This window comes from Talpa occidentalis, unplaced genomic scaffold (assembly GCF_014898055.3).
Source record: "Talpa occidentalis isolate TD23 unplaced genomic scaffold, MPIMG_talOcc4v2.1 talOcc4.8, whole genome shotgun sequence".
Lineage (NCBI taxonomy): Eukaryota > Metazoa > Chordata > Mammalia > Eulipotyphla > Talpidae > Talpa > Talpa occidentalis.
Window position 1 is genome coordinate 8,751,062 of NW_023605194.1, and position 121,896 is coordinate 8,872,957.

Genomic DNA, 121,896 nt, shown 5'->3' on the forward strand with positions numbered 1-121,896 from the left:
GGTTACCCAGAGGTCAGTGGGAGGGATGGGTTCTTAAGACTAATGAGCTTTGCTCTTCGTAGGGTCAGCCAGCCCAGCCTGGGTGCTATTTCTAGCCAACCTTTGCAACCAACTGGGCCCGCAGTCAGAGGCTGCACTAGGGGCCAGCACACCGCAGCGCGGCCCCTCATGGCCAGCCTCTCTTCAGCTCCTCTGGGCTGTCCAGGCTGGTTGACTCCATCCCCATCTCTTTGTCTCTTTTGTGTCCTCTACCTCCAGATTCCCAGAGAGAACCAGTGGAGACGAGGGCCTCATTAGTAAGCCCAGAGAACAACGATTTCAAGAATGTGCATTGGGTGGCTTTCTGCATTCTCCAAAGTGCACGGTACCAGCACAGTTGCTAGGTAATGTTTAAAGCCAATAAGGCTTAGATTAGCATCATAAAAGTCAATTAACAAGGCAATTTCTTCCCTTGGTCTGTATTTGTATATTATTAATGAACAACAAGGCTGCCTAGTGCAGTAAATTAGCCTAGGTAACTGGGGAGCACAGTACAAACATTTTTTTTCCCCTTAATGGCCTCAAACATTTATCTCATACAGAGAAAACTATACACAAGCACAGAGAGGGCTCCCTGTTCCGGCGGCCGAGGAAGCACACCGGAGCGGCTCTGATAAATATTGATGTTTGTTTATCCAAGTGCCACAGACCATGCTGGCAGCTGCCCCCCTCCCACACTCGTGCAGGGCTCATTATGTAAGAAGCATAGACAGGAACCTTAGCGCCTTTGCTGAAGGACTTTCAGCCTTTGTTTCCTGAATTAAAAATAATGGGGAAACCAGTTGTCCTACAAGAGTTGGTGTCAATCAAATAATTGGTCCTATCTTTACTTGAGGAACAGAAGTGTATACCCCTATGCACATACTTGGACGATCTCTGCCTAGCAGAAATGACTCACTTAGGGAGTATCAGAAAGATACCTTAAAGTGTACTTTTGCTGCAAAATCTATCCAGGAAGAAATAAATTGTGCTACATAAAGTACTAGTGTGTTAACATGATGACATTTGGCATGAGCCATTCACTGCATCACCATTAATCACCTACTATGTACAGTGCAAACAATACTGTTCATTTAATCCCATTCATCTATTTCTAGGCCACACAGTTCAGTGTCAAAACATTTGGGGACTTATTAGCAGAGTGTCAGCTAATAAGGGCCATTAGGCATTTGTTTAATAAGTATTCATGGATTGTTTGTCATATTCGTGTCCAGTGCAGGCACAGAACAAAAATGGAAAAAGACACAGTCTTGAAGATCCAGCAACTAGTGGGGAGCTAGAGAGGTAGGCAGAGCATCCCAAAACATCAAAGAGGTGCCCCAGACTCCTGGAACACACAAGAAGGAGTGGTCCATCAAGAATGGCCAAGGAATTGTTCTGGGGAGAAGCCAAATTTACCCTACTCATGTCCCTTACTTTCCCCATACTGATGTCTGCTCCTGTGGTGACAAAATTACTTCCCCAGGTATCTTAGGTATCTTCTCAGAAGGATTGGCACACTTCAGGTAGGCACACCTCAAGTGGGTATGTCAGGTGGGCAGACCTCAGAGAAGCACACCTCCCAGGGGCACTCCTCAGATAGGCACCCCATATAGACACCCGTCAGGTGAGCTTCTCCCCATGTACCCCCAATTCTATCTTCTCCCTATTGAGACAAAAGAAAATAGCTCCTCTTTTCAGAAATAATTTTCAGACAAAATCCACTCTTTTCTGCCTGGGTCTAGTAGACTGAGCGTTCCTGGATTCATCGTGGACGATGCTGACAGAGGGCGCTCAGCCAAGCCAGGGATCTGGGAGCCTCTTAAAAGGCTCTTGGAAAAATCTAGATGGGATCAGGGACCTGCAGCCTCTTGTACCTGCACAGGACAATCAAGCAGAGCTTAACTAGGGGAGTCTGCCTGGGGAGTCTGTGGGTCTGCCTGTGTACACATGACCCTAATTTACATTTTATGGGTTTCTACTGGGATGGCTTAATGAAAATCTGCATACAATGTGTCCTTGGCCTGAATGTTCCCTACCTCCCCACCCCTGCCAGTTTCTGCAAAATACCTATTTTCTCTTCAGATCTCAGGGAAGCAGGCCTTCCCCAGGGAAGCCTTCCTGACCCCTTGGGCTAACTGCCCCAGTTATTCACTCTCACCCAGGCTTGTACTCCTCCTCCAAGAACCTTCTCATAGCTTGCAGTTATGCATTCATTGGCAATATTTCTCTGTCTGCCTCTCCCATAGTTAAGCCTCCATGTGTGATACACAATGCACAGCTTTCTCATTTCTGTAATCTTAGCTCTAGCTCAATGTCCAGCTGTTAGTATGTGCTCAACACACTCTCCTTATCTGTTCAAAGAATTTCAAGGAATGGGACTAACCCGGGAACCTGTTTCTCCTGTTTTGTCATACTCCTGACTGGCTTGGATTTTTGCTTGGTTTGAGGATTTGCTATGCTGATTAAAAGCATTAAAATCAGGGCCTCCCTAGTGGCCCAAGGGGTTAAGCACTGCACTATGAAGCAATCCACAGCCTTTGCAGCACGAGTTCAATCCCCAGACAGCCAGAGAGCAACCCACATGGCACAGCAGGCCTCTCCTGTCTTACCCGCTGCTCCCCTCAGCAGTGTGTTTCAGTCAGTCAGCCTGTTCTGTTCCCCACTCTGTCTCTGGTGAATTCTCTCACCCCCCACGTCTCTGGCCTGTACCCCAGCTCTTGTATGTATAAATAAATAAATCTTTTTTTAAAAAGCATTAAAATCAAAGGCAAAGTTCTTCAACCTCCAAGTATCTTACCCACACTTGACCTGAAGGAGCCCTTTGAAGGCAGTAGGAAGAAATAAGAGGAATTTGTAAAAATTAAGACCTGAGTCTAAAATAAGCAAATATTTTACCAATAATAGCACATATTTGTTGTTCCAGGAGAAGATGATACTAAGTTTAAAAAATCAATAATGTTTTTGTTGCAGAGCTTAACTTCATGTTTAGAACAGGAAAAGAATCTAATGGATGGCTTTCTTCTGCTTCCCACCCCCAACCCACTGGTAATATGATGCAGCTACGCCAGAGAGAGGAGTTTGAGAGGAGTTTAGAAGGCCAAGGACATTGTCTAATGCAGGAAGGCAGATATGAAAAGGTTAGATTCTCTCTGAACTGTCAAGTTGGTAGATGGATATGGAAGGTGTCTGCCCTTGGAAGCTATCTTTGGCATTCAGGTAGAAATCTTCAAGGATAACTGGCAGCAGCCTCCTCACCCCCAAACAGAGGTCTCCAGACACAAGATCCCAACCCTGGGCAAGAGCTGATAGCACCAAGGCAGAGGGATGCCTCTCTCTGGCCACACCATTTGTCGATCTGTTCAGTCCTTGAATTCCATATGAAGACAGCACCTGTTTGCGTCACTTGCATGAGCAACCAGAGAATGGCGACTTGATGAGAGACAGTAGTGAGAGAGACCAAATGCCCAAGAACCAGAAATCCATCCCTTGGTCCTTATCCCTGTGAGACTAGCCTGAACTTCCTGTCCTCAGAATCCATGATATTGCCTTGTGTCATCCTCTCCCTCGCTTTTAATTTCTGTAACTTGTTTTTTCATTTTCTGGATGAAGTAATTACCACAGACTGGGTGACTTAGTACAAGAGATATTTATTCTCTCATAATTCTGAGCACAAGAAAGTAGAAATCAAGGTATCTGCAGGCTCCTGCTTTCTCAAAAACCTCTAGGGGGGAATCTTTTCCACATTCTGGTGGTGACTGGAAGTCCTTGGCTATGGCTGCATCTCTCAAATCGCTGTGTCCCTCCTCGTATGGACGTTTCCTCTTCTCTGTCTTTCCTAAGAACACTGTCATTGTTTTAGAGCCCACCTCATTAATTCAGGACACTCTCATCAAGAGTTTTCACTCATTACATTTGCAAAGACCACGTTTTTTTTGCAAATGAGATCACATTTCTCGGAACCATGGATCAGGACTTGCCACCATTTAACTCCCTATACATTGCAGCTCGCCAAGCCCTGCACCGAGTTTACCAAATACCCCTGATTAGCTTTGCAATGTATGAATGACCAGCTGATGCACTGCCCACAACACAAACTGTTCAGAGATTCTAAAGGATGAATAAATGTATCAAAAGCAATTGGCATTCTATGTGGGAAAAGAATTTCATGTCATTTTGTTTTTTGAATATTCTGGGATGAAGTCAAGCCTTGTCTCTTGGATTTGTACAAATACAAGCATTTGTATTAATGATAACATAGTTAAAGGGTGGCTGCCGTGAATTCAGCACTTGCTAGGTAGCTGGCACTGTAGTTGGCTCTTTAACAGGGCAGGTCACATTAAATCTTCACAACAATCTTCTGAAGGCAGAATAAGCATTTCCAGTGTCGCACCCAAGCTGTCTGATAGCAACTCAGTGCTTTTCTCCACTAAGATGGCCTTTTTAGTGATCTGGACCATTTGAGGGCTGTGCACATCAAGAGGAAGAAGAGGATCTAATTTGGGCAGTATCTATGATCCATTCAGTGCTCCACATTTGTGTCTCTTCCATGAGGAAGATGGCATGGAAACTAGTGGAAAGCTGATCACATCTGCCAGGGCTTCCCCTGGACATAACCTCCTGAAGTCAGAGGAATGAATGTTCCCTAATAAGCAGATGCCCCTGCTCATAGTGCCCAGTTTGCTCAGCCCCCCACAGATCCACTCACAATGTCTTAAAGAAACATGACACGGGGAGACACCAGAATGGCAAATGTACGCCTACAGCCAGACAGTTTCTCCTGAGTTAGAATACTCTTGTTTGAGAAGCTGTTAATGTCACCTCCCAAGTTGTGGGCCTCTGTGGGGGAGCAGTTTCCAAGAGCAAGTCCCAAAAAGAAGGCTTCTTTTTGTACTTGTCTTAGGTGGGTGATTTTCCATGCCAACCCTAGGAAAGAATTTCCTTTCAAAAGCTCACCCCAATTTCATAATCTCCCTCTTCCTCCTTACTGCCAATAATATCTTTCCCCTCCTCTACCCTTGAGAGTTGAGGACACACAGTTCAGCTTAAGATCACAATTGACCCTTCTGCCTCTCCATGTAGCTCCATCCACATAGTCAACCAAGTCAGTCACAAGGATGTCATCATTAGAGCCTCTGTGCCCAGAGCCACCTGTCACCAAGCCCCTCCTCCCTGTCTGCCCCTCTGTGACTTCCTTTCTCCTTACCAATCATTGCCCTGGACCAGGTCTCCACCATCTCTTTTCTGTACTCAGTCAGGTCTCCCTGCCTCCATCAGCTCTTGATTTACTTTTGTTGTTCCTATAGTCTCAACTCTATCATGAACCCCCCTCCCTAACATACAGCACTGGCTTTTAAAATGTGTCTGGAGGAAGCCTGCTTATAGGTTTTGATGGCCCCAGTCAAAAAATTCTGCCTGAGTATTGAACAAATTGAGAGACCCAGGATTCAGATAGATGCACGTGAAAATATCAATTTTATTACTAAGAAAGCTATATTAGAGATAATAAAGTTAAATTTAGGCTGGGACTTACTAAATGCAGTCTGACCTGGAGGCCTGTCCCACATCACACATCTAAACCCAAGTCAGCTAGCACTGTGGGAATCATCTGTCAAGGACACCCAACATGCACCAGTCACAACGCACCAGCTCCACTTCAGCTAGTTTCCCTCACCCCACCAAAGAGGACCTGCTAGTCTTACTAGGAAATCCCTGACCTTCTGGCCAAATATGCCCTGCTTCTAAGAGGCCCCTTCTAACATACTTTCAAACTCTCTCTTGCCCCAAATACCACAGAGAAGGTGCTCTGCTACTTGTGAGGCACTGTGCTCCCCCAAACCGTGGATTCTTTTCCCTTGAATAAAGGATATCAAGCTTGTTACTAAATTATTTTAGTTCTTTTACTTGTCGGAGGATATAGCTGAGCTCTGGCTGAGCAGAAGGAAATTGAAGGCTGAGGTAATGGAGGATGAGGTAATGGCCACGAGAGCAGCACAGGTAGGATGGTTGGGGGGAGAGGTCACAAGGGAAAGCAGGTAAAAGTTCACTTTATCAGTTCTTTCAAACAGGAGACACTCCTTACTGTCTTCTTGGCATTTTGGTGGTTTGACCCAGTCCAGGGGTCTGGCAGAGTTCAAAGAGGACAGAACAGAGACTTTTCTGTGGTGGTTTTCTCCAGTCCCATTTTAAAATCGCTCCAGTTATGTCAACTTTTCACATATATGATCTCTGAACTCTGAAAGGACATGCAGGGAGGGGAGGAATTCAGGGTTATTTGCATATATATTTACATATTTCAAATCCTTTGTGGCTTTGTGGCTAAAAGTCAAGTCCTGTGAAAGGTCCTTTGTGAAGCAGACAAGCAGAACTGTTCTGAGTAGAAGGTTCCTAACCTTACATTGGAAATAGATGTCATTCTGCTCATTAGAATCCAAGAAGTGAATACTAGGCATTATGGTGGGAAATTGTCCCTGTCAAACACAACTTGGTTCCTCTTCTTTAAGACAGGGATCCTGAGGTGATGGTGCATGGGTGCACTGGGGAAGGAAACTCTATGGGGACTACACCTGAGGGGGTACGGGGAAGCAAATATTGTTTAAAAATGAACAATGACGTAAAAAATAAAAAAAATTAATTTAAAAATTTATTGAGAAAAAAAGAAAGAAAGGGGTCCACTCCCCAACCCACCCCTCATAGACCTCTGAGGTCACTGAAGAACATGGATGAAGAAAAGTCTGCACAGTTAGCAATTTTATGGAAAGGATTGTACTCTCATCAGCCTGGGGACACTCTTAATTACTCATTCTGATGGGAAAGACTATAAAAAGGCATGTGGTCTAAAATGGGCAGGATCGATCATCTTAAGTCAGCTCTCCAACTGTCTTCAGTCCAAAGATATTTTGGTCTGAGCCAGGAAGTGAGAGAGAGTGAAGGTGGCAACATCTGAAATACATGAGCACCTTTCTCCTATTGATCCAAAGGTATCAGAAGATGTAATGAGCCCAGGTGTGATGGGAGGAGAGTAGTTTTAGTGAAGAGGGACAGACTTTCTTGGGGGGTTGAATGGATGTCTAGGTCAATTTCTATAGAATTCCAGGAAAAGTGGGGTTTTGACAACCAGGGATGTACTTAGTCAGTGCATTGAAGCATTCAAGAAAATTCAAGTCCTCAAATGAATTTCTTTTAAATATATATGCATAAAGCCCCACAAGGCTCTCAATAAACCAATACCTGCAATGAATCTAATAATTGTCAAAATTCCTCTTCAGTTTGTATAAGAAAAACATACCCCCATATGTGGTTTCCAGGGTTAATGGTTGTAGAATTTGAGTGTTCTACCCACAGGAGCTCATATATACCAAATACAACCAAAGCATTCATTTAACACACTTTGCATGCCTAGGCCTGGAGTTATACAGACAGATAGGATGTAATCCCTGCCCTCACATAGCCTAGCATGACAAACATATTAGCAAATTAGAAACCCTTTGGAGTGACAAAGTCAAGGAAAGAAATATTTAGTGAGAACAGTGAACTCCAAAGTAAGGACTATCAGAAAGTCTGGGAGGGGAGAGAGAGGCTTCAAGAATGACAGGAGGGAGTTTGGCAAAAAGGTAAGGACACTCCATTATGAGACAACTGCATGTGCAAAGGTCCTGAGGTATAAAGTCATAGTGTTCAGGGAACTGCTAATCATTAGGATGATGAGTATGGGGAGATATAAAAGATGAAGGCAAAGAAATATAGGGTAAAGCCAATCATTCATTAATTCAGATAGCATTACTGAGAACCTAATATGTACCTCGTGTGAACATACCCAGTATTTACCACTTCTGTACCAATACAGAAGTGAATAAGACAAATGCAATGCCTGCCTTCTTGGAGTTTGCATTCTGATGACAATAAATAAGTCTGTAAACAATTTCCAATAGTGATGAGTGCTAAGAAAGAAATGATCAGGAGATGATGAAACAGAGTAATGGGATTGGGGTACCACAGAAAGTATGGTCTGGGAAGGCTATTCTGAGATGATAGCCTTTGGAGACCTGAAGGATGAAAAGAACAGAGGACTTCAGTCCTTAAGGGACAGAGAAAAGAAGAGACAGCAAAGAAATACAAGAATAAATAATCAGAGATTTTAGATATTATCTAGAAGAGGACAGAACTATAGAATTCAAGGAGAAAGAAAGAATCATAAGGAGAAAACAAGCTTCCACAACATTGATTTGCCTTGCATTTTGTATTTTTAAGATAGAAGGCTATCAGGTTCCCAAGGAAATATAGTGGATTGATCCCAAGCATCTAATTTTCCTCCTCTTCAAACTTCACTTAAAACAATATTAAGAGAAATTTTAGTAAGACCTAAACCCACAAAGACAGACAGCATAGGCTAGGAGACAGTATTAAAATTCTGGAAAGCAGTGGAATGAGTGGTAACTGATTTAACAGACACAAAGAAGTCAAATCCTAAACTACCTCTGAGGAAAGCGGAGGGCCAACCTCTAGTTGTGGTATGTAGGGAAAATTCTGGAATTGGTGGCACCAAGCTCTTTTAGAAATGAGAATGAAGGTGGGAGACTGAAATTAAGAGGACTGGTTAAAAGTTATTGGAGAAATAGCTAGATTCCTTTTTCCCACTCCCGAAAAGAGGCTGGCCCTTTCTTACCCTGGCTGAAGATTGGAGGTATAACCCTTGGACAGAGTGAAACAGCTGAGGGCTGGGGTACTGTAGGAAAAACACAAGAAGTTAACAAATGTATGTATACCAGTTTCTGAGATTCCTCCTGATTTCTAACTCATTTAGTTCCCAGAATCCCAATATTCTTTCAAAGCAGAAGAATCAAAGAACATTCTCTGTGGAATCTTGACTTGCCCACAGAGAAATGTCTAAAGATACAATTGGAGCAATTGCCTTAAGAATGGCTGAGTCACATCATTCTACAGCAAAATCCAAAATTTACAAGTGCACCAACTTATCCAAAGATCCCATCAGCTTTTGCCCTGTCTCTGGTAAATATATGCAGACAATTAAGGAGGCCTGGCTGCTGAGAAAGAGCTTTCATATGTAAGTAGACACCAAAACAATCAGTAAAATAAACAATGAGAGGAAAGTATGCAGAGAGAAAACAACTTAAAAAAAAAAAAAAAAAAAAACCCGAGCCTTACTGAGGACCTCCCTGGTGGCTTAAGGGGTTGAGCACAGCACTGTGAAGCAATCCTCAGCCTCTACAGCACCAGTTCCTTCCTGGGTCAGCCAGGGAGATACCCACATGGCCCAGCAGACCTCTCCTGTCTCACCCACTGCTCCCCTCAGCAGTGGATTTCAGTCAGTCTGCCTGTTGTGCTCCCCACTCTGTCTCTGGTGAATCCTCTCACCCCGCCCCCACACCTTTGGCTTATACCCCAGCTCTTGTATGCATAAATAAATAAATATTTAAAAAAAAACTAACTAAATTAGAAGACACTATATCCATCGTACAAGAGTTCGTTTCTATTAAAATCAGGGAGGAGGAGCATGCAAAGGACAGAAAAAAAAACTTCCCAGGAAATTAAAAGCATTGCATTGGAAATTAAAAACTCCAGCAGAGTTTAGAAGATAAAGTCGAGGCGCACTCCTAAGTAAAGAAAAGAATTGGAAAACTATAGGAAGGGGAAAGAAAAAAGGTCTAACTTCTGAGTACCAGGAGTCCAGGAAGAGAAGCCTTCAATGGAAGTATTGGTTGAAAGCATGCAAGAACGGAGCACGATGAGTGAAAATACAATTACTGAGGCACATCAGTGTAACATTTCTCAAGCCCAGGAAATAAGAGAAGATTATAGAAGTTCCTAGGGGCAAAAGAACTTGCAAAAGAACACAAAAAAGGTGGTCTTAGACTTCCAAATAACAATGCTACAAGCTCAGGGAGCCATCGCTGCAAAATTCTGAAGGAAAATTTATTGAACCCAGTAAAATTATTAATCAAGTATGAAGACAAGATAAAAGTTTTCACATATGCAAGTTCTCTAAAATTTACCTCCCATACACTCTCTTTGGAAGAAAGTAGAAGCTGTGCTCAACCAAAATAAGGGAAAGAATTACAGAGGAAGTCATGAAAAATAGGAAAAGGGAGATCAGAAGCAGGGGACAGTTGAAAGGAATCCAAGATGGTGGCAGAAGCAGGACTCTGAAAGGTGCTATGTGCCAGGTATAGAGGGTGACTAGGTAAGATAGTAGCCCAGAAGGAGGTTCTGGAAGGGGTATATTTAAGAACAAAATGTGAATGAATGTATTTCGAGGCAGTGAACTGAATGTATTTCTGGCAGAGAGATTGGTATTGAATTCGTATTAATTACTTAAAAAGTGAGCAAATGATAAAACAAAACAATTTGCCTCCAAAGAATATGAAAAGTAACACTGAAAAGGAAAAAAATCTTAGCTTAGTAGATAAGTCAACTCTTAACAGTTATATATGATCTCAATAATATTAAAACTATTTATTGACCTAAACAAAAACATTACAATTTTAATGTATGAATAGGAAAGTGCGGTGGGGGGTAGAAAAGAGCTAAATCTTTTTCTATGTTAAGATCTCATTAGTTAATGCCTAAAACTGAAAAAATTAAAATTGTCAAGACAAGCACATTCTTACAGATAATGGAAGTAAATTCTAAAAGTATTAGCTTTTCACCTCCCTGGTGGTGCAAGGGGTTAAGCACCGCACTATGAAGCAATCTGCAGCCTCTGCAACACAAGTTCCATCTCAGCCGGCTAGAGAGCAACTCACATGGCACAGCAGACCTCTCCTGTCTCACCCGCTGCTCCCCTCAGCAGTGTATTTCAGTCAGTCTACCTGTTCTGCTCCCCACTCTGTCTCTGGTGAATCCTCTCACCCCCTGCATCTCTGGTCTGTACCCCAGCTCTTGTATGCATAAATAAATAATCTTAAAAAAAAAATAAAAGTATCAACCCACTAGAAGTGGAGAGGAACTTTCTCAACCTCATGAAAGGCATCTACCAAAAATCCAGAAGTAACACCATTTAGGAAACTAAATGCTTTCCTCCTAATAGGAGAAAGAAAAGGATATCTGTTCTTATCACATCTATTCAACATTGTGCTAGATAGTCTAGCATAGACAACAGGGCAGCAAAAAGAAATAAAAGGCATCAGAATTAGAAAGAAAGAAGTAAAACTATCTCTATTTGCATATAAGATATTATCATATATAGAGACATTATCATATATAGAGAAACTTATAAGGAACTCACTTGAAAAATTTTGAATTAATAAACAATTTCAACAACGTGGTAAGATACAAGAACAATGTATGGGAAATCAGTTGTCTGCCTACACGGAAGTGCTGAATAACCTGGAACTGAAACAAGAAAAACAATCCCATTTACAATAGCGCAAAAAGAATACAACACTTAGGAAAATTTTTAACAAATAAATACAAGACTTGTACACTGAAAAGTACAAAGTATTATCAAAAGAAATCAAAGATGTAATTAATAGGAAGACATTCCCTGTTTCTGGATCGATAGACATTATATCGATAGGATGCAATAAGCCCCCAGTTGATTTACAGATTCAATGAAATCCCTATAAAAATCCCATTGCTTTTTTGACAGAAATTGACAAGTTGATCCTAAAATTCCTATAAAAATGCAGAATAACCAAAACAATCTTGAAAGATATCAAAATTGTAGACCTCACATTTGCTGGTTTCAAAATCTACTACAAAGCTACAGTAATCAGACTGTTACTTGCATAAGGATGGACATACAGATCAATAGAATTTAGAGTCCAGAAATAAACTCCCATATTTATGTTCAATTGATTTTTGAAAAGGGTACAAGACAATTCAATGGGTAAATTACAGTCTTTTCAACAAATGATGTAGGACAGTTGGATATAAACATGCAAAAGAATTAAGTTGGACAAAAAAAAGAATTAAGTATGATGTAACAAACACAAAAATTAATTCAAGATGGATTACATACCTAAATGTCAAAGTTCAAACTAAGAAATTTTTCCTGTAGAACACCTAGGAGTAAATCATCATGATCTTGGAGTAGGCAATAGTTTCTTAGATACAATACCAAAAGCACAAATAACAAAAGAAAAAGGCAGATACACTTGATTTCATTAAAATTAAAAACTTTTGTATTTCAAAAGGCACCATCAAGAAAATGAAGAGACAAATCAAAAGGCTGAAAATCATGTATCTGAGAAGGGACTTGTATACAAAACCAAAAGAACTCTTACAACTTTGTAATAAAAAGTAGCTCCATTTTAAAAATGGGCAAAGGATTTGAACAGACATTTTTCCAAAAAAGATCATAATTAGACTCTAGGAAACACACATGTAAACCACAATGAAATACTGCTTTACACCTGTTAGGATGGCTAAAATGACGATGGCAAGAGATGGCACACAAGTAGAGGAACTGGAATACACATACACTGCTACTGGGAATAAAAAACAGTGCAACTGCTTTTAAAAAACTCTCAGTTCCTCAAAAGGTTAATTACAGAGTTAACAGTTGACTAAGCAATTATAATCACAGGGATATAGAAATGAAGACATGTTCACACAAAAAGTTGTACACAAATGCTCATAGCAGTATTATTCATCATAGCCAACGAGTATAAAACCAACCTAAATGTCCACCAACAGATAAGTGCATAAACAAATTGTACATCTATGGGATGGACTATTTTTTAGCCATAAAACATGAAATGCTATACTACCGATGATGAAAACATTATGCAAAATGCAAGAAATCTGTCACCAAAAATCACATATTATGTGATTCCTTTTATAAGAAATATCCAAATTAAGAAAATGCATAGAGACAGAAAGCAATTATAGTTGCCCTGAGCTGGGGTAAGAGAAAACGGGAAGGAATTGCTAATGGATATAGGGTTTCTTTTTAGGATGTTGAAATGTTCTGAAATCAGATTATAATGATACAACTCTGAATGTACTAAATGTGAAAATATCTCAATAAAACTGTTCAAAATTTCATTCAGAAATACATAAACCAAACATAAAGCCATTGCTAATATTTTTCTTTTTTAAAAAAATTTATTTACTTGTTTATGTATACAAGACCTGGGGTGTAGGCCAGAGGTGCGAGGGGTGAGAAGATTCACCAGAGACAGAGTGGGGAGCAGAACAGGCCGATCTACTGAAATACACTGCTGAGGGGAGCAGTAGGCCAGACAGGAGAGGTTTGCCTCACCATGTGGGTCAGCTCCCTGGCTGGGGATTGAACTCAGGCTCAATGGCTGGCTATAGCTTGATAGTGCTGTGACTTAACCCCTGTGCCATCAGGGAGGCCCCTGTCAATACTTTTCTAACTCTACAATATGTCTCCCCTTATTCGTCAAGGCCCTGTTGGCACTTACTCAACTTGCGGTGACCTGATAAAGATCATTGATCTTCAAAAGTAAGATGAAGCAAGCACTATTTTGCAATGAGAGGGAAGAGGCACTCCAAAGTTCAGCGGTCAGGTTTTTACCCAACAGGAAAGGGATGTCGACAAGAATTGTTTCACAACACCTTACAACCTGTAATTTTAACATGCGTCGACTAACCGTTTGCACAGTGTTAATACTGTTAGAGGACAGAGTGAGGGGCACCCCAGAATACCCATTCTAAATAGCAACCATATCAAGACAAAACACCATATCAAAATAAAACATACTCTAGATCATAAGGCCTTCAATGGAAAGGAACTTTAATGGAAAGGAACTTCCGTATGCAATATGGAAAAGGGGAAGAATAAAGTTGCCAAATCAAGCACCCAAAGTCACCCACTCCCTTGTGGGTAAACGCCCAGCAACAAGTTTGGTTCAAAGCAGGGCCACTGAGCCCCAAAAGCCTGCCTCAAGTCTAAAGCACCTTTTTGTGGGGACCCATAGGAAAGGGGCAGAAGGAGCAATTTATCATTTTTTAATAAATTACGCATTTATGAGGAATATATTTTGATTTTCCCCGATACTAAAAAAGAAAAAATAGTGAAAATAGTGTCTGGGACAGAAGGAGCAAAATCAAAATCAAGATAAAAGCTGCCATTGTTGACGTCCCCACGGTCTCTCACCCACGTCTGCTTCAACTAGTCCAGGACCAAGAAGCAAGTGCGGCTTCTTCCCATGTCTCTCTGCACCACGTGCCTCCTCCAGGTCTCCAGGATCTCCATCTTTGTCCTTCCCACCTTCAGTCTCCTCTCCTCCTTCCCATCCCAGCTCATCGCCACCCTCCATTGGATGGGTCAGGGATCCTGGAACCTCCCCTTTCCCTGGGGACCACCCTGTTATAATACCTTTTATTGTCTTTCGGGAAAACCTGAAGAGGAAGCAGAAGAGGGACACCAAGTCAGGGCTCCTGCTGAGGTTTTCTTAGCTTGCCTTGACAACGTAGGCCCTGATTATTTCGATGTGAGAGGGCAAGGAGCATGAGCCGAGGGACCACGGTGGTGACCAGGTCAGAATCCAGACACAGATGAACCCGACTTGGCTCGTTTTCCTGCCACTAAGAAGCTGTGTGATCTGTGCAAGCTGCTTAACCTCTCTGTGTGTCGTTTTCTCTGTAAAAATGGGAACGTTACACTGATCTCTGTTTTTATTTAAGGGTGTAGCCCATTGTGGAGAGCCCATTTATGGTACCTTTATTGTTTAATAAATTATGCATTCGTGAGGAATATGTTTTGATTTTCCCTAATACTAAAAAAATAGTGAAAATAGTGTTAGCACTTTTCTAACCGGTATCTTCTCCTTTCATCGGTCCTGTTTTATTTTGATGTGTGTATTAAGTTACTTGTCCAAGCACTTTCCTGAACCTCTGCTCTCAATCAGGAACTAAAACATGAAAACATTTGACTGTCAAGTATTTTGTGCTTAACAATTGTGCCTGTACTGTTACTTAGCAAAAGCATATGGAGCAAGCCTCCATGAAGAACTCCATTGTTCAAACATCTGGGAGCCAGGGAGAGACAGTGAGGGCTGGACGCCTGTACCCCTTGGCTCACAATTACTTTCTATAACCCCATTCACCCCGGGGGATTCTTTCGTTAAACAGAAGTCTTTGTTCCAATGCAAATGTCCCCAAATGACCTGCCAGTTAACCATCCAAGGACTTCCTTCCCATACTGTCCTTACACCTGTATAAAAGAAGAGCGGCTCCCCATATTATTACACACACACATACATGCACACTCACATAGTCATACACACATGTTCACAGACTTATTAAAGGACATTGGTGTCTCTGTCCCTTGGGTTCCACTAGGCATTGGAATATCACCATCTGTAATCCTAAAATCCCCTCTTAGGGCCAACACAGTTCAGGTGCCAGAGAAAACTTTGCCTTTTCTCCTCAAAACAAAGGCTAGTGGATCTGCATGCCATGAAGGTGTAGGTTTCTGCAGCCAGCTTCAGAGACGGACACTGCTTCAGAGTTCAGGAAGACATAAGTGGTAGGAGACCTTAGTATCACAAAAGGTAAATTGACTAACTTGTCAATTCCTTCCTCTGAGACAGCAAGAATTAAATAGGTTTTTGTAAAGCACGGTATCATTCCTTCTAATGCTGAGTATCTTATTTTCCTTTGTATTCATTTGTAGTACTTAGGGTACTCCTGAACTAGCATTATCACCAAAAAAAAAAATGTACATGGGCAGTGGAGAAAACATATAATAACAAGTGATTCGAATGACCTTTAAGTATATTTTGTAAGTCAAGGCATAACGTGAACGGAAATATGATGTTGATTATATACACTGGCAACAAAATTGAGAATAAAAACTAGAATTGTGGGGCCTCCCTGGTGGCGCAGGCGGTTGAACGCAGCCCTGTGAAGCTGTCCGCAGCCTCTGCAATGCCAGTTCAATTCCCGCCAGTCGCAATGTTACCCACATAGCATTATAGACCTCTCCTGTCTCGCCCACTGCTCCCCTCAGCTGTGCATTTCATCAGTCTGCCTGTTCTGTTCCCCACTTTGTCTCTAGTGAATCCTCTCACCCTCCCGCACATCTGGCCTGTACCCCGGTTCTTGTATAAATAAATAAATATTAAAAAATAAATAAATAAAAGCTAGAATTGTGAATAGTTTAAATTTTGTAAAAATTCTATTTTTCTAATTTCTAATTTCATTCTATTTTTGAAAGTTTAAATAAAAACTGCAGTTTTAAAATAATTTTACTTACAATTTTATAGTTTTTTGTAATTCTAATGTTAATATTTTTCATACTTTAAAAAATAAATTTTCTCGTAAGGTATTCAATTCTTACATTTTACATTCATTTTTATTTGTATTTTTTATGGAAAGATATTAAAATGAAATGTTCTGAATATAATTGTATGTTGTCTTTAATTCTTTAGATCATTATTATCAATGGCACATAAAATGCATGTTTATTTTTACTATAAATACATAATTAGTATTTTTTTCTGGCAAGAAAGCAAAAAGTGTTTTATAGAATATATAATTCATAAAATATGCCTTTATTTTATCACTCATCCAAATGTTACAGGGCATGTGCACCATAATTATTAAACTCAGTTGTCTTTGATATTTGCCAACTTTCAGTCCTATAAAAATACAGTTTTTTAATTTTTTTTTTAAATTGCCATTGTGAAGCCTGTATTTGTCAATGCAGAGGCAGAAGAAAATTTTATTTAACAGCTTGATTTAGAGTTTTTAAGCATGTAAGCCACTTGGTTTTTAGCCTTTACCTCACATATTTTAAAGATAGGCCCAACTGCTTCAATCAGATAATTGGATTGTTCTTTTCCTAAAATTGAACGAAAATAGTTAAATTACCGACACTAAATATGTTCCAGGCTTTATATTAAGAGGTTTATATATATATATCATCTCGTTAAATTCTCTCAATAAGCCTCTGTCATAGGCACAGCAACGTGAAATTTACAACCTCAGTACAAAATGCCACCCAGATGCAGCAGAGCGCACTAGGAGAGCATGTACTAGGTGAATTTGATCCAGTCTCGGAGTATCAGGGAAGACTTCCCTGAGGAAGTGGCATCTCAGCAGTCACCAGGGTGGTAGTAGGGGTTAATCACACAAAGATTCAGGAGACAGTGTCAGTCTGGGAGCCTGTGGGTTGGAGCACAAAGATTCTGAATGGAAGCCACTGAGGCTGTATATGTGTGTGGTGGTGGGGTGGAGGGTTTGGCGTGGGGTTGGAAGGTTCCAGGCCTTCCAGACCAGGGGTTGGCAAATTACAGCCCACTGCCATTTTTGTCAATTAAATTTTATGGAAGCACAGCCACAGTTGTGTATTTGCTTATTGTCTGACTTCAAGGAGTCACAATAGACAACTTATGGCCCAAAAAAAGCCCAAAATGTCTACTCTCTGCCCTTTACAGAAAAAGTTTGCAGACACCTTATCTAGCCCATGGCGGTCAAGCCTTGCAGGTCTGTTGGGGATTATGGCCTTTAGCCTCACAGCCAAGGGAAGGCATTGAAGTGCTTTAAGGGAAGAAGGAAATGGGGAATAATGGGGTCTGATTTTCATGAGGAATATATAGTATATTCAGGAGCCAAATACATACTTCCATTTCTGGGATGTCCCCGTCCCGGCCCTGCAAAGACCCCATTGAGAGAATGTTGGCATTAATCTCTTCAGGAATGGGTTCTGAGTCCTCTCTTTCCTGGGGTGGTGACCCTGTCAGCTTCCTCCTACCTAAACGCCTACAATTAGCTACAGCAGAACAGCTATGTGTTGGTTCACATAACAGGAATGGCAGCGGGGAGACTCAAAGAATCCAAGAAAGAAATAAAAAAAAACAGAGCCTACAGCACTTGGATGAGGGATTCTCCATTTCAAGAAAAATTTTTCATTTACTTCTCATCTGTGCTTGACTCTGCTTAGCTTCCTGAACAAACAAACATTCTCCACTGGCAACTCCAAATTCACTGTCTCCCAAGGTCAGCCACCACAGCGGAACAAAGAGAATCAATTTCCTGTGTGTATATCTTTATGGGTTTGGATTCCAACTGGTCCTATTTGAGTCCAATGTCTCTACCCTTTCTAGAGCAATCCTTGACTTCAAAGGGGTTGGGTACTATAAACTGGGCAGACACGGGTCATGTACCTATCCTTAAGGCCTGAAATGGAGAATCCCAGAACAATCTAACCAATTACAACTTCTCATTGGAAATAAAAATACCAGCTCAGCAGATGACCCCAAAGGAGGGTCATTTGCATTCAGGTTGGTATTGCCAATGATCCTTAGAAACGTGTCCAGCTTTCCATGCAGATGACTCCACAGTCCTGGGTGTCACACAGTCAGTCTCTTCAATTGAAGTAAGATTGTCCTTCCCTCTTAAGGAATGTGTTTTTCTTGATCAGCAGTCTTATGCCCTGGGACTATCTTCTGCTGCCTTTAAAGGGAAAATGTTTCTATTAGTTGATTTCACCCAGAAAGAATTAAGCTATCCTTATTATAGACCCAACATAAAGATTCTCCTATTGGAAGGAAATGTTAGCTCTTCAGTAGCAGCCAAGAGAGATTTAACCACAAAACTTGCCAGGGGAGAAAAAAAAAGTTAAGCAAAACAAAACTAGTGACCTACTGGGGGTTGGGCCAGAGCTCTGGGATCAGGTCTCTGCTGGGGGGTCATGGCCAAGCCACTTCTCCTTTTCTGGAAAATGAAGCATTTCAAATAATTCATTCATTCTACAAAGCCATGTGACTAGAACAGGAGTGACTGAGAAGTGGGCAGAGTAGAAAGCAGGCGATGAGGCCCAAGAGGTGATAGGGACCAGGTCATTTGGAACTTTGGACTTCACTGTTGGACTAATTTTTCCTTGTGTGAGAGAGGGAACTATGTCAGGTTTTTGTGGCTTATGACAACACAAATGCATTATCATGTAGCTATGGAGGTAAACAGGCAAACTCCAACAGATCTCACTGAACTGAAATCAAGTTGTTGGCAGGGCTGTGTTTCTTTCCAGAAATTCTAGGAAAGAATCCATTTGCTTGCCTTTTCTGCAGGCCACCTGCATTCCTTACTCTTAGCCCCCTGGCATCTTGAAAACCAACAATAGTTGAGTTGCCGAGGGCATCATTCTGATCTTTCCATCTGTCTCGATCCTCCACTTTAAAGGACTCTTAATGATTAGACTGGGCAAAGCTGGATAACCCAGAATAATTCCCCTTTCTTAAGGTCAGCTGGTTAGCAAGCTTAATTCCATCTGCAACATTAAATCTCCTTTGCTAAGTAACAATATGCTCACAGGTTCTAGGTGTTAGGGCATGCTCATCTTTGGGTGCTAGGACACTTTTCTGTAGACCACGGAAACCAGTGGTGGTTTTGACTACATGGGTGACGTGAGCCTTCTGCTTTAACACAGTCACTGTGGCTATACACCGTGGTTGACAGTGTTTAAACAGCCACTTGCAAGATACTGAGCAACAAGGATGGAGGCAGAGAGATGAGTTAAGAGATTGTGCTGGTAACTCAGGTCCAAGATGGTGCATGAACCAGGATGGTGGATGTGCTAAGAAGTGGTTAAATTCCTAACATATTTTGATTGTAGAGTCAACAAGATTTATTGACAGGGTGTACATAGGTATGAGAGAAAGAGAGGCATCAAGGACAGCACAAGTCTGGGCCTGACCTGGGGGAACAGAGGCGCCATTAACCCAGATGGGGACGGCTGCCGAGGAACTAGTGTGGGGTGATTATCAGCTCAGTTTTGCACACACTAAGTCACTCCACTCAAGCAGAGATATCAGGCAGTTGAATATATGAATTTCAAGGGAGAGATCCAGACTGAATAACTACATTGGGGAGCATAAACATATGGATAATATTTGTAGCCATGAGACTGGATTAGATTACCCAAGGAGTGAAATGCAAATAGAGAAGAGGAGGCGAGTGTACCCTGGGGCCCCAATAGCTTTATTAATCTCCAAACAGTAGATCTGGACCCACTAGTAGGCCTCAAGGACTTACTATCTCCAAGCCTCTTTTGTAGCAGCCTCCTATTCTTCCCCATAGTTATTTTAGCTGCTTTGCTAGGAGAGCACAGCCAATAGCAGTGTCTCCCCTGCCAGTCTGAAAGTGCATGCTGGTGTCAGCTCGCCCCATCTGCAGCCCCAAACAAATGATCTGAAAGCTCCAGGAGGAGGAGGAGGTGACTGGAAGGTAATGAAGGAGAGTTGAAGTTGATACACTCGCCAGAAGTGGAGAGTGTAACACGTAATTATACTAATTCATTTAATAAATATCAGTTAAGCACTTCCTAAGTGCCAAAGCCCATGCTTAGGAGGGGAAGCACTGTGGTTTTTACAAGAACACACTGTACAAGTTTTGAAAAAAAAGCTCTATGGATACTGTATCAGAATTACATCTGATTGCTGGTATCAGAGACATGAGAAAGAATAACTTGAGCACATAAGGAGTAATTTTCTCTAGTGTAAAAGAAGTCCAGAGCTGGGGATTACAAGGTTGAGTGTAGCTCCATGTCATCTGTGTCCCAAGGTGCTTCTGTCTTTCTGCTTAACCAACTGAATATTTGGGATCTAGCCTCAAGTTTACCAAATAGTCATAAGATGGCCACTATAGCTCCAGCCATCACATCTCTATTCCAGGAGAGGCAAGAACAAAAATGAAATGGAGCATAACAAATCAGGCGACTCTAAAGTGCTCTCACCTAACAATACTTCATGAGCCAGTCTTCTCTGTAAGGCTGGTTAGGAAATACTATATTTTTAAAGCTGAACAATTTTCTACCTTTAAATTATTCTTTGAAATGAAAGGACGAATGAATGACTATTAGAGGGGTAACTAGCAGTTTTTGACACAAACATCAGATAGGGTTAAACAGGATGTTATATGAGCAGATAGCAGAGACCCAAGTCTAGACTAGGGGCAGAGAAAGTCCCCTAGAAAGGAATAGTTTGACTCAAAAGGTAGTGGTTGCCTGCAAAAGAAGAGGAGAGAGTTTCAGATGAACGAAGTAGCATGGGCAAAGGCCTGGAGATAGGAGAAGGAGCAAGACACAGGAGAAATACAAGAAGTTCTGGATGCCTGGTGTTCAGATGGAGTGGAAGAGAGAGGCAAGGACTAGATGGAGGAAGGCTGCGGGAATTCCAGTTCAGGAATCAGCCCGTGCTCCACAAGCCTATGGAGAGCTGTTGAAAGATTTCAAGCAGGAAGTAGTATAATATGACTTGGCTGCAGAACGGTGCATAAAGTGAGGAGTAGTTACGTAGGGACGGGTAGACCAAAATAGGAGATGGTGGCAGGAATTTAGACAAGAGAGGACAATGGCCCAGACTGCAGTAGCATAAGAGGACACAAAAAATAAAGGCCTGGAGAATAATTTAGGAGGAATATAAATGTTAATGAAAGCCTCATCTATCTAATAAAGAATCTGATTATAGCCATCTGTCTTAGTAAATCTGCCCTACAACAAAATGCCATAGTTTATAATAAACAGCAGAAATGTATTCTCTTTAGTTCTGGAGGCTGGACGTCTGCGATCAGGGTGCCAGCAGGACCAGGGAGGGCCTCTTCTGGGTTGCGGACATCTCGTTTCCCATGCGGTAGAAGGGGCATGTCAGCCCTCTGGGTTCTCATTTATAAAAGCACTAAGTCCACTTACAAGGGCTCTCCCTTCATGAACTAATTACTCCCAAAAGCCCCACCTCTTAATCCCATCACATTGGGCAATAAATTTAAACATAGGAACTTGGGGAGGGTGGGTTGAGGAGAACACAGACAGATAATTGCAGTGTCCTGGGAAGGACACCAATCAAAATGACCTTCTAAGAAGTCTCACTGCCCTAGTGTTTAGTTCTGTTTCTGAATTGTAATAAAGGAGAGTCAAAATTGGTAGATAGCCTCAAATGAAAGAAGTTTTGAGATTGGTAAGTGCAGTAATTACAGTGTAAAGTAGATAGATTTTAGAGTTTTTGTTAGACACTCCTGAGTGTATTATTAGAAGTAGCTTTTTGTTTCACTTGAGAAAGGAAAAAATAGCCAGTACTTAGAAGTTGAGTATAGAAAAAGGCTAGAGACAGTAAAAAGAGGACAGTAAAAAGTCCTAACAAGAAGTTAGGACAGCAGACTTATAATCCAGCCTCTGATGCTGTCTTGCTGTGTGGCCAGAGAGAGGCCAAAGAACCCTCCGGATTTCCTGGTCAAGGTCATTTCCATCCATGGGGTCAGAGCCTACTGCTTGGTCCTCCTGTGTTGCCTGTCTTGGCTCATGGAACCCCCCAACTTCCTACTCATCCAATTACAAAACCTCAGTTGCCTTTGAGTTGCTTTCCATCCACTTAATTTCCAACCAAATTCTATTGATTTTTGTTCTCTAAAATGCCTCTTAAATCCAACCGACTGCCACTGCCAGAGTCTAGTCTCTAATCAACTCATGCTTGGGTTCTGGCAAAGTCTCCTCACAACTCTCATCTTCCTTCCAGAGAGGCTCCTCTTGCAGTCTGCTGCCAGTTAGATACTAAAGCAAATCTCATTTACTTACCCACCCACCCAGATATGTTGGCTTTCTCATCCTGTTTGGTGGTGACCAGGAAGGATTCAGAGTTTAGCAGCAGAAGTCGTCCACGCCTCTCTCTGATGAGAATGCAAATCTTGCAGGGACCCCCATCCTCCAGTAAGTCAACCTCCTTTGCCCTAGAAATGGATATTGCCCACAAAGACTGTTGGGACAGCTAAATTTCAGTGATGTCAGCAGGCAGGTGAAGTACTACTTCTTCCTTCAAAAATGTACTCAGACTCATACATCTTCACGAAATGGAGCAAACCCGGGGTGGGGGGGACAGGTTGACCCAGCTGGTAGATCCTCACCCAAACCCTTACAAATGTTGGACACAACCCCAAAGCAGACACATGGCAAGAAACAACAATAACAGAATTTATTTACACGGGGAGTGAGAAAAAGGAGAGTGAGAGGAGTATGTACAGGCTAGCGCCAGGCAAGATGCCATCTGTCCTCACCCAGATAGTCTCCACTGAGTAGAAACCAAGGTCCAAGCCAAAGTTGCTCATGGCAAGCTGGCAGCTTCTCCACAGACACCCCCCTCGCTACCAGTTTAACTGCCAAAGGCCCCACAGCTTAACTGCTAAAAGTCCCAGCATCCAAACTGTGCACTCTCCAGCTCAGTCCCTTTTGCCACATCAGCCCCTACTCAGGGGATAGATCTGGAAAGCTCTACCTTCCACCATGGAGTTGGTTATGAACACCACCCACTAGCTCAGATGTCGCTTCTTGCTGTTCCTCTTACATTCAGACCTGGGACGGATGGTTCTTGGTTCTCAGACTTTTGAGTTTCTTTGAACCAGTATTAATTTTTGTAAAGGTTGCTCAATTTATATTCTTCCAGGGGATGCCATTAAAAATAATAAACATCTGTCAACATAGAATTATATCCTGTGATGCACAGGCCAGTCCCTTCAACAAGAAATTGTCTCTTTCCAAATGGTAATAGTGGCATGGTTAAGAAACCCTGGGTTTGCTGAATGGCCTCGTGACAGGCAAAAGAAAAAGCAAAAGCAGCCAAGTCCCTTATCTTTGCTCAGCCACGTGGGCTTGAAGGAGTCAGCCGGCCGGGAGCCAGACTGATTACTGGAGTAATCAGTCCTGGGTGGGGGAAAAGGACAGCGACGACACTCATAAGCATTTTAAATTTTAAGTGGGATAAGGCACATAAAATTGCTTAACGCTGTGCCTGATACAAAGTTAATTCTCTATACAAATTATTGGTATGATGATGATGATGGCGACAATAATGAAATCAGTACATGTGAACCATTTTTAACACAAGGGGAAATATTTTTATCTTTCCAAAAATTATGCAGAGCTTCATGGCTTTGGAGTATGCCCCTTGGCAGACAAGTTTTACCGGTGAACCATACGACTGCGTAAGTACTGGAGAAGATTTGGAACACGATCAGGTCATCTGAGTAGGGAAGAGGTGGGTGGAGGAAGGCTGTAAGATGGAGTGTGAGAATGAGAACTCACACCTGTGAAGATCAGTAACTTTCCTTGTGGGGGATGGAGGCGGTTGAGGAACATGTTAAGGTGTGGGGTGGGGTCAGTGTAGGTTTGAGGATTCCTATCTCAGGAATATGAAGAACTACTCCTTGCTCTACCCCACCTCCTGCTCCTGTGACGTTCACTGCAATGAGTAGTGCATGAGTGCTATTGTAACGGGGTGGTCCCCAGGAAAGGGGGAGGTTCCAGGTTCCCTGCCCCACCCAAGGGAGGGTGGAGCTGAGCAGGAAGAGGAGAAGCTGAAGGAGAGACTGAGGAAGGAAGGAGCAGGATGGAGCCAGAAGGAGACCTGGAGGAGGTGCATGGAGCCTAGAGACACATAAAGAAACTGTGCTTGTCTTTTGGTCGTGGACTGGGTGACACAGATGTGGGTGAGACCCGTGGGGAGGTGACCATGGCAGCTTTTATCTTGATGTTGATTTTGCTCTTTTCCTTCCGGGCTTGTCCGGTTGTTTGTGACCCTTTTCTGTGGGTCCCCACTGGAAGATGCTTTAGACTTGTAGCAGGCTTTGGGGCCTTGTTCTGGGCCGATCCCATATGGATGGACTTTTACCCACGAGGGGACGGGTAACTTTGGGTGCTTCATTTAGAAACTAGACTCTTTGCCTTACCTGTATTGTTTCCTAGTTTTATTAAAGTTCCTTCCCATTAAAGTCTCATGTGTTTTGTGTTGATGCGGCGGATGGCCGAACCCATTTAGAATAGGCAGGTTTGCGGGGTTCGGGCTGCCCCTCTCCCTGTCCTATAACACTATGAGCAAGGTTTTGGGTGGATCTACCCTTCCCATTTGGGTTGAATCAATGTAAAACTGGCACAGGAGCCCAGAAGCACAGGCCAGGATCAGAGGTGACCACAAGAACCGACGTTGCCTGGAGCTCCCAGAAATCCCAGGAGGACTTCCCACTTCTGTAGGATCTGGAATAAAACAGGGTGCCCCTTCTTACATTTTCGTAGTAAAGGAGCCATCTTGGTCTGTCCTGAGCATGAGTTAAGGAAGCTGAGCTGGCCAAGTGGCAGGAGAGACTCAGCACGGATGAGGCAGCAAGCATGCAGCCAGAAGTCGTGAAGAGCATCCTCGCTGGGCAGCCTGGCTCCATCAACTCTACTCCTTTGGTCAAGGTGTTATCTAGCACGAAATTCCCTTAACTTTTTCATGAGTCCCCTCCTCATGCCCCCCACCCTCCCTGCACCAAGGAACCCTAAGCGGGCTCCACCCTGGACCCCAGGCGCCTCCTTCACCTGTCTGCGCCAGTGCTCGAGTCTGCGAAATGGGCGGGTGTTTAACAACTGCCTCCTGGTTGTCCGAAGTGGTAACACCCTGGGGTGGGGGGTGACACCTGGGAGAACCTGACTGTAGGTCACTGCTCGTCTTCAAGCAGCCCCCTGGCAAGCTGTCTCACCTCTTCCCAGGCCCGGCTCTTTTACTTCCTCCCTGCCCACGGCCATCTCGAATGCCCGCCCAGCTGGTCAAGTTAGTGCGCCTCTTGGCCTCTCCCCCTCTTTCCCAGGGCCCCCTCTTTCCCAGGGCCCCCTCTGCGGGCGCAGAGCATCCGTGGCGGCCACCGCGGCCTCTGAGGCCGTCAGTCCTCGCGGGTCCTCGACTTGGGTCATCCCCGCTCAGCTCAACTCCCCGGGGGCAGCCCCGCGGGTCCCGGTCTCGGGGCGCCAGGCGAGCCCCCCGCCCCCCCCCCCCCCCCGCTGCAGAGGCGCCAGGCGCAGCCAGCGCGGGGGATGGGCGCGCGGAGATAACGGGCAGACGCGATTATCGCGCCGCGCCGCCTCCGCCCGCCTCCTCATCCTCCCGCCGGCGGCGCGGTCCCCCTCCCGGGGCCCGGCGGCTGCTCCGGAGGCGCCAGCCACGTGGGTCGCGGGGGACGCGCAAGCGGGCGCGGGGGGCGGGGCAGGAAGGCGGCGCGAGGGGATGGCGTCCCGGGCACGCGCGCCGGCGCGGGCTCCACCGCGACGCCTTCGGGCGCGGGCACGCTCGTGACGCCACGTCCGCTCGCCCAATGAGCGGGCGCCGGGGGAGGCGCCGTCCGGCCCCCGCCCCCGCCCCTGCCGCCGCCGAGGCCGCCGCCGCCCGCGCCGCGTCCCCGGGAGCGTCTGACGAGTCGCGGGCCGCGGCCGGCTCGGGCGCCGCATCGCGCCGGCCGCCGCCGCCCGACGAAGCCCGGGAGCCGCTCGCCGCTCGCCGCCGCCCGATGTCCTCAAGATGGAGGCGGCGGGGCCGGCGGCGTGAAGAGAGCAGCGCGGCGGGCGCGGGGGCCCGGGCGGCCCGGGCGGCCCGGGCGGCGGCGGCGCGGGCGGGATGGGGCCGCTGCTGCTGCTCCTGGCGGCCGCCGCGCTCGGCTCCCTCCTCACGCTGCTCGCCCAGGCCCTGCTGCTCTGCCGCCGGCGGCCCGCGCCGCCGCCCGACGAGGCCGCCCGCGCGGGCGACGGCTTCCGCTACCTGCAGCCGGTGCCGGGCCTGGCCCTGAGGGACTACCTCTTCGGCGGCGGCGCCGACGAGCCCGCGGAGGGCGGCGCGGCCCCCGGCCCGGGCCCCGAGGCGCCCGCGCCGCCCGCGCCGCCGACGCGGGAGACCTGCTACTTCCTCAACGCCGCGGTGCTGTTCCTGTTCCGCGAGCTGCGGGACACGGCGCTCGCGCGCCGCTGGGTCACCAAGAAGATCAAGGTGGAGTTCGAGGAGCTGCTGCAGACCAAGACGGCCGGGCGCCTGCTGGAGGGGCTGAGCCTGCGGGACGTGTTCCTGGGCGAGACCGTGCCCTTCATCAAGACCGTGCGCCTGCTGCGGCCCGTGGTGCCCGCGGCCGGCGGCGACCCCGACGGCCCCGAGGGGGAGGCGCCGCCCGCCGCGAGCCCCGAGGAGCTGGCCTTCGAGGCGGAGGTGGAGTACCACGGCGGCTTCCACCTGGCCATCGACGTGGACCTGGTGTTCGGCAAGTCGGCCTACCTGTTCGTCAAGCTGTCCCGGGTGGTGGGGCGGCTGCGCTTCGTGCTGACGCGCGTGCCCTTCACCCACTGGTTCTTCTCCTTCGTGGAGGACCCGCTGATCGACTTCGAGGTGCGCTCCCAGTTCGAGGGGCGGCCCATGCCCCAGCTCACGTCCATCATCGTCAACCAGCTCAAGAAGATCATCAAGCGCAAGCACACGCTCCCGAGTTACAAGATCAGGTGCGCGGGGCGCGGGGGGCGCTGGGGGCGCCGGGTCTCCCCGGGGGGCTGGGCTCGTGCCGAGGCTGCGGTCCGAGATCGGGGCCGGGAGCGCACACCCGCTCTGCGCGCACAGGGCGTCAGTGGGGGCGCCGAGCCGTGGGGGACGCCTCTGGGCTTTCTAGGGGCTGCCCCCACGGGGAGCATCCGCCCCCTGCCGAGCAGCATGTGGAGCGTGGACTGGGCCCCCCCCATTTCCCGGGCGTGGGCTCCGAGCCGGGGGAGACGCCCCCCGCGTGTGGGCTGCTGCGGGGGGCGGCCTGGCACCGGCCGCTGGGCCACGTGGAGGGCCCTCCCCGCCCCGAGAGGACGCGGGCCTCGGGCACCGGCGGGGCACCCCAGGGCTGGGGTGCGTTGGCAACTTTCAGGGCCACGGTGGCATCGAGGTGAAGCGGAGGGCGGCGTTCCCGCGGCGCATCCGAAACGGGGTGGGCGCCTCGGTGTCCTGCACGCCCTGTCTTAACGCCGCCTGCCCCACGGGGGAGCTGGTGCAGCCCCGACCCGGACGCGCCCCCCTCCGGGGTAGACGCGAGGCCTCCGGTCCCTCCGCTGTGGTACCTGGAATGGTCCTGCACGGGGACTTTTCCCGACAGGCAGCGATTTTTAACTTTCTAAACCCTCCTCCAGCTGGTGGCATAATTCACGCAGCGTGCAGTTTTGATTAGCTTACGAGCTTTAGCTTTCACACACAGACGTGGAAGGGGAGGAAGTTTGTCTGGCTTGATCCATTGGACTGGGAAGGGTTGTGCTTGGCTGTCTCTTGTAAAACAATGAGATTTTTCATCACGTGTTCTGCCTTCCCTTAATTTTGTATCCGTTAAAATGTTTGACCCTTTTGGATTTTGTCCTTTGTTATCGGATAATGTTTCCTGGTTGTCTGCCTTCCAGAGTGGAAGCTGTATATTCTGGATCACTAATTTTCTACGAGTCTTAAGCATCAGCGACCCAGATAATCGCAAAATACTGTCTGTGTGAGTTTAGGGTGGATTATTGACTTACAGGTCAATAAGTAAAATGAGATTTACCTTACTAATTATGTTTTGTTTAGGCTAGTAGCACAGATGGACAACTTAAAACTGTCCAGTGGCAGGGGAAATTGACTTTATAATTGAAAGTAGTTTCATAATTTGTGGAGGATGGTTCACTGTGTTTGATTTCCTGTTCTGTGAAATAGAACATACTTTCTGAGACCTACTCTTCAAACTTTGGTGTATAAGTGACTACATTATAAATGAGTTCCAGTGTTTAACCAGTGAGAGGTGGTGGTTTATTTATAGCAGTGTGTTGCTAAGAAAGGCATGAGAAAAAGTTGATCCAGATTTTGATAGTCTGTTACAATTTCAGTTCTGATGTTTTCTAGCTTAAGTTTCAGATCATGCAGTTTGACCAAGTTTTATTTGAGGATTATTTGCAGTTGCATATTTTGAGGTTTGTTTTTTTTTTTAAATATAGACTTGGAATTCAGTTAAATCTGAAAGAAATTATGAATAGAAGTAATGGAGCCATTAATGGGCTTATTGCTTTGAAGGAACTTTATCAGTGTACTGTATCAGTGCACATCATCCCATTTTTAATACAGCAGAATTGCTTTTCAGTTACTATAAGGAATTTTTTTTTTTTTTTTTTTTTTTTTTTTTTTTCCTTTTTATAGAGGCATGCTTTATTTATTTGTTTGCTGGTTTGTCTGCTTTGTCCATACATGCACTGGGTACAGTCAGAAGCGCGGGAGGGTGAGAGAATTCACCAGAGCCAGAGCGGGGAGCAGAGCAGGCAGAAGGACCGAGGTACACTGCTGAGGGGAGCAGCGGGCGGCAGGAGAGGTCTGCGCGCCATGTGGGACCCTCCTCCGGTGGCCGGGGAGCAGCCGGGGATCGAACCGGCGCCGCAGAGGCCGCGGGCAGCTTCGCAACCCAGCGCTCAACCGCTGCGCCACCGGGGAGGCCCACTATAAGGAATTTTTTAAAAGCATAGCATGAGTTTGATTATGTATGATATCAACTTTCAAACTTTATACATTAAGTTATAACTCTAGAAATGTATATATCTTTACTCTTTACATATATATATACACATATATATTTGAAGGCATGTGGATGATCAGTCAGTAAATACTACACAGAGTGAGCCACTCAATCCACAAATATTTCTTGTACACCTGCTATATGCCTGTCATCACACAGGGACTTTAATACTGAAAAACCTCAACCCTTAATGGAGTCGAAGTAACTAGGAACCTTATTTTAGTTTAATGAAAGAAAATAATAGAAGTAATGAGGATGAAAAGGGCTGCTTGAGGAAGTGTGTTCTCTTCTGTGTGAGCTGTTCTGCCAGTGTTTTCTTTTCCACTGATACCGTGGAGCTGATTTAAGTTTCAGCAAGAGAGCGCATTAAAAGATTCACGATGTATTGTAGTTCTCAAAATGAGAATTAAAGCAGCTAATGTTGATCCTTTTTAATAAATGAGGGAAGAGTGCTCAGAGTAGTTAAATAACTTGGTTTAAGTCACATAGTTGTCAAGTGGTGAAATGCAGCACTTGTTGTTTTGTTGTTGTTTGTTTATTTCTAGTTTGCCATCAATATATGTGTGGGGCTGTATTTTCAGTTAACTGAGCACTCTGTGACTACAACTTTCCCCCCTACCTTAAGTTGGAAATTTTGAGCAAGGAGCCTTTTACGATCAAATCATAAGGTTAAATAAATACTTGCATGCTGCTCCATGTAGCATTTCTTTTTTCAATCCAGCAGATTTTGTTTCTAAATAGAAGGTCTTGCTGCCTTACTCTCTTTAGCCATCTAATCTGCTTAGTAGAGCTAAAGCATTAAAGGAGATGTGTCTTAGGAGCCTTTGGTGCTTTTATTTGTTATATAACAGAAATATCTTGCCAGTTAACATGGTCACTTCTGACCCCTTCATTTGTTTTTCCATTTTTGTGTTGCTAAGGAGCAGCAGCCCATTCATACTGCCAGGTTCTAATCTTTCACCTAGAGACATGCAGGAGCTTCAGGTGGCTGCTTTCTAAGGACCCAGCTGATGGACACTTCATTTTAACCAACTGATAGTTTGATAGTTATAAAATGTTGTATATGTTCTCCACGTATTATAATTTTACTAACATAATTTCAAATTTCCTAATTTATTGAAGTTAGGAATTTCTTAATTCATCCACTTCAATGTTAATAGCTTTGAATTTTTTTCTAAAAATGTATACTCTAAAATCGTATATTAAAGTAGTAATTTTTTTAATTAACCCAAAAATTTGCCTTTAAGTGAGAAAGATTAGCAGCTCTCCTGCCCACCTGTGACTATGCAGGTGCCTCACTTTTCCTTTCTCCTTTTCCTAATAAACCTGTCCTTTTAAAATGAAGAGAGAGAGAGAGAGAGGTTACCACTAAAGTTCTTGACTAATGGAGAATCCATCTTCAGCTTGAAATTTTAGTAATCGTCCTGAGGATTTTAGGTCTTAGAAGTTAAATATTTGAGATTCATACTGATGCTTCTGTTCCTAGAACATTACTGCTGTGTGACTACCACTGATTGCATACTAATGTTAAAACATATAACTGACCTTTGATACTTTGGAGAGTAGAGAGAAACATGTATACTACTCTTGGTATTCTGGAATAATGCCGTAATGAGGAGCAATTTTTTAATCCATTGTGCTTTTTCCTTGTACTGCTGCTCAGATGACAGCATATAAATGTCCTAGAGATAAATAAGTAATTTTAAAATCGTGATTTATTTTCAGAAAATATTTCCTGAAGACTACCATACTTAGTAATGTAGTGATTATGATGAAGGTGATAAAATGTTATACATAGTTCATGCACTCAAACTAGTTAGTTTTCTGGGGGAAACCAAGAACAGTTAAAGCTCATGCAACGGCATTTGGATATATATTAGACCTTTAGTTTTGTGAGACTCAGGACAAGATAACTATCTCTACTAAGGCAAACACCCGATTACTTTGGGTTGCATAATGTGTTGTAATCTTAGGTTCCTTGTGCACCTGAGAATAATTCATTTTAGTGCAAGATTGACTAGAAAGTTAGGTTTTCTCAAGTTGATCTGTATTATTGTGATTTAAGCATTTAAAACACTTTGCATGAAAAATAATTGTTACAGTATATCTTTTCTCTGGAAATTTGATTTGCACGTTGAAGGAACAAGACTAATTTTGAGGAGACTGTTAGATTCTTATCAGTTTTGCTGATCTCTCGGCTGTCTGGTAAAGCCCCAGTTCCTAGAAATTGCTAAAGCAGATCATCATAAAGTTCACTGTATTAGAGAAGCATGCCTGATCAAATACTTAGTATTGACTTAATAATATTACTAACACTCATATGAGGCAGAGACGAGGATAATAAAATCATTTGGCTCTCTTTTTGCCAAGTACTGTGTGGACAGTTGTACGTTTGCTATCTCCCTTAATAGTTAAAACTACTGTGTGGGAGAGGTTGACATCTCATTTTTACAACCGTGAAAACTTGAGACACAGGGGGATTAATGATTTTCACAAAGTACTAAAAAGAGAGTCTTGGACTACCAAAGCTCTTGCCATATTATCTCTGCAACGATAAGCCAACTATTACTCGAATCCAGGGGTTTGGCCCATAAGTTAAATGGTTTTTACATTTTGAAAACTTGACACTTAAGGTTGTTCAAAACAGAAGAATGTGCAACAGGCCATTTGCACCTACAAATTCTAAAATATTTACTATGTAGACCTTTACAGGAAAGATTTGCTAACTCCTGCTCTAAACCTTTGAACAGAAAAACCTAAAAAACAAACTGTATTCTTAAATGGCTGTAAAAAGGAATGTGTGCATGCACACACACTCACACACACTGAAAGGTACTGTCAAATTCTGTCTTAGAGCTTTGGAGTAAGGTGTACTTGACTATAGCATGGAAAACTGGAAACGTGTTAGGATTCTTATACTGCAGGTGGACTAGTTAATCCAGATAGAAAGATGCAGCTTTGTTGCTATAAATAACTAAAACTAACATGCTGAAATAAACATTAAACTGTTTGTAACTTTGCTGACCTTTTTAGAATGTATATGGAATTGGGCTGGCTAAAAAAGGCTGGGGAACGGAGTAATTCTCTCTAGACAAAGTGTGACCAGTCTCTTTTTTTCCCTAAATCTCTTAGTAGGTTCTCCATAGCAGGTTGAGAGGTTCTGAATCAGTTCAACAGGAATATCTGTTTCAAGTTAGAGTTTCTACGAGTAAATACCTTGTCTTGGGGTTAAATAGTGACCCAACATTCCTTCCCATCACCTTCTCCATTTTCTCGGAACAATGTTATCAGGAAACAGGTGCTAGTCCATCCCCTTGTTTCTGCCTCAGACTCATGAGATCTAGCAACTCTTTTGACATGGTCTCGCACTTCACTGGGAAGTCATAAAGCAACTACCTCATCATTAACAGAAGTTTTACAGAGTACTTTCAACTTTCTTTGTTTGCCAAATTGCAAAGACTGGCTAAAACTACAATACTGTGTTTTTAGTAGAGAAAAATGAGGTGTAAGTGTTTAAATTATTTACCTTCAGATGAGTAGAATTGTAGGTGCCAAGTACGGATTGGTACTTAAGTACTATGGAATGATTTGATTCTCGGGGTTGAGCTATAGAGAATTAACCTCAGTTGTTGACTCAACTACATAGAGCTTTGGAGTAAGGTGTACCTGACTACAGACGACACCAAACTAAAAACCTTGGACAAAGCCTTGTCCTTTTCCTTTTCCTCCCTTAGTCTCAGTTTCTATATCTGTAAAATGGGAATAACATCTATCTAATTGGAGATAATAAATGTCACATATATGATACCTACTACATAAGTGTGTCTTTCCTTTCATAATTAATTGAATATGCACATATTTATTGATTATCCTACATTTACCAGACATTTGCGAGAACTGTGTGGGATATTTGCTAAGTGATACATTAAATTTTTCCCTTTCCAATAAGTGATAAGCTCATAAAACTGGATTAGAAAATAGGATATATCAAAATGAATGACAAATCTGTGATACATTTTCTTAAAGAAAACTTAAATTTGGGGCTTAGTCCATATTTTTCTAAATATATTCTGAATTACAAAATTTACAAAAGCAGGATCACAGTTGGTACCCCATTGTTAGCACCTTTTTGTTGTTTTTACTATATCTGGGATTTTCTTTTTTTTTTTTTAAGATTTATTTATTTTTAGTCTTTTTTTTTTTTTTTTAAGATTTATTTATTTATACAAGCACTGGGTACAGTCAGAAGCGCAGGAGGGTGAGAGAATTCACCAGAGCCAGAGCGGGGAGCAGAGCAGGCAGAAGGACCGAAGTACACTGCTGAGGGGAGCAGCAGGCGGCAGGAGAGGTCTGCGCGCCATGCGGGACCCTCCTCTGGTGGCCGGGGAGCAGCCGGGGATCGAACCAGCGCTGCAGAGGCTGCGGGCAGCTTCGCAACCCAGCACTCAACCGCTGCGCCACCAGGGAGGCCCAAGATTGATTGATTTTTATACAAGAACTGGGGTACAGGCCAGATGCGCGGGAGGGTGAGAAGATTCACCGGAGACAGAGTGGGGAACAGAACAGGCAGGCTGAAGAAATACACTGCTGAGGGGAGCAGCAGGCGAGACAGGAGGGGTCTGCCTCACCAAGTGGGACCCTTGCTGGCTGGCTGGGATCGAACCCTGCCTGCAGAGGCTGTTGACAGCTTCACGATGCGGTGCTCAACCACCTGCGCCACCAGGGGAGGCCCGCCAGTGTTTTTTTAACAAACACTCACTTTGTGTTGAGGAACATAAAGAAGTTAAAAATGTTCTCCTTTTAAATTTTTGCCCCCTGGTATACCCAGTGTTGAGTTTAAGGTATACACACAAGTCTGTACACATCTCTTTTAGACTCAGGAGGGGCCTCTCTATTTTCTGCCCCTCCCTTTCTCCTTAATAATAAAATGGGGGAGTAGGATGTGAGTGTGGCCCTGCAGATTGGCTTGTGAGTGTAATATGGACATCCTTCCAGCATGGAGAGATGCCTGGGATGGACCTACGGTGCTTTCCCTGCTATACTCTCTTTCCCTCTGGCCTGGCCTACCCTCTCTAACTCCCTCCCACTACTCTGTTCTCACCCCTTGACTGTTCTTTCTCACACTTCAAGCATGTATCTGTCACAAGGCCTTTGTTAGTCCTTCCTCGGGAAAGTTGTTCCCACTGAAGAGCTCACGTCATCACTTTTCAGGTTCCTGCTTAAGTATCCCCTTTCAAATATCCTTCATAATAAGGCTTGCTAGCCCTTTAAGTGCCAAATTATTTTTTGCACAAACTTTTCATTGAGGTGTATGCAGAAACTGCACACATCCTAAGTGTATGACCTGATAGGTAGCTTTTCATAAAATGAACTCAGCCAGGTAACTGAAGTGAAGTGTTGGGCTTTGGATTTAATGTATTTATCTGTGGATTTCTCAACAGAATGTATGAAATACATTTTAACCTTTTATATTTTTGTGATGATGATAACCCCTTTCTGATAAGTAAGCGTTGCAGAGGAGTGCCTCCTCTCCCTGCACGCCCCATGCACACCCTTGTGAGGTATGCTTACTGAGGCCCCGGGCCATTGATGGTACTGACTTCAAGCTCTGTGGGGCACCTTATGGACACCGCCTCTTTTTTTACTCCCACCCACAAAGAAAAACAAGACTGGATAACCTTCTCTGACATTCCAGATGCCTTGGTTTTTAATTTCACATTCTTAGGAAAAGTCAGCATAGATAAGCTATAGATTATACTTTACCTGGACTGATATAGAATAACAACAAAATTTATTTTCACTGGTCTAATGCATGATTGGCAACTTTTATAAAACCAGCAGAATGTTTTAGAACATGTATTTCTTCTCTGATCAGCACACTGGCTGTTTATGCCCATGAATTCTTCATGTATTATAAGGCGCATGGATAATGATGGGGGGGGTGGAGTACTGAAATATCTGTTGATTAGCATAATTGATCAAAAAAAAAAAAGCTACAAAATTTCCCACTTCCCAGCATAGTTCTTGAAGGTATGTACTTAAAAACAAAAATGCTGGGCCTCCCGGTGGCGCAGCGGTTGAGCGCAGCGGTTGAGCAGTGGCTTGCGGGTTGCGAAGCTGCCCGCAGCCTCTGCAGCACCGGTTCGATCCCCGGCTGCTCCCCGGCCACCGGAGGAGGGTCCCTCATGGCGAACAGACCTCTCCTGCCGCCTGCTGCTCCCCTCAGCAGTGTACTTCTGTCTTTCTGCCTGCTCTGCTTCCCGCTCTGGCTCTGGTGAATTCTTTCACCCTCCTGCGCTTCTGACTGTACCCGGTGCTTGTATGTATGTATGTATGTACGTACGCATGTATAAATAAATAAATAAATAAATAAATAAATAAATAAATATCTTTTTTAAAAATAAATAAAAAATAAAAACAAAAATGCTATGATTAATACAACAAAGATGTTTTAGTTGTGTTTATTCTTTTGTATTAAGTACCTTTTATATATGCTTGGTTCATTGATAAGGCAAACTCCAGTAAGTATGACCTAAATGGATTAGAAAATGGTTTTCCTCTGCAGATCAACTCAGAGTCTGACTTGTATAATCTACAGTTATAAGTGACTATCATTTTTGCTGCAAGATCTTAAGCAGTAGTAACAGGGGAGGGGGAGAATATTTCAGTGGAATAGCTGGCTACAGATGATTCATTTTGAAAAAATGACTTAGTTCTGTTCTTAGATACACCTTTTATACAGCAGTATGTACTAGACAGTGCACTGGTGTTTGTGTTGTATGCTAACTTGTTGCCCTTTTCTCATAGTCTTTCCTACATACTAGCTTATACTTACTCATGCTCATTGCTAAGGGTGACTGTGCTTGCTGGTGACATCAGCTTGCTACTTTGATCATTTGGTCACACAAGTAAATAATGCAAAGCTTTTAGCACTGTGAAACTTACCTTATGGCTAAAGTAAGAGCCATTTCGACTAATTTCATTGTATGATAATTTTATATTGATTTTATTATTATATTCTTGCCATTATTAAGAAATTTTCTGTAACATTTAAGACAGGTGATATCTGCTCCATTTTAATATTTGGAAAGCTTATTCGTAGTTCACTTTGGATTTTATCAGGACTAGAATTGTAACTCAGTGTGTGGGAAGATTTAAATGTAGCAAATATATCTTTTTGTTTACTAATATTGGCTTGGTTGATAGTACTGATTGAATTCAGTTATGTTTTGAGATTAGTGATGTATGAGGAGAAAAATTTTGATGACCTTAGTCTGTAAATAAAGTTGATAAATGCAGTTTATGTGAACTATAGGCATTTGTTTTTTTAGTAAAGTGCTTACTTAAAACGAGTTAAATTACTTAAAATATTGACTTACAACCAGACTTCTTTGCTATATACTTCATTGTTAATAACTTTACATAGTAGAGTAATGATAATTTTGCCTTAAGATGATTTCTTTTCTCCCCACCCACTAGCCCTTAGAAGAGATTTCTGTTTACTCAGTAATGTTTAATACCATCTTTGTCTGGGGTTGTACGCACTGCAAAGAGAATTATGCACGAGGGAATAAATAAAAGTCCTTCATTCAATTTTTAAAAAAAATTATACTGAGAAAGAATGTACTTAAAGTAAAATAATGGGTTACAAAACTTAGAATTTAAGAGACTTTGTCATGACTATGAGTAGTTACTGTCTAACTCAATGATTTTCAAAGTGTGTTTTGGGGATCCCTTTGAATCTCCAGGACTTTTATGGGGATATGGGGGTCTACCAAGTCAAAACTGTTCTCATAATAATACAAAAAATGTTATTTGCCTTTTTCACTCTCAAACAAATGTGCAATAGAGTGTTCTAGGAGTTACATAACATCTCTACCCTGGCAGTTAATAAAATGTGAGCTGTGAGTTCTTAGGTTTAAAAGTCTTACTTTAAAATTTCTAATATGGTAAATCAGTAGATACAACCTATGTAAACAAAAGTTTTTGGAGTCCTTAAACATTTTTTAAAATGCATTGGGGATCCTTTAAACAAGACACTTTGTAATTAACTGCTTGTCTAACCTGAAGTTGATTTATTTCTACCATTTGTATAATGGATACTTCTATTGCCTCATTTTTTAGTAAACTTTAATGACTATTAGATACATACATTATTTTCATTTGATTTGTGTTATTAGTTGTATATCTTGGTGTTGTAAGATGCAAAGGGTGAGTGGCTTTGGTAGTTTGGATTGTGCCATTCATATACATTATTATGTCATGAGAATCAAGTATGTATATGAAAGTATTGTATAATTTACAGAGGTGCTAGACATATATAAAATAAATTTTTTAAAGATTTATTTATTTATTTATACAAGTACTGGGTACAGTCAGAAGCGTGGGAGGGTGAGAGAATTCACCAGAGCCAGAGCAGGGAGCAGAGCAGGCAGAAGGACGGAAGTACACTGCTGAGGGGAGCAGTGGGCAGCAGGAGAGGTCTGCGCGCCATGTGGGACCCTCCTCCTATGGCCGGGGAGCAGCCGGGGATCGAACCGGCGCTGCAGAGGCTGCAGGCAGTTTCGCAACCCAGCGCTCAACCGCTGCGCCACCAGGGGAGGCCCATATAAAATAATTTTTATATTCTCTTAATCAGAGGCATATGTTGGGGGACCTGGTAGAGAGGAATGGGAGGAGTCTGAATTTGAGGACAGTCCTCATGATTCATACGCTTACCTTTAAGTTTTATGAAAGTTGAGAATTTTTATTTAATTGATCCTAGTCTGTGGTAAGGGACTCTCGCATTGTGCGTTGTGATTATAAGGTATGAGATTTACTAGACACTGTCAAGAGAATTACTTTGGTTCTGGAGCAGCTCATCTCATTTGACACTTTATCTCTTCAGTGCATGGGATATCAGTTAGCCCTTGGAGTCACCAGCTATTGAGTTCTTTTATGAGGGAGTTCTGTTATCACTCCTGTTCAGCGTGTGCATGGTACCACTTCAGAAAATTGTGAGCCATTTTGGATAAAAGTCAGCATTTCTTATTAGGTAGAGAGGACCAGGGAGGGTGTTTTGGAATAATATTTGTTATTCTTATTCTTACTGTTTTCATAATTACTCAGGAGTACTTTTTTCTCCTTGAGAGTTCAGAAATTAAAATCATTTTCCCGAGTATGGACTGTTCCAGTATAACGCACAATAAGGAATTCTGTAAATGGAACAGTTCTCTATGGGTTTTCTTAAGTCAGTTTCTTAATATATTCAATTTAATATAAACCTTAGTTACAAAGCTTAGTGACACAGGTAGAAAGTTGATACCTAAGGTAGGAAGGCATACTGGTTATTGTTAGTTTGTTTCCTTGCACTTGCAAATTGATATACTTACAAAGTACCCCCTCCCTGTTTTTTTAATTTTACTAGTATAGTAACTGAAATTGTGGCTGTGTGTACTTTGAAGTTGCAGAAGGATGGGTATTAAAAATGGATGTGGGATGCAGCAGTGGGGGTTGAGGTTTAGTAATCAGTACACAACTACTCTGTAAGCTATGAAAGAAGATGGAGAGAAAATGAAAGGGAAAGAATGGGAACTGAATTTATTAATCTTCTGTTTTGAGCCAGTATTATAACTATATATTTCTACCTATGTTACCTATTGAGTCCTCACAGTTACACCATAATATTGATATTTTAGTCATAAATAAATATACATTCAAAAAGCTTACATGAATTCTCAAATGAAACCCATGTCTCTTGAGATAGAGATATTCATGCTTTATACCACATCCAATGTATTATTTAAGAAAAGGGAATTAATATCCTTTTTATATTATAAAAATATTTTATAATAAAATTTTTATTAAAAAATATTTTATAAAAAATTCAAACAATTCAAAGGTAGAAAAAATAGTTGAATCCCTCTGTACTTGTCATCCAGCTTTAACTCAGGTCTAGTTCTGTTTTATCTTTGACGCCCCCTGACCACCACAATCCTAAGGATTATTTTGAAATAAACTCCATATATTTCATTCACAAGTACTAAGTATGTGTACCTACAAATGTAAGAACTTGTATTTTCTTCAGACCTAAAATAAATTTTAACAGTAATGTCTAATATAAATGTCTAATATCGTTAAATATCCAGTTAATGTTCAAAATTTCTTGATCCTTTAGGCTTTTTTCAGCATAGACTCCTTCTTTGTTTTATGCAAAGAATAGCATATTCAAGTTCTATTGATCAAGATTACTATGATCAAGTAAGATCATAGTAGTGATCATACTCTATTCAATAATATATACTGATTTTCCACATCTCTTTGAAATGCACATTTCCTTATATTTTATTTCAACTTTGTAAGTGGTTTTAGACTTGAATGTTTTTCTCTATCTTCTCTTAAGACCTTAGACTCCTATAGTCTTAGAAAGGAGAAAACACATGCACATTTTAGCTTACATTTTTAAAAAATTACAGTTCCTAAAATAGAGCACACAAATGAAAGATTTATGGAATTTCTTTTAGAAACTTGAATTTTAGAAAAATCCAAGTGTTAAAAGTCAAGCAGCATTTCATATCTTTAAATAGCTTCTGTATTTCAATGGCTACATATTAAACACCATTTTTATGTGCCAGGCATTTTAGAAATTTAAGCTGAATATTAATAGTAATATTTATTGTTTGCTGGCATGATGCTAAATGCTTTTCATGAGTTCATTTAATCCTTTTAACAGCACTGTGAGGTAGGTGTAATTATTATCCTCCTTTTGCATATGAGGAAACTGAACTTAAAAGTCAGTTTGTTCACAGTCATATTGCTGGGAAGTGACAGAATGGGATTGTAAGCCCAGCTGTCTGACTCTGGAGTCTGCTCTTAATAATCACAGTTCTCTATTACCTCTAATGTATGTTAATTTGCCTTCGGCAAATTACAATTTAGTTGGAAGAAGGGGGTTATGTAGGAAGAGGTAGAGACAGACACATAAACAGGGTGATTAGTGGTATAATAGAAGTGTGTATAAAACTCTTTGGGGGGGTGGGGCAGAGAGGAGGTGATTTTGAAGTAGAACTTGAATAGAGAAAAGAAGCATACCAGATGAGGCTAGTTTTGGGGTCAGTGTGGTTACTGGCAGTTTCTCAGAAGAAATAATATGGTAGTGCTTAATTTTGGTAAGTGTGGAGGAACTTAAGTGAATGAATTGTCTTTTTTAATATAATATCAACTGAATCATCTAAGTAAAATTGAAAATTTGATATTTAGGTCATAGTTTATACATACACAAAGTTACAAGTATTTCCAAACACTTGTATTTTGCTTTCTTTCAAACTTACAGGTAGTTCTGTACAGGTAGTATGCTATTCTTTGCATAATAATATGTAACATAAAAGGGTTAATTGAGGCTTTGTAAATTATATTTTTAAAAAAGCCTCAGGGGAACTCATTGAAAAGAATACTGAGATACCTCTGTACAACAATACATGAAGAAACATTTTGAAAATCATCACTCCCACTTTATCTCGTTTAGTGTTATGTTCAGCTTAGGAGAAATTGGACCATACTTTGTTTGCTAGTTCTTAATGTTAGACAGGCAAGACTATCAGACTGATAGGCAAAAACCATGGCAGAACTCCCATTTGCCTGTTAATAGCCACTCTTCTGCTTTCTTTCTTAGGCAGGATAGAGTGTTGTTTGTATTCCTGAATCTGAAATAAGACTAGTCTCTCAGTATCTAACTTTGGTCTCTCTCTTTTCCCAAGTAAGCATGTTTGTTGAAGAAGGAGATGGCATTTGAGCTGTTAAAGATAAGTTAATATTAAACATAGGATATGGAATGGAATTACAGTGAAGAGGACATGGCAGAAGAACAGAATCAGATCATGGTATTGATAATTTTAAGGATACACTTAAGGAAGCTGGTTTGATAACACTTGAGCATAGAAAAGGAAAGGAAACCAGAATTTACATGCCTATTGCATGGCAAAAATTCTACTAAATTCTAAATCTAATTCTAAATCTTTGCAATAGTCCCTATAAGGTATCTTTTTCCTAAAGAAGTGATAAGATAGGGGCTTTGTTTTTGTTTAAAAGTATTCTTTTTAAAAAGAGGAAACAATTTCAAAAATCACATTCTGAGTAATCAAGGAAAATTTGAACCAGGCCAATGATGTAACACAGAACAGTAGAAGGGACATTTTGTTTCAGCAATATGATAAAGGCAGAATGCAGATGAAAGTGAGTGGTTGTGAGAAGGGAAAAGTAAAAGATAACTAACCGGTTTTCAAGTGTCTGATATATATGGTGGCAGTAAGATGAAGCAGGGGAGGAGTAAGTTTTAAGAAATGCTGTTTAGGGCCTCCCTGGTGGCGCAAGGGGTTAAGGCACAACCTATAAAGCTGTCCACAGCCTCTGCAGCACAAGTTCGATCCGCTGGCCAGGGAGCAACCCACATGGCATAGCTGACTTCTCCTGACTCTAGCAGCTACCCTCAGCAGCGTATTTCAGTAGTTCTGCCTGTTCTGTTCCCCACTCTGTCTCTGGTGAATCCTCTCGCCCGTCCCCACACACACCTCTGGCCTGTACCCCAGCTTTTGTATGCATAAATAAATCTTTAAGAAAATGTTGTTTAATTCACTTAGGCATCAATATATAGAGCTTATAGAAGCAGTGGAGCAAGAGACTTTGCTAAGGAAAGTGTAGGAGAGGAAGGAAACAGGAAAAGGGAATCCAAAGTGTTTTAATATACAGGACAGACTTTAATTCTTCATTGTGGAAAATGCCCCCAATTTCCATAGCCAGGCAATCATTAATAGGAGGTCACTATGATCATCTGTTCCCATATTCCAATTTCCTGATTATTTTGAAACAAATCTCTAGGAATTTGGACTATAATTTATGTTTGTATGATTCTATTTTCTTTTGTGTTCTTTTCATAGTACCTTCCCTCCTGGGCAGTCTCCTCCAACTTTCTGCCCAAATATTTCTAGAGATAAAAGACATGCAATGCATTGAAACAACTGTGTGTGTATGTGGCGGGAGGTGTGGTCGCTGGGGAGGGAAAGAGAGATTTGACTAGTTCTAATTGTTAGAAAGTTTTCCTTTTTATTCAGCTGAAAACTCCCAGCAGATTTATTACTTGGGCACGGAAACAAGCCCATGCTGAAATCAAGAGTAGATTTAGACCTCAGAATATTTTTATATTGGGTTTATAGTAAACCCTTTTCTCTAAAGATCACAGTGTTTGCAAACAGTTTTACTGCTGCCATGTGATGGAGCTGTCACCAGCTGGCATTCAGGGTGTTTTAGAGCTGTCTTGAAGAAACATCTTAGAGAAAAACATATTTAAAAAGTTAAAAAAGATTCTCTCTGATCCACATATGAGAAGAAGGCTTGGCTTCTCTTGTAGGTGCAAAATTTAAATATACATTTTTAAAATGTTAGCAAAGTAATACACATTTTAAAATTAAACATGTTTTTCTTCTATGCTCTTATTAAAATATAACTAACCACTTAAAAAGTGTATTAATCAGAAAAATTCGTGAATTTTTATAAAGTGAACAGAACAGCATTCAGGAAAAGCAATAGAGTATCACCAGCAACCAAGAAGTCCCTCATGACTCTTAGTTACTATTCTTCCCTGCTGTGCCTAGGAGTAACTACTATCCTGACTTAATACTGCTTTTTGTTTTGATACCCCTTTAAAGTTTTATATAGATTGAACCATACTGTGTGTGCTAGTTTCTTTGGCTCAACAGCATGCTACTGAGATTAATCCATGTTATTGGGTACAGCTATAGTATGCCCTATGCCTCTCTAGATTTCTCTATTCTAGATGTTCACTTCACTAACGTCATATAATTTGTGCCTTTGGGGGTTTAAGGCTGCCTTTTTTTTTTTTTTTTTTGATATTTTTCTGCTCTTCTTGAAAGTATGTCACTTTTCTCTGAGGCTTAGTTTATTTTTCTTCATTCTTTTTCTTTTCTTTGACTTGCTTAGTTCTGTTGTTCTATGTCTAATTAACTGATTATTTTCTTCTGCCTGTTCATATCTACTGTTGAGAGCCCCTTTGGTGAATTTTTTATTTCACTACCTGTGTTTCACAATACCAGAATTCCCATTTGGATCTTTTTAAAAGTAATTTTCTATTTGCTATAATATAGTTAGAATGCCTCCCTTTAGTCACGCTTTAAAAAAAAAAAACAAAAAAACTTTGTGAACATATTTACAATGGTGTAAAAAAACAAAATTCAACTGAGTTAATTTTAAAGATCTTACTGACTTTATTTGGTGACTCATAAATTGGACAGCATCCCATCTAGCAAATAGAAGGAAACTCTGAGAGATTGTATAAAATGAAAGACTTATAGGCAGAAGGAAGCTGGAACAAGGAAGTTAAACTACAAAAAGTGGATTGGTTATAGTAAGGTCACTTTCCTTGAGAAGTCAAGGGTCTATCAGGCAGATTGGTTCTATGCTGATGAGGTAATTCATGGTGGCTTGGCTTAAGATCCTATTTCCAGGGCCTCCCTGGTGGCACAAGGGGTTAAACACCACACTATGAAGCGATCACCAGCCTCTACAGCTTGAGTGCGATCCCTGCCTGGCCAGGGAGCTACCCACATGGCGCAGCAGACCTCTCCTGACTTGCCTGCTGCTCCCCTCAGCAGTGTGTTTCAGTCAGTTTGCCTGTTCTGTTCCCCACTCTGTCTCTGGTGAATCCTCTCACCCCCCTCATCTCTGGCCCGTGCCCCAGCTTGTGTATGCATAAATAAATAAAAATCTTTAAAAAAAAAAAATCTTATTTCCAGAAGGGATGGAAAAATAAGTCTTCATTTGTTCGAGTGGGTCTTAGCACAAGTCATTCTGTTTGGGGCCTGTTGTCTTGTTTTTAACAAAGGCTTTTTTGAAGTCTGTTTAATCCCGCTCCTGGTCACTCTCATTGGCAGTTTGTGTTGCCTGCTTTCTGAATTATACTTTACTTAGTTTTTTAGACCATTGTATTTTTAATTTTTTTTTGTTTGTTTTATTTTGCCAAAACCCAGGACCAAAAAATGTTTTATTTCTTTTTTTCACCATAATTTTTTCTTGGAAATCAGATATTGCAAATAATACATAGTAGCAACTCTGGGTACTGGCCTCCTTCTCTTAAGACTTATTTGCTTGTTTTTTTAGTGAAGTATTTTAGTGAAGTCTACCCTACTGTAGTGTTCAGTCTCTGACACTGGGTGTGTGTTTTCAGTAGTGCCCTCAAGCATAAATTGTTCTACAAACTAACCCAATCGAATTGTGGCTCCTTTGAAGGAATAGTTTCTGAGGTAAATGTTTGCTGTTTGTCCTGACCTCATAGTTCTCCCAGGTGTCTTATTCCTGGTTGTCTCCTGCAAACTAGGCAGCCTCAGTTTTAGGCTGTATCTTCATTGAATCTGGATCTCCCATTGTCTTCCATTATCTTTTGCCACAATTTCCATTGTTCTTGATATTGCCATTAAATTTGAACTTCTGCATATTTTCTTGTAAATGAAGCTAGTTCTTTTGGGAAGAGTTTCAGAGTTTGATCTGGCTTACTTACAGCCTTCCCTCTAATCAAAATCTCTCAGCCAGAACTCCAGAGCTAGGGTGGGGTGGGCACAGTGGTTGACTTCTGTGAGGGTGACGTCTCCACTCTAGGAGGTGGGAGGTAGATGGAGTTCAGCTAGGAAGTGACCACAGCCTTAGGTCCTCTTGGCTTGCCTCTTGCCATAGAACCACCACCTGTGAGAGAAGGGAAGAGCAGTTAGAACCCCAGTCTCTCAGTGCACCATACCCAAGGGAGAATCTCCACTCCATGAGCAAGGGCTGAGTTTCAAAGAAAGGAGCTCCTGTCCTTGGCCACACTTGCCTGGAACTAGCCTAAGGAGTAGGTACTGAGGGTCGAATGAGAAACACTGAAGTCCTGCTCCTCCAGGAAGAAAGAGGGTGAGGCATCCTACGTTTTTGGCAGCAGTCTGGAGCCCCGCTTAACTTGTGCGGGACAAACACAGTGGACTTTGTCCAAACACAGTGGACTTGTTACAGGGCAGGGAGAGGGGCACCCCAAGACCCCCAAACCTGCCTGCTCTAAATAGGTTCTGCCATCTGCTGCATCAAGATAAAGCATTTAATACCTTTAATGGAAAGGAACTTTAATACAATTAGTGTGCAGTACAGAAAAGACAGAAAATATAATTTTTAAATCAGATACCCAAAGTTACCCATCCCCTTGTGGGCAAATGCCCAACCAAACAGGATTGGCCCAAATAGGCCTGAAAGCCTGCCTCAAGTCTAAAACACCTTTCAGCGGGGACCCATAGAAAAGGGTCAGAAGCAGTCAGGCAAGTCTGGGAGGAAAAGAGCAAAATCAAAACCAGTGTAAAAGCTGCCATTGGTAACCACCTCACGGGTCTCTCACCTACGTCTGTTTCAACCAGTCCAGGGCCAAGAAGCAAGCGCACCTTCTTCATGTGTCTCTTGGCTCCACATGGCTTCTCCAGGTCTCCTTGCTCTCCATCCTGCTTCCTTCCTTCTCCAGTGTCCTCTCCAGCTTCTCCTCCCTGCTCAGCTACACTCTCCCTTAGGTGGGGCAGGGAACCTGGAACCTCCCCTTTTCCTGGGGACCACCCTGTTACAGACGCTCATCTTTATTACCAGATTTTTATAGATTCTCTTGAAGTTTTTTAATTTGTTGTTTGCCCTTAGGACTATTTCAAGAGGCTTTAAGTGTTTTGTTTTGTTTTGCTAAAATCCCAGACCACAGTAATGTTTTGCTTTTTTCCACCAGTTTCACTGGGAACAGGTCAGTAGAGCTCCTGTTGCTATCATCTAGAAGTTGATCTTCCTGAGTTGGTTTTCTACTGAAGGAAGTACAAGTAATTGGTTTAAGAAGGCTAGTTTTCTGGGAACCTGATTGAGAAACAATGACATACAGTTGAAAGGTTAACAGGAGGTACTGCACGGCCTTCTCTGCAGTTTTGGTTACACACAGTCAGCTGCTACAAACAAGATATTTTGGGAGAGAGAGAGACCCCATTTATATAAATTTTATATAGTATATTATCATAATTTTTCTATATTATTATTGTTAATCTCTTACTGTGCTTCATTTATAAATTAAACCTTACCATTTTCTGCCATCTTGGACCCCATGGAGACCTGCAGGGAACAGGACTTCTCAAATATAGCTGGAAGGTTGTGGTCCAAGGCTATTTTTGCTGACTAAAAGCGGGCTTTCTGGAACCAGAGAGAGCATGTACCTCATCTTAAAATTGAAAGTGTTTATGCTCAAAATGAACTGAATTCTGTCTATGAATGAGATGTGCTTACTTGTACAAAATAACACAGTGACTCCTGGTGGCAAATGAAATAAAATTCGAGTAAACTGGGGAAAGGTAATACGAGCTCGTGGAAACAGTGGTATGGTTCCCACCAAATTATGAAGTAACCTTCCTGCTGAGGTCATAGGACACAATCCATGTGCTGCTATACCTCAAGGATTTAAACTTATTGAAAAGCCAATAAATAAAAGATTTGTCCTCTTATATTTTGTTAGAAATAATTAAACCTTATTATTGGTATGTATGTACAGAAGAAACATAGTTTTGTATGTAGAGTTCAATACTATTTGTGGTTTCCCCAGTTCAGTAAGACTGTTGTAGGGCCTCCCCGGTGGCGCATTGGTTGAGCTCTGGGTTGCGAAGCTGCCCGCAGCATCTGCAGCACCAGTTCGATCCCTGGTTGCTCCCCGGCCACCGGAGGAGGGTCCCACATGGCGCACAGACCTCTCCTGCTGCCCGCTGCTCCCCTCAGCAGTGTACTTCTGTCCTTCTGCCTGCTCTGCTCCCCGCTCTGGCTCTGGTGAATTCTCTCACCCTCCCGCGCTTCTGACTGTGCCCAGTGATTATATAAATAAATAAATAAATCTTAAAAAAAAAAAAAAAAAAGACTGTTGTAAATGCTAATGAATTCTGAGGAAGGAGGATGAGGTAGGATGGAAAGTTAAAGGAAGGATGGAAGTAGCCTGTTTCATTGTTTATATTCTGTCTGTATGGGCTTAAGACTCCTGGAGGCTTGGCCTTAAAGGTTTTAAAAATCAGGTACCAAGTGTTCTTAGAGAAATGTGAATGTGTAGAGTATAGTGATTAGCTTGCTGAACAGTTGGCTTTATCTCCCTGTTTAGTGTTTTTTTTTTTAAAGTAAGTAGAGTACATTTTTCTGATTTTAATATATTTCTGCATATAAACCCCTTTAATACACTCCCCCCCCCAGAAGCATTAATAAGTCCAGATTGACTTTACTACATATAACATTTGAAGTTATACTCCTGAGGTCTCTTTTTTTTAATTGAATTTTAACCTTATATTTGACAAAAATAGTTGAGCAGCTGTGATTGAGCAAACTTGTATTGTCATATTCAAAGTTGCTAGTGTATATAGTAATATTTGTCATTTTTTACAGAGTAACAGGAGCCACAAGTACCAAGTGTTAAAAATAACTGAGCTATTGCATTATATTAACACCACAGATTCCAGTTTTTTCCTTTGAAAAGTTTGATGTGGGTCTGAGTCAAATGACTTTAAGTGCGCATTAAGAAACTAAAGGGAGTTTTATCTTCCATCTAATTCAGAAGCAGGAGAAAATGAAATACAAGTCGTTTGCAATGAACACTGTCATTATAGCTACAAGTGCTTCCCATCAAAGGTTTTCTTTTAATCCTGTTCATTGGGAAACTGAAAAACTGTATAATCACTTCTCTCCCATTCCCATCACTATCTTTTAGTACAAACTGTTGTGAACTGTTAATATTTTCTTAATCTTTCTTTGTTTCTTAGTGTCGAGTTCTGATAAATCAGCTCAATACATACTTGAGTCCTGACAATGTGTGTCAGGAGTACAGACAACTGTGAGGCCCAGTCACATTTGAGATTTCAGGGCATAAATATACAACAGTCAAAGTGCAATATAAGAAGAATGAAAGTTGAGCAAGTGGTCTGTTATGATCTAAGACCTAAAAGCCAGTTTTGGAAAGTGAGTAGGATTTGGATAAGCTTTGAGAGGTTGAGAAGTGTAGGGAAGACCTCTACGTTGTACACAAAGCCTGAAAGCTAGAATATGCATTGTAACTGGATACATGAGGTGTCTATACGTCCTAGATTGGAAGTTTCTAGCAAGAGAAGTACCATTGATTAATTGTGGTGAACCTTGAATGTGAAACTAAGAACTTTTAACTGTCTTTTTTTGTAGTTAGTGGGAAACCATTAAAGCTTTTTGAGCAGACAAATGTCATCTCTAGTGACAGTGTGTAGGGTGAATTGAAAATTTTTATAGACACTCAAGCCCAATTTTTTTTTAAAGATTTATTTATTTGTTTATTTATTTATTTATACAAGTACTGGGGACGTCAGAAGCGCAGGAGGGTGAGAGAATTCACCAGAGCCAGAGCGGGGAACAGAACAGGCAGAGTGGCTAAATACATTGCTGAGGGGAGCAGCAGGCGTGGCAAGAGAGGTCTGTCATGCATGTGGGACCCTTGCTGGCAGCCGGGGATCCGAACCTGCACTGCAAAGGCTCCGGGCAGCTTCTCAGACCAGAGCTCAACTGCTGTGCCACCAGGAGAGGCCCATCAAGCCCAATTTTCTCTCTTTTTCTTTGTCCTTTGTTTAATGGAGGAGTATGAATTCTGTTTCAAATTAAAGCTTTTTGAAGCCCACAGGTTATAACTCAACACAAGCTTCTCCATAAAAAGCAGGATGTTAAGGATGAGCACATAAAGGACTGAATAATTCATTAACTGAAGGGTTAGGTAGTTTGGCTTTGATGGGGTAATTTAGCTTGAATGTTGGTTTTGCCAATCACTGTAAACATTGAACAAACTTTTTAACATTTCTAAGCCTCATTCTTCATCTGGAGAAAAGAACTAGTAATATACCCCCTCTCAGGATTGTGAGCATAAGATAAAGGCTATAAAGCTCTTAGCATCCTACCTGGCAAATAATAGAAGGTTCTGAGGGACATCTTTGCTACCATTAACTGTTGTTGTTACTGTTGCTTTAATATTATTGTTGTCATTGTCTGTACTGATCTCTATCAATTATATGTCTATATGGAACAGTGTAGTCTGAATTTTGATCTTGGTCCAGAAAGAGTCTCTCAATTGCCCCACCCAAGCTTCAGGACATACTAGTGGCCTCTGGATTTTCATTCTCTTTTAAGTGCCCTGCCATGTCAATAAGGTTGAGTGCCGTGAGAAGCACCATGTGTTGCCAATTATGAGGGAGCCTATCAGGTTTAGTTTTGTAGGCACATGCAGTATTAGGTGGTGGTTTTGTTTTATGCTTTCCTACAAGTAAATTTTGTTATTATGCTTTTTTTTTTTTTAATATTTATTTATTTATTTATACAAGCACTGGGTACAGTCAGTAGCGCGGGAGGGTGAGAGAATTCACCAGAGCCAGAGCGGGGAGCAGAGCAGGCAGAAGGACCGAAGTACACTGCTGAGGGGAGCAGCGGGCGGCAGGAGAGGTCTGCGCGCCATGCGGGACCCTCCTCCAGTGGCCGGGGAGCAGCCGGCGATTGAACCGGCGCCGCAGAGGCTGAGGGCAGCCTTGCAACCCAGCGCTCAACCGCTGCGCCACTGGGGAGGCCCCTAAATTTTGTTATTACGCTTTAAACTGTGTTTTTATTCAGAAATTTAGACATATCTTTACTTTTGTAGGTTTAAGCCATTTTTTCCATTCCAAACCTTGCAAGGATTTGAAGATGATGATGAAGAGCATATCCATATACAGCAATGGGCACTTACTGAAGGCCGCCTTAAAATCACATTGCTAGAATGTAGCAGGTATGTAACTTCTTTGTTAATATCATTACTGCATTATGGGAACAATGTACAGTGCTGATGTACTGTATTTATTCTCCCTTTATGTTTATGTTGTATTATCTGTAAGTTCTTTAATCATAAATTTCATTAAATAGTTCTTTCCAGCTTGCAAAAAATATAAACCATACTTTAGAAAGCATTTGAATGGGCTTGCGGGAGTGGACGGTAGAATCATTTATTCTGCAGTAACTCTCAAACTTTTTAGATGTACCATCCTCTGTGGGCATACTTCTAAATTACTATAGCATAATAGTAATTTATGAGAAAGATTTGTGATTGGGGATACTCTGGCAAGCTGCAAAACTAGGTTTGGAAACCCATGTGGATTCTTAGATTTTTTCCCTGACATATACCAGGAAAGTCCTACTTCTTTGTTCTAGTGTTACTGGTGGAATTATGGATTGATTTTATGTCAGTTGCTCCTGGTGATTTAACCGCTAGCTATTGGTGTCACCTTTGCGCACCTTTATCTTGCTTTATCTGAGATACTACTCACTTAAAGTCTTGCTGTCAGCCTTGATTCAAAGACTGCATGAAAGCATTGAGAAGTATAGTTAGGTATTACTTAGGTCATGTTGAATTGAGATAAATGATATAAAGAAAAGTGTTAAAATTTGTGGAGTATTTATATCCTACATTATTTTAATGAGTAAATACATAATGAATTTCTGAAAGAATATGCAGGAGACCCATTCAAATTCTTATGGGGTAAAGGGAGGAGGAGAAAAGTGGGTTAGTGATTCTTTTTACGCAAACTTTTTTTATTGTTTGATTTTTGTGATGTATCACCTGGTTGAAATAAAGACCAGAACTTCTAGAGAGTGCATAATTGAGGTAAAGAGGAAAGCATGGAAAGTACTTCTTTTTTGTTAGTCTTAAATTAATCTGGTAGACTTGGGTTATATTCCCGACACCTATCACCAGGTGACAGCCTAACCTTGGGAACAAGTACACTATCTAAAAGAGTTTTCCGGTCTTTAAAAACCAGAATTTGGAAGATTACTTAGTATATGTAACTTAGCATAGTAGCTGTGTTGTTATTCATATAGTTTAAGGACAGCTTAAAGTTGTTTATAGATAAAACAAAGTACTGTTACCAATTCATCCTGCTTTTTGTCTTCATATCAAACTCAAAACATTCTTTTCATATTCTTATTAAAATCTTACATTATTGTCTTTCTTGTAAACTTTTTCTCTTAATATGAAAATAGAACTCTCAGCTCAGATAGATTACATGTTTTTTAAGATTCAGACTTAAAGAGGACATATTGCTGTAATCCATTGACCATTCTCCTGCTTCTGAATATAAATACATCTTGTGGTTTATTGAAATCTGTAATGGAAAAAGAAAGTGACACCGTAGAAAATGGAAGGCAGGGAGGGTGCAGAAGGAAGGACCAAGAAAAAAGATGATCATTTCAGTTTTGGAAACAACGTAAAGACTTAGGGTTTTTGTTTATTTTTTCCACTGTGACTACTTTACTTAGGTTTGAAAGACATAGAAATTATAGAATGATCAAAATTTTTAAGAAAGTTTAAATCAAAAAGAAAAAAAAGGAAGTTTAAATCAATTAAGTAAAACCATTTCTGTAACACCATTTGTGTGTGAATAGAATTGTTTTGAATTAGTATACTCTTGGGAGTTGAAGTTACTTGAGCTTTTAGCATTTAGGCACTTTGCACTCTTTATTTCTAGCTCTCAGAACATCTTTATGAGATTTAGTATTCTTTACAATCATTTTATAGATGAAGACTTGAGATCTGTAAGTTACTTGCCCAGGACTCTGTAGTTGGAATTTGATTCTAGGTTATTCATTCTTTATTATCTTCATATTCTTTCTTTATTTTTAACTTACGGAAGAAAAACATGCTTCTAAAATTTTTCTTTTTATGTTAGAAATACACATATTTTGGGAATGTTTTGTCTATTTGAGGGCAGGTCTTTATTTTTTTAAATAAGTTTTCCAGTCTATAAATTAGGGTAGTAATATTACCTGTTTTAGAGTTATGGTGAAAATTGAGTGAGATAATAAATGTAAAAAGTCTTAAAACTGTCTGACAGTAAATATTAACTGCTGTCACTACTGTTGTTACCACCAGTTCCATCCTCAGTAGGGGAGGCATTTTTATCTTAAGTGTTATGGTGACTATAGAAGTGTGAAGTCTGCCCTCTAGAAACTTAAAATGTAGTTGAAGCTAACAAACTTGCAAATGCAGCACACATAAACAAGTGAACTATGCAGACTGTCTCACTTGAATTGAGAATTGGATATAAATGATATAGAAATTTAGTGCAAGGAAAAATTATTTTGTAGATGAGGCTGGTACGGAACACTTCATGAATAAGAGTTGTATCTTCCAAGACAGTGGTAGCTTTTAGGTAATTGGCAAAAGAGTCGATGCATTAAAAGTGAGAATTTGTTAAGTATTTTTAGGACGTGTCTGGAGTATAATGTTTGATGTAAAAAATCAGTGCCAACTTTTCTAGCAAAAGAAGTCAAGATTGTTATCCTTTAATCAGAAGGAAGTTATTAAAGGTTTCTGAAGGTAATTTTAAGAAACATTTGTATTCAGAAGATTGTTATTTATTTGATAGATTGCAGAGAGAGAGAGAGAGAGACAGAGAGAGAGAGAGAGAGAGAGAGAGAGAGAGATTGAAGCCCCAGAGAAATTAAGAGGTGGTGTAGGTAAGTGCTTGAAAGACATGACTTAGTAGGTACAGCAAGGAAGGAATTATAAAACAGGGTTTCTTGAGGAACTGAGTATGTGCAAGTGGAGAAAGACTGAGGTTTTTGACTAGGAGGAGAATTATGGCACCAGTGACTTTGATCTGGTCAAGTATTGATTATTTTCTAAATATTGGAAGATACAAAGAGCAGAACACAGCTCTGCCTCTCAGGACTCTTGGGGGAAATGGAGGTGTAGGTGTGTTTGTTTCAGAGGCAGGTTAATTTGATTGTATATATATTTAGTAGTTGAGTATGGTTAAGATTTCCCTATAGAAGTCTTCTGCAAACTTGGGGTTTTAGAAATGAAGCAGGAGTTAGATGAGGACTAAAGGTTAGGTTTAGAGATCTTTGTTCTGTACCAGAGAATTGAGTCCAGGGTGCATATGGTTTCTGAGGGGAGGCGTGCAGAGAGGACGTCATCGTGCGTGGGCAGTCAGCCAAGTGTGATACTTCTCCCAATCAGTGAGCTGATAATTGACTCCCTTCATGTGTGACACTCTCCTTTCAAATTATGTATAAAATTTTTAAATTTTAAAATTTTTTTTTGTTTTTCACTTTTGATTATAAAAATGACTTTCTTACAGAAGACAGAATGGGAATTACTTTCTTTCCTCAGTGGTTTGATCTTGAGTCATACAAATTCTACTCTTTTCTTAGTTTCTTGATAGGTAGTATTTGTGCTTAATGTTTAACATGAGGTCTCAGTATACCTTTGCTTTTAAAATTAAACAGGTTGAACTTGGAAAGGACTCTCAGAGCTAACAGCTCTTTCAGGACAGGTCTAAAGGCAGTTTGCTTTGTCTTTGTTGTTTAGCAGAATGGCATTCTCCTCCCCTCCTAGGAGATAATAATAGTAAAGTTTGTTTGTACTCATTTCTTAATATTCAATATATATTGTTTATTTTGCTCAAAATATTTTTCAGCCAGTGATTGGTTATCACCTATTTCTGGTGATTATATAATTTTAGTGAAAAGCCTCTGTTATCTCCAGATTAAACTGTAAATGCATGAGGCATAGAATGAAAATTGATTTTAAATAGTCTGCTCTAAAAACTAAAGTAAATGCCTTCTAAATTTACTTTCTAAATAATGTTTCCAGTGGAACTTCTTTCCAGCATTTCTCTGAAAATTTACATATTTTTTCCAAGTCTCAAGAGATATCATTCATAAAATCAGGAAAATGGGAATGTTATCATTCTTCTAGGAGAATTAAAGCTTTAACAATCATTGTAGAATTCACTACTGATTGAAGGAATTCACTGCTTAAAAGTCAAAAGCAGGCACAAGAAATACTAAGCAATCTCGTAACTTGTCCTGATTGCTGCTAATGATGAATCATTCTTGACAGCAAAATAAATATTGATAATTTTATGCACTTAGTAAACTTTATAAAAATCCTAAGAAATACTTTTTTTTCCCCCAAGAAATAACCAGTTTTTAAAACAAAATAAATCCTTAAATTGGCATTCATGATACAAGCTTCTCTATAGTATTGTAAACTGTTCTAGGAGATTCTGGCGTTACCTTGTTAGAGTTATCTTGTTTGCTGACTTTTTCCAGGATATAAATATTCACCATAGGCTACAGTTGTATATAAGCACTTTAACTGAAGAAATGTAAGGAGAAGATAGATGTGAATATTGTATAATGCTGTCACATAGAATCAGAAATTGATCTAAAGTCAATTTATAAGAGCGACGTCCCATTTCGGGGCACGTATTCAGACAAAATATTTTCATCATTAAAAAAAAAGAAGTAAGCTTATCTAACACAACATATGCCTTAACTTTCAACTTGAAGGTGTTTTTGAAAGCACTTAGACAAGTCAGTATCACTGCAAAATGAAAAGGTTTTCTACAGTTGAAGTGTTTGTCACAGAACAAAGATCAGGACTGTCCGATAGGACAATTAATGCTTTAAAATGCCGTTAAGATTGATAACTATTAAATGTTATTTGTGGTATTCCAATATTTTAAATGATTTTTATTTGGATTAATTTTCTTTTAAGGTACCATCTTTTAATATTTTCTGTTATCAAAATGTCAGCATCGTAAAAATCATTTTTTCATTTTATTAAAATATATAATCTTGTTCAATTATATTGATTCATAGAAATGAAAAACCAAGTACTTGTATCTTTTCATAAAAACCTTTTAAACTTTCAGTGTAACCATAACAATATACTATTTATATGATCACTCATTATTCCTTTTTTTCTTTGAACAGTTTTATTGAGATATAATTCACATACCATAAAATTCATACATTAGAAGTGTACAACTTAATGAGTTTTGGTATATTCACAGGGTTATATAAGTATCATGACAATCTAATTGTAGCACACTTTTGTTCCTTTCAATAAAATTCCGTTCCTATTAGCAGGCAATTCCTATTCTCTTTAGTCCTCCTCCCAAAGCTCTGAGTAATCACTAATCTACTTTTTGTCTCTATAATCTGCATTTTGTCTCTGTTCCAAAGATCTCACATAAATGGAGCCATGCAATATGCCCCTTCTTTCATGGAGTATGTTTTCAAAGTTCATATTGTAGCATGTATCATTACTTCATTTCTCTTATAGCTGACTGATATTCCATTGTATATATATGTACATATATATACATATATATATGTGTGTATGTGTGTATACTGTATTTTATTAAACCATTCATTGATTGATAAATGTTTGAGTTTTTCCACTGTTTTAATTATTAATTATTATGAGTAATGCTGCTGTGGAGATTCATGTCAAGTTTTTGTGTGAATGTATACTTTTCATTTCTCTGATTATTCCTAGGAATGAATTGTTGGATCATAGTTAACTAATTATATATCAACTTTTTAAGGAGTTTGTGGACTTCTAGTGAGTCCGAACCTGGGACACAACGGGGAGGGAAATCAGACATGGGGGACTGTCATGTCCAGCATGCAGTAAATCTTTATTATTTTAGTGCTCATTATCTACTATTTTAATTGCAGCAGGTGAAACATCAAAGCATACCATATAATGATAACATGTATGAGTGATTAGTCTATTTTCTTACTATTATCTATTTACTTCAGACAGTAGGGTACCAGGTGGTTAGTTCTCACACACATAATCTTATCGCCTCCTAGCCAGAGCCTGGGAAGTTTGCTCATTATTTTGTTGTTCTCAAACTGTGGAGATGTACGCAGTTCACTTCCAGGCTCTCAACACCAAGTCCTGTCACCCAGAGGTTTTCCTCCGAGACGCATGTGTTTTCACATGCCTTAAGGACTCAGGTCAAGGCCCTTCTGCTCACTGCGCAGGGTCTCTCCATTTTGTTATTCTCATACTGTGGAGATGTAGAAGCCCGACTCCACGCAGGTCACTTTCCAGGCTCTCAACACCAAATCCTGTCACTCAGAGGTTTTCCTCCGAGACACATGTGTTTTCACATGCCTTAGGGACTCGGGTCAAGGCCCTTCTGCTCACTACGTGGGGTGGCCGCCTCCAACAGGAATTAAACTGTTTTTCAGTGTTTGCACCATTTTACATTCCCCCCTGCAGTGTATGAGGATTCCAGTTTCTTGTGGTACTCACCAATACTTGTCTCACTGTAGTCATCTTTGTGGGGTTGAAGTAGTATTGCATTGTGGTTTTTATTTGCATTTCCCTGATGGCTAATAATGTTGATCAAATTATCATGTGCTTATTGGCTATTTGGATATACTCTGTGGAAAATGCTTATATCGTTTTTCAATTTTTTTTTTTTAAAAATATTTATTTATTTATTTATACAAGCACTGGGTACAGTCAGAAGCGCAGGAGAGTGAGAGAATTCACCAGAGCCAGAGCAGGGAGCAGATCAGGCAGAAGGACCGAAGAACACTGCTGAGGGGAGCAGCGGGCAGCTGGAGAGGTCTGCACGCCATGTGGGACACTTGCCTGGCAGCCGGGGATTAAACCGGTGCTGCAGAGGCTGCGGGCAGCTTCACAACCCAGCGCTCAACCGCTGCGCCACTGGGGAGGCCCTCGTTTTTCCATTTTAAAGTTGTGTTATATAATACATAACTTGAAAATATTTTCTCCCAGTCTATGAATTTTCTTTTTATTTGTTTGATGATGTCTTTTGAAACCTCCTAATTTTATCTATTTTTTTTTTTTTTGATACTAAAACTTTTGGTGATGTGTCTTAAGAAACCATTGCCTAATTCAGGGTCACAAAGATTTGCTTTTATGTTTTCTCTCTGACATTTAGGTTTATAACATTTTGAGTTAATTTTTGGTACATTTTTTAAAATGTAAAAAATATGTGTTATGAAAAATATAGGCTAAGTTATGATTTGGGGGTTAAATTCCAAAAATGGTATTTTTTCATTTCTGAATCCTGAGGATTTGGGAGCACTTGTGGTACCCAGGCCTTTTCTGTATAAGTAGTTTGCTCTTTTGAACAGATGGTGGCAGCAAAGCTTTGATGAATTATTCTTGTTGAAATTAGTATTTCATTATATTAAAATTATTGATATTATTAATAATGAATCTTATTAATGTTTCTACCTGCCATCTTTTTGGCAGTAGTAGCTTTTTAAGCCCTAGTTTAAATTTCCTTTTAAGATTAAAAATTATTTACATTGAATTTTTTTTGTTTCTATTCATAGGTTTTTCCATTTATGAATAGTTTGTGAGGAATGAACGTAATTTGCTTGAGGTTTCCAATCTTAGAATTTGATTTTCTCATATTACTATAATATATTTTACCCACTTTTCTTCCATTATCTTACTCCTACCCCTGTCCTCCTCTTGTAGAGAGAAAGTAATAACATACTAGCCAAAATGTTGATTAATGCTCAAGTTTTTGTCAAGCCATTTCTGAAATATTTGAAGACTTACGTTCTGATTTAGAAGACATATAATACACAAGTTGGACATGTGGGTAACATTTTTTCCCTTTTAGTAATGAAATCATCTCAAGATTGCACCAGAGATTTTCTTTCCAGATCTGAATATTAAACACTAAAATTAGGGGATATGATTATTTTTTGACAGGTGTTTTCAAGATATTAGAAAAAGCAAACATTTTTGAGCACTTACTGTTTGCTAGGCTTTATGTGTGCTAAATAAATACCTTGCATGCATTGCTTCTTTTACTAACAACAGGTCTTAGAGATAAGTACTACTTTTGCTTTGAATTTTTCAGAGAAGATGAGTTTAGAAAAGTTAAATAATTTCCCTTAAAATTACTTTAGTAGGGGTGTGTGTGTGTTTGTTTATAAACTAACTATACTGTTTTTACAGAAATGGTACCATGCTCTCTCTCTCTCTCTCTCTCTCTATATATATATATATATCACTCTGCAACTTATTTGTTAAATTTAATAATCTAATGTGAGGATCCATAGCTCTTGCTGCTTGCATGTAGCTGTCTGGTCAATTTGTTTATCTCATATATGCATACTTTCTGTTTGATTTAGATAATATCTATTTGATTTTGCTGATAAAGGAAAGCTTTTCCTGGAATTTCACCTAATTTTAGCTTTACTTCATTTCTCCACTAGAGGGAGCCCCAAGTGTTTGATTGCATTTTTTTGTTACCTGAACAATAATAGTAATGGAGCAATTTATTATTCTTGAAACAATGATGAAAAATTTAAATATATACAACCAGTATAATAGTCTATTTGTTTCATTTTTATACTGCAGGTTACTCATTTTTGGATCCTATGACAGAGAAGCAAATGTTCATTGCACACTTGAATTGAGCCGTGGTGTTTGGGAAGAAAAACAAAGGAGTTCTATTAAGACGGTAAAGTGAATATACATAGTTTCACATTTGAATAAATTTTTTTATTCTGTAAGCATGTTTTTATTAATAGCTCTTTATTCTCTTACTTGTCTTATAGTACAACATCAGTAAATATGAGTCACATGAAACTACAGTATTGAGATCATTGGCTTTCATAAAAAAGCTAACCTGATTAATTTTCTACCCAGAACTTTAAAATTGTTTCACAGTTATAAAATTAGAAGGAAATAGTTCTAAATACCTTAGAAATATGTAAATTCAGTGCATTCATTCATTCAACAGGTATTTTAAGGAGCACTGACTTTGTGCTAGACACTGTTTTAGATGTTGGAGAAACAGTTCAGGAAAAGACAGGACCTGTTTTTGTGCTGCTAACATGATTAGAAGCTTGGTGTGAGGGTTGTAATCAAGAGGGGAGAAGTGAATTACACTTTAGGATAGAGGTAGAACTTAGCAATAAATGAGTAAACTAAGGAAGTAAACAGTAATTTTCAAAGATTAACAAGTACTGTGAGGAAAATAGCTATAACAAAGAAGTTAGGAGTTAGGACAAAGGACACTGTAGATCTGGTCACAATAGGGAAAGCCTCTGAAGAGATGCCACTGGAGCAGATTTGCCAGAGAAAATACAAGATACCCAGTAAATTTGAATTTCAAATAAACTTGGAAAAAAAAATTTTTTTTTAAAGATTTATTTATGCAAGCACTGGGTACAGTCAGAAGCGCCGGAGGGTGAGAGAATTCACCAGAGCCAGAGCAGGAAATAGAGCAGGCAGAAGGACCGAAGTACACTGCTGAGGGGAGCAGCGGGCGGCAGGAGAGGTCTGCGGGCCATGTGGGACCCTCCTCCGGTGGCCGGGAACAGCGGGGGATCGAACCAGCGCTGCAGAGGCTGCGGGCAGCTTCGCAACACAGCGTTCAACCGCTGCGCCACAGGGGTGGCCCGAAAAAAAAATTTTTTTAACATAAGTCTATCCCCCACTTTTATTTGCTGAATCTGACAACTTTACATGGGAAGTGAGGCCCACATCATAAAGAGGAGAGAGGCCTGTGTGTAAGTGAGAGTGAGTGGAAGGCGGTTCAGGCAAAGGGAACAACAAATGTCTAAAGATATGTTAGTTTGAGGAACAGAGATAAGGCTGGTATAGCTGGAAAATGATAAATGAGGCTGATTCATGATTGATCTAGTAGGGCATGATGAGGTGTTAGAATTTTATTATTTGTAGTGAGAGAGTTTTAAGATGAGAAGTGACATGATCTTATATACATTTTGTGAAAAATGTTGTGCTGTGTAAAGGATTGTAGAAAGAAAGGAGTAAATGTAAAGAGGCATCAGGTAGACATTTTGAGGAGCCATTGTTTATATTAAGTAGGTGGAAGCCAAAGAAGTAGAAGGCAGAGGATTAATTTGGTTGTAAACTTTAGGTATTTGCTTTTAGAATTCTGTTGCTGTTGTGATATCTGTTAAAATAGGCTATCACCTAAATTGCAAGACTGAAAAATAAAATGTAAAGGCCTTTAACATACTCTTAAGTACTATAATTAAAATAAAAAACAGTGCTTTGCATTATTAACATGTTTTATTTGGACTTGTTGGGTTATTTAGATTCTTAAATGAATAAAAATTTTCTCTGGTTATTCTTTTCAAAGTTGAGTTGGTATTTTCTGAATACTCTGCATAGCAGCTTTTATAGCAGTTATATAATGCTTCTTGGAATTTACCTAAATCTAATAGTCTGTTATTGATTTATATATAAGATAAAATCTTATTTAGTACATTGTTAGGTTTTGCATAAATTATAGTTGCATTCTTTAAAGATGTATCTAATAACAAGTATTTAATATTTTCTATCACACTTAACTCTTCATGGCCAATCCTGTGATAATTGTAGCCAACAGAGGAACCATCTCTTACTATGTCTTCATTATACTGATGAGTAGGTACTTTTGAACTGTACTGGCTACCTGTTTTATAGTGGTAATAATGTTCTTGATTTTTCTCTAATAGTATGTAATTAATTGTTCATAGCATTTTAAAAAAAGTCAAAATTCCCAATTTCTTAAATAGGTCCATAAACATCACCATGCTTTTGAAGAACATGACTTATACTGGCTTTGTGATATTTTAATGGGAAATTCCTAACTTTTCAGTTGTTTCCACCTTTTTTTATGTAGCTACTGTTGTGAACATCCTTAACATAAACATTGAACAATGTGAAATTCTTTGGGGGTAAGTTTGATCAGGACAGGATAGTAGGGACAAGTAAAGGTGGGAAAAGAGGATCGACTGACCCACAGAGTGTGCATTTAAGAAATGGTTGGGAGCTGTTGGAGATTTTGAGCATGAGAATGACATGGTCAAAATGTGATTTTTCAGAAAACCTGCCCTTTCTTTGGTGGTTGTTCATGTCTCATCTTTGTTTTAATTTTCATCTCAAGCAATTTGAAGCAACTCCTCCAAGGAATAAAATCAGCAGCTTTACAGTTTTATCTGAAATACATAAATACATGAAAAGGCATTATTTTTTTGTCCAGATTATGAAATGATCATAACTTGACTTTGCTGTTGGCATTTTCAGTTTCCTAATCATATTTGCAAAGAGATGAGACTAGACAGCTTTAATATTTTGTAGCAAAGGTTACTTGACTTTAATCTTGAATCATTATTTCAGATCTTAGTATATGTCATGGGTAGTTTTGGGAAAATAATTTTAGGTTACTAATTACATCATGTTGAAAGTGTCAGCAGCAATAAATGTCTACGGGTGTTAAATTGCATATGTCTGAATTTTATAACTGGGGAGGGCAATTGAAGTTTTGTTCAACACTACAAAACTTTGCAGAACAAGTATCCTAAAGTATAATGATTTTAGAAACTGTCTTTGAATATAGTCTTCAGGATTAAATCAATTTTTTAAATGTTGAAATATATTCATTGGCGTAAACCACTAATGTCAGTGAATATGCAAAATGAAAGAAACTTAATTCCTTCCATATTAATTATGCCTTCAAGTTTTTGAAACATGTACTTTACCATACTGTTAATAGGGAGACGTCATTAATAGATGGGACAACTTTAGATTTGTAATACCTACACAGATTCGAGGGAGTAGTTACAATGCAGTAACTGCAAATGTTAGCAAAATCCAATGAAAAATGGCTTAGCAGGCCAAGTCTTTTCACATTGATGAGCCCTGGGTTAGTAAGGCAGCTCAAAAATACTGCATTTGTGGAGCCTGCCTCTTACTGGCTTCCTCCTCTGTCAAGCTTAGCATTGAGTTTCTGTCCTCCTGGTTGTCAGATGTCTGATATGCCCTTTGGTATTCACCATTCAAGAAAAAGATGAGGTCTAAGGCATTTCACAGGCGAAGCACACCTGAGCCAGGTTTTATCCTTTTGAAATGCTTTTCTGGAAACTCCTCTCAAAGATTCCTTTCTGTCTCATGGAGTAGAACTGGGTCATATGGTCTCCTCTAGCAATAAGAAAGTATGGAGTCATTTCAGTTTTTCGATCTTTATAAAAGAAAGTAAGGGGAAAGGGTGTTATGATTACCTTTTGTGGCCAATCCATTGTCTTTTTTTTTTTTTTTTAAGATTTATTTATTTATTTATACAAGCACTGGGTACAGTCAGAAGCGCAGGAGGGTGAGAGAATTCACCAGAGTCAGAGCGGGGAACAGAGCAGGCAGACTGATGATAAACACTGTTGAGGGGAGCAGCGGGCAGCAAGAGAGGTCTGCGCGCCATGTGGGACCCTCACCCAGTGGCCGGGGATCGAACCAGCACTGCAGAGGCTGCAGCAGCTTTGCAACCCAGCGCTCAACTGCTGCACCACCGGGGAAGCCCCCAATCCATTGTCTTACCACAAGAAAAAATTCAAATCTATTTGATGAGTTTCTATTTTTAAGGTAATTTTTCTTAGAATCAACCCCAATATTAGGGAAAAGTTAAAAAGAGTAATTTAACAAGTATCCTGTGTAAAACCTACTTTCTATCTTATTAGACATCTATTTAGGGAAAAAAGAAGGCATTGTGAAAACAGACTAAGGAACTTCTGAATTTGGGAATTCTGGGGTAGAGGAAAAGGCATTGGTCAGATGGCATCTGACTGTTCTGTCTAGCTCTTTCCCTTGTTCTCCATTCTGGCTGAAAGGGTGAATGGAGCTTTAATTAATTAATTAGTTAGTTAATTAATTTATTTGTTTAAAAGATTGATTTATTTGTATACAAGGGCTGAGATATAGGCCAGAGATGCGGGAGGGTGAGAGGATTCACCAGAGACAGAGCAGGAAGCAGAACATGCAGACAACCGAAATACACTGCTTGGGGGAGTAGTGGGCGCTACAGGAGAGGTCTGCCATGCCATGTGGGAATTGCCCTGGCCGGCCAGGAATCGAACCCGCGCTGAAGAGGCTGTGGACAGCTTCACAGCGCTGTACTCGACCCACTGTGCCACCGAGGAGGCCCAGGGCTTTGATTTTAGAAACAAACTTTTTAATGTACATTTTCTGATGCTGACCCTACTTCCTCTCCTTCCAGTCTACCACACTCAGCACTCAGACACTTGATTATAGTTGTCCTTTGTAAGAGACCATGTCTTTCTGCAATTAGAGATAGAAAGTTAAAAATCCAGTAAGTCTTTTGGATCCCTGAATAGGCAGTAGATGGGCAGAAGAAAACTACTGGAACAGTCTTTTGTTCTGTATAAATAGAAGTAGAAGCACTTCCTATAATATGTACCCAATATACAGGTACCAAGAGAACTGTGGTTAAAGGCATTAGGAGATGTTATTATATTTCAGGTCTGCCTGAAAAATTAGAAGCATTAAATCTCTGAAGAGCATTCAGCTAGCAGTTGAGAAAATCCATAAATGTTAATTTGGAACTCTTAAACAAAATGAGTGTATTCCTTTTAGAGAGAGGATTATATGATGTTGACTGGACGTTTGCAACTTGCAGCTGCTATAACAAGGACTTTAGATAGGATCAGCCCACAGACCAAATTACAAAGTCAGGAGAATTCACCATCTAGATGCTGGACTTTGTCTTTCTGTTTGACTTAGTGGTACTTTTCCTTTCTTCCACTGCTATCCTTATGAAAGCCTCATTTTTTTTTTTTTTTTGAAGAATCTAAATCTGAAAGATCATTTATTTATATCTGGCTCCTTTCATTTTTCTTTTTGAACACACCCTTGCAATTAAGGAGATGGTGCCTACTTTCTCAGAACTACTGTCATGGTGGGAAAAAAGGCACAAAGCCAAACATGTAACATATGTAATGCTTTAGAGATCCTGAAGTACTTTACCATTTACAAAGAGCCAAAGTCTTCTGCCTAGAACATCTGTCTCTACTTACTCCATTTAATCCTACTAACGAAACTGATTGTCAGCTGTGGACTGAATTGTCAGCTGTGGATACTATTATAATAATTAAAAGACAGTTTGGGAATGGTGCTGGTGGGATCATTCTAGAGCAGAGGCAAGGGACAGTTTGAATGGTGCTGGTGGGATCATTCTAGAGCAGAGGCAAGGGGGAGCTCCAAAACTATGGCCTGGTAGGGCTTGAATGGAAGGGCCTTCATGATAAGATCAGCCATGTTCAGTTGCCCAAGATTGAACCTGATTTATTATAGGGCCAGTGAATTTCCTTTGACTTCCAGAGTGAAGGTTAGAGCAGCTGAATACAGGGAACAGTCTGTAAAGAGAGATCAGTTGGGAGGAAATTTAATATATAAGGAAATTATTTCTATCAAATGCAGATACTGAACAAGAATATAGAAGAAATGGAAACAATAAATGCATTTTCAGCCTCCAGAAAGATCTCAATGATTCTCCATACTAAAGATTCCCAGGTCATCTAATTACCAGGAGAATGTTTTGTCAAACAGATCTGCCTTAAGGATATGGAAAACAGGATAAGGATGACCAGATGTAAATATCCTAAATGATTGTGTCCAGTACTTTGATCAGATTTTACAGTTGATCTAAAACAGAACTATAGAAATACAGTGTATAGAAAGAGTATATAAAATGTATATAAAGTATATATAAAATTTAAGAAGTTGTAAAATTTCTTGAATTTCATAAGTGAAATTAATTTTAGTAATGTTTTACATGATTCATACACCCAAAACATTTCATTTCAACATGTAATCAACATGAAATTAAAGAGATATTTTGTATATATTTTCACACCAAATCTTTGAAATGTGGTATATATTTTACTTTCACAGACTATTACAGTTCAGCTAGTGACTGCTGTATTGAGCAGTATAGAACAGAAGAAGAAATGTACAATATAATGTTCAGATTTGCACATCGCTCTAAACTTTACTAGGAAATGCCAAGTTACGAGCTATAAAATATGAAAAGAGCTTTCAGAACAATAGGGAATTCTAAACTATGGTTAAAATAGTTGAGACTTAAGATACTTAAAGAAATAGACAATATGGGCCTCACCGGTGGCGCAACGTTGAGCGCTGGGTTGCGAAGCTGCCCGCAGCCTCTGCAGCGCCGGTTTGATCCCCAGCCACTGGGCTAGGGTCCCACATGGCGTGCAGACCTCTCCTGCCGCCCACTGTTCCCCTCAGCAGTGTATTTTGGTCCTTCTGCCTGTTCAGCTCCCTGCTCTGGCTCTGGTGAATTCTCTCACCCTCCCGCGCTTCTGACTGTACCCAGTGCTTGTATAAATAAATAAATCTTAAAAAAAAAAAAGACAATATGTTGTGCCTACAAAAAAAGAAATTCAATTTTTAATGAAAGTGGGTGGCACAAAATGAACATGCTTATTTAAAAGCCATGAAATTCTCACAGAGAATTATTTGTGCATTTCTGTTTTTTATAATACACAAAATTTATAACAGCAAGATAAGAGGGGGAGAAGGAACTAAAATTAGCATGGACATCAGATAGCTATATAAAGAAAATGAATGGGAAAAAATTAATATTCTTCAGCTGAAAAATCAAAGATGGGTGAATGATTAATGGAAATATAAATACACAAAGTAAACAGAACGGTCAGCAAATTTACTGAGCAAGGAACTAAGTCTTTGAGACTCTGAAGACAAATCTCATGTCCGTAGCGATAATCAGATGATAAATGCTAGAAGAAAGATATTTAAGAGGTCTTTAATATTACTGGCATACTATGTACTCGTAGACTAAACAGAAGCACGGATATGCTGGGTGTGTGCTCTGTGTCCTACCCCTAGAGGTTCCTGGCTTGTTGGGCTTGACTGAGCGTTGTAGGAGGGGCCTGGGAGGGGAGGACCGTTACTTTGAAATACCAGTCTGATCCTGTCAGTTCCCTTAATTTTCTTAATGATTTCTTCCTGCTCCTAGAATAAGGACAACTTCCTTGATTTAGCTGACCAAACCTCCCTTGCCTGGTGTCTCTTCCTTTGGCTTCTCATTCTGCTTTAGCCATGCTCGCCACCTTGCATTCCTTCATCCTTGCCATCCTCTGTCCAGCACACGGCCTCTGTACATGTGCACCCCACCCCCGGCACGTTTTCCTAGCCCCGTTTTTCAGATCTCTTCTTGTGCTGTCCCTTAGCTTGTTTACCCTCAGATACTTCTCAGGCCCTTCTCTTGCACCTTGTCATGAGAGGGCTCACCTCCAGTGACTATTTCTAAGGCTTCGGTGTCGGCCAACTTCCGGCTGACCAACATGAAGGTCTGATGGGAAATGAAAGTGGACTGGGGAAGCCAAGGTGTTCTTCCTCATTTTCTCTGCTTTGGATAACATGTCTGGTAGCTGCTGTTTCTCCTCCGCAGCTTCATGCTTCTCACAGGATAGGTCCATCATGTTTCCAGCTTCTGCTAATACTCCAGCCCTAGCCTGTATTGATCCTGCCTCCTCACTCTGTCCTCCCAACCTCAGGTCGGTAGGGACTTCTGGCTCTTGCTAATGTCTGAATCACTTGACTGTCTCCTGTTTGATTCTCAGTTCTTCCATCACTAGACATTCTTTGTTTAAAAATCCCTCTGTTTGAAACACTGGGATGTTTTATTTCCTTATCAGACCCTGACCAGTACACCAACTGATGGATCATCAGGCCACTGGAAAACCTTCCCAAATGAGCATGAAACTCTTTAGTGATACCAAGATTTCACATTTATATTTGTATAATGATTTCAATCGGTGTCATTTCTACCAGTATCTTCCTTTATAGCAGGTACCATGATGTTTTATTCACAGCACTTGGCATTTAGTAGGTGATCACTAAATGTGTCTGGGGGTTCTGAACCTTGATGTCTGGCTGTGAGCCTCCATTTGCCCATAACCCTTTTTCTTCCAGACCTTTGGGTTTCAGAATAACTTAGTCACATTTCTTGCTCTTCAAACCTGTCTTTGATGTGTGTTCTAACCAAATAAAAATGTTTAAAATTACTGTTCAATATTCCTTCTGTTAAAAGCCTGTGATTTTAGAGTGAGGATTTTAGTTCACAGATATGATATATAATGGTATAATGACATTTAAAACATCAAAAGAACTTCTTTATGTACATAGGACATTGTAGTCTAAATAAAATGACTATCTAAAATTTTACTTGCCTTACTTCCCTAAGTTTTGGAGAATTTTAGAAGTCTTGCTGAATAATATCTATCCAGATCTATTCATGGATGTACATACAAAGTACTCTCTAAAGCACTACTTTCAAATAAGAACATTTGAGACAAATTTATAAATACATTAGACCAGGTGCTTCAGAGTTGGCATTTTAGTGTGTTTGTTTAAGACCAGATACCTTGCAGATAGCATTTTGGTACTCCTGTTTAACCATTTGCCATTTACAGTCTTAATCTTATCAAAAGGAAGAGAAAGATTAAAGCAAATAAGGCATTTTTGAAAATGTCAGTTTTTATGAAAACTCTGATTTAATTCAATTTGATAATATTTGCGAATGCAGTAGGGACCTCAATGAAATTTTAACCATATGTAATCTTCTATAATTTCACTTCCTAAATAAACTAAAAGTCTTTGAGCTTTAGTAGCAAATCCTATTGTAGCATTTCCACTCTTAAAGTTTATCTTGGTTAAAAATGAGGGATGCATTCTCTGTTACTGATTGCTAAGTATGTTTAATAATATGATTGTGAAATAACGTGAACAGAGTAGAAACAGATTAAAATATAGAAACATCAGCTCTCCAAGTCAAATTAATGTAAAACACTGAAGATGAGAAAGAAGAAACTGAGTATGAGGCGTAAGGTCCTTTCCCTCAAGGAAGGTAAGCTGCGGGGAAACAAGTTCAGCAGTACATTGAGTATCCATATTACTATAGCATCTGAGCTTGCTGAGAGAGTTTCAGAGCAAGGTTCTGATGAAGGGGAGGTAGCATTCTTTTAGAAAAATCAGGAAAGACTGTGTTAAGAAGGTGACATCTGAGACAATTCTCAGAGTATATGTAGGATTTTGACATAGAAGGGAGGGCATTTCAAGTTGGAAGACATGGGCAAACCCAAATAAAAGAGAATATTGAATATGTTTAGGGTACAGTGAGTTGTCCAGCTTGGCTAAAGAACATGGTAGTGTGGAAAAAGTATGTAAAATAAGAATAAAAGGACTGGAACATGTTATAGAAGTGCTTTAAACATCAGGTTAAAGAAATTTGAATGTTATTATCCAGAAAAATAGGACTTTCGAAGACTTTTAGAGTGAAATCTCATCAGAATCTTGCTTTAGTTAGACTTGGCTTTGGATTTGAGTCTTAGCTAGGTCACTTATTGTTGACAGTGTCACTAAGTCCCTCTCAGCCACAAGTACTTTCTCTGTAAAATGGGATTAATTGTGCTTCAAATGGTTGTGTGAGGGCTAAAGGAGACTGTTAACTAAAATGTGTGGCACTATACCTGGCATATCGTAGGTGGTAAGTAATAGGTTTATCAAACCTGGCAGCAAATGGATAAAGTCACGGATGATTTGACAAGGGAGACTTGAAATAGTAAAGGTGAGGGGTAATGAAAGTCTGAATCAGATTGATGGCAATGAAAATGCAATGTAGAATCAAATGTGGCTTAATTTAAAGTGGATTGTGAGAGAGGAATTCAGAAAGACTGGGGCCATGAGGGGAGAAAGAAGATCTCATTCAGAACTTGTTGGCTTTGAGCTGCCGTTACTGTCAAAGATCTGTCCAGAGATGATTTTTTTTTCACATGCTACTTCAGTTGACTTTTTTCTTTTTACAATTTCGATGCTGTTGAACTCTTGAGCAGCTTACTGTCAAGTTGAACACTTTTGGGGTGGTGTATGCTCTTTTTAAAGATCTTTTTTGAGTAGATTCTATAAATGTAGACTAAAGATCAGCAGAATCATTTCACAGTAAAGTCTCAAGACTCTAAATATCTTTTTTATTTTATTATTTATTTATTTTTAAGGATTAAATTTTTTTTTTAAGATTTATTTATTTATACAAGCACTGGGTACAGTCAGAAGCGCGGGAGGGTGAGAGAATTCACCAGAGCCAGAGCGGGGAGCAGAACAGGCAGAAGGACCGAAGTACACTGCTGAGGGGAGCAGCGGGCAGCAGGGGAGGTCTGCGTGCCATGTGGGACCCTCGCCTGGCGGCCGGGGATCGAACCGGCGCTGCAGAGGCTGCGGGCAGCTTTGCAGTCCAGCACTCAACTGCTGCGCCACCGGGGAGGCCCAATTAAATATCTTTTTTAAAAGACCTTTTGCAGACAGATTAATGATATTAGTAAACTAAAACACTGTTTTCTGATTCCATTTGTCAGACCCTCCTCCAGTTTACTACAGTCCGCATAGAACTGATTCCAGTCTTTACTTTGTTATGAATTAAACATCCTAGTTCAGTAAGGCATCCTTCCTGTAGGAACCCACCAAGCCAAATAACTTGTTTTCTGAGTCATATACTCATGTAGGATCCAGAACCTGGAGATAAACCATTTAGGAAAGTGGTAGTTATTACTAGCGATCTTGCAGTAGTATCCAACTTCTGGCCCACACTGACTCCAGTGGTAGTTAGAAATGGTAACAATATATGAGTAGCTTATTTAATTTTAAGACTTTACATGCATTTACCATTTAATTCTTGTTAACAACCCTATGAGAATAGGAACTATATTATCTCCATCATATATGAGGAAACAGACACATAGAAAGTAACTTATCAAAATCAGTCAGCTAACAAGCAAGTGGTACAGTCCGTATATCCAGGCAGTGACACCAGAGCCGGTGCTCTTAACTACGTCACCTCCACGCATGGTGGGTTTCAATCCAAGTTCCTTCATTCTAGTTTTATGACTATGAGCAAGTTGTCTTGTAATCTTTAAAATAGAGAGAATAGGGCCTCCCCTGTGGCGCAGCGGGTTGAGCGCGGCGCTGTGAAGCTGACTGCAGCCTCTGCAGCTCATGTTCTATTCCCGGCTGGCCAGAGAGATTCCCACATGGCGTGGCAGACCTCTCCTGTCTTGCCCACTGCTCCCCTCAGCATTGTGCTTCAGTCGATTTACCTGTTTGCTCCGTGAATCTTCTCACCCCCCTCTCCACCTCTGGCCTATACCCCAGTTCTTGTATGAATAAATCTTTAAAAAAAATAAAAATAAAATAGAGGGAATACTAATAGGATAGAAGGGTTACATTTCTGTAAAATACTTAGCACTGTATCTGGCATGTAATATCTTTAATAGCAACCATTAGTGAATTTGACCTACTTATTACCTCTTTGGTGCCTGTGTTTATATGTTACCTGATATTTTGTATCGGATATTTTGTAGAAAGGGCAGCAGCAGCAACACTTAATTTGTCCTATTAAATCAGTTCTTAGTATTTCCATAGGTATTGCATATTCTCCACATAAATATTGAACAGGAATAGAGTTTAAAGTGGCTTTGGGAACAGCAGTGTTTCTCATTTGTAAGTATGTTGATTTACATTGATATTGGATTGTACTAGGCAAATAGGTGGTTATATTTGAAAGCTGTTACATATAAAACAGTGTGCTCTATACTGGAAGAGATAAGAATGTTTCATTAATCACTGTAAATAAGACTGCTTCTGGGTAATTCATTATATTTCTTTGAAGGTTATCAGGTGACTCTTAGAGTGTAGACAGATGGTTTGTTTCCTAAATGAATGATGTGTGAATTACCTTTTGTAACACTGAGAATGTTGTCAGAAGTCTAAGAAGGAAGCCAGGAGCAGACAGAAATAGGTATCATGAAGCAGAGTTTATATTTTGTGATGATACTCTCATTTGTGAAGTTTGAGGAGACCTGCATATTTTGGCAATAAAATCATTAACTGCTATAAGATAAAAGTGATAGTGTCTATAAATGGTATGAGCTATTATTTCTCATTTAAATAAAATTCAGAAAGCTATAAAGAAAACTGCAAAAATGAACCATAATCCCACTACCCAGAAAAACCACTGTTAATATTTTAGAAAAATGTATAAACACATGGATATACACATTGTTCAGGGTGTGCTTATGTGCTCTTTAAAGAATAAAATGAGGTCATCTGTTTTATAACCTACCTTATTCTTACTTAACAATGTACTGAAGGCATATATCTAGCCCCCATATACATGTATGATCGGTTTTTTGTTTGCATGATATCCCACTGTCACCGTTTTTATTTAACCAGTTACTTATTGATGAACATTTAGGATTTTTCCTATTTGTTATGTTGTAATGAAACCTATAATTTATGTCAGGGCATGTATATTCAGTATTCCATGAAGTTATTTTCATAACAACAATCGGTTTGTCTCGAAGGTTCTCACACTTTTGTAATACGATGGATATCACCCTGCAGAAGTACAGTGATACTATATGAAGCTGAGGGTTGGCTTGGTCATTCAGACTCAGAGCTATTTCTGTTTGACAAAGGAATTAAAAAGGGCAATCCTGTTCCACTCTATTGTTTCCATAACAACCTTAGCCTTTGCATACTTTTCAGAGCTTCTTATTCCACTGGATTTGCTGTATAAAATTTAAATTACTTTCAAATCAAAACATTAATAAAGACTTCAATCAGATTAAAAAAGAGAATGGAGAAACCTAAGTGTACGGCAAGGTAATCATTCAGCTGTAATATTTTCTGAACAGCCTTTTGAACCTGGGCAAAGGATCATTTTCATTCTTTAGATCTCTCAGGTCAATTGTATTGATATAGTAGACTTTACTTTTTCCTCATATTTTTAGGTCTTTGTTGTATCTTTGATGAGATGACCAAATGATGAAGTCCTATTTTCCATCTAGTTGCTTTTGAAACCTTTCAAAGATTGAAGGGCCTCACTTGTATTTTCATCCAAAAAAGTCCTCCTGATCTACTAGAGGAGAGAGCATGGGAGTACTTGGATTCTGCTGACATTTAGGTCCATCGTTTGTTTAATCCTGACTCCAGCCCAGTGTGGTGGTCATTATTAGCATTCCCTTTTTACAAGTAACATTCACAAAGGCTAAACCACTTACTTGTCTGAGGCCACAAAACAAGTAAATGTTAGAGCTAGAATTCAGACCAAACACTGAATACAAAACTATCCCAACTCTGCAGGTTTTCTTTAAAACAGAATTTTAAATCTGGCCTCCTGCTGAGGAGGAGCTGACTACAGTGTTGTTATTTACTACCCAGTAAGAGATGATTACTGAAAAATATAGACATTTTGCTGACAAAATGTAGAATCTATGTAGAATCTATGCAGGAGAATTGGGGATTTATTTCGTGTATTTTTAAAATCTGCCCCTTTTAAGAACTTTTTGTTTTAAAATTTTTGCATAGGGCCTCCCCGGTGGCGCAGCGGTTGAGCGCTGGGTTGCGAACCTGCCCGCGGCCTCTGCGGCGCGGTTCGATCCCCAGCTGCTCCCCGGCCACCGGAGGAGGGTCCCGCATGGCGCGCAGACCTCTCCTGCCGCCCGCTGCTCCCCTCAGCAGTGTACTTCGGTCCTTCTGCCTGCTCTGCTCCCCGCTCTGGCTCTGGTGAATTCTCTCACCCTCCCGCGCTTCTGACTGTACCCAGTGCATGTATAAACAAAAACAAACAAACAAACAGATAAATAAATAAATAAACATGCCTCTATAAAAAAAAAAAAAAAATAAAAAAAAAATAAATAAAATTTTTGCATAAAAGAACTGGGGTGCAGGCCAGAGGTATAGGGGGTGAGAATATTCACCAGACAGAGTGGGGAACAGAACAGGCAGATTTACTGAAATACACTGCTAAGGAGAACAGCGGGCGAGTCAGGAGAGGTCTGTTGTGCCATGTGGGTCACCTCCCCGGCCAGTTATAGAACTCAGCCTGAAGTGGTGATAGCCCTGAGACTTAACCCGTAGGCCACCAGGGAGACCTAAGAATTTTTATAAAAATGTTTTTTGTATTCATTTGGGGCAGTTAGGATGTGAAAGTTTACTTCTGCAATAGTATGTCTCAGCTAACAGATTATTTTTCATATATCTGGCTTAAGGGTTTGAGATCTGTTTTAATTTATACCTTTATGGATTATTAAACTTTAATGACTGGCCTTTGAAAAGTTCTTTGGGAGTTGATAGTAATTTTTATGTCAGTAGATAAAAACAACACATTTGCCATATGTCTGTTTCAAGTGTTACACTTTCTATGAAAAGGGTGGTATGAACATGTGCATCCAAACTGAGTTCTTTTTTAAGCACCAGCAGTTTTTACAATACAGAAAATGTAAGCTGAAATGTTTCACGGAATCCTTGGCTATGGAATAATTATATTACATTGCTTCCAAGGACTCAAATAAATTCTCGGTCATCTTCATTTCAGACCCGTGAAACTCCAACAGAACAAGGAAGGTACTAGATTGTAAATTTTTCAAAGTAGTCTTTCATCAGGAAAGAGCATTCATACATGCTTCTCCTTATGAGTGTTTAGCGGGGTACTAATGGAATTAGTGGGCTCATTGGTCATAATTGTGACTTTTAAATGTGATGGATGGTAAAATCTGAAATATGGCCCTAAAATTTTTAACAACCTTGTTGCTGCCTCCCTTCAGCAATAACAGTACAATTTTCTGGGGTGGTTAATAATTAGGAAGTGAGGATGAGCCCTAGGTGGTAAGAGTTTTTAAAAAACAGTGGGGAAAGCAGAACTCTAGCCTGTGACAAAGTCAGTGAGGATAGAGCGCTGCCCAGTACTGAAAAGAGACTTGGAGAAGAAAAAGATAGAGGTGTTGATTTGACAGGAATATGGCATTTCCCATATGGTAACTGAAAGTTATATGTTTGCAAATTTTTAAAAGTCTATGCAATAAAATCAGTGTAGCAATAGTTGGAAAATACTGCAGTAAGTGAGAAATGCTCTCCCCCCAAAATTTAATGAGGATTACACTATGAGGGAGGCCTTCTTCAAGGCCTCCCTCTTCTAGAGCCACATGCTGTTTTGTTACTTGGCCATCTTGCATCACCATGCTCCCCAAAAAAGAAAGCTCCTGTGAGAAGTCCTTCTGCGGGTCCAGTCATCACTGTCTGCAATGATCCAGTTCCTGGCCACCTGAAAGAGCCGTGTTCAGTGTGATTTCTTTTCCCTGTTTAACCTTGTTGTCCTGGATTTTTGGTGAGTAGCTTGGGAATCTTTATCCATTACATGGAAGAGGGAAGAATTGAGAAAGGGAAATTGGGCATCAGTTTTCCCAAATGAGTGGAAAAAATATAGTTCAGATACCTTCTTCCCTGCGAAATGGGCCCTGAGATCAGGCAGGTAGCAAGGCTGGGTCTAGCCACCTGGAACTCAAATCTAAAACTTTGCTGCCCAAGTCAGACCTATTTCTGTGCTTCGTAGCATTTTGTCAATTACAGTCAGGCGTTCAGAAATCGAATGTTCTGTCTTTTCATAATTACCGGTAGGGGTCGGCCTGAGCAGTCTCTCCATCTCACCTGTTCACTCACCTAAACCACACAGTTCCCTGGGAAAAAAACAAGAACTTATTGCTCTCATAAGGCCTCAGTGTTCATTTAGTGAATTATGACGTGCGTCTTTCTCAGCATTCAGGTTTGGTTGAAATAAATAAAATGTATCAATGGGAGAATCTCTAGAGTTGTGCTTTATAGCTTTAGATTTTAAGTTTAAAGTACTTGAGCTTTGGGAATATGGATAGTCAGGTAGTGGCCTCTGAAAGAAGCATTTAATTGTTTACAAATACATGTATTTTTATGAAATGTTTTATAAAGGTTTTGTTTTATAGACAGCAACCAAAATGAAATACATTTGTCTTTTTGGGTTTTTTTTTTTTTTTTAAACCAAAAAATAACCTTCCTCTTAGGTTGATATTTATGAAATTGGGATTAAAAAAATTTTTTTAGAATGGATCAGAGTAAGTGTTAAGCATCACTTGCATTCAAGTTTCCAGTCACATTGCAGCATTAGCTAATGCTTTCAGATGTCTTCTGTGCCTCAGGTATCATTTATTACATAAAATTAGTTATGGGAATAGTATCATATTGCTTCTTTCTTTGGAAAGATCTTTTAGTTGAATGAACCAAGAGTGCCTCCTTCCCTCTTCACATAGGCAGAACTTGTCACATTGTTGTTACACTGAGCACTCTTCAGATCTTCAAATACACCATGCAAGCTCTCCTCTCCTCTCCTCCCTTCCATCTGTTAGATATATTGTGTCTTCTCATGACATGGCTTGCAAACACCTATTCATTCTTCAAATGTTGAGTTTATTTTTTTGAAAATTTTTTTTCTGCTAAGTGTCTGCCATTAAGTTACAAAAAAATATGTAATTATTAGCTTGTGCTTACCTTTGCTGCCGCCTTGAGGCTAGGGACACTCATCTGTGCTGTTCATGGCTTTACCCACAGATCTAGCACACAGTTCCCAAGCAATTGAATGAATCAGTGAATCAGTTAGTGTAGTACTTGTCTTCCTTAATAACTTTGTTGTAAGTGATAGAAATTGTGTATTTCTTGGGTCAACTTCGGTATTTTTTGAAAATGTCAACATTTGGAGGGAGAGCCATTATAGAATGCACTGGTGTGTCTGAAGGTCATGTGCATCTTTTATCTTTTAATTGTGATATGAAAATTCTGGTAGAATAGTTACTGGTTTATATTATGGGCCAGGAAGAGTGGGAATGGTTATCTGCATTTAAAAGCCTGCTGTTAAAAGTTCAGTTTTAATACTGGTGTTGTGTATATAGATGTACTGATGATTGTGTCTTACGTCACACCTCCCTCTTACTACTTCCATTGCAAAGGGAGTTGGGAAATAATCTTCATGATGCATTGAGAAACTTTCTTCATGAAAAAATATTCAGACTACACCTGGTCAAAATAATTTGGGATCTTTCCCCTTAATAATTCTTTTATTCTTTCTTGCATTTTTACTTTTTTTTCTCCGTGTTATGAGCTCACGTAGGAAAGAACCGTTTGTAAAATAAAAGAATTATATCAAAGTGTTATTAAAATATATCCTCTTTCTTACTCGTTCTGTAAAATTATGTCCATGTTAGGAAAAGATTAAAAAATCAATATGTTGTTTTCCCCCCAGGTAAAAGTAAGGCATCCCAGCTGGGCCCCACAAGGCTAAAAGGATGTCAGAGTATCAGAGCTCTTAAAGGCTATCTTGGTGTTTTTACTAAATTGCACTCCACGGATAGATGCACATACTGCTAGAAATTTTAAACCTGTGCCTGACATTATTGATGAAGTTAAATGTAGGCTGTCTGCAATCTTGTATGTATTACTTGTGATGAGCTGTCATGTAATTGCTATTTAGTCAGCATCTGTCAGCAGTTCTAAACAATTGATAAACTACTTTCTTCTATGTCATATAAAAATTACTGGAATGGTATCTCTATTTCAGTAGAAATTTACCTTTTGTTTTCAACAAAATGCGGATCAGTTGATGCAGGCTAAGCCACAGAGAAAACACTTTACATTCTTTCTATCTTTGTAATTCACTTGTAACTTTACATTTTAATAGCTACGTTCTAATAAATACAGCACATTGGGTATACTGTAATTTTTTTTTTAAATATTTATTTATTTATTTATTTATTTATTTATTCATACAAGCACTGGGTACAGTCAGAAACGCGGGAGGGTGAGAGAATTCACCAGAGTCAGAGCAGGATGCAGAACAGGCAGAAAGACTGAAGTACACTGCTGAGGGGAGCAGCGGGCGGCAGGAGAGGTCTAGCGCGCCATGTGGGACCCTCCTCCGGTGGCCGGGGAGCAGCCGGGGATCGAACCGGCACTGCAGAGGCTGCGGGCAGCTTCGCAACCCAGCGCTCAACCGCCGCGCCACCGGGGAGGCCCTACTGTAATATTGTATGACACTGTAATACAATACCTGCTAAGCAAGATCATGTTTGAAACCCACTAAAACGAACTTAAGCAAAAAGGGATACTTACTCGGAGGATACCAGGGCGTTTCATGGATCCTATGGGCAGATGTCAGGGCCTCTGTTCATATTTGTCAGAGTTAGAGCCACATATTAAAGCAGGAGTGCATCCAAGCCTTAGAAATAAATTCAGAACAGAGAACTAAACCACTGCCAGGCCTCTCTCTGTCTTCTTTGTTCCTGACTATTTATGTGCTTTATTCTTTGCTCTGCAGACTGGCTTTTTTTACTTCCCAAACAATATGAAGATACACAGATGCCTACAGTTATATTTGTGTTTAGTCCATTCAAGGAATTTCTGAATGTGAATTTCCACAGTTCAGGAAGGATCTCTTGATGGGTCCAGCTGGGTCAGTTGTGTGCCCCTGAACCATCAAATGAGGCAGAGCAGCAGAGCCATGTTCCCACTCATTGCACTGGGGGTTGGGGGATTGCAGAGACACTCAAAGAGAGGGGAGGTTGGCAAGCATTAATATATGTTTTGCCAAACATATAGTAAGTGTTCAATAAGTATTATTAATTTCATTTCTCCTTTTATAAAATATTAGTAATGCCACAAGGTACATGTTTAAGGAACATGTTTATAGTAAACAGATAATAGATTTTGCAAACTACATACATATATATAATATATTGCAAGTTAATATATTAGAGGACTTTTTAAGATTTATTTATTTATGCATTTAAGAGCTGGGGTACAGGCCAAAGGTTTGGGGTGAGAGGATTCACCAGAGACAGAGTGGGGAACAGAACAGGCAGACTGACATACATTGCTGAGGGGAGCAGCAGGCGAGACAGGAGAGGTCTGCTGCGCCATGTGGATTGCTCCCTGGCCAGGGATTGAACTCGTGCTGCAGTGGCTGCAGATAGCTTCATAGGTTGCATCTTAACCTCCTGCACCACCAGGGAGGCCCTGGAGGACCTTTTTAAGATAATCAGAATATGTAGGATTCTATGAGATGTCCTATGAGATGCTACTGCTATTTCCCAGTAAAACATGTTCTGTTCTAAGTGAGTTAGGAATTTTCACTTCTATTAAATGTCAGTTGACAATCTTGATGATAGTTTTAATTTTCTGATGTGCCCTGAGAAGTGTCTCCATCTCTGCTCTAACACTCTCACCATGGTCTAGAATGGTAACCACTCCTGCCCATCCCACACCCTCCACTTTAACCATGATTAAGCTCAAATTCTTCTCATGATTTAAGACATAAATTAAATGCCATCTCCTTACGGAAAAGCTTCTCAGAATCATTCACCCAAGAGCAGTTTTTACTTGCCCCACATTCCCATTACACCTTGCATACCTGTCTTGGAGTTTAGTTTAGGTGTTCTCCACAGTAGTGCTAACCAGTAAGTATGCAGCTATTAATTGCAGTGCTTCCAACCTGTGGGGAAAGTAGGGTCCTGTGCTCTCAATGGCCTCAGGACCTTGGAGTTTACATAGCTTACATAGATAGCCATAGATTTGGGGATTTGGCCTAAATTTAGAGACAAATTCTATAGCTGTTTCCAGATGACTGTTTAAGAGGGGATAGTGTTGTGATAGAAATCTCTATCCTCACTTGGGACACTGTCGAAACAGATTTTCCTTGTTCTCTAAAAGAAACAAAAGCAAATGTTCACTGTTTGCAAAGATTTATAGATGTTAACTTTGCCTTAATTCTATCTTATTTTTTGGAATAGGGTAACACTTAGATTTTGATGGAACTTAAAAGCATCCACCTGAGTTTCTGTGAGGACAGAAGTTAGTATGTGATGTTGTTGGAATTGACAGCACGCAACCTATGTCTGTGTGTGTTTTTGCTTCCAATGGAGATGTCAGATTTGTTTCAAAATCATGACTCATTTGGATGATCTTATAACCTCATCTTAAATTTTACATTAAAATAACATTTTTGTTATTTTACCAGCTTTGTTTTTTCAGGCTTTTAATTAAGAGGTGTTTTAATACTCTAAAACATTTGAATCGCTGTCAGAACTTAATTTTTAAGTTTTTGTTTCAGTGTGCGCTTAAAAGAAAAATAACTAGCTTATTACAAAAAAGGAAGTGAAGATAGTATCTTAAGTTCTGTCCTGTATAAGCATAAGATTAAGAGCATCTGTTCTAACAGTAGTAAAAATGGGAGGGGGGGGTTATATTTGCCTTTATTAATTATTCCTTCTAAAAACCTTACCTCCTCTTCCATCTGGAAAGTTTACATCAAGATTTACTTGAAGTGGGCCTCCCCGGTGGCACAGCGGTTGAGCGCTGGTTTGCGAAGCTGCTCGCGACCTCTGCAGCACCGGTTCGATCCCCGGCCTCTGGGCGAGGGTCCCACATGGCGCGTAGACCTCTCCTGCCGCCCGCTGCTCCCCTCAGCAGTGTACCTCTTCAAGTCTGCCTGTTCTGTTCCCCGCTCTGGCTCTGGTGAATTCTCTCACCCTCCTGCGCTTCTGACTGTACCCAGTGCTTGTAAAAATAAATAAATAAATATTTTTTTAAAAAAAAGATTTACTTGAAGTAAGAAAAGCAAAGCAAGTATGTGATTTGTAGGCAGTAAATAAAGAAACCTAATTACACTAAAACCTGTTTAGCCTTGATTCCTTTCGTAACTCCATTCTCCAACCTCCATTCCACTTCAGGAACAAACAGAAAATCACAAAGAACACATTCCAAGTCCAGCCAGTTAGCTTACACAATTTGGTTTGTCAGACTCACGCAATTTGGTTTTTCACACTTGCTGCTGTTAAATTTTTGATATTAGAAAAATTTGCATTCTAAATTTTACCTTTGGCACTATGTTCATGAATTTGAGAGAATGTGTTCTTAAAAGCTTTTGTTAACTGAAAACCATTTTTAACATAAGGTATTTACTATAGCATAAGGCAAGAATATGGACAAATGTTTTTGGAAGTTTAAAGACAGATGATGGTTTTCATAAGGGCTGTTTTGGTTGGTTCTTTAATCAAAAACTTGACTATATTTCCCATTTCTCCGTAATTCTAAAAGCAAATTTACAAAAATCTATTAACACCCATATTAAAGAACAGCAAGGGCTCTTTCACTAGCCAATATTAATAGGTAGTATTGGATTTCTAGCTTTTAAGTGAGAATTATATATTAGTGCAATATAGGCAGTGATATTATTTGGATATTAGGTTATTTAGCAGAGTTTTTTATGAGATATTCTTGAAGAACAGAATTAAGAAATGTGGACTGGTTGATAATACAATTAGACTGACTTGTAAGTTAGCTCAATAAACAGAGATTGAATTCTTGTCTTCTAGAGAGAAGTGGCATTCTGTCCTTTCTATTTTTTTTTTCAGTCAGTGACTCAAAGACAAATAGCATGTGTTGTGTGTGTGCTTTTTAATTCACAGATAATATGTGATTAAACTGGCTGGAATTTTTTAGAAAACAAATGATCTTGATGAGTTATAATAGGATATCTCACTAACAAGATAACTCTTCATCACACAGAAATGTAAACTCTTGTCCTTTGCCCCTCCTAACAAAAAATTTAACAGTAAACCATAAAAGAAGTTCAGAGCACATCTGATGATTTAGTTTATTCCCATCATATTTTTTAAAAGCAAGATATAGAATTATATTCATAATGGGATCTCAATTTTGTGTTAAAATACATATGCTGTGTATACTAGAAAGTACAATAACAGTACTAGATACGGTGATTAGGAGTAGTTTCATTTTGCCTTTGTGTTTATTTCCAAATGTTCTATTATATGATGAGCATGGATCTTTAATAAGACACGCTGATGTTAAGACAATGTTTGTTTTGAAGGTCCAAGTGTGCGTTCTGAGCATGTTACTTTAAAAAGATTATTATAATAAACATTTCCTCCCTTCTTTGTTTATCTGGAATAATAGTGACCATGGTGCAGAAGTCAGCAACAGTTGTAGTGTTCCAGCATGTTACTGTCCTCTCTCCAACTGCTATGAAACTATTGAATCTATTTTCATTTTTTTCCTCCTTACCAAAGGTTGAATTAATAAAGGGGAATTTACAGAGTGTTGGGCTTACACTTCGTCTTGTCCAGTCAACCGACGGGTATGCTGGACATGTCATAATTGAGACTGTGGCCCCAAACTCGCCTGCTGCAATCGCTGATCTTCAACGAGGAGATCGACTAATTGCCATTGGAGGTAATTATAGTAGTATGCGGTATACTTTACTTTTACAGAGAATAGATGCAGGAGTTTTTCCTCTCTTCCTCCTTTGTTTCTATAAACATGTTACTTTTATAATGGAAAGAAAGTAATAACTTTGTTATAAAAATCTTGAAGCCTTAAAAACTAAATTTAAAACACATGTCATTTTAGTCATAATCGATGAATCTATAGTGCTTTCTACTACTTTTCTGTAACTTCCCTAATTTTTCTTTCCTTCACACCTACTACTCCTCTAATTTTTATTGAATGTGAAAGAAGGGCAAGAAAACAGTCACCCTTTCTGTATGACCACCATCGTCACTACCTGGGGCCTAAAATCGATTGTGTTAGTACTACTACCCCTATCGCTTAGGACTAGGTACTGAACAGGAGAGAATAATAGTTCTTATCCAGGAGGGTATTTGAACTATCCTGTTACTCCCTATATTGGTGGCCCCATATTGTCTCTTAATGACCAGCCATTTATTCATATGTTGTCATTCATAGTGCAGCCTAATTCACTGTTGCTGGAAGGAAAATATGTCACTAGCATCTCTTCCTGCAAATTGGATTGCTGACCACAAAAACTCCGTAGATAGTCATGTTATATCCTTGGGTGTTTGTGACTAAGCATTAGGACTCTACTCTGCACACCAATGGGGTAAAAATGGAGAAATCCTATAATGTGAGAAAATAAACAAAGATGTTTAAAAACAAAAAAATATAAAAAGTAAAAATCCAAACCTTTTCAGACCTTTGTAGCATCTGGTCCACATGTTCTAAGTTTGTCAAGGGATTTTCTGAACACGTGGATGAGCACAGTGCTCTTCTAAGGGCAGAATGGTGTGTCTTCTTACAGCGAACACAATAAATGAAAGATCAGTTCCTGAACCAACAAGCAGTTATCCTTAGATATATGTCAAAGAAACTCTGTCTTTGATTCAAATCCATCATAATAATAAACTAAGGAAACTTATTTAGTTGCATACCTTGGAACCCAACTGAGTCAACATTTCTATATAGAAATCCCTGATTATGTCATAAATTGCACTTCTCAAACTTTTCTTGTATATTCCAAGAACCCATACATGTATTAAAATGTGAATCCTGAGCCAGCAGATCTTGTGCTGCAGCTCAGGATTCTATACCAAACAAGCTCTCAGATGCTGCCATTGGTCCATAGATTTTGAGGCTGGGAAGGCATAAAATAGACCTCATCTGTTACTCAGTTGCTTAACATAGACGTTAAGAAGTATTCCTCCTCAGCTAAAAACCACAGTTCAGTATAAATTTTTTATGTCCACACATACCCTGTTTTGGTTTCACCTACAGCATGAAGTTAATTTTTCTTTTTACATCCTTTTTTGAAAAGTTTTGTTTTCACTTACACAAGTAGTAACTATATATTACTAAAAATAAATTCAAGCAATGTAAATATATACAGAATGAAAAATCACTTATCCTTCATATCTAACACTTAGAAAAAAAGTAATTTGATAGAGTAGGTATACACATGTATTTTTTAATAGCTATAATTTGTTTATATGGAGATAAAATATTTTTTAAAATATTTAGTAATAGCATTGGTGATAGCAGAAATTAAGATTGCACCAAAATGTTTGTTATATTTGAAGCTCAGTGATTTGAAGCTTTTATTGCTTCTTCAACTTTTACATATATTTTTGAAATATTCCGAAAGGAAAGAAATGCAAATTTGGCCATCCAGTCCTCAGAGGCAGAGGGGCATCTCTACAAATTTCCTGGTAGTCAGGGAAGTGATGAGATGAAGGCAGGAGTTAAGTCACAAAGAAGGGGTTTAGAATGAGTTGTTTTGGCCTACTAGAGCTCATTAGCTGGGTTTATTTTTCATTTATGCCTATGTCAAACTACAGTTTTGCTGGGACATAGTTAGAGAGAAGTAACAGAAGTAATAGTTAGAGAGAAGTAATAGTGCTGGGTGAATCATAAAGAACTTCTTTAGAAAACTCTGGATTTCAGTGTGATGAGTTTGTGAGTTAATGGTTTTTGAGACACAGCTTTAGGAAAACTGGGGAGCAGTGTGTTTGGTGATTAAAATAAGTAAGGTTTGAGTGAGGGAAAATAGTGAAGGTCTGTTAATTAAAGCCAGTGATTAAGAGGTTCTGAACAGGGAGTGAAAATGGACTAGGACTCCAAGTGAGAATTGACAGCTGAATGGAGTCATCTTTCTCCAGGATTCAATTTGGTATACTGGGAGAGTGACTAGTTGATTCATGGACTAGTGAGGGCAGGAGAATGAGACTGGCAGCGAGGACTTTTATCTACACTGAATTTGTGGCACCAAAGAAGCATCAAGATGGTGATATCCAGAAGGGGTTGTGAATGTAAAACTACAGTGAAGTGGAGACAAACCAAAGAAGTTGGAGGTCGAAACTACTGAAGTGATTAGAGAAAAGAGCTGAAAGAACTGACAGGCAAAAGCATGAGAACATTTGTGTTTAAAAGGCAGGTGTAGATGATGACAAAGAAAAGAAAGGTGAGACAGAACCAAATTAGTACAGTGTCGTGGAAACCAAGGCAAAGGAAAGGAGAAAAATAAATAGGCAAGAATAATTAAAGAAGCAAAGTCCAGAAGCAGGTGGGGTACAGTAAGATCCAAAGTCCATGTAAAGGGATATATCTTATCTTCTCTGATAGAATCATACTAAAAATGATTGGCAGGGAGAGAAAGTGGCTTCTTGTTGATCTTGTTAGAAAATAAGATGATTCATCTATAGTGTAAAAGAGAGTAGGGAGGGAGGGCTTCAGGGCAATAGAAAAGGGTTGAACTGGTGTTCTGGAAGCACAGCTGTTTGGAGAAAGCAAATGAATGCCAAAGCAATGCTGAACACCATGTTGAAAATAAAAAGATAACCTTGGTGCCCGGTTCAGGTAGTAGATGGTGGGGCTTAACAAAGCTGGAGAGCAGAAAGATAGGTAGACAGAAGAAGTGGAAAGAGCTAGAGCTGGAGAGCAAACGTTTGAGGAAAGCATCACTGAAATCTGGAAATCTAAGTAAGCGAGAAAAACAAGTGACATCAGGAGTGGGAACCTTGAGAGCACAGAAGGAGTGACGGGACATGGAAGTTCCCTCAGAACACATCCAGTTACCAGATGGGATTGTAAGGGTGAAAAATAGGAGCTTATTATCAGATTAATTTCTAAGTGAAAAATCTTTGATGTGGCTATATCCCACGTGACAGACAGGTCTAACACATGATCTCGCCCAGGCAGTTGAAGTAGAAGAGGGTGGAAGTTGAGGAACGCTGAAGCCAGGTTATTAGATGGGGGCTGATGTTACTTTGATTTATTTAGGATGGGCCTAAGACCTGTGGGAAGCAAAGACCCCTTCTCACCTTTCTCTAAGTCCTACATAAAGGGATAGCTTGGGTAAGTACTGTCTTTGGGAGGGTGGGAGAGGGCAGGAGACATACAACCTTTAAATGATAGCACACCTAGAATCTCTGTAGAACACACACGCTTTTAGCTCTGAGTGCCTCAGGAAAGGGACAGTATGGCTAGGAGACAGAGGGTGTGTGTGTGTGTGCATCTTTTTGTTCCTGTTGAATTTTGAACTATGTTAATGTAGCACATATTAGAAAATAATGAAATTTTCGATATTACTGATATATATGCAGATAGTAACCATCTTGTTGAACTTTGAAGCAGTTGATGCCTTCCTTTTTTTCCAGTTCTAAAAAAGATTAGTTTGATGAGTAGAGCTAATAATAGGAATCTGTAAAAGAATCCATTATTCATAGTGTAGTCTTTTGCTAAACGTATTGGCCTCCTAATTGAATCATTCATTGCCTAATTTATAATCCCTGGATTATTTTAGCATTTCCTTCAATAGAATCAAAGTTTCATTCTAAAGTCAAGTTTAATCTTAAAATCCTTTCCTATTTCCCACTCTGCTCATTTCCTCCATTCAAACTGAAAAATAATGGCAGGGATGAAAGAGATGAGAAGTTATTAGGAGCTAGAAGCCTGCAACAGAATCTGTGGAGTTTCATGTAATCATTTGGTTTGAAAAGAGGAACCTTTCCAGGATACCAGCTCATTCAGGGTTTGAGAATCAGTACACTGATGCATCCAAAAGTCAAATAATCTATATTGGAAGTTTCCCTATTGTTTTTTCATTACTTAAATGATCGTGAGTAATAGCAATGATATCTAGCAAATTTAACTAATTTTTTATTGCAGTAATTTACATATTTTCCCTTTTAAAATCTTAAAACAGGTGTGAAAATCACATCTACACTGCAAGTGTTGAAACTTATCAAGCAGGCTGGTGACCGAGTGCTGGTATATTATGAAAGACCTGTTGGCCAGAGCAATCAAGGTGCAGTGCTGCAAGATACTTTGGGACAGTTAGAAGAAAACTTTCCGTCAAGCTCATGCCAAACAAATTATGAAGAGGAAACAGCTGGCTTGGCAGTAGATGCTGAAAACAAAGATCTAGATTCTGAATTTGAAGACTTGGCAAGTGATGTTAGAGCACAAAATGAGTTCAGAGATGACACACAGTCAATAAGTCATAGTCCCAAACGCACGCCGACCACACTTTCTGTGAAGCCCCTTGGAACTATATCACCTGTTTTAAATCGCAAATTAGTTGCTGGAAGTCACCCACCACTACCAAAACTTCCATCCAAGGAAGGAAATAAACCCTTAACCCTAAAAACTTCTGAGATAACGGACCCAGCACAAGTGTCAAAATCCACTCAAGGATCCACTTTCAAACCACCTGTGCCACCACGACCACAAGTGAAAGTTTCTTTGCCTTCTGCTGACATCCCAAATCAGGCAGAACCAGATGTTCTTGTTGAAAAACCAGAGAAGGTACTACCTCCTCCAGCAGCAGATAAATCCGAGAAGCAAGCAAAAAATATGGATCATGTAGAAGATACAGGTACACCTAAGCAGTTTTTAGCAAAGCAAGAAGTGGCAAAAGATTGTATATCAGAAAGCTCTTGCCCTGCTAAAGATGCTTCTGATGACCCTCAGACTTGGGAATCGCCAGAAATTCCTTACCGGAATAAGCTAGGGAAGTGGACAAGAACCAGAGCGACCTGTGTCTTTGACATAGAAGCCTGTCACAGATACTTAAACATTGCACTGTGGTGCAGGGATCCTTTCAAATTAGGGGGTCTCATCTGTTTAGGACATGTTAGTTTAAAACTTGAAGAAGTGGCTTTAGGATGCCTGGCGACATCAAATATGGAATACCTTTCCAAATTCAGGCTGGAAGCGCCGTCGCCAAAGGCTATGGTCAGCAGAACTGCACTGCGCAATCTGAGTATGCAAAAGGGATTCAATGACAAATTTTGCTTTGGTGACATCACTCTTCACTTCAAATATTTGAAAGAAGGAGAAGCAGCCCACCAGACAGTTACTAACGTAGAGAAAGAAAAAGAACTCCATTTGGTCGAAGAGCTCTCTCCCCTACCTAAAGAGGAACAGCTTGTTGGGCAGGTGGGTTTCGCAGAAAATAAACACAGCTTCCAGGATACTCAGTTCCAGAACCCAACTTGGTGTGATTACTGTAAGAAAAAAGTTTGGACTAAAGCTGCTTCCCAGTGTATGTTCTGTGCTTACGTTTGCCATAAAAAATGTCAGGAAAAGTGTCTAACTGAGACTCCCCTTTGTGGAGCAACTGATAGGCGGTTAGACCGGACCCTGAAGAACCTCAGGCTGGAAGGGCAAGAAAGCCTCCTGAGCCTGCCACCTCGTGTGGATGCTGAAACTAGCAAATCAGTCAATAAAACAACAGGTTTGACAAGACATATCATCAATACTAGCTCTCGTTTGTTAAATTTGCGTCAAGTCTCTAAAACTCGCCTTTCTGAACCAGGAACTGATCTAGTAGAACCCTCACCAAAACACACACCCAACACATCCGACAACGAAGGCAGTGACACAGAGGTCTGTGGTCCAAACAGTCCTTCTAAACGGGGAAACAACACAGGGATAAAGTTAATGAGAAAGGAGGGAGGTCTGGATGACAGTGTTTTCATTGCAGTCAAAGAAATTGGCCGTGACCTGTACAGGGGTCTCCCTACAGAGGAAAGGATTCAGAAACTAGAGTTTATGCTGGATAAACTACAGAATGAAATTGATCAGGAGCTGGAACATAATAATTCCCTTGTTAGAGAAGAAAAAGAGACAACTGATACAAGGAAAAAATCACTTCTCTCGGCTGCTTTGGCTAAATCAGGTGAAAGACTACAAGCTCTAACACTTCTTATGATCCACTACAGAGCAGGCATTGAAGATATGGAATCTTTAGAAAGTCTGTCGTTAGACCAGCCCTCCAAAAAAATGAGCAAGTATACAGATGATACAGAAGAAGATCTTGATAGTGAACTAAGCCAACTAATCGAGGGTCAGCCATTCAGCAGCATGTCAGATGACCTCTTCGGCCCATCTGAGTCTGTGTAACAAGTCTGTTTAAATTTTCAAGTGATTGAGGAAAAGGTGCATCTGAAGTAGCACAGATGCCACCATGTTAAGCCCTCTTGCACTTCGGCCTGCTTCTCCACAATTATTTGCTTGTGTAAGAACAAAAATGAGATAGTTTTCTAGCAGAAACATTACCGGTTCACTACATTGGTTGTTTCAGATTGCATTTATAGCTATGCTTTTTGAGTTTACACTGGGAATTTATTTTTACTAATTTATTTTTAACTTTTTCTAATCGTGTAATTACGTAAGCTAACTTTTCATGTTTATGTATGTGTAATGTCTCATTATTTTCCTCGTAGTTTTTTGAATTAGTGTTAAATAGAATATCTACAGATTCTTGAAATATTTTCATTTCCATCATGACTATGACAAGAAATTTGCTGCATGCCTGAACTGACTACAACAATCATTGAGGGAACAGGTTTTGAATCTTACTTTATGTTACAAAGTTTATCATCTCTACTTGCTTGACATTTTTCTTAATTTAGGGCTTTGGGGGGTGTTTTTTGTTTTGCTTTTGCCAAATGTAACACAAAAGCAGATGCTGCAGCTTCAGTAAAAAAATTTTTTTTTACATATATTGCTTGCTTTCTGTGCTTCTGTGAATATTTTTGAAAGTTTTTGTAAAGTTGAAGTATAGGAACAATATAGTGATTAACTTGAGGAGCTTGCATTGAAAAACATGACATAATAGGAAGTATAGAATGCAGTTGGTCAAGAGTTTTGTAGCGAGGACAAGATTACTGAAAAACAAACTGTAATAACCATTACGAATTTGAAATATAATCTTTCAAAATGCTGATGCTTTCGTTTTAGATGGAAGTTTAAACACTTTGATAATTTTTCATCTTCAGTTCTGCCATAGGAAATAAAGCATGTGGAAGCTTCAGAAGACTGTTCTTAAAATAACCATGTAGATATCTGGGTTTTGCTGTTTTGTTTTAGAAACATTTTCATGCAGGGTAATTTTGTGAAGGAGAGGAGTCGTGTAAAACTGATGTATTGCTTTGTCTGACATCCTGCAGGCTTAAAGGAATGGTGATCATTCTGAGTGCTTCTCAGCTCAGACTGTCTTCATTCATTAAAAATAGAGAGAGAGAATAGACAGTATACATAGGAATTGGGACCAGTTCTCTGAAAATGAAGATCTACTCTGATACTCGGTCTGTCGCATGGATCCCAGTAACGCATTGCTGAGGGAAGACATGTGAGCATGACCTCTGTTGGTACCATAGAAGTTTTAACTTTTTCTATGCCTATATGAACTAGATTTGTGTGTATTTTCTCCCTTTTGTAGATAACTACTATGATAATTGACAGTGAAACTGACATGAATTTAAAATTAGATGGAACAGCTTTTATAGCTGGCTGGAAAAGACTTAGTGTAATCTGAAAGGATGTCAAAATAGAATTCTGGCCTAGGAATCCATACAAGTGTTCTTCCATTGGCCATTACTGAACTGTGTAACCACAGGCAAGCCACAAAAAGGGCTCCATGCTGGTAGAAAACATATTTTGTCTAACTACGTCACAGGATTGGTGTGAGGAAAACAGTAGCATGACTGCAAAAGTGCTCTGAATAGTAAAAATCTATTCAAAAAAGGGGATGTATATGGGTGATAAAAGCAATTCTGAAGATAGAAAAGTTGTTCCACTTTTAAAATCAATAGCCAATTCTCATTCCTGCTATCTTCTTATTAAGTGAAATATAGCAAACTAAGTAACTTTCTTGGCCAAGTTTACAACAAAATATATCTGTGTATATCCCTCATTTTGTTATTTAATAAGCATGCTTGCATTTTAAAATAATACTCCTATATGTCTTTATATACAAAAACAAAATTCTCTGGAAGCTAAATTGTTCTGTAACATAAGCTTGAAACAGCCTGCCCAGTGTAATAACCAACTTCCATCTTATCAAAAGATAAAGAAATAACTTACCATTGATAACCTGGAAGACGGAGTGTTTGTAAGTGGCTGTATTTATGGATTATATCATGGAAGTTTTAGTGACATCCAAGCATGCTGCTGAAACTGATGCATTTGAAAGAGCTGTAGAAATAATGCAAAACTTCGTTTCATTAAAAAAAAAAGTTTTTAAATTATGTAGAACCACAATTACGGAAGGCTCAGTGATGCTGCTAATGTTATTTGTAAAATATACCATTAATGTAGTGCAATATTTTTATATCCACCAGGAGAGGCAGTTGAGGTGTCACAGATATACCTTAGTGCAACAGGGTGAACGCTTCAAGCAGCCTAGGGGAGAGAGGTCTAAAGCTTCAATGGGAAGAGCTGTGTTATATTACATTCCTAATGTAATCTTGCTACTATGCTATGTTATCAATAGCTTAAAAATAAAAGTAGTAAAAAATACCCCAGAAAACATCTTCATTTGATGACTTCTGAAAAAAGATGATTGCTGCATCTGTATGGAATTAGCACCGGATATAATTTGGCCATTCAAAATCTTAACAAAGTCCACTTTTGTTAAACAAAATTGCTATTTTGCAGATTGCCTAAAAGCATTAAGTGTTGGTCTCACTATTGCTATAAGTTGTCAAATACTAGATTTATGGATTTGCTTCTGCTAGCTGTTAGTAATTAGGACTATTCAATGTGTATTTTCTATATTGGTATTTATATGAATGATTGGGTTGAGATATTCAAGCTGAGCAACATCAGCATTAGTTTGGAATCATGGTTATATTTCTTAATATCAAGTCTTTTATTTTTAAATATCAGAACTAGTTGAATGACTGTGTGGCCATTTTGTGATTTTGAAAGAAAACACAAGCTAAAAATTTTTGGAGAGCACTATCTAGTTCTAAATTTAATTAAGAATATATGAGTTTTGGAAAGGCAACTGAAAAATATTTGACTCTAAAGGTAATAAAATCTTAAGTCCCCTAAAAGTCAATAAATTTTAAATCACTTTAATTTTAAAATGTATTGTCTTTATTTCAAAATTGACATCATAGTTTTCCTTTAAAGAAGGGGGTAGAAAGAGGTTTCCCTAATCCTTTTTGAGTCACAGGTTAAAACTATGGACTCTCACCTCTCAATTCGCAAATACATACCCTAAGTCTGGTGGACCTTCCAGGAGCCTGTGGGCCCGCGGTCAAATGGCTGCACGTTACAGATATTGTCATTAGATACTTGTTCACAGCAATCAGGAAAACATTTTAAGTTCAGAGCTGCTCAAGGATAACTGAGGAGTTTTTCCACATTGACATCATGTGGCTAGTTACACATTTCAATTCAAGACAGATTTTGCAAAGCCAGAAAGTATGGTTCAAACTAATCTTAAGTATTATACCTGATGCCTGTAAGCAGAGAATAGTTTTTAATTAAATAGCCACAGTCTTGTATATGTTATCCCAGTGATCATGTCTGGTTCGTAAAGGAATACAAACAGCAGAGTAGTGTTCAGAAGATTTATTAGGTAAACTAGCTAAGACATGACATTGACAAATACACTCAGCAATCAAAAGAACATCCATTGCTACCTCATTAAGGTTTTTATATCTGTTTTGCTAGGTACAGATAGAACCCACCTCTGCTCAAAATAAACCTTCAGGGAGCTGCATGTTCTTTATTCTGATACAAAAAAAAAAAAATTTTAAGCCTCCCTTTTCAGTCTTGCTAATAACCCCAGAATACTAGTCCAAAAAGGCCTTACAACTTTTTTCCCCCTCAGATACAACTGATCTCTTTTGCTCCCAAAACAATTCTGAGAAACACTTTTTGTTATCCCTAGGGATCAGCAGCATTTAGGCATGTTTTTGCCAGTCTTACTTGAAGAGACTGAAGCCGTTAAAGGCAAAAATAAATTAGGAATGAATTGTATGGTGTTGGGGGTGGGGAGAACAACAAACCTGCTGAGAGAAATGATCTGTTACACATTCTTTTTTAAGACTACCCTATGGAATTAAGAACAATCCTGCCTTGTTCCTACTTTGGCCACATGAGTGCCTCCAAAGCCATCTTCCAGAGTAGCAGACCTGTGTAAGTTGCCCCTTGCAAATAGGTGAGTAAGAAGCTTGTTTGCTTCCAACACTGCCTTGAAAACCAGACTTGAAATCATTTCAAAGCCCAACAGAAAGCTTCATAAAGCAAAAGGAAGTATTAGCTGCTTTCCTGGAGAATAAGATTGAGTCTTTATTCTAATGTTCTTTGCTCTTGATGTCCAAACTAACAAACACAATTTTAGCTGAACAAAGAACTGACTTTAGGTAGCCTGTTTACAGTTACAGAACTATAGACTAATGCATACTATTTGAGACATTCCACACTATCTGCACACTTCAACCATATCTCACACAAAACTTGATATAAACCGACAATGTTCACTAACAGTAATTGCTGTTACACTGAAAAGGCACATCAATGTTGTCATGCTCAGAAAACCACATTACACAAGCACTAGATGATGAAGTAATACATAGACATTTAGATGGGTTTGGGTTTTTTTTTTGTTTATAGTTTTTTGCCTGTGGAAGGGGGTGTGTCCTGACCACCCAATTATTTTTACCTGATAAGACAATTTCATTCCTTCATCTTCTTTTAAAATTTGTTTTCATATTGATGTGAACAACCTTCAGAAGTCTAGAAAATAATAGTTTTAGATAACACGAAATTAATAGATCCCTAGAAAACACTGGGATGACCTCCAAACAGGTCAGAGATACTAGTCTCAGTTTTTCATGTCACATGAGCTATTATCCTTTTAAATTTCTAAAACTTGAACTAGATGTCACTATATCTTACCTCGCTTAAACAATCTTGACAGTATAAGATAAATCTTTCATTTTTCTCTCATCCATTAAGACAATCAAGTATGTATCTTAAAGGAAAAACTTCTAGTTTATATTAAATGTTTTGGGTGCTTTTCTCTGCTTTCAGAATATTTACTGGTTTTTCCTTACTGGCTTTAACGTTTGCTGTCAACCACATGACATGTTAACATAATTTACAACTATCTGTTTCCAGGTAGGTAATCACATAGAAAACTAATACCAGCTAAGATAATACGGATAAATCCAAAAGATGACCAACTCTGTTCTTGTCCTCTGCACGTGTGATAACTAGCTTGTAACTCAGACCGATAGTAGTTACAAGTTAAATAACATTCAGTTTCACTACATAATATATGCTGTCTTTCTTGAATTCTGTTTTGCAGACATCCTTCTAGTTTCTCATTGTCGGAAGTGTCTCGGAGATAATGTGTGCTTTAGTTTTAAACACTCATTACCAATATTCAGAAAAAATATAAGATTTTTTTGCCCAAGTGTTCGTGAATGTAAGTTAAAAAATTATATTTGATTTGGATTCAAATATTTATAGATTTACACTATATTTCGTCAAAATATATTGTATAATATTTAATAAAATCAAATACATAAAATAAAGTTTTCAACACTATTTATACAAACCCCTAGAAAAGCTTCTTTTTCTTTATAAGGCTGTTGGCAATCGATCGTAACCATGGAAAAGAAATAATAGCCTTTGGTTGTTTACTCTTTCATCAGGGATGAATGGTATGACTAAGACAGTTCTGGGTGAGTCATTTTACTGGAAACACTTATACAATTAAATGCTCTTGATGACTTTTGAGGGTGTCAGTCACTTTCAGATTCTTCATCATCACCTATCGGGTACGACTGGATATTATTCTGAGTGTACATTTTTGTTTTAATGGGGCAGTTGTGGTCCATGAGGATGGCCTAAAAGAGAGCAAAGTGCAGATAGATTAACCTTGTTTTGTAAAGATTAGTTGGTTTTAACCTGCTCTTAAAGATTACTTAGCTGAAGGCTAGATACAGCACACCCACTGTTATCCAGTCATCTGGGACGACTGCCAGGTACTGGCCTAGAGGGCGACGAGCTCCACACGGAGCCGTACAGCGCAGGAAGTAGCGAGGCAGTCTCCACGGTGTCCCCATCACACCTGCCAGTGGCCATGCATCGCTTGGAGGAAAACTGCACTAAGACGCGGGGATATGCAGGTGAAGGTTAGGAAGAATGACAAGGAGCATCTTGGAATGGGGGAGGGGTCCTGGCAGTCACCCATTCCAACTTCTGTTCACAGAATTTACTGAGGCAATACCCTCAATACTGCCATGATCTCCTGAACGAGGTGAGCTCTTGTGCTAGAAAGGATCCTGAGGCTGGACTAGACCCTGTCCCCACTGTTTCTGTTCACAGATCCAGTGCTGATAGCAGCCGTCTGCACAGACTGCCTTACAGTATTATAAGACCTTTACCATGGTCCCTGAGATTTTTCTTAGACTAAACGTCAGAGGAACCTTGACTTTTCACAAATGGGATTTCCATGGCACCTCTCCCCAAATCCTGCTCAAATCTGATTTAAAAAAAAAATTTCCTCTTATAAAAATGTGTGCCCTTATTAATGAAATTTGAACAAATGTGTGACCAGAAAAAGCAATGCTTTCTTTACAAATTGTGTTCTCAATCAATAAGGACTTAGTCACTCCTGGAAGTTCCAGACCAAGCACGTAAGTCTTTTAATACCCATAATGTTTATCCTGCCAGGACCACACTAGCATTTTCGATGCAATACCTCAGCTGCACAGTAACTCTGGTAGGCTGACAACTCTCTGAGGTTAAACAGCCTGGTCAAGGGATGGGCAGCTAGAACACAGCAGACATAAGCCCAGGCAGCTGGCCCCCAGAGTCGACCAGGATGAACTCTCCCTGGTGTCCTTGGAGGAGGGCAGTGGTGGGACACTGGGTATAAGTGAAAGAAATTATCAAATAGGTCTCGGAATTTTCCTCCACTTATCCCACAGTACCTTTTGTGCAGTTTGAAACTAAATGGAAATATTTATCTGGATTAAGTTTTATCTTACACGTTAGCGTGTTGCATCCTATCTTGTTAGCTAAGTTCTTGTACCAGACTTGATAAGCTTCCGTGACTCTACTCTGCACCAAGCCCATTTGCCACTTCCCAAAAAGCTCTAAGATGATCTGCCTGTGACACGTTCAGATAAGGACTTCTTTGACCCTCGAGTTAGGCTGCCAGCTCAAATTGTCAACTGCAAATTTAACTCCCATCTTTTTGTTACGCTTCTTGCCAAGCGAATAAAGCACTCAGTTTCTAAAAAGTAACTGAGGTAAGAGACAGTACCCTAGGGCCGTCCTCCCATTGTGGACAAATCGTCCTTTTACCAAAGATTTTGACCCCGAGGAGCTCAATGTCTAGTCTCCCTAGATTAGTGATCTTCAACGAAATTCTCAATCACTTGGGGAGAGAAGGGGGGCAAATTGAAAATACAATCCCAGGTCCTTCACAGGACGGTGGTAATCAGCATGCTAGGAGACCCACATCCTACTTGGCTGGCATCAGCTATACTAGAGTCATCATGTAGATCTTTCCAGATAACACCTAGGCCCACAGAGGATCACAGGGCTGATGACAGCTTCCTGGGAACCAACCAGGTATGTATTGCCACGCCCTGATAGTCCGACACCAGCATCTTAGTTACCCGACTGCATGAGGAGAGGCGGGTTCCACAAGGCCTCAGAGAATGCTCACCGTGGGTGAGTTGCTCAGGACAGGCTGCATGGGAGAGAAGGAGCTGAGGTGACACTTGAATGACAGGGGCTGCATGGTGAGAGAGCTGGGAGTCTGGATTATTTATCAGGGACACAGAGCAGGCCAGCCTGGCCACCGCAGAGATCTAAGGGCGAGGCCCAGTGAGACACTAATGGGAAGTCCCGCAGGGGCCACACTGCAGCCTCGTGTGCCAGGCAAGAGGTCCAGACATTCCGTGGGCCCACAAGCTGCAAGGCAGCCATGGAAAGGGGGGCCATCGGCTGCACCTCATGTAAAATTGCCTCCTGCCTCTTGGCTTATCCACCATAGGCCTGACTGAGTATATGCAGGTTTCTCTAGGACCCCTGGAATCAAGCACTGGGTACCTAATAAAGACTCCACTGAAGACTATATTGCAAGGAGAGAATTTCAGTCACACCATTTGGCATGACACAGGCTTAAATAGTCAGGATTTTTCATTTCAGCCAACCACATTTGTTGACTAGGCTGTTTCACATGGAGAAGTTTTTCTTCCTTAAAATACTGTTTGATAGCTTTTAAGACCTAACTAACTGGCTTCTGAATCTCTTAAAGGATTTACTGTGCAGTAATTTTTCTTTCAAGTTGTATATAATTCAGTAATCCAGATGGCAGATAATATTCCAAAAGTGCCATGAAAAGGGGCAGGAACAGGTGTGTGGGGGGGGGGGTAGGTCAGGTTCACGGGGGATGCGTACAGAGTGGCTGGGACCGGCAGGTACTTTAAGTCCGCACTCCATGCATCACTGTGGGGAGGAAAGCGTAACTGAAGAGAAAATAAAAAGGAGATTTTAATTCAGAGGAAAGGCTAAGGAGATACTCTCGGCTCTGCCAAATACCTGCTTTCATATCAGACAGAGCAAAGTCAGGATCCCCAAAGTGGCAAGAACAGGTAGGACTAATGAATGTAAAATCAAAACAAATAGGAAGCTGGATACTGAAACAGATCATTAAAGGGTAAACGCCCCAGGCTTTGCGACTCTAAAGGACACCAGGCATATTTGAAAAAGAACTGATGGCGGTTTTACATATCCACCATGTATATGCCCCACGAAGGGACAAGGTTCTATCCATTATTTTTTTTTTTTTTTTTTTTTTTTTTTTTTATAGAGGCATACTTTATTTATTTGTTTGCTGGTTTGTTTGTTTGTTTTGTTTATACATGCACTGGGTACAGTCAGAAGCGCGGGAGGGTGAGAGAATTCACCAGAGCCAGAGCGGGGAGCAGAGCAGGCAGAAGGACCGAAGTACACTGCTGAGGGGAGCAGCGGGCGGCAGGAGAGGTCTGCACGCCATGTGGGACCCTCCTCTGGTGGCCAGGGAGCAGCCGGGGATCGAACCGGCGCCGCAGAGGCCGCGGGCAGCTTCGCAACCCAGCGCTCAACCGCTGCGCCACCGGGGAGGCCCGGTTCTATCCATTATAATACACAGAGCATACTCGGTCCCCTTGGCTTCAGATATGCAATCCTTGCCCTACCCATGACCTCCAAAGGCAGAGCAACTGGAAAGACTATGGAACAGCAGAGACTCAGAGTCACCCAGAAAACGCAAGCTGCTGGTGGGCGTGGCACACAGGGCACACGGAGAGGCAGGCCCACTGCACTAGCCACAGACTGGAAACCAGTGCTGCCTCGGTAAAGAGAGAGAAGGCAAAGTAATGGATGGGAGACAGGGAAGGACTGTCCTCAGACCTCCTACTTTCCTGGGGCCTCCCCGGTGGCGCAGGGGGTTAAGCACAATGAGTCAATCTGCAGCGCGATTTCGATCCCCGGCTGGCCGGGGCGAAACCCACATGGTGCAGCAGACCTCTCCTGTCTCGCCCGCTGCTCCCCTCAGCAGTGTCTTTCAGTCAGTCTGCCTGTTCTGCTCCCCACTCTGTCTCTGGTGACTCCTCTCACCCCTCAAACCTCTGGCCTGTTCCCCAGCTCTTGTATGCATAAATAAATGAAACTTTTAAAAAAAAAAAAAAAACAACAACTCCTACTTTCCTGTCTGGGCAACACTTAGAAATGTCAAGTGTAAGATATAAGAAATGGGCCCTATCTTCTAAAATAATTCTTCAACCTGAATAAAATTCCACAGCAGAACACAACCGAAAATTCTGAATGATGGGCTGCTAGTGAGTGTCACGGAACTGAAACACAGTTTTCCTCAAATGGCAGTCCGAAGTCTCCGTAGACCTGCAGAGGCACCTCACTGCCAAAAAGATTTTTTTCTCCCCATGTATTATAACTCAACATTGATTATGGAAAAAAAAAACAAAAAACCAGAAATGGAAACAAATGGAAGAAAAACTCACTAGCTCACAAACTCATGAATCTACAACCTGGGATTCATGAACGCAGCATCAGCCCCCTCGATGTAGAGATACAAACTTAATCCAAACACCACCTTCTCAGACTGCTGCCTGACCAGAGAGACCGTCCGCCTCGTTCTGGCTCCACGTCCTGCACTGCGGAGCTAAGTGGACCGGCTCTCGTCCATCGGATTTTCTCAAGTGGACACTAATCAGCTCCTTCTCCTCCACAGCACACTGCTGTCTCGCCGCCCTCCCCCTTATCATTAGGTGCTGCGGGTTTCCACCCGCTTCTTCCTGCTCCGCTGGCACAAGAGGCAGCAGCTGCCACCGCCCCCTCCAGATCTGCCTGTTACACCCGCCAAATGGCCTCTGATGTGATGCCTTCGATTATGGCGTCAATTATGGGCAGCAAGATGCACGTTTCCCCCCTAGTTTTTTTTGATTTATCTTGTTAGACACGAAGGATTTTGACATTTTAAAGTGAAAATGGCTTTCTGGAAACCTGTCATTCTTATTGCTTTGACTTTTAGGACCATCTCTTCCACTTCCTTCAGCATTTTTCTTTTTAAATGAACTGAAGCCATGGTTTAAATGTGGAGAGAGGTGGGGGAACTGAGGCCTGCCTTGTGGGCTGTAGCGATAGCTGGCGGGCAAGCCTGGCCCCTCTCCCTCCCCCGCTCATCCTCTGGCCTCCCTCACTTCCTCCGGACCCCAGATAAGCCATCACGCTGTGCTGCTGCCACCGCCACAGGAACAGATGATACAACAGCCACCAGCATCTCGGGAAGCCAGAGCAGCAGCTCCAGGCTGGAAACAATGAACAATGCAAGGACGCTCGCGCCTCAGGGGGGAAAAGGCTGGAGGCTCCTGGGGCAGCACGGGGCTGACACAGTAAGTCAGGAAGTGGGATAAAAACCAGAGCAAAGAGCAGTGTGATGCCGGGACAGCAGCACATTTGTGGCGAGTTCACTGTGTGCCAGACACAGGCTAACCAAGCCTTGCGTCCGGGTGCTTTTCCTCGACCATGTCCCACACTCGCCCTTCACTATGCCAAGAGTATCAAACAATCTCCTGGGCGACAGGTGATCTTTCTTTCCCCCTCCCCTTTTTTGGGGGTCAGAAAAGGTTAGGTGTCACCTTCATTCAACCTTATACTTATGTGGTGGCAACACTCGACAGTTTTTCATTGAAAATCCTATGCGAATTTTCTGAGCCTGACCTAGGCAAGGTTCTGGGCTGAGGTCAGCCAAACCAAGATGGTTAGCAGACAGGTGAGCCCCGGGAGGTGTTTATGGAAGGGCTCAGGTGGCTGAGCTGGAGAAGCAGCCAAGCAAGGGGAAGGGAGAGGGCGCCTTCCACGCCTCTTCTTTGAGTCAAATGGGTCATGAATAATTCAAAATTGTCTAGTGAAACTCTACAGAATAAAGGGCACAGACCAGCGCTCAGGGCTGGATACATTTTTTTAAATCTACTGGAAGAACTAATGAATGCAAAAAAATGCCTAAAACAAATAAAGGCTGCACATAACCTACCCTTAGGGTCTGCCTCTGTCTTTAAATCCACTCTTGGAGGAGAAGCTTGAAAGGGCAGTTGGGGAAATGCCAACGCACTTGAGACCCAGTTGAGTGCAGTTCAGTCAGAAAGAAGTGACGTCCTTCCCAGGGGACAGAGGGGGCCTCGTGTCCACTCATAGACACGAACCACCATCTCCCCTCCCCTGGCCTGTTCATTCTGAATCCATGACACTGTCTTTCACCAGGGCCAGTGTCTGTAACTATTTAATCTTCTTAAGAACAATTATCAGAAAAGTTAACATGGATGAGGTATTCCAACATTCAAATCTAGAAGTGGTAAGTTGGAAATTGTTCAAAGGGGAACACACTTTATATTCAATACTATGTCTTGCCAATATTGCGATCCTGGTTGTGATGCTTTGAACTGAAAGGTTACACACGCTCACACGCTCCCGGGGGTTACCCACCCTAAAATCACCTCCAGAACTGTGTACAGTAAAAAGAAAGACACCCGCCTGAAAGGATAAAGGTTAGCAGAAAAGCAAACCACCAAAAATGGCTAATCTTAGGAGTAAGTGCAGAAGGCAAAAGAAAGAGGTCCAAGATTTTTAAGAACTGTAGAAAACTCAGTTGAACGCTCCCTGTTTTATATTTGCTTGACAAAGAGTTATACTGACTGCTCACCTATATACAAAAAAATCACTTTTCAAATGTGTAAATATACTACTCAATACAGTAGAAGAAATAGCTGCCCTTAAGGAATAAGGGGTTCCAGAAAAGGAACCCCTCCCATTTTGAGTTCTGCCCAAACGCAGCAGAAACACATTTCAGAATCAAACCAGAGGAAACCCAGAAGACATGCCTGAATGGTCAGGAAACACTCCATACCTCCTAAAAATTTCTTACCATTTTTTCCTCCTTGGCAGGTAGACTTCGAAGAAAAAAGCAGAGAGGGGCAAAAAGAATATCAATTATTCCAATGATTGTCATGAGCCACGGGAATCCAATTGCCTTTGCGATTGCTCCACCCGCAGAAGGACCTGCCGGGAAACAGACTCAGCCAAAGCTCTGCCAGGGGTCTTGCAGACAGAAAGAGGCAAAGGTAACAATAATGTTCAGGGGCACCCGTCCCTGCTGGGCGATGGCAGGCGGCACTTACCTATAGCATAGCCCATACAGAAGGCCACGTCGGCGATGGCGTACACGCTCCCGTACACCGACACGTGCCGCAGGTCCACCAGGTGGCCCATGATGGGCATCATGGACGAGTCCACCATGCCTGCGGACAGTCGGGCACAGTCTATAGAAAACTGGCATGAACCGACAATGGGCTTCATGTCAGGACCATGGCCCAACCTCACCACCCAGCTGGCTCTTCACTGCCACTTGCAAGTCTTGAGGCAGCCGCCCCACGGCACCTCTCACAAAGGACAGGTGGCAGAGAGCAGCTGGCCTGAACCCAGGTCACTGCCTGACGCTACCTGCCTCGCCCGGGCCCTCGGCTCAGTGGCCTGAATTCCGGGTGAGGCCTCAGTCCTCTTGGCACCCCACACGCTTGCCCAGTCTCTTCCCCAGCCTCACTGGGGCCTCCCACAAGAACAGTGAGAAATAAAGGTGGAAGGTGCCAGGGAGGAGCAGTGGGTTCCAGACCTGAAGGCGTCAGGGGGACCACCTGGCCCTGCACAGGAATCTAAAATGCAAAGAAGTTTGCTCATGACCACCACCACCACCTAGACCTGTCCTGGAATCTCCAGCCCCTGGGATATTTTGGAGGGGGCTGGATCAAGAGCGAGCACGTGTGTTCAGTCCTGGATTCCAATCCCTGGCCAGGTGAGCAGGGCCACGCAGTAGCTCTAGGAAGATTTCTCGCCTATAAAATGGGGTTTCCCATCTGTAAAATGGGGCTGTGCATGACTGGCTAAAATGAGACCGTTTCTGTGAACACACTCAGCAGAGGACTCAGTATTAGCGCCCCCACCTCGCAGGTGTCAGAGGCAGGTAGACGAGGGAAACGCCTCTCATTAGAGTAGCATTTGCTGCTTCTTTAATATGTGTGAGGTGCTGGGGATACAGGTGAGCAGACCAACATCTGAGTTGGATGAGTTTAAACAGAAATTGAAAAATGAATTTGGATTGTGACTGATGCCACGAAGATGCTGCAGGACAACACAGACCCTGGGGGTTGTGACCTGCATAGGGTCGGCAAGGACTGCTCCTTCTGCTTTCCCACTCACAGGTGAAAGTCCTGCCCTTATCCTACGGCTGAACGAGCATTTGCTTTTGCCATGATATTATTAATGCATATTATTAATATGGACCTGCACGTTATTAATAAGGGGGAAAAGTATGCAAGGGTCTATCCCAAATGTTAACAAAATTTGTCCTAACATTATTGTTCTTCCCTGAACAAACACTCATCTCCTCTGCCCAGGAAGACTCCCAGGTCACCAGCCACCATTTCTGAACCAAACCTCAAGTCTTTGTAGTCTGGCCTCAAACAGAAGGTCTGTTCACAGATCTGAGACCAAACAAATGCGTTCCGAGGGAGGGATTCGCTTGTTTGCCCAAAGCACAGTGCAGTATCTGTTTGCTTCTGTAAATATCAGACTTTCAGAAGGGCTGGTTTTCAGGAAATAAATGACTAGCATGTGGAAGCAGGCAGCTTTCTGAGGGTGACGTGCAGGCTGTACTTGAGCTCAGCTGCCCACAGCTCCTCTCAGGCTTCTGGAAATGTCGGGGTGAGTAACTCCCATAAGAGGAGATCTTGCTTTAGGGATGAGGAAAACCAAGTCCTCCCCTCGGGCACAGGCTTGTGCGACTTACCGATCGCAAAACCAACTCCAAAGTTGGGAGCAACGAGGCCATAAATGTTTTTTGCAAAAGGAATCTGTAAGAGGAAACAAGCGTCACCCTAAAATAAAACAACATGAATTCTAAAGCGCCTTGGAAAGTCTTACAAGTATATGATCTCTGGTCTGCTGTGTGTTCCCTTCTGAGAGAACAGGAGGAGGCAGAATGGGGCTTGGGGAGAACTGAACCCCCAAATCTCTACAAGTCGAAGCAGAAACAGGTTTTGTTTTGTCAAACCACAAAAAAAAAAAAAACCTAGTTGCAGGTGAAAGTCCAGTCAGGTCCATGCTCCGTTTCTGACAAGAACAAGAAGGCCTCCCTGGGGGTAGACACTGACCAGGAGGAGGAAACGCTTTTGATTCTAGAAAAGCACCGTGTCGTTATTTCGGGCTAGTCGCCGTAAGTGTTTAAGATGTAATAGTTAAGATGTGGGAAGGAGAGTGAAAAGTAAACATATAAACTATCTTTAAAAACTTCCAATTAAATAAAATAAAATGCACCCCTCGGACAGTCCGTTCCAAAAACGTTTAAGATGATTGTTTAAAGAGAAGAAAAGGAAAATTCTTAGTAAAAATAAATACAAACAAATTTCAAAGGACTGTAGACTATTTCTTGGTAATTCCTGCCCTAAGCAAAAGTTGATTCATGGTTTGTTTCCACTTGTCAAACTGTCCTCTTTTACTCACACATAAAATGCTGATTCCGACGATGACCAGCCCCAGAAGTGCACAAAGCCACCTGTCAAAAAACAAAAAGCACATTGGGGTCCCCTTGGTGGAGCAGGGGTTAAGTCTCAACGCTATCAATCTATCACCAGCCACTGCGGCACGAGTTCAATCCCCGGCCAGGGAGCAACCCACGTGGAGCAGCAGACCTCTCCTGTCTCCCCGCTGCTCCCCTCAGCAGTGTGTTTCAGTGGACCCACCTGTTCTGCTCCCCCACTCCGTCTCTGGTGAATCCTTGCAACCCCCTAGCACCTCTGACCTACACTCCAGTTCTCGTATGCACAAATAAATAAAAATAAATCTTTAAAAAAAAAAAAAAGCACTATCTGTAGATAACTTTTAGAGAAATAAAATAATTCCCCCCCATTCCAAATTTCCACTGGAAATCAAGACAAGCCCTTCTCACAGCTAAGGCAGACACACTTGGAATTTTTTTAACTGCCCGTCTCCACGCATGGAGGCGCTCGGCTGTCATCTCATCTTACCTCCCCATTTTGTGTGCCAGTGTCCCAAAAATATTGGTTCCAATGAGATAAGAGATACTAGCTGGCAAGAAAGCAATGCCTGTGAATTTATGAAAAGGACACCATATCAGTACTGATATCAGGCAAATGTTAGAAAAACTAATAATTGTCAGACACCACCGCGTTGATTAGAGCCGAGAAACGACACCCTGGGCCAGCACCCGCGCAGCTAATATCCGGTGGCCAGTCCTGCCCCCGGGGCTGGTCCATCCCCACGAAGCTGCTGCGACACTCCAGAAATGAAATTCATTTCTCTATCAACGGCTTCATCTCGCCCCCAGCTCTGGCCGAGAGTGAGCTTCCCACACGGGGCGACAGCAGCAGCGCCCAGCTCCCTGGCCGGGCAACTGGCCGCTGGCCCCTGTGCCTGCCCTGCTGCTTTGTTATTTGAATGACAGATGAGACAGGGGCGTTGGCAAAATCAGGGAACATGAAGCAGCAAGAAAAAAGTTAAGACGACCCTGAGGAGCCTTTCCCAATGGGTTACTATCCCACAAGCGTTCGTTTATAAACGCCATTGCGTGTGCACGGGCCTTTGTTTTTCCAAAAACCAAATGGCATCATACCTACCAGCCTCCATCCTCCTTTGCCAATCAGCTCATGCACACCTTTCCACGACAACAAAATAATCCATGTCTCCATGGTCATTTCTGGCGGCCATGTCCTAAGTGCCCGGCAGTTTCCAGTGCAAGGTTGCAGGTTCGCCGGGACAGGGACCTTGCATGCCTGGGCTCGGTGGGCCCCTGAGCTGACCTCCTGCTGCTGGCGTTGAGCCCTCTGCGTTGAGCAGAAAGCCACTCAGTCTCGCAGGCTCGGCGGCCAGGGGTCTGTCCACATCGGCTCTCTGGTCCCCACCCTTGGCAAGGACAAGACAATCTCTTTTCCAAAGACAGTTCATTAACGTGTTTTTTTTCTTGAAGTCACATATACCAGATTTGATTCTAACCCTGGCCCACAGACGGTAAGTGGCTTTATTCTCAATCATGCAGGTGCATGAACTTGCTACCCATGGTAGATACTAGACGGTCAGTGTGTGCCCGCGGCGCTCCAGATGCCTGGGACCAAGGCCCTTCTAGTCCAGACAGAGACAGACACACCGCAGACGAGCCTGCCCTGCCTCTTCCAGGAGGCCCTCGCGCCTCCTCCCAGCCCCCACCCCAGGCCTAGACGCATCCTCCCCTCCCCAGGGCTCCAGAAAGGCTGAGCCTCGGGCACAGGACACACTTCCACGTGACTGTTTCCAGGAGCGAACCCAAAACCAAGTCATCCCAGACTTGGTGATCTGGGCAGTAACAAGAAGAGCAACCTCATTTCATGTTCCAGGAAACCATTTCCGTCACTCTGAGCCACATACCCGGGTCGGGTAATTGTCGGGCGTATGAGGCTCGGCAAACGCTGCTGACGGCCTGTGCCCGGCCCTGTGCCAGCTGCAGCAAAGGCAGTGCCCACAACGTGGCCCTGATCACAGAAGCTTTATCGAAGGAAGGACTCGGTGATGCCTGGCCCTTGCCATGGCGTCACGAGGGACGTGACAGAGGCACCAGCCTGGTGCTCAGAGGACCCAGCGCCGGCAGGCGCCCCAGAGCAGCGGCGTGGAAACCTGACCTTGCTGGCTGTGCCGAGAGAAGCTAGTCTAGACAGCCTGATTCAGGACGAGCGCCCAGGGGGACAAGGGAGGCACGAGCGGTGCCAGCCAAGTACAGGAGAGAAGGGGCAGCAGCGGTAGCCAGACAAAGACCCCCCGACATTCAGCCTCAGAGAAACAAAAGGAAAACAGAGGGGGCTGTTAAGCAGCTGCTGCCACCCTCTCCAGACACTGGCTTCCCTGGAGGATTGAGTCCCAGATCACAAGATCTGGTTTTCTTAGTTGAAATCACCTCATTTTTAAATGTTGGCAATTGAGTTTTCAAAACATTAAGCCCATGTCGGCCATTGTTGTACCAAAGGGGTGATGAGCTTTGCTAGGAGACGCGGGGCCTGGAGTCCATGACCTTCCAGACAGCCCCGCCCCACCCCCACGCCAGCTCCTAGTGGGAGCCCGGGCTCCTCACATGCCGCCTTCCCCATCTCTGGTCTTGGTTTGTGGTTTGGGGCCGAGATAAGACGGCTTGGACCTCCTCCCCGCACCAGTGAGACGGCACCCCACCATGACCTGGCCTCCCAGGTGTAGGGTAAGGTAAAAGGTATCAGGCTTTTCTGCCCTCTCGCCATCAGGATAGATGAGGGAACCCTGTGATCCTGAATGCATGCCTGATGGCGGCACCTGAAGTGGGGACACCTGCGCTAAGACTGTGCCTTTAAGGGCGGCGTCACGGGGACGCCAGGAGAAGCTGAAAGAGAAGCCGAGAGAGAAGTAGCAGAAGCCGAGAGAGAAGCATAGAAGGCCGGAGAGCCCAGATAGAGTAAAGACTTGCTGGGGGCTGGGAGACCTGCCAGCCTCCCGGCCCCCCAGCACCCCTGCCTGCCATATGTCTGGTGAACCCCAATAAAAGACCTGCAAAAAGCCACTAAGGACTCTGATCCCTCCTTTACCCAGTCTGCATGGGATCAGAGAACCTGCACTGTGGTCATTCCTGCCACTACACTAGGTCAAATGCCAAGGGGCTCTGGGGGTGTCAGGGTCCCGAGGTCAACACTCCACACAAGAGCAAGTAATTTATCTTGAAACATGGTGCCCAGAACTGACCCGGCCCAGCACTGTGATGGGCACGCGGCTCTCAGGCAGGGATGGGATGAGTGAGCCTGTGGGCGGCCCCCTCATCACTTCCCTACCCTAGGCTGGCCCTCGCCTGGGCCGGCAGCTCCAGCCCTCGCCCGCCCTGGTCCTCTTGAGTGCACAGTCCTGAGCGCCCACCAGGCCCCCCACGCCATGACAGCGCATCTGCAACCCTGGCTGGGTCCACGTCCTCCCCACCACCCTCTGCACCCCAGGACTGCACCCCATTCCTTCAGGCCTTCGTTTCTGCCTGTGGAGTGAAATCCTTTTGGAATCTGACTCGCTGGCCAACTTAATCCCTCCCCAATTTGCACCACCTGCAAACGCAACAGAACTCATTCCAGGCCTTTCTCCAGCTCACTGGGAAAGTATTAACTGGGGCTGTTGTACAAAAGTGCCCAGGATGAGACTCGAACCTTCACAAAGCCCAGGGTTAGTGCAGGGTAAATAAAATTAAATTAGGCCTTTTTACGCCCTTCTGCCACTCGTCTCTACGGCTACCATCTGCGGCCTCGATTGTGTTAAGCAGAAGGCCCTTGGGGGCGTGAGTGTGGACACCTGGGCCCAAACAGCAGGGGCGTGTGCGCGGGTAAACAGGAGGGAGGGTGGCGGCAGGACGAGGAGGGGAGGCTGACTCTGAGGCGAGACCAAGAGATGAACACCAGAGAGAAGGCCAAAGAGAGCCCGGGGAAAGCTCAAAGTTTCCTTGGGGGACAGGGGGTGCACTGCAGGGAACCAGTGCGGGGGGGGGAGGAGGTCCGAGCCAGAAGTCATCCAGGGCTTCGCAGCAGCCAGAGCGGGTGGGGGTCCCGGTGGGCCCGCCCAAGGGAGGGTCAGGGGGCCAAGGCCTCACACCCCGGACCCACGGAAAGTCGGCAGTAACCACCGTGTCTGCTGCGACCCAGCCAGGCTGGCACAGGACAGGCCGAAGGTCACGGCTGACTGGGGGCGCAGCTGAATGGACCCCTTTCCCCACCCCACATCTCATGAGAGACAAACGGGCTGGCAAAGCCAAGAGGAAGTCTGGCTTCGGCCCTTTCCGCGCCTGCTGCGCAGAGCCCAAGCTTCTGGAGGGGTCTTTGCCTCACTGCGCACTCTGGGGCCCTGAGCCTCGGTGTCAGGGAGAGGACATTTGACCCAGGACCTGAGAGAGAGAGAGAAATGACTCCCTCTTCACCAACCCCAGTGCAGGGCCAGCCCCAAGGGGCAACACGGGCTCTGCAGGCAGCTGGCAAGGAGCCTTCTGGGCTCTAGAGGGGCTGCCCTCTTTACCACCCCCAAAAGTCATGGCCCCAAGCCCCACATTTGCCAGAGCAGTCAAGCATCGCCAGGCAGTGCGGAGGATGGCTCTGCCTGACGCCAGGTCTTAGGCTCTTTCTCCAGAACGGATGGGGGAAGGGAGGTGGAAGGGCTTCCCTTGCACACAAGGCTCTGAACAAGGGACCCCAGTGCCGGCCCCCGGCCCCCGACCTGCACGTGCTCTCCTAAGGTTCCCAGGGCCCTGGGGGCTCCCGGAGAGCGGCCCCATCTCAGGCGGGGTGTTTCCTCTCCCACTGGTCTGGACCTGGGCTCCTCTTGAAAAGCCCCCGTCCACCCCGGGGCGAGGAGGGCTGCTTCCCGGGGGACACGTGCGGAGCTGGCGGGCAGCACGGGGGCGGCGACAAGCCCCGCAGGACCGTCTCCTGACGAAACCCAGGCGCCTGGGCCTGCTGTCTCACTGGTGGCCCGGACTCTCTGACCGGCTGTGTTTCAAGCCCTGGGCTGTGTCTGCAGAGGAAGAGGGCAGAGCAGCTAAGTGCCCTGCTCAGCCAGGACGCGCTCAATTAGGGCGGTGAGTGGGTTAAGTGGCGACATCAGACACACCAGAGACGCAGCTCAGCCCCGGAGCACGTACAGAGCCGGCTCTGGACACAGGGTCACGGCACCTCCCGGAAGAGCCTGGAGGCCAAATCACCACCAGGACCAGAGGGAAGACCCGGCAGCCGGGCCGGGTTAGCCGTGGGCATAAGAACAAGGCATGAAGAATGTCTCCGTCTTTTGCAAAACTGTTCACCAACTCGGGGTTAGTAAAAGCCCACCCCTGTGCAGAAAGGCTGGTCTTTTGTAGGGGGGTTGAGGGCCTTGGGGTTTCTGCTGCTGCCCTAAATGCCAGGAAGCTCAGAGTTAAGTTTTCTGGCAAAGAACTAGTCTTAGTTCAGCAACAAGAATCTCTGCTCCTTGGCTGGATGACTCCTCTTGCTTGGGGCTTGTTTTGGCTTTGGGAACTTCAACCACCATAAAAATCACCCTGATAAAAGGCACAGTTGAGGGGTTTTCAGTCTGTCCGGGGGGTTGTATACCATTCCCACTACTGAGCTCCCGAATATCTTCACCACACCCACTGGCCTCTCTCCCCATCTCGCCCCAGTCATGTCAGGCTTTTTAATAAAGGATTATTTGATGCAAAAACACAGCAATTCAAACCGGAACCAGAGGGCATGGTCCTCGGGCCAAGCTAACTGGTTGAGGAAGAGGGACAGGCCTGACCAGGGCCAGAATCCAGCAAGATCCCAAACAGAGGGAACAGAGGGCCGGGGCGGCGGGGAGAGAGCACAAGAAGGCCTAGTTCAGAACCCAGACTCTCTCCATCAACAATGACGAGTGAGTGAAAGAATTAGGAAAAGAAAATACGTCTCTAGGCAGGATAACCAATAAAATCTTTGAGGGTGTGTGACAATGGAATACTACTCCGCTATTATTAAAAACAAGATGAACTCTGGCCATTTGCAACAACGCGGAGGGAACTGGAGCGGAGGATGCAGAGTGAAATAACTCAGAAGGAGAAAGAAAATATCAGATGATTTCACTCAACTAGGGAATATAAAGAAATAAAGGGACAGACAAAACTATGCCAGGGCCAGCCCTAGAGATCTGGGGTGGAACCCAGGCTCCCAGACAGGGAGGGTGGGGTGTGGCGTCAAGGGGAGAGTGGGGGAGCACTGGTTTGTGATCAACACTAGGGGGGCCTGGGTGGGGGCTCTGGTATAGTAACATATATATGAAGAGAAATGAACCTCCACCCCTAAACCACATACGGCATTGTAAAGCAACGCTACTGCCATCAAATAATTTTTAAAAAATAAAAATGAAAAAACTAGGGGGTGTTTGTGCAGGGACTCTCCTTCCAGATGTTAAACAGTTTTCTAAAGCTGCAGGAAGTAAATAGGAGGGTAGAAACACAGGCGTACAAGCGGACCAGGGGGCCAGGAAATTCCAGAAAAAGACCCAGGAACATACAGTTATTTTGAGCATGACAAAGACGAGAAAATCTAATGGAGCATTATGGGGAATACCACTGCTGGGGCAACGGGCCGGCCAGGGGATAGCAGTACCACCAGATCCCTATCACGCTTAGGGCAACATTAATTCTGTGTAAATCCAAGATTTTAATGTAAAAAACAAACTACACACCTATTCAAGGAAAACATGGGTGAATAAAAAAAAACCTTAGCTGCGCAAGACCCTTTGAACTTGATATGAAATGCTGGTGGTGAAAGGGGAAGACAACTAAGTCATTAAGGATATTTAAATGTTCTGAGTAATTAAAAAAAAAAAAGCCATCCATCAAGTCTCAAGACAGACCACAAAGGCAGGGCAGCATTTGTGAAATATCTGATGCAGAAGTATTATCTTAATATACAAAGAACTCTTAGAATCAACAAGAAACAACCCATTTCAAAGAAAAACAACGGATGTCAATAAAAAATTTATCAACGTTTTCAATAAATATGAAGTTTTTAAGATATTTGCCTCCTCAATCTATGTGCTTTGATTTTTTATAAGCATTATTTTACAATTTAAAAAATACTTTAAAAAATTCCTCCTTTTAAAACCTGTTTGTTGTTAGGTCTCTTCCATATAAATTCTGTTAGTGTGCAGACATTGAATATAACTAGTCCGTCTCAGAGGCTTGGGGAGAGGCCAGATGTATTTTTTCTTTGTCATCCCTGCCCAGAGTGGATGCCTCCGTAGTAATTCTGCATTCACTGGGGGTGCTACAAAAACTGGAGCCCAAAATGAGACCCCAAAGCTCATTGCTGCCCTGAGCACTTGCCCCACTGAGTGTCAAACAGAAACAATCACTTTATCATCTACACAAGCAGCTCAACAGAGTTACCGGGAGGGGCCCCACCTGGGGAGGGAAATTTGAGAACCAAAGAGCCCGCCCCAGCCTTACCCAGCTGCCACTTCCGGGAGCACATGGTCTCCATCATCCAGATGGGCAGGGCCGGCTCCAGCATGGCGATCCCCATGTTTGCAAAGCAGATGGCCCCTTGAGAGGAACAGGAGGTCAGTGTGCTTCGGGGTCTCAAGTATCCCCTACCATTTCCAAACAACTCAACCCCTGGGGCTCAGAGCGAGCACAATCAGCTCAGATACCCACAAATTCTATCTACTTTTGTTAAGAAAAGAAAAACAGCTGGAGGAGCCAGTAAGGCTCACTGTTGTCTTTTTGTTGTTGCTATTAACAGGTCGGATCCCAGAGTCATAAAGTTTGAAACGAGAGGGAGCCTGAGAAAACCTTTGGCCCACGTATTAAGGAAGAACGAGGGTTCAACTCATTCCTGAGCCTTCTGCTCAGGGCCGCCCCTCCTGCCCCAGGCAGCCGAGGCTCCTGCACCAGCCCAGGTACTTGCAATGCCGCCTGCAAACCCAGCGCCCCCAGTACGGGTGCTGCTGTGAAGGGATTTCTTTTTTAAAATCAACTGTCCATCTTGGGTATCTGTGCAAACAGCTGCTGTCATCCAGGCCAGAGACACACACAGCCGCCCCCAGTGTTCCGGGGGCTTCCTGGGCCACAGCCCCCCCGAACCGAACCTCTAGCTGGCTGGAATCCCAGCAGGATTCCAAAACCCAGCGCTGCCGTCACGGTCAGGTCTCACATAATGAAGTTTTTTCAACCTCTGTGACACAGGCAGAACGAAGAAAGGATGTTGACATGACTGGGCCCCCGGCCCGCCTGTTCCGCCGCCTCTGTTCTCACACGCCAGGGCGCGGCAGACCCGCCGGAGACACAGAGTGAGGCGCGGGCCGCTGCCGGGAAGGTCAGGGCCCGAGACACACAGTGGACAAGCTCAGCCCCAAATGCAGCCCTGTGGCCGGGATCGCCACGCCCCAGACAACTTTGCCCCCAAGGAGACACAAGAAAGGCACCCCGGCCGAGACTCAGAACTCGATGGCGGGAAAGCCACGTCTTGGGACGTAAAACCTTTTCGTCTTTTATGTTTTTCTGTAGCCGGTTTCCAGCAGCAAAAGGAAAAGCGGTCGGCGCCATCCACCCCCAAGTCCCACGACTTTGCCTGACCTTGAGGCAGCAGAACAGGGCGGGCGTGGGAGGGGCCCCACCTGCCGCGATGAGGATGTAGGGGTCCCTCAGCAGCGTGGTGATCGGGGTTCCCTTCTGGCTCTGTCAAGGGAAACAGGGGTGAGGAGGCTGGAGGGGGCACCACCTGCCCCCCTTTTCCGGCAGCTCACCTCCGGCTGCACCTGGGACGGCTGGAGCACGAAGAGCTGGATGGCTGCGAGAGAGGACAGCGTGGCCTGAGCACCTGCCGCCCCGGTGCCCAGGCCGGTCCCGGGCCGCGGACCCCGCGTGCTCACTCACCCCCATCCAAGAGCACCAGGACGGCCAGCACCAGGAACGGAGCCGTCTTCCCCACGAACTCGTAAAGCACACTGCCAAAGGGGGGGCCCACTGAGGGAAGAGAAGGAGGGGCCGGGCCTGTAGGGGTGCCCCCCACCAGAACCACCCAGTGGTTTCTTGCCTTTCTCTACATGGACCCAAAGGCATAGGGGGTGGCCCCCCACTTGCTCCACAGTCATGTGAAGTGGCCTGGCCACTTCCTTCAGGTTTGCACCTCGGATGTAGGCACCGATCTATTAGCATCACCCCAAAAGCAAAGCCCAGAAAGCAGCAGGGTCAGGACTGGGAAGGGCTCTGAGGGCTCGCTCCCCGCAACAGCACTTCGGGACCCGGGGCCAGCACGTGTGGGCACAGAACCCACACAGCAAGGCCCAAGCGCCTCTCCGGGCCCAAGGTGCTGGCCAGGGAGGTGGGAGGCAGGGACAGAGGACAGGAAGGTCCTCTGCAGTCACAGCTCAGAGAATGTTCCAGAGGAAAGGATCTCGGCAAATCCAAAGCTTGTTCAAGTTTTGGTCTCGCATCTGGGCCAGGAGGTCTGGGGTTTCTTTGCTCAAGGTTACCCAGCAAGGTAGGGGGAGGAGGAAGGGCACCCGGGGTCCTCCCAGGTCAGGACCCTTCCCTCCAGCTTCCTAAGACTCCATGAAAGTGGGGAACAAAGACGGGGCAGCATGGGCCCGTCAGCATGGCCGTGGCCTCTCTGTCTGGCCAGGTGGGGCCCCTCCAGTCTCCTCCACAGTGGTCCTCACCCACCTAAGACCCCCATGGCCAGGCCTCCCAGGGCGATCCCCATGGCGTTGCCTCTCTCCTTGTCGTCCGTGTACACGCTGGCAAGCATGCCCAAGCCTAGGGAGGAAAAGAAAGTCAGGAGCCAAGCTCTGGAAGCATCAGAGAATCACAATCCAGGACTCACCTTCCCGGCCCAGCCACGATCTTTGCGAACCTGCCAGATTCAGGAAGAACACGCAGCATCCAAGGAGGCAGTGGATGCGTCCTCCGGCAGCCGCGTCCCACCCCAGCCCCCCGGGGGGCCGGCCCTGGCCAGGGCCACGCTGGCAGTGCCCGGCACACCCAGCCCCTGGGTCACTGGCTGGCTGGGGCCTCCAGACCTACCAGCCACGGAGGAGCAGGAGGACCCGATGCCCTGCAGCGACCTGGCGATGAGCAGGAGGGCGTAGCTGCTGGAGAAGGCGAACACTGCGGGGAGAGCAGCCCCTGAGGCTGCGCCGAGTCCTCCGGGGCGGCCCCTTCCCAAGCCCCCCTTAACCGATGCCAGGTTTCCACGTGAACTGCACGCCCCCGCCCCAAGGGCATCTTCTGATTCCGGCCGTCAAGCCCGCCCGTGACCCCCCACTCCAAGGCGAACATCGGACACTTACTGATGGTGGAGACGAACATGATGCAGAAGCCCGCGAACATGGGGATGGGGTAGCCGATTCTGCAAGACAGAAGCAAGAGAATCTCTGCTTACCCGGGGCTTCATGCTGAGGCCGCCCCCCGCCCCTGGGATCAGGCGAGTAGGAGGCTGCCCCGCCGGTCTCGAGGCGCGCTCAGGGGGCGCTTCCTTCCTGGCCCTCGCGTCTGGCCGTCCAGGAAACTGAATGCACGTGGACCACCACACCAAACAGAAATTTTTCTGGCATAAACATGAAGACCACATTGGCAAGTACCCCAGAACCACGCCCAGCACCCCCGGCCGGGTTCACATCGTTTCTTCTCATCTTTAATTAATCTTGGCTAGAATATCCCCAAAGGGATAGCTGCAATCAAATGACTCCAGTAAAAGGTCATCAGGTGATGCAATGGACAGCAGAGGCATGGCCTCTGAGGGCATCAGGCAGCAAGGAGGCTTCAGTCTGTCTTCATGCCCACCCAGACGTGGCCACTCTACACAAACAGGCCTGGTTTTCTGTGCAAAAACCCAATATCCCAGTTGCTGTGTAAAAAAAACCTTCTGTCCATGGCTCTGCCACCAGGCCCATGGGTGGGGGGTACTGTCGGTGAGGGGAGACCCGGCCTGCCAGTACCAGACCCCTGGCTGGACCCCATCCTGCCACTTAACCCAGGCAAGTCTCCCCCCAGCACCACAGAGACCACCTCCACCTGCCAGAACTGGGGTGAGCAGAAATGAGACGCGGCTGATGCAGAGCTCCCAGGAGACCTGACACATGGCAGGGAGGGTGCCCTTCCCCTGCCTCCCCCTTCTTTCCACTGTTTCTGTGAACTAAGTGGGCAGTTTGGTCCCTGAAGAGGGGGCTGTGAGGGTGGGGGTGGTTCCTGCACCCCTGCCCTGAGAGGAGGGCCAAAGCTGAGCCTGTGCCCTCCGGGAGGGCTGCATCAGCCCAGGGCATCCCAAGCGTGCCCAGGTCTCCTCCCTTGAGTCCTGGACCATCAGGGTGGTGGCAAGGAAGCAAAAGAGCCCACGAAGGCAGCAGGACAGTGCATCCGAGCACAGCACTCGGCCTGAAGGCTCTTGTGGTCAGGCTTGCCTGAGCGTTGTCATGGCAACGCCTGCACTTAAAGGTCACCCTCAGTTCTCTGAGCATGCACACCCCTCAGCTCAGTGCTTGAGAAAGGCAGTCAACCACCTCCCCATTTTACAGATGAGGAAACTGAGGCACAAAAAGTGGCCTATATTATGTCCTAGGGCTAATTTCACTGGAGGCCTTTCTGTCCAGGTTAGGGCTTGTCCCTGCAAATTTTACCAGCCCACCAGGTAGTCAAAGGGCACTAGAAGCTTTCAGGCGGTTCAACCAGAACCTTTCCAAAAGTTCTCCCGGTCATGCTCCTATTTTTATTTTGAACTACATCATGTGCATTCAGAGAACAAATACTAAAGATAAAAGCAGCATCTCCCAGTCGCAGACTTCCAGGCAGACCCCCTCTGTAAACCCAGGCAAAGACTCACTGGTGGGGACCTGGGGTGAGGCTGTAACTCACAAAGGGGGCTTGAAGCCCGTCGGGTGAACCAAGAGAGATACTGGGGATGCTCTTGTCTCCACGCCCCTGCGGCTGCCTCTCTGTGCTCCTTATTCTCGTAGACACAAGAGGCCCATGCACGGCGCGGTCCTGCACGGCGCCAGGCCTGCTGAACAAGGAACCCTCCAGCTGCTCGGGGGCAGCTCATTGTTCTCAGCAACTTTTGCAGATGGAGATGGGGCAGCTCCCCCACGGGCGTGGAACAAACCGAGAACAGTGGGCAGCCCTGGACTCCACTGTTTCCTTCTCCTTGGACACAAGTGCCTGACACTTTCCAGAGGCCCAGCACTGACTGGGTGCTCAGTGGAACATGCAGGCAGCCCTCACCCTCCTCTGGCTCTGACCACACACCCCAGAAGGTGGGTGGTCCACCAGGTCACTGAGTGGTGGGCAGGTCGCCCGTGTCCTAGTCTCCCCATAATGTCACACACGGATGGAAACTCAGCTGACATCCGTCACAAATGCCGACCGCGGCCACTGCCTCAGCCGATGCCACCGCGGTGGAGGTTTTGCTCAGAAGAGCTAGATCTGATGTGGCGACCTGCTAACGGAACAGCCACCACCCAGGCCTGTGAGTCATGCAGCCCACGGTCAGCCCCCCTGCTAGCGCCTCAGGGAGCCGTTAATTCAACTGGAACAAGAGTCAAAGTCATATATTGAATTCCTAGAAAAACGTACAAAGCGGAAAAGCCTCTTGTGGCCCTGAATCTCCCCTGACCATCACACGCTCTCTCTAAAGCTAGCAACTAGCTTATCTTTGTCTTCGGCCTGATGCCAGCTCCATCCGCAGGCGTGCTAAGATGGGGTCCCCTGTGCCACGGTCAGTGACAAAAGCGAGGACACAGAGGGGGAGCCCCTCGGGGTACAAACTACCAGCAGACGAGACGAGAGGTGACGGCCCCCTCTTCCATGATCTCAACATGCTCCTAAAAGGTGGCGCAGTAAATGAGTCTCAGGCAATAGAAAATTTCACACGAGCTAGGGTCCCCACATGTTACCCCTATTCCCTGGTGCTCAGGTAGGGGCTTTGCCCCCATGAGAAATGCCCAGTTCCATTGCCAGCTTCTTCTTCTGTTCCAGAAGCCAACCTCCTCACATCAGATCTAGCATGCTAACGACCTCGAGGACGGGAGGACCCTTTCCAGAAGAGCTGGTTTCCCTGTCTGCAGAGATGCTGAAAAGGTCACTGCTTATTCCTGCAAAGCCTACTGCAAACCCACAGGCAGAAGCTGGAGGGAAAAAAAAACCGCCACAGTAGATTTCGTAGAGATTTCATGCCCTCTGGCTTCCTCCTGGCCGTTCAGATGTTAGCTAAGATTCTGAGGCAAAAATAACTGGCTTTCAAATATACTAGGTAACTATGGAAATAAATTAAGCCACTGATGCTGCTTGAGAAAAAGCAGACCACTGAGACAATGACAAGACGAGGAGGAAGCCACCGGCACCCGACTTAACCCTTCCTTGGCTGCCGCTCGCTGAAAGGAGCTTCTGGGTCTAAAGATGCCACCCTGTGTCCGCCTCAGGTGAGGTCAGTGAAGCCCGTGATGCACGTTCTTAGCAACCTGGCTCATGGCAGAGAAGGCAGAGGTGGGGCCACGGTGCTGAGCTGCCTGGAACATTCTTCTCATGTGCGTATCTAAGAGTTCACCGTCCAGACCAAGCTATGCTGGTGCTGCTCGTCTAATTCCCTCTGCTCCCTTTTCACACACCACTGCAGCCGCGAAAGGAAGTTAATCTGGAAAATAAAGTAAGCCCCAGGAGCCCTCCCGGAGGACAGCACGGCACCAGCTCTGGAAAGCGTGGGAGTGGACACGTGAGCACTGCGCTCGCCAGAGTGACATGACCTCTGCTCCTGGCCTGTCCCATCGTGCTCAGTAAAAATCCAGCAACTGAAGCAGAAATCAACCGAGAATGAATGGCCGGTGAGGGGCCTTCAACACCCCCCAGGAGGTTGATTTCCTGGGTTTGCATGAAAGCTTATTCCATGTTCAAAACAGCATGGGCAGCTTGCCTCCTGGTCCAGCCGCCCACAAAAGCTGCTCAGTTGACAGCATGTGCCTGCATGTGGGGGGCCAGCTTGGAAGACGGGTTCAGGTGTGTGACACCAGGCGTCGCCTTTCAGAGTGGGTCCCACTCGTGGCAGGACAGGAAGGAGCGGCACTGGGCAGCCTGCCTCTGAGACCTAGGGAGCACCCCAGCTCTTGGGGAGCGGGGGGGGGGTCCTTTCTTTTCCCCACTGTCGCCAGCACTGCAGAGATGCTGGGCAGCAGGTCCAGGGAGGTAAGGAGGGCTCATGGCCAAAGCCAGGCTGAATTTTTTTCTAAACTCCCTGCCCATTGGTTAAAAATAGCCAACAACTCTGTGACTTTCCTCCCCTGTGATATGTCAGGACTGGACCAAAGCCTTGGTGGAGGGCTCTCCCAGCTCTGATGCACCGTATTTTTAATGACTCTTTAATCAGAAACACATTAACTCGCTTTAAAATGCTGTTTTAGACACACTGGTTTACAACAGCGAGCACGTGAGGTTTGAGCTACTCTTTGATGGGAAACATATTAACCCGCTGCAAAACGCTGTCTTCAACACACTTGTTTACAACACTGAGAACGTGAGTCACACATCTTGTCAGTAATTGAGGATGTGATTGGCACAAATTACATCAAAAGACTATTTGCAAAGGCTCACGGGGCAGATTCTGGAAAAGGAATTGGACTGTATTTATCGCTTCTCCAAGCAGAGCCTTGGGGTACCCAGAAAAGTGGCGAGTCTCCAGCCTCATGTGGAAGGGGCCTGGGAAATATTTAGAACAATGACACCTCATGATCATTTTGGAGGGACCACAGAGTTCGCGCAACACTTCTGCTCACATCAATATTAAAATCTGTTTGCATTTCCAGGTTACAAGAGAGTGCCAGGAGCTAAGAGCTATCTTGAAATTTGCTGGGTGGATGAGGGAACCAGTCAGGCATTAAAATTTTGCTCTGAATAAATTTCAAAGTAGATGGCTCAACATAGGAACAGACTAAATTTTACAGGCCACAAAACAAAATTAGGTTTCTCTTGGAAGACAAGATTTTCTGGAGCCGTGGTGGCTGAGTGTCAAAGCCTCATGTATTTAACAGGGAGATGGTGTGACTGGTTTTCAGAGCACTTCCTCCCAGGGGCTTCTGCTAAGCACAGAACATAAAAATGGGCTTCGTAAAAAGCTTGCTCATTTTCTGTCTGCATTTGGAAGACTGAAATACATCGTTTCAGCCCCGTTTTCACTCTCACACTGCGGGTCTAGCATGACCTTTGCACAGCCCATGACTGGCAAGGCATTATTACCATAATGTCCTCAATTTTCACTTACAGTATCTGAGTTATTTGCTTTCTCAGAATACAAAACCCTGAGTTGTTTGCTATAATTACACCAGATGCATCTAAGACACACTCTTAGTCTTGCAAAGAGGACAGCAATCCTGCAGGCTCTGAGGTCTGCTTGGTTTTCCTCTTGAAGAACAGAGGCTCCGAGAATGTCACTGTGATAGTGGGGCTTCTGTGGTGGGCTCACAATCAGGCCCCCAATTCTGGACTAATTTGCATAGCCCGTTTTCTGTGGCAGGCTTGTCATATCTCTCGGTGCAGACTAGAGGACGGGATATGGCTTGGGATTGTTAAAGTGGATTCAGAGATCCTGCTGCATCCAGAAATTCAAACTGCAAAGTTTAAAATGTGTTTCCCCCCAACTGGAAGTGGGTATGTTAGCAGCACCTGTGAGTGTCGGGGGGCAACTGGCGCTGGGGAAGCCAGATCTGGACTGTCTCCATGCCTTGGCCTCACACGCACAGTCTTCCCCATGCTCCAGAGCTGGTCCCACTCTCAGGAGGGCCCCCAGCTTGGCTTAATGCCCTGCTGTTGCCATCTTGAAATGCTGACTCATGCCTGATCAAAGGGCCCTGCTGCCCCTTCCCTAGGCCAGAAGTCTGGAACATGGGAAAACCTTCCTGCTCCCAGGCTACGTAGGCTGCTTGGCTCCCGGGCCCTCCGGCTCGGCTTGGAAACCTCCAGTGGCTTCCAAATGGTCTGGCAACAACCCCGCCCCTGACTCTACTCTCTACCTAGAACTCGGGGCTCCTTATAGCCTCACCATCCCGACCCCCATAGCCCCAGCCTCCTTTCCAGCCCCTCTTTTCCAGCTCTAGGCTTTTGCTGTTTCCGCTGCTAGGTCTGGGAACAGGTAGGACTCTGCCCCCTCTATGCCAGTTTGTACATTTCTGCCCCTGGGACTACACTGTGTGCAGCCGACCACCTCTGCAGTTGGCATCTTATTGGCTCTGCCTGTGCTTTCAACCCCCAAGTACCAGGCAGAGTTGGTGCTTGCTGGGTGGACAGCAACAATGGAGGCTTGAACCATTACTCAAAATAACGTGGGTCCAAGAACAAAAAATCCAGCACTTCCATATTCATATAAGGCTGGTCTGGGAAACCTGAATTACCCAGAGGACAGGCTCATTTCTCTTCCCTTTGGGCACAAGGACACAGCTCGTACCTGGCTGGTGAAACCTGCCTCATGGTCCCTGGCATCAGCGTTAGCAAGTTTTGTCTACACAGCAGGATGACCCATCTTTTCCATGTTCCCCACCCAGCCACCTACTTGGGTCTCCCCTCCCCCCGGGCCAGCCCTAAAGGAAATTGCCTTGGTGTTCTCTAAGGAAGTGCAAGACCAGAGGTGGAGGAGACACCCATGGCACACCCAATCCCACAGTGAAAAAAATGGAACAAGAAATCGTGATGAACTAGGGTCACAGACACAGGGGAAGGAGACTGGCTTTCCCCGGCTCCCCCACCACTGGCTTTCCAGATTCTGACACCGGGTGGAGACACAGCAGGAGGTGGGAGGATCAGCTCAGAAGCAGGTACCTATAAAACCCTCTGACCAAAATAACACCGCATACCTGTTGGTCAGTAGCCCTATGAACGGGTTGGTGAGGAGCTGGACGGTGGCTTTCGAGGCGAACAACAGGCCCACTTGCACGTTTTCATTCAGGAGCTCTTTGTCTTCGCTGGGACAGTCGGAAGGGGCAGCAGACGTGTTTGTCACCGGGTGCTGCGTGGTGGCCCTAGGCAGCAGCCCCCCCTGATGCTCCCCAGTGTGGTTGCCAGTGGCCATGGTGGAGTTGTCATAATAGGAGAAGATGTTCTGGAAGCTGCCCGCGGTGGAGGCTGTGAACACGGGCCTGGCGGTCTGGATCTCTGTAGTGTTCTTCCCATGCTTCATGCTATACAGGTAACTCGGGATGATGGGGACTGCGAGCAGGAGCACAACAGGAAGGCGGCAGTGACCGCACCGAACCCTCCCCGGGACAAAAGTCAGCTGAACGGTGGTCACCTCAAATGCCAATCAGGGGCCCAGGAACGGGACTCCGGCACCAGGCAGCCCCTAAGCTCACTGGAGGGAACAAGGGCAGCCGTCCCCTATGAGCCCCCGCTACCCTGGCCAGGGCTGCCCACCCCACACCCGGCTTCTCCTGGCAGGGGCCTTCCGGGGGGATTGTAGGGAAGCAGAATGTGGGCTGACGTCTGGTCAAGGCCGACCGGGGCTGACCAGAGCATCTCCGAAAGAGGCTCAAAGACTGTCCAGTGCAGGAATCAAGCAAATAGAAACCTAAATCTCATTAGAAAAAAATAAACTTGCAAGCAGCAGTAATTTGGAAATTCTGCAACTGCCCTACTTCACCTTTTATGATCTGAGTCGGAATCTGTGTCACACAACCTGGAGGGTCTCAGGATTCCTCAGAGTTTCGTAAAGGAAAAGAAAAATGGCCGTAATAGAAACTTTGGGGGTGTGTAGCAGAGAACATTCCCCACACAGGAGAAGGGCTTCTCTTACCAAACTCAATGAGCTCCACAGCCCTGACCGTCCTGGGGAAGGAAACCTCCCCAGGTGAGGCGCTGGAGACTTCTGAGGGAGAACCCCGCTAAGGAAAGACTGAAACAAGCCACCCCATTGCTTGTCCAAATAAAAAAAAATCACTTCATTGAAATTGGGGATCTTTAAGGAGAAGCCCCCCAGACACTTGGCTGTTGATGGGGCTCATTTAAAGCCCGAGATTTCAATGCTGAAATTAAAATTAAAAACCATCCTAGAATGATGCTCAGTGAAATAAGCCAGAAGGAAAAAGAAAAATATGGGATGGTTTCACTTGTCACAGGAATACAGGGGAGCCCAATAAGACATCAGTGTAAAAAAAAAATAATAATAACAGTACAAGCAAAAACAGACAATGATAAACCAGAGCCATCCTGCAGGGGGGGAGGTGGGAGAGGGATCCGAGGGAGGGAGGGAGGCCACAGGGGGCTGAGGGGCTGGTGCCCGGGTGCCTTGGGGAAGGAGGTTCTATGGGGGCTCCATCTGAGGGGGTGGGGGGAAGCAAATATTGTCTAAAAAAATGTAAAAAATGATAAATGTTAAAATAAAAAAATGAAAAAGAAAAAAAAAATCCTAGGAAAAAGGCAACACCCCTCAGTGTTGAAATTGCCTTTGAAGTGGGTTTCCAGCTCGTGTCACTGCCTTTTTTTTGGGGGGGCGGGGGTAACTACTTGTTCCGTCAGGTGTTACACCCCTTTATTATCCCACCTTTTTGGGTGGCATAATATTTCCTATAAGATTATGCTGACGCCTGACAACTGCTCTTCGTCCACACAAATCCCTCACCGCCAGGAAAGAAGGCTCGGGGAGGCAGGGAATTATCAGAAGGAAACAGAAGTTCTGGGTCTCATGGGATGTCACATTTTTTGACCCGACCACCAGGAAAACGAAGCCACGAGGGGCCTCCGACTCTCCGGGCGCCTCGCTCTTGGGGTGTGTGTATTTGCAAAGTCTATTCTCTAGCTCCCCCGGGCCGGGGCGCCCGGGAAGGGGTGCGGGCGAGGGGCGACCCCGCGCACCTACCCACGACGGTGAGCAGCATGTTGTCCAGCAGCAGCGCCAGGAACACGATGAAGAGGATGAGCTTCCGCGAGTGGCGACTCTCCCGCAGCCAGCGCAGCGGCGCCCACTCGCCCAGGGCCATGGCTCTGGGGGCAGCGCGCGGTGAGGGGCCGGGGCTCGCGGGCGCGGGGGCTCCCCAACCCACCTCCAGTCTCAGACTTGGCGAGGCGCGGCAGGCGCCGTCGGGGAGACGCGCGCCCAGGCGGTGGCGGGCGGTCCCGGCGCCCCCTCCTTGGCGCACCTGCCCGAGCGCGCCCCGCCGGCACCTGCGCTCCCGCCAAGCCAGCCCGCGGCGCCGTCGGGGAGCGCACCTGGGGCTGCGGGGCTGCGCCCGGCTCCCGGGCCCCCCACCCCGAGGTCGCACGTCTCCGCCTGCGCGCTGGGCGCGAGCCTCCGGGTCCGCGCCCCGCGTTCCGG

The 121,896-nt window shown here is 42.9% G+C and overlaps 2 protein-coding genes and 1 long non-coding RNA gene across 4 annotated transcripts; 1 reads left to right on the forward strand and 2 right to left on the reverse strand.

The window, feature by feature from the left end:
- Window positions 1–23,735: 23,735 nt before the first annotated feature.
- On the reverse strand, window positions 23,736–25,653 carry LOC119234124 (uncharacterized). 2 transcript variants are annotated; one of them, XR_005122547.2, is made up of 3 exons: window positions 25,292–25,653; window positions 24,997–25,178; window positions 23,736–23,957 (listed from the first exon to the last, which is right to left on the reverse strand). It is a non-coding gene; the product is annotated as an uncharacterized LOC119234124 (long non-coding RNA). The 2 variants fall into 2 exon arrangements; XR_008550053.1 differs by having other exon boundaries at window positions 24,997–25,193.
- A 468-nt stretch (window positions 25,654–26,121) lies between these two features.
- Window positions 26,122–87,764, forward strand: PDZD8 (PDZ domain containing 8). The gene is made up of 5 exons (XM_037497485.1): window positions 26,122–27,226; window positions 49,988–50,113; window positions 58,544–58,646; window positions 80,971–81,133; window positions 85,398–87,764. The coding sequence occupies exons 1-5, from the start codon at window positions 26,361–26,363 to the stop codon at window positions 87,596–87,598; spliced, it is 3,459 nt and encodes a 1,152-aa protein (XP_037353382.1). The 5' UTR covers window positions 26,122–26,360; the 3' UTR covers window positions 87,599–87,764.
- Window positions 87,765–91,055: 3,291 nt separating this feature from the next.
- On the reverse strand, window positions 91,056–121,609 carry SLC18A2 (solute carrier family 18 member A2). Its single transcript, XM_037496527.2, has 15 exons — window positions 121,441–121,609; window positions 119,444–119,795; window positions 112,907–112,965; window positions 112,641–112,724; window positions 112,281–112,373; window positions 111,492–111,581; window positions 111,362–111,405; window positions 111,233–111,293; window positions 110,064–110,159; window positions 103,093–103,171; window positions 102,569–102,620; window positions 101,856–101,919; window positions 100,192–100,311; window positions 99,939–100,072; window positions 91,056–93,348 (listed from the first exon to the last, which is right to left on the reverse strand). The coding sequence occupies exons 1-15, from the start codon at window positions 121,559–121,561 to the stop codon at window positions 93,244–93,246; spliced, it is 1,554 nt and encodes a 517-aa protein (XP_037352424.1). The 5' UTR covers window positions 121,562–121,609; the 3' UTR covers window positions 91,056–93,243.
- Window positions 121,610–121,896: the final 287 nt, after the last annotated feature.

Coding starts and splice junctions, on each gene's coding strand:
- SLC18A2 (XM_037496527.2), bottom strand. CDS start 121,561: ATGGCCCTGGGCGAGTGGGCGCCGCTGCGCTGGCTGCGGGAGAGTCGC. Junction 102,621..103,092: donor CTGGCACACAAAATGGGGAG/GTAAGATGAGAT, acceptor GTTTTTTGACAG/GTGGCTTTGTGCACTTCTGG. Junction 100,073..100,191: donor CTGTATGGGCTATGCTATAG/GTAAGTGCCGCC, acceptor GTTTCCCGGCAG/GTCCTTCTGCGGGTGGAGCA.
- PDZD8 (XM_037497485.1), top strand. CDS start 26,361: ATGGGGCCGCTGCTGCTGCTCCTGGCGGCCGCCGCGCTCGGCTCCCTC. Junction 50,114..58,543: donor ACATTGCTAGAATGTAGCAG/GTATGTAACTTC, acceptor TTTATACTGCAG/GTTACTCATTTTTGGATCCT. Junction 81,134..85,397: donor TCGACTAATTGCCATTGGAG/GTAATTATAGTA, acceptor ATCTTAAAACAG/GTGTGAAAATCACATCTACA.